The 118,115-nt window shown below is 39.1% G+C and overlaps 2 pseudogenes; one reads left to right on the forward strand and one right to left on the reverse strand.

Annotated features, from left to right (window-relative positions):
* The first annotated feature begins 37,038 nt into the window (after positions 1-37,038).
* LOC107978520 lies at positions 37,039-37,664 on the forward strand (annotated as a pseudogene).
* Positions 37,665-44,269: 6,605 nt separating this feature from the next.
* LOC100759068 lies at positions 44,270-117,352 on the reverse strand (annotated as a pseudogene).
* Positions 117,353-118,115: the final 763 nt, after the last annotated feature.

Consider the following 118,115-nt stretch of genomic DNA (forward strand, 5'->3'; position numbering starts at 1 on the left):
GGACAGTATATAAGGTAGATATCAATCTCTTATAGGGGAAGGTCATTTAAGATAGCCTCCCGTCTATTGCTTAGATTGTTAGTTGAGGTCAACCTTGTAGATCTCTGGACATTTCCCTAGAGTCAGATTTCTTTTTATACCTATAATAGCCAGAACCTGGGAACAACCTAAATGCACCTGAACCAAAGAATGAATAAACCAAGTGATACATTTACATAATGGAGTACTACTCACGCCTACTTAGGGGCTGGCTACAGGTGTGCCTGACCACGCTTGTGAGGGCGTGGTCAGGGTGATGTAGTGTGACTGCATTTGCTCTTTCGCTTTCACTTTGGTACTTGCTGTACAGACTGCTTTCACGCCAGCTGGCTAGGTAGCTCTGTAAGTAAGGCTTTTCCCAATTAAATACCCTTATATTTCTACCTGACTCCGTATTGGTAATTTCCTTCTATACTCAGGGTTAAAAAACAATGACATCGCCCTTTCCGTGGACTCATCGCAGACCAGGTGAGCCACCCCCTGCTTTTACCCAATTCTTGTCTTAAGCGCCATTCACCCAGATTCCTCCAGGCTCGTCCCTGCTTGAAACGGACACGCCCAGGCAGGGAGGATCTTCCTGAATCTGGCTTGGTTCAGGACACTCTTCCTTCCCTTTCCGTGGACTCATCGCAGACCAGGTGAGCCACCCCCTGCTTTTACCCAATTCATGTCCTAAGCGCCATTCACCCAGATCCCTCCAGGCTCGTCCCTGCTTGAAACAGACACCCCCAGGCAGGGAGGAGCTTCCTGAATCTGGCTTGGTTCAGGACACTCTTCCTTCCCTTTCCGTGGACTCATCGCAGACCAGGTGAGCCACCCCCTGCTTTTACCCAATTCTTGTCCTAAGCACCATTCACCCAGATCCCTCCAGGCTCGTCCCTGCTTGAAACAGACACGTCCAGGCAGGGAGGAGCTCCCCGAATCTGGGTACAGGCCACTCTTCATTCCATTCCCGGCGACCAATCCTCCAAGAGGCCTAACGCCATCAGAGTGAGGAGGCTACGAGGAGAGGCAAAACCATCCAGAGCTTCAACATTGAATTCCTGGCCCACACACACTACAGACTAACAAGAGGAGATAGAGAGATCCTACCTGCACTCACTGGAAAAAGATATGGGAATAAGACAGAATAAGAACCTGCTCAACAACAGAAAGACCAATATGACACCACCAGAATCTAGGGACTCCACTCCAGCAAGATCTGAAAAGCCCAACACAGTGCATGAAGAAGAGATGGACCTCAAAAATTATCTGAGCAAGATGATAGAGACCTTCAAAGAGGAAACAAGAAAATCCCTTAAAGAAATAGAAGAAAAAGTAAGCAAAAAATTACACGATATGGAGGAAAAGACAAACCAAAATATTCAAGAAATAAACAAATCTCTTAAAGAAGCTAAAGAAACCCAAGATAAAACAACCAAACAAGTGAAGGAAGCTCTTGAAACAGTTCAAAACATGAAAGCTGAATTAGACACATTAAAGAAAACACAGAATGAAGCAATGCTGGAAATGGAAAGGTTGGATAAACGATCAGGATCTAAAGATGTGAGTATAACTAATAGAATTCAAGAGACAGAAGAGAGAATCTCAGCTATTGAAGACTCGCTAGAGGATATACATTCATCAACCAAAGAAAACCTCAAGACCAACAAATCCCTAACACAAAATATACAGGAAATATGGGACACCGTGAAAAGACCAAACCTAAGAATAATAGGTGTAGAAGAAGGTGAAGAAACACTGCTCAAAGGTACAGAAAACATATTCAACAAAATCATAGAAGAAAACTTCCCCAACCTACAGAAAGATATGCCTATGAAAGTACAAGAAGCTTATAGGACACCAAACAGACTGGACCACAAAAAGAAGTCCCCCCGACACATAATAATCAAAACTCCAAATCTACAGAATAAAGAAAAAATATTAAGAGCTGCAAAGGAAAAAGGCCAAGTAACATATAAAGGCAAACCAATCAGAATCACACCCGACTTCTCAATGGAAACTATGAAAGCCAGAAGGTCTTGGATAGATACACTACAAGCACTAAGGGAGCATGGATGTCAACCCAGACTACTGTACCCAGCAAAACTTTCAATCACTATAGATGGAGAAAACAAGATATTCCATGACAAAAACAGATTTAAACAATACATATCCACAAATCCAGCACTACAGAAGGTTCTGGAAGGAAAACTCCAACCCAAGGAACATAACTACATGCACAAAAACACAGGCAATAGATAATCTAATATTGCCAAACACAAAAAGAAGCAGGAGGGCAAAATCCACACACAATGACACCACCAACAATAAATCCAAACCAAACAAGAACCAACGAACAATGGACATTAATATCCCTAAATGTCAATGGCCTTAACTTACCCGTAAAAAGATATAGGCTAACAGAATGGATACGAAGACAGAATCCATCTTTCTGCTGTTTACAAGAAACACACCTCAACTTCAAAGACAGGCGATACCTCAGAGTAAAAGGATGGGAAAAGATTTTCCAATCAAATGGCCTCAAGAAACAAGCAGGTGTAGCAATCCTAATATCTAACAAAATGGACTTTAAACTAAAATCAATCAAAAGAGATGAAGAAGGGCATTTCATACTCATCACAGGAAAAGTCCATCAAGATGAAATCTCAATCCTGAACATCTATGCTCCAAATACAAAGGCACCCACATTTGTGAAAGAAACATTACTAAAGCTCAAACCACACATAAAACCACACACACTTATAGTAGGAGACTTCAACACCCCCCTTACACCACTAGACAGGACCACCAGACAAAAACTTAACAAAGAAACAGAGGATCTGAAAGAAGTCATGGCCCAACTGGGGTTAACGGATATCTATAGAGCATTCCATCCAAACTCAAAAGAATATACCTTCTTCTCAGCACCACATGGCACCTTCTCCAAAATTGACCACATAGTAGGCAACAAAGCAAACCTCCACAATTACAAAAGAATTGAAATAACCCCCTGTATCTTATCAGACCACCATGCATTAAAGCTAGAATTCAGCAACAATACAAATGGCAGGAAACCTGCAAACTTTTGGAAATGAATAACACCCAATTGCACCATTCCTGGGTTGAGGAAGAAATAAAAAAAAAAACAAATTAAAGGCTTCCTAGATTCTAATGAAAATGCAGACACAACATACCCAAACTTATGGGACACTCTGAAAGCAGTCCTAAGAGGGAAGTTCATAGCACTAAGTGCTCACATGAAGAAACTAGAGAAAAGTCACATTAGAGAACTGACAGAACAACTGAAAACACTACAGCAAAAAGAAGAAAACTCACCAAGGAGGAGTAGACACCAGGAAATAATCAACCTGAGAGCTGAAATCAATAAAGTAGAAACTAGGAAAACATTACAAAGAATCAATGAAACAAAGAGTTGGTTCTTTGAGAAGATCAACAAGATAGACAAACCTCTAGCCAAACTACCCAAAAGGCAGAGAGAGAGAGCACACTAACAAAATCAGAAACGAAAAGGGGGATATAACAACGGACACTGGAAATCCAGAGAATCTTTAGGTCATACTTTGAAAATCTGTACTCCACAAAATTCGAAAATCTAATGGAAATGGACAGTTTCCTGGATAAATATCACTTACCAAAATTAAATCAAGATCAGATAAACAATTTAAATCGACCCATAACCCCTAATGAAATAGAAGCAGTCATCAAAAGCCTCCCAACCAAAAAAAGCCCAGGGCCAGATGGCTTCACTGCAGAATTCTACCAGAAATTCAAACAAGAGCTGATACCAATACTCCTCAAACTGTTCCGCACAATAGAAGCAGATGGGATATTGCCAAACTCTTTCTATGAGGCTACAATCACTTTGATACCCAAGCCACACAAAGATAAGACTAAGAAAGAGAACTACAGACCAATATCTCTCATGAACATTGATGCTAAAATACTCAATAAAATATTGGCTAATCGAATCCAAGAACATATCAGAAAAATCATCCACCACGATCAAGTGGGCTTCATCCCAGGGATGCAAGGATGGTTCAATATACAAAAAACCATCAATGTAATCCACCATATAAACAAACTGAAAAAGAAAAACCACATGATCATCTCACTAGATGCTGAAAAGGCCTTTGACAAAATCCAACATCCCTTCATGATAAAGATCTTGGAGAGAACAGGAATAACAGGAACATATCTAAACATGATAAACGTGATATACACCAAACCAATAGCCAACATCAAACTAAATGGAGAGAAACTCAAAGCATTTCCTCTAAAATCAGGAACAAGACAAGGATGTCCACTCTCTCCATACCTCTTCAATATTGTACTTGAAGTTCTAGCTAGAGCAATAAGACAAGATCAGGATATCAAAGGGATACAAATTGGAAAGGACGAAGTCAAACTTTCACTATTTGCAGATGACATGATAGTCTACATAAGTGACCCGAAAAACTCTACCAGGAAACTCCTACAGCTGATAAACACCTTCAGCAAGGTAGCAGGATACAAAATTAACTTAAATAAATCTGTAGCCCTACTGTATACAGATGATAAACTCAATGAGAAAGAAATCATGGAAACATCACCTTTCACAATATCCACAAGCAACATTAAATATCTGGGGGTAACACTAACCAAAAAAGTGAAAGACCTGTACAATAAGAACTTTGAGACTTTAAAGAAAGAAATTAAAGAAGATACCAGAAAGTGGAAAGATCTCCCGTGCTCTTGGATAGGCAGAATTAACATAGTAAAAATGGCAATTCTACCAAAAGCAATCTACAGATTTAATGCAATCCCCATCAAAATCCCAACACAGTTTTTCACAGACATTGAAAGAACAATACTCAACTTTATATGGAAAAATAAAAAACCTAGGATAGCCAAAACAACTCTTTACAATAAAAGATCCTCTGGAGGCATCACCATCCCTGACTTCAAGGTCTACTATAGAGCCATAGTTCTGAAAACAGCTTGGTATTGGCACAAGAATAGACAGATAGACCAATGGAATCGAATTGAAGACCCAGATATTAACCCACGCACCTACGAACACCTTATTTTTGACAAAGGTGCTAAATCCATACAATGGAAAAAAGATAGCATCTTCAACAAATGGTGCTGGCACAATTGGATTCGAACATGCAGAAAATTGCAGATAGATCCATACTTGTCACCATGCACGAAACTTAAGTGCAAATGGATCAAAGATCTCTCCATAAACCCAGCCACACTGAATCTTTTAGAAGAGAAAGTGGGAACAACCCTTGAACAAATTGGCACAGGAGAACGATTCCTGAACATCACGCCAGAAGCACAGACACTGAGGTCTGCAATTAATAAATGGGACCTCCTGAAACTGAGAAGCTTCTGTAAGGCAAAGGACACAGTCAGTAAGACAAAATGACCACCCACAGAATGGGAAAAAATCTTCACCATCCCCACATCTGACAGAGGACTGATTTCCAAAATATACAAGGAGCTCAAGAAGCTAGCCACCAAAACACCATACAATGAAATTAAAAAGTGGGGTGCAGAACTAAACAGAGATTTTTCAACAGAGGAATCTGAAATGGCTGAAAGACACTTAAGAAAGTGCTCAAAATCCTTGGCCATCAGAGAAATGCAACTCAAAACAACTCTGAGATACCACCTCACACCTGTCAGAATGGCTAAAATCAAAAATACCAATGACAACCTATGCTGGAGAGGTTGTGGAGAAGAAGGAACACTCCTCCATTGCTGGTGGGAGTGTGAACTTGTAAGACCACTTTGGAAATCAGTATGGCGGTTGCTCAGAAAAATGGGAATCAATCTACCTCAAGATCCAGCCATTCCTCTCTTGGGTATATACCCAAATACTGCTTGTCCATACAACAAGGACATATGTTCAACCATGTTCATAGCAGCATTGTTTGTAATAGCCAGAACCTGGAAACAACCTAGATGCCCCTCAACTGAAGAATGGAAAGAGAAAATGTGGTACATTTACACAATGGAGTACTACTCAGCAGAAAAAAGCAATGGAATCTTGAAATTCTCAGGCAAATGGATGGAACTAGAAGAAACCATCCTGAGTGAGGTAACCCAATCACAAAAAGACAAACATGGTATGTACTCACTCATATATGATTTTTAGACATAGAGCAAAGGTTTACCAGCCTATAATCCTCTACCCCAAGGAAACTAGAAATCATGAATGACTCTAAGGGATAAATGGACCCCAGGAATGGGAAGTGGCATGAACTCCCGAGCTAATTGAGAGCATGAGGGTAGGGGAGTGGGTGCTGCCACAATAAGAGCACAAGATGAAGAGTAGAGGAGAAGAAATGGAGGAGCAGAGATATTGAGTTGGGGGAAGAATAGAGGAGAGAGAGCAGGATGAGAGATATCATATCAGAGGGAGCCACTATAGGTCCGAGAAGAGATCTGGAACTAGGAAGATCTCCAGAGACCTATAAGGATGACACGATCTGACAGTCTGGGCAGTGGAGGAGAGGATGGCCTAGAAACCCTTCCCCTAGAATGAGATTGATGAATACTCTCTATGCTATCCTAGAGTCCTCATCCAGTGGCTGATGAGAGCAGAGACAGACATCCACAGAAATACACTGAGCTGAAATCTGGAACTCAGTTGAAGAGAGGGAGGAATGAAGAACGAAGGGGTCTGTACCTGGTTGGAGAAACCCACAGAAACAGTTGGCCTGAAAAAGGGAAAGCATATCGACCCCAGATGCTCTTTGGGAGGACAGTACAGGACTAATCCAGCCCCCTGATCATGGATGCCAATGGGGAGGCCCCTGCACTCCTGGGAGCCTCTGGAGGTGGACTGGCGTTTTGCCCTGGTGGGTGGGAGGGACTTCGAGAGCCCATCCCACTTGAAGGGATTCGCTCTGTCTCTGAACACATGGGGAGGGGCCTAGGCCCAGCACAGGAAGATTTGGTGGACTTGGTGGAGCCCTGGTTGGGGGCCCTACCCTGCCTGGGGAGTGGCGGGTGGATGGGGTGGGGGGTAGGTTGGAGGTGGGGGAGAAGGAATGGGGTGGGGGGAGGGAGAGGGAGAGGGAAAGTACATGTGAAAATATTAATAATTTAATAAAAAATGCAAAAAAAAAAAACCAATGACGTCTTCTAATTTTCAGGCAAAAGAATGGAAGTAGAAGAAACCATTCTGAGTGAGGTAACCCAGACATAGTAGTCAAACCTGGAATGTACTTACTCATAAGTGAATACTAGACATAGACTAAAGGATAACCAACTTACAGCCCACAAACCTAGAGAAGCTAGGAAACAAGGAGGACCCCAACAGAGACATACACAGACTCCCCAAGAATGGAAAATGACAAGAATTGCTGAGTAAATTGGCTGCATGGGGGAGAGGGAGGGAGGGAGGTAGAAGAAATAGGAGAGGAGAAGAGAAGGGGCAATGAGAACATGAGGAGTCAGGAAGGTCTTGTTGGGATAATACAGAGGAGAGCAAGGAGAGAGATACCTTAATAGAGGGTGACATTATGGGCTTAATGAGAAACATGCCACTAGAGAAATCTCCAGGTATCCATAAGGGTAACCCAACTAAGAATCTATGCAATAGTAGAGAGGTTACCTTAAATACCCTTCCCCTATAATGAGATTGATGACTACCTTAAATGACATCATAGACCTCCAGTAGCTGATGGAAGCAGAAGCAGAGATAAACAGCTATGAACTGAACTGATCTCCTGGAATCCAGTTGTAGAGGGAGGAGTGATGAGCTGGGGAAACCCACAGAAACAGTTTACCTGAACAAATGGGAGCTCAAGGACTTCAGACTGACAGCTAGGGAACCAGCATAAGACCAAAATAGAACACCTGAAAGTGCATGTCAATTGGAGTGCTTGGGCATTCTATGGGGATACTGCAGTGGTACCAGTATTTATCCCTAGTGCATGAATGGGTTTTGGGAGCCCATTCTCTATGTAGGGATACTCTCTCAGCTTAGATACATGGGGGAAGGGCCTACGTGCTACCCCAAATGATGTGACAGACTGTGATGATCCCCATGGGTTGCCTCATCCTCTCTGAGGAGTGATGGGGTGTGAGATGGGAAGATGGTGGCAGGAATGGGAGGACAGAAGAGAGAGGGAACTAAGATTGGTGTGTCAAATAAGATTTTTTAAAAGTTAAATAAAAACAAGTTGGAGAAGTCCCACAATATTGTGTTCACAGAACACCTGAAAGCACTAGAGAAAAATGAAATACACTCACCCAGGAGAAGTAGAGTCTAGAAAATAGTCAATTTGAGGGCTGAAATGAATAAAATACAAACAAGGAGAAGAATAGGTGGAATCAGTGATACAAAGAGTTGGTTCTTTAAGAAAATCAAGAACATATACAAACTTTTATCCAAATTAATAAAAAAGCAGGGAGTGAATATCCAAACTAACAAACTCAGAAATAAAAGGGTGGTGTAACCATAGACATGGAGGAAATCCAGAGACATCAGGTCACACTTCAAAGACCTGTACATCATAATATTGTAAAATTTAAAATAAATGGACAATTTTCTGCATAGGATTCACATACCAAAATTAAATCAAGAATAGATAAACAATTTAAATAGTCCCATAACTCCTAACGTAATAGAATAAGTCATTAAAAGTCTCCCAACAACAATGACAAAAGTCCAGGACCAGATGGCTTCAGCATGGAATTCTACCAGAATACTACCAAAAAAGGGCTAAATCTAATACTCTTCAAATTGTTACACATAATAGTAATATAAGGCATATTGTCAAACTCCTTTTATTAGATTACAGTTACCCTAATGGGCAAACAACACAAAGATCCATCAAAGACTGAAAACTACAGGCCAATCTCCTCCATGAACACTGATGCAAAAATACTCAATAAACTATTGACAAACCGAATCCAAGAGCACATCAAGAAAAAAAAAGCCATCCACCATGACCAAGTAGGTTTCATCCCAGAGATGTAGGGTTGATTCAACATATGGAAATCTATCAATGTAATCCACAATGAAAACAAACTGAAAGAAAAAAAAAAACACATGATGGTCTCATTAGATGCTGAATATCCTTTGACAAAATCCAGCACCCATTCATGATAAAGTTCTTGGAGAGAGCAGGGATACAAGGAACATATGTAAATACAATAAAAGCAATTTACAGCAAGCCAACAGCCAACATCAAATTAAATAGAGGAAAACACAAAATGATTCCACTAAAATCAGGAAGAAGACAAGGCTGTCCACTCTCTCCATATCTATTAAATATAGTATTTGAAGTTCTAGCTAGAGCAATGAGAAAACAAAAGGAGATCGAAGGGATATGAATTGGAAAGGAAGAAGTCAAACTATCACTATTTGCAAATGATATTATAGGATACATAAGTGACCACTAAACCTCTAGCTGGAAGATCCTACATCTTAGAAACTCCTTCAGCAATGTGGTGGGATACAAGATTAACTCAAAAAATCAGTAGACCCCCTATATACAAATGATAATTGGCCTGAGAAAGAAATCAGAGAAATATCATTCTTTATAATAGCCACAAATATAAAATGTCTAGCCAAACAAGTAGAAGACCTGTATGCAATAACTTTAAGTCCCTAAAGAAAGAAATTGAAGAAGTTATCAGAAAATGGAAAGATCTCCCTTACTCTTGGACAGGGAGGATCAACATTGAAAAAATGGCAATCCTGCCAAAAACAACCTACAGATTCAATGCACTCCCCACCAATATCTCAACACAATTCTTCACAAGCATTGAAAGGACATCAATCAACATCATATGAAAAAATAAAACCCAAATAGCTGAAACAATCCTATACAATAAAAGAATTTCTGGAGGTATCACCATGACTAACAAACTATGCTTTGTATTGACATAAAGACAGACAGGTGGATCAATGGAATCAAATCAAAGACTCCTACATTAATCCACACACATATGAACACCTAATTTTTGACGAAGAAGCCAAAATAGTACAGTGGAAAAAGGAAAGTATCTTTAACAAATGGTAGTGGCACAACTGGATGTCAACATGTAGAAGATTGCAAATAGATCCATATATATATGCACAAAATTCAAGTCAAAACAGATCATGGGCCTCAACATAAATCCAGCTATGAATGTGCATTCTTTGGGTATATGCCCAAGAGAGGAATTGCTGGAATTTGTGGTAGACTGATTCCCAATTTCCCGAGGTACCACCATACTGATTTCCAAAGTGGTTGTACAAGTTTGCACTCCCACCGGCAATGGAGGAGTGTTCCTCTTTCTTCACATCCTCTCTAGCATACACTGTTGTCCCGACCTGCAGGACATCAACCTGGAGCAAGAGAGTCAGGGATAGGGAATGGGGACAAGAGATGCAGAAAGAATGACCACAAGACAGGACTCTGATCAAGTGGCAAACTTTACTTTTTTCTCAGGCTAGCTTATATAGTCAGCAGAGTAGGATATGGGGAGGGGTAGAATAGGTTGTTTGTGAGCCAGGGGTTAGTGTAGGCAGGATATTAGGAAGCCACAAAGAGGATGTTTGGCAGGATAAAGAGTTTATGAGTAAGAGGTCCAGGAAGGGTTGCCTAGGTGATTAAGCCTGTGGGTGGAGGACTAGGTCTTTTTCTTGAGCTGAGGTTCTAAGGAGCTCCTATGCAAAGGTTAACTATGTGGCCTGCCAAGCATGGCCTAGGATCTCATACCCAGCCCTGAGATTTGGCTCCCAACACACTGATATTGGTGTTATTGATTTTAGCCATTCTTTTAGGAGTAAGATGGTATCTCAGAGTGGTTTTGAGTTGCATTTCCCTGATGGCTAAGGATGTTGAGGATTTTCTCAAGTAGGAGGATTGGAGGGCGAGGGATTGGGGGGGGATGGATGTGTAAATATAAGTAGTAATTAAAGAATTTAAATAAAAAAGGAAACTACAAAAAATAAATAAATTCAGCTACATTGAACCTGATAGAAGAGAAAGTGGGAAGTAGCCTGTAATGCACTGGTACTGGAGACAACCTCCTAAATATAACATTAATAGTACAGTTACTGAAAGAAACAGTCAATAAATTGGACATCCTGAAACTAAGAAGATTCTATAAGGCAAAAAACACTGTCAATAAGACAAAATGACAGCCTACAGAATGGGGAAAGATCTTAAGCAACCCCACATATGAGAGAGGGATGATCTCCAAAATTTATAGAACTCAAGAAAATAGACATCAAAATAGAGAATAAACTAGTTGAAAAATGGGGTACAGAGCTAACAGAGAATTCTCACCAGAAGAATCTCAAATGGCTAAAAGACATTTGAGGAAGTGTTCAACATCCGTAATCATCAGGGAAATGCAAATAAAAATGATTCAGGCATACCATCTTACACCTACACCTTAGTCAGTATGGCTAAGATCCAAAATACTGAGGACAGTTTATGTTAGAGAGAATATGGAGTCAGGGGAACACTTCCACTTCTGTTTGGAGTGCAAACTTGTATAGTGAATTTGGAATTCAGTATGGTGCTTTCTAAGAAAACAGGGAATCAATCTACCTCAAGTACCAGCGATGTCATTCCTGGGCATATACCCAAAGGATGCTGGATCATCCACAAGGACACTTTCTCAATAATGTTCTTAGTAGTATTATTCATAATAGTCAGACTTAGAAACAACCTAGATGCCCCTCAGCCTAAGAATAGGTAAGGAAAACATGCTACATTTACACAATAGATTAATACTCAGCTGTAAAATATCATGATCTCTGTAGGGAGCCGTCCCTGCAATCTCCATTACAATCCAGCAGGCACCGAATGTAAACAAGTTAGTGCGCAGGCGCTGGGTAACTTTCCATCCCTTGGTCTCTGCCTCTCCCATGGCGTCATATGGTCCGATGAGCTGCAGCGAGTCAGGGGGTAACACGTCCGAGGCGGCGGTTGCCAGCCTATATAAGGGATGGGTTCTTGGGAGTTCGGGGTCTCCGCTCTGTAAGCTTATGCTCTCTCTCAAGATGCATTAAAGCTTTACTGCAGAAGGATCCGAGTGTCCTGTGTCGTTCTTGCTGGCGAGACGATTGCGTGGGACAGATCTCATGAAATTTTTTGGCAAATGTATGGAACTAGAGAAAAACCATTCTGAGTGATGAAACCCAGACTAAGAAAGACAAACATGGTTTATATTCACTCATACTTGGATATTAGATGTAAAGCAAAGGATAACTCGATTACAATTGACATGTCTAGAGAAGCTAGGTAACAAGGAGGACCATAACAGGGGCACATGGATTGCCTGGGAAGGAAAATTAGATGAGAGGGAGAGGGGAAGGGACATAAGAACATTAGGGAACAGGATGCTCAAGGGGGGGAGAGGATTACAGTGGAAGAGCAATGAAAGAGATATCTTTTTTTTTTTTTTTTTGAAGTGTCAGCGGAACATTTATACTTTTTTACAACTTTTTAAAATTTGAATTAGAAACAGGATTGTTTTACATGACAATCCCAGTTCCCTTCTCCCACCCGTTCTCCCCACTCCCCCAACTAAAATCCTATCACATATCCTTTCTGCTCCCCCTGGATGTTGAGGCCTTCCATAGGGTGCTATCAGTCTATCGAATACTTTGAGATAGGGCCTAGGCCCACCCCCATGTGTCTTGGCTCAGAGAGTATTCCTCTATATGGAATGGGCTTCCAAAGTCCACACCTATGCTAGGGATAAGTACTGAACTTCTACAGGAGGTCCCGTAGAGTTCCAAGGTTTCCTCACAGAAACCCATGTTCCTGGGGTCTGGATCAGTCCCATGCTGATATCCCAGCTAACAGTCTGGGGAGCAAGAGTTCCCCGATGTTTAGGTCAGCTGTTTCTGTGGGTTTCACCAGCCTGGTCTGGACCCCTTTGCTTTTCACTTGTCCTTCTCTGTGACTGGATTCCAATTCAGTTCAGTGATAAGTTGTGGTTGTCTGCTTCAACTATCACCAGCAGCTGTTGGATGAAGGCTATAGGATGGCATATAAGACAATCATCAATCTCATAATCAGGGAAGGGCATTTAAGGTAGCACCTGTTCTGTTGATTAGATTGTTAGTTGGTGTCATCTTTGTAGATCTACAGACATTTCCCTGGAGCCTGATTTCCTTGTGAACCTAAAATGTCTCCTATTATGGCATCTCCTTTCTTGTTTTCTTCTATTCTTCCCCCGACTCAACCTTTCTGCTCCCTCATGTCCACTGCATACCTCCTCTTCTCCCCTTCTCATTCTCTTGCTCCCTCCCCTCTTCCAGTGCTCCCAATTTGCTCAGGCGATCTTGACCCTTTCCCCTTCTCCAGGGGACCATGGATGTCTCTCTTAGGGTCCTCCTTGTTTATTAGCTTCCCTGGCAGTGTGGATTGTAGGCTGGTAATCCTTTACTCTATATCTAAAATCTGTATATGAGTGAGTGCATACCATGTTTGTCTTTTTGTAGTTGGGTTACCGCGCTCAGAATTGTTTCTTCAAGTTACATCCATTTTCCTGCAAATTTCAAGCTTCCATTGTTTTTTTTTTCCGCTGAGTAGTATTCCATTGTGTAAATGTACCATATTTTCTCTATCCATTGTTCAGCTGAGGGGCATCTAGACTGCTTCCAGTCTCTGGCTATTACAAGTAGTGCTGCCATGAACATCGTCCTTGTTATATGAATGTGCTTCTTTTGGGTATATGCCTAAGAGTAGAATTGCTGGATCTTGTGGTAGACTGATTCCCATTTTCATGTGGAGTTGCCATACTGATTTCCAAAGTGGCTGTACAAGTTGGCACTTCCACCAGCAGTGGAGGAGTGTTCCCTGTTCTCCACAAACTCTCCAGCATAAACTCTCATTGGTGTTTTTGATTTTGGCCATTCTGACAGCAATAAGATGGTATCTCAGAGTTGTTTTGATTTGCATCTCCCTGATGGCTAAGGATGCTGAATATTTTCTTATGTGTCTTTCAGCTATTTTAGAAGCCTCTATTGAGAATTGTCTATTTAGTTCTGTATCCCACTTTTTAATTGGACTATTTGGTGTTTTGCAGACTAGCTTCTGGAGTTCTTCGTATATATTGGAAATCAGCCCTCTGTCAGATGTGGGGTTGGTGAATATCTTTTCCCAGTCTGTGGGATGCCGTTTTGTCTTGCTGACTGTCTTACAGAAGCTTCTCAGTTTCAGGAGGTCCCATTTATCAATTGTTGACCTCAGGTCTGTGCTCCTGATGTAATGTTCAGGAAGTTGTCTCCTGTACCAAATAATTTGAGGGTATTTCCCACTTTGTATTCTAATAGGTTCCGAGTAGCTGGATTTATGTTGAGATCTTTGATCCATTTTGACTTAAGTTTTGTGCAAAGCGATAGGTTTGGGTCTAACTGCAGTCTTCTAAATGTCTGCAACCAGTTATGCCAGCACCATTTGATGAAGATGTTCTCTTTGTTCCATTGTATAAATTTGGATTGTTTGTCAAAAATCAGGTGTTCATAGGTGTGTGGGGAAACATCAGGGTTTTCAATTCTATTCCATTGGTCTACCTGTCTATTTTTGTAGCAATACCAAGCTGTTTTCAGGACTGTAGCTCTGTAATAGAGCTTGAAGTCAGGGATGGTGATGCCTCCAAAAGTTCTTTTATTGTAAAGGGTTGTTTTGGCTATCCTGGATCTTTTATTTCTCGATATAAAGTTGAGAATTGTTCTTTCAAGGTCTGTGAAGAATTGTGTTGGGATTTTGATGGGGATTGCATTGAATCTGTAGATGGCTTTTGGCAAGATTGCCAATTTTACTATGTTGAATCTACCTATCCAAGAACATGTGAGATCTTTCCATTTTCTGGTACCTTCTTTATTTTTTTTCTGTAGAGACTCAAGCTTCTTATGGTACAGGTCTTTCACGTTTTTCATTAGTGTTACCCCAATGTAATTTTTTTTGTTGTTTTGGGCAATTGTAAAAAGTGATGTTTCTCTGATTTCTTTCTCCATTAATGTGTCATTGGTATATAGTAGGGCTATCAATATTTTTGAGTTAATCTTGTATCCTACCACTTTGCTGAAGTTGTTTCTCAGCTGTAGGGGTTCCCTGGTAGAATTTTTTTTGGAACATATTGTTTGCAAATAGTAAGAGTTTGATTTCTTCCTTTCCGACTTGTATTACTTTGATCTCCTTTTGTTTTCATACTGCTGTAGCTAGAATTTCAAGGACCATATTGAAGAGGTATGGAGAGAGTCTTATCTTGTCTTGTCACCAATTGTAGAGGAATTGGATTGAGTTTCTCTCCATTTAATTTGATGTTGGCTGTCGGCTTGCTGTATACTGCTTTTATCATGTTGAGGTATGTTCCTATTATCCTGGATTTCTTCAAAACCTTTATCATGAAGGGGTGTTGGGTTTTGTCAAAGGCTTTTTGTTGTATCTAGTGAGATAATCATGTGTTTCATCCTTTTACTCTGAGGTATCGCCTGTCTTTGAAATTGAGGTGTGTTTCTTGTAAACAGCAGAAGGATGGATTCTGTCTTCATATCCATTCTGTTAGCCTATATCTTTTTATGGGTAAGTTAAGACCATTGACATTTAGGGATATTAATGTCTGTTGTTCAATGGTTCTTCTTTGTTTTGGATTCATTGTTGGTGCTGTCATTGTGTGTGGATTTCTCCCTCCTGTTTCTTTTTGTGTTTGGTAAAATTAGATTTTCTATTGCCAGTGTTTTTGTGAGTGTAGTTATGTTCATTGGGTTGGAGTTTTCCTTCCAGAACCTTCTATAGTGCTGGATTTGTGGATATATATTGTTTAAATCTGTTTTTGTCATGGAATATCTTGTTTTCTCCATCTATAGTGATTGAAAGTTTTGCTGGGTACAGTAGTCCGGGTTGACATCCATGCTCCCTTAGTGCTTGTAGGGTATCTATCCAAGACCTTCTGGCTTTCAGTTTCCATTGAGAAGTCGGGTGTGATTCTGTTTGGTTTGCCTTTATATGTTACTTGGCCTTTTTCCTTTGCTGATCTTAATATTTTCTCTTTATTCTGTAGATTTGGTGTTTTGATTACTATGTGTTGGGAGGACTTCTTTTTGTGGTCAAGTCTGTTTGGTGTCCTGTAAGCTTCTTGTACTTTCATAGGCATATCCTTCCGTAGGTTGGGGAAGTTTTCTTCTATGATTTTGTTGAAAATGTTTTCTGTACCTTTGAGCAGTGTTTCTTCACTTTCTTCTACACCTATTATTCTTAGGTTTGGTCTTTTTACAGTGTCCCATATTTCCTGGATATTTTGTGTTAGGGATTTGTTGGACTTGAGGTTTTCTTTGGTTGATGAATGTATATCCTCTAGCGAGTCTTCAATAGCTGAGATTCTTTCTTCCATCTCTTGAATTCTATTAGTTATACTCACATCTTTAGTTCCTGATCATTTATCCAGCCTTTCCATTTCCAGCATCGCCTCATTCTGTGTTTTCTTTATTGTGTCTATTTCAGCTTTCATGCTTTGAACTGTTTCAAGAACTTGCTTCACTTGTTTGGATGTTTTTTCTTGGGGTTCTTTGGATTTTTTAAGAGATTTGTTTATTTCTTGAATTTTTTGGTTTGTCTTTTCCTCCATTTTGTGTAATTTTTTGTTTGCTTTTTCTTGTATTTCTTTAAGGGATTTTCTTGTTTCCTCTTTAAAGGTCTCTATTCTCTCGCTGAGATATTTTTTGAAGTCCATCTCATCTTCATGCTCTGTGTTGGGCTTTTCAGATCTTGCTGGAGTGGAGTCCCTAGATTCTGGTGGTGTCATATTGGTCTTTCTGTTGTTGAGTGAAATGTTATTCTGTCTTCTTCCCATATCTTCTTTTAGTGGGTGCAGGTGGGGTCTCTCTATCTCCTCTTGTGACCCAGTGGTGTGTGGGGGCCAGGAATTCAATGTCCACAACTCTGGATGTTCTTGCCTCTCCTGGTAGTTTCCTCACTCATTGTGGATTGGTTGGTGGAAAGAGATGGAAGAGTGGGGTGTTTCCACATTCAGGGAGCAGGGAGGTTCTCCCTGCCTGGGTGTGTCTTCCCCAAGAAGGCAGGCACAGGCAGGCAGAGGGGTGGTCAGGGTGAGTGATGGTTTGTGTGGGAGCTGGATAAGGGCAGAGGTTCACTCACCTCATTCCTGGGTTGGTCGGCAGAAAGGGATGGATGAGTGGGGTGCTACCAGATTCAGGGAGCAGGGAGCTCCTCCCTGTCTGGGTGTGTCTATTCCAAGCCTGCAGGCACAGGTGGGGGAGGTGTTGGGATGAGTGATGTTTTGGGCGGGAGTTGGGTAAGGGCAGAGACTCACTCATCTAGTTCCTGGGTCGGTCGGCAGAAAGGGCAGTTTGTGTTTTCTTTATTGTCTCTAATTCAGTTTTCATATCCTGAACTGTTTCCTTCAGCTGTATAATTGTCTTTCCTTGATTTCTTGCATCTTTTAGTTTGTCTTTTCTTCCATTTCTCTGAAGGATTCTCTGATTTCCTCTCTTAGGTTCTCTATCATCTCCATGGAATTGTTTTTAAGGTTGCTCTTTTCTGCTTCTTCTGTCTTGGGATGTTCATGTCTTGCTGGTGTAGAGTTCCTAGACTCTGGTGGTGTCATATTGGTTTTCCTGTTGTTGGATGTGTTCTTTTATTGTTGTCTTCCCATCTCTTCTCCCAGTGGGTACAGTTAGTGTTACTTCCTTTCCTGGTATGTACTGGACTGGGGTTCTTTTCAGGTGGGTGCAATTGTCTCTGATACTCTGATGGTTCTCAAGTTGGGTACAGGCAGGTCTGAGGCACTTGCTCTCCAAGTGGGTGATAGTAGGACTGGTGCAAAGATGTCAGCAGATTCTGGGCTGTTTCGTCCTCTGGGGTTGAGTCGTCCTGTCTGTAGACCCTTGGGCAGGAGTTCCCATAGTGGGCAGGCAGAAGTTGGGCCCAAGGCAGGGACCGAAGCAGCTCACCTCTGCACTCTCTGCACTCTATGGGGGCTGGAATAGCCCAGCGATCTCAGCAGAGTCTAGGAGATATCTTAATAGGGAGAGCCACTATGGGGTTAGGGAGAAACCCAGTGCTAGGGTAATTCACAAGAATCCACAAGATGACCCCTGCTAAAACTCCTAGCAATAGTGGAGAGGGTGGCCAAACTTGCTTACCCTGTAATCAGATTTGTGAGCAACCCCTAACTTTTATCATAGAGTCCTCATTCAAGAATTGATGGAACCACATGCAAAGATCCACAACCAAGAACTAGGCATAGGTCTGGGAATTGTAGGGAGGAAGGAATGTATGAGCAATTAGATCAAGATAATGATGGAGAAATCTAGAGACAGCTGAACCAAGCTCATGGAAACTCATGAACTCTAGACTAATTGCTGTAGCAGCTTGAGGAAACTGAAATATTACCTCTGTATGTTGGAGACAGCTCTGAAGTTTGGACCATCAGAGGGTTCCCCTGGCAGTAGGAAGATGATACAAATCTGGTACATGAATTGGCTTGTTGGAGACCATTCCCTATGGTGGATGCCATGTTCAGCCATAATGCATGGGAGAGGAGCTCAGGTGGGTAGTCTGGGGGTGGGGAGGATGTGAGGAAGAGTTAGAGGACATTTGGGGGGAGGAGAACTGAGGTTGGAATGTAAAAAGAAACTTAAAATTTAAATAAATTAAAAAAGAAACATGTTTTCAACAATATGGGGCTAGAATGGTATGTTGGCTGGTGGAGGAGATCTCTGTTTAAGAGGTGTGCAATGTGGTGCATCCTCTGTAGTTTGTGCTTTCATGCTGCAGGCAGCAGGGCAGGCATGCAGGGCATGTGGACAAACAAAAGTTTTTCCTCAAAAGCATTGTAGGGCAGGTGGCATCCAGATTCTTTAAAATATTCCATGGGAAGGGGAAGGGGAGGTTGCTGGCTTTAGAAAGAGATTCCAAAATGTGGGGGTGGGTGGTAATTGTGGAACCAGGGAGCGAGGCTTAGGCACCTTGTAGATGATACAGTTCATAATAATTTATATTTGAGAACATCTAAAGGCAAAGGCCTCTGAGTAGACTTTTCTCAGGAATCACTTTTGCAGCAGCTTTCTGGTTTTACATCTGCATTCATCATCACAGTTTTATAAGCCAAACCTGTGTTCATCTCTGAACTGTAATTTTTCTTATGTTTTGGGAGGTCTAGAGTTTATTCATATTAGCATTTCTTACCCACACTAGATGTCACTGTTGCTTGCCTTCTAATTTCATTTGTAAGCTTAGTCAGTGTGATTGTTCATTGTGGCAGTCATCACCCTGGGACCACCCTTTGCCTTACCCAAACAAAGACACACACATAAGGTTTAATGAGACTCTGGTGCTTATAAACCCACTGAAGTGTTAAATAGCTTAGGGTTAAACAGAGCTTCTTATGTATATATTCTACAAAGCTGATTATTTAGTTTTTTGCAGGGAATTAGAGTGCTGAGCATGAACTCAAACTGGAATTCTTTGCAGAGAACATGTACTTCCTCCTGTGAAAATATGGCATTGTACTACTAAATTCAAATTTGCTAAGGAGAGGTCTCTTTACCCTCTGTTCGGGAGGGTGGGAAGCCTGGTGTTAAATTACATTTAGTTGCCTCCATCACCTTGCTGTGTGGTAAGTGATTTTCCTGGTCTAAGTGTGAATGCAGTGTCTCTATGGTTCATTCTAGGGACACAAACTTTATGAAAACTTTCTTAGTTCAAAAGAAGACTCTGCCAGCAAAATGGAGTTCTAGCAGTTATTTGGGCAACTGGTAATGGGCAAATGTTGTAGTCCATTTTACTAGTAGAACCAGAAGTCACTGGTGGATCGGAAGCTACTTTTTCTTCCTTCCTGGCAAAAACCTACTCTGCCAAAAAGTGTTTTCAGAGAAAGGAAGTTGGGGGGATAAAGTAAAGATAATTTCCTTTAAATTTCAAAGGATCCATTCACTTAACTAATCATTTATATTCATTGCATAGCCACCATATCTCTGGTGCAGCTGAGGATACCATGATAAAAAAAAAGCAAACTAGTTCCCCTTAGGTAGTCTCTGTTGTGAGATAGAGACTGAAATAAATAAGACTAAAATTTAAGCTTTGTAGAGTCTAAAACAGAAGGAAAGGGTGGTGATTTCTTGAGTACTTCTAAACTTTCACTTGACTGGTAGGAGATAACAGAGTTGATGAGAGGACAAGGACCGTTTGTACAGAGACAAACTTGACCCACAGGTCCAACTTCATAGGACTTTTTCACAGATGGAGACAAAGACTGGACAGGTCAGCATACATTGGAGAGGACAGAAGGCTTGAAGTGAGGAGAGGTGAGGTTTTAATCTTACAAATGCAGTAACCTTATAGGTAACAAGTTCAGGACTTAGATTTTTCAGTTTTCAATGTGCAACATGTATGACTGGGAGGTTTTAAGTGATTTGATTTGTCTTTTAAACATATTGCTCATAATGTTCTCTTAAAACAAGCAGGGGCCAGAATAGAGAGCAAGGCCATCTGTTAGAAAGAAGTAGCAGTGAGTTGAGGGATGGTGGTGATGAATCAGACAAGGTTACTGTGGGAAAGGTCTGAGATGATTTCTTCAACAGTTTGATTTTTTTATCAGTCACTTATTATAGAGGGCAAGTGGGTAGTCAAATAGGAAAGATGGGAACCAGATCTTAAAAGGGTTGAAAAGAATATAAGAGCATTTCCCCATAGCTGCCTTCACTGTATACAGCATAAGGCATTTTTTACTGTGCAGCAAACTTACTGCTATTCTGAGAAAAATGGTGTGGAGCTGAAGGTTCCTTTCCTCTCATTTGACATGACAAAGGATAGAGACTAACAATGTCAATAGCACAACATATGGACTCCCCTGGGGGCTGAGGCAGAGGGACCTCATAGTTACCTTGAGAGAAATCCTCAATGGACCAGGAGAGAGAGAGAGAGAGAGAGAGAGAGAGAGAGAGAGAGAGAGAGAGAGAGAGAGAGAGAGAGATGGAGAGATGCTAACAGCTGTTCGGGCCTTCCCAATAAAAATCCCAATAAACCTTCATGTGAAAGTCTAAGAGGAAGAGGGCCAGGGAAGGCTCTGTGTGTGTGTGTGTGTGTGTGTGTGTGTGTGTGTGTGTGTGTGTGAGTGTGTGTGTGTGTGTGTGTGTGGTGTGTGTGTGTGTGTGTGTGAGTGTGTGTGTGTGTGTGAATGTGTGTGAATGTGTGTGAATTTGTGTGTGAATGTGTGCAAAGGCACAGCACACATCACTGTGTGAGGCTGAGTGGCAGATGGGCTGTCACTCATGCACTTTGCTCACACTATGCTTCCCTGACTTCAGCTCATTCTCACATTACCCCTGGGAAACACACTACACACACACACACACACACACACACACACACACACACACACACCATCAGGGCAAGGCAGGATGGTTAAAAATCTTGTGCTGCAGAGCAGACAATCTGAATTGGAACCCAGAGCCATGGACTCAGGGTTCCTCTCAAAGTATCTGAGTAGGCACATATTTTTCCCACTTATGTGGAGTTGGACATGTAGAACTTTTTATCTCAGTGCTTATAGTTTATAATGAAATATTGTCTTCAACAGTAAAAGTCTGTTTTATTACTTGTAATGGGTAATCTCTGTTTACAAAATCTTTGTTCTACATATTATATTATTCTGTCTGATCAGAATAAAAATCTTTAATGTTTTCTTCTATCTTGATCTGTCTCTAAAACCATATTTCCATCTGGTACTTAAAAATCTGTGAGGGTTTCTGCCATACAAATAAACTCATGAAAGAGTGAATATATTCCTGTCATGTATTATTTTAGGTCATAAGACAAGAGCATTGGGGGCAGTATTGGGAGCCCCCACAGTAAGGAAACCCTCCAGGCATCAGTCAGGGCTTTGTTGCAAGTGTCACAGGCTGATTCTCATTAACTTCTGCAAGGAGGGATCTGCTGGCAATGTATCAGAAAGCTCTCCAGTTTGTTGAGAGGCTGAGGCATACAAAGACTGACAGGAATGGAGGCAGTGAGGACCACAGTCAAGGTCACAACAAAGGAAAACCTGGTGAGGACCTGCTGCCACCATGCCACACCAGGACTGTGTATTTGGAATGCATTCCAAATTGCCCTTATTTCTTTCTGTCACTTGTGTACAATTCCAATTGCCTGACAGGATCATCAGATAGTCCAAGTGTTAGTCACCTGCCCGACCAGTATGTGACAGCTAGAGGTTACTCTAATCCCCTTAGATGTTCAGAGAAATAACCTTGCCTTTTACCAGGTAGGGAGTTTCAGACGTTGCACAGTGAAGATGCTGCAAACATGTGAACTGTGAGAGTAGAATATTTTAGATATAAAATATACCTATGAAAAATGTAAGGAAACATGATTATGGAAAGAAACTACTCAATGATCTCTGAATAGCTTGAGGGCAGGGAGGGGTCACTTTCTCTCTATTTGCATACAGATGATTTTGCCAGTCATTTGGCTTTGTGTCGAGAATTCCAGTATGACATTCTACAGTTATTGGAACAAAGACTGGTTAGCATCTTCCTTCCATTTATTTCATTTATTTCTGATAGGCTTTGTGGGAATAGTTGTAATCCAAGCCATCAGAAAGCCTTTTAGACATTCCTTCTGGCTATGTCTGAGTTTCACTGTGTTTGGAGTAATCAGCTTTTAAAAAAAATCTTTTTTTAATGGAGCTCATTCAAATCAGCTCCTCCCACCACCCAAAGGAATGTTGTGTTTTTGAATTTTATTGTTCTCCCCAGAGATTAAGCATTTGTGTCACCATATTCTGAAATGTACACTGTCCAAATATTATATCGTACTAAAGCTAATGTGACAAAGTTTTAATTCATGCAGTAATTATAGTGTCTACCCCCGAGCTTTCAAAGCAGATGTCAGAGGACATTTGAGGGACTGTTTGAAATTGTTAATGTAGCATGCTTACTTTTCTTATGCAGGAATTATGTTCCTATGATAGAAAGATAGCCAAATTAGACCTATTAGAAATGAAAATAAATTCATTATTGAAATTACAGCCAAAATACAATTAGCAGTGCTAAATGGAAATTGAAACTGTCAGAACAAAGCATCAACAAACTAGAGTAGAATATTATTTTTTTTTCAACTTAAAGTAACCAATCATTAATCCTGCCTTAGGTGGGACTACTCAGTGTCATCTTGCTACCATGAGACTTGACTCAAATTATATATGTCCCTCCCATTCACTTGCAAAATCTGTGAAAATTATAACTCCAGAAAATAAAGCATTCATGTTGTCCAAGGTCCCTTAACCTCCTTCCCTCAATACTCATGTGACAATTCCAGATTCATTTCCAGAGCAAATATGGTGCCAAAGAATCTGAAGAGCCAGCTTCAGGCAGATCTCTAAAAACAGCAAATATTGTAAAATTAGGAAAATATTAGGATTAGTATATAGAAAGAAGTAAGAAGAAAATTTAATAAAAGAAAATTCTTTGTTGTGTATGTTTTGGGGAAAATGTTCCCCATTGAAACATAGTATGTGTTGTGTATTTTATGTCCTTACCATGTTCTAGCTATTCGTTGTTTCTTGTAACACTAACTCTGTATTCTTACAGTCTCTCATCTGCAAATCAATCACTGTTTCTCCCCTGCTTCTCCTCGTGTGTGTGTGTGTGTGTGTGTGTGTGTGTGTGTGTGTGTGTGTGTAGTGCAGTTTGTAACATATGTGTGTTTGGCATATGAATGTGAATGTGCTGGCCCACACAACATTGAACATACACAAGTGGAGTCAAATTCAATTTCTCTGCCTTATTCTCCAGAGACAAGGTCTCTCATGGATCCAGAAACTCACTGTTTCTGCTAGGGTGGCTGGCCAATGACCTCTCAGAAACCTATTTCTGGTTCCCAGTGTTCAGTTATAGGTATATAGAAGCATGCCTGAGTGTTTTCATGGTTCTAGAATGTGAAATTCAGGTCCTTATGCTTGAACACTAAGAAGTGTAATGTAACAAGTCATCTCTCCAGCCCACCAAATGTTTTCCATACTTTATTCAGTTTCATCATTGAATAATACCACAAGGTAATTATTGCTGTGAGCTCCATTTCACAGTTAAAAAGCTGAGGAATAGAAGCAAGGAGACACTTGTACCTGACCTTGGTTCTGTGTCTACACTGAAGCCCTCACACAGACTACTTTCTTTAATATCCTTAGAGTAAAAGCACATTATTGCTTACCATGTGTTATTTGACAGCAGAGGTCATATTCTGACTTTGGATACATCATGCTTACCTCAGACCATGAGGGTCTTGGAAGACCATCAAAATGATAAAGTTCTGATTTCTCCAGCCTTACAATGAGCCCATCACAGACATCATTAGATTCCTTTTCTGGTGGCTTAGACTTCCGTGACAGTGACTTTGAAGTCACTCTATTCTATCTACCTGAGTATGGTGGAGATTGAGTTGGATTCTTATAATCATGACTAAAGACAAAGACTTGCTAGGGTCATATATCTAAGGACAAAGGACTGTTGAGGCCATACATAAGCAACCTCCTCTTTGGTAAGAGCTTTTCCATTAGGATTTGCAAAGCTTTTTTTATTTAGAGAATTCTTTATTAGTTTTTGTAATCAAACCCACATCGATAAGACCTTACATATTTAATACAGTGCGTTACCACTGTACAAATGGGAAAAAATTAAGTTCAACATTTCTAGACCAATATGGCTGTTAATTTCTGTACAATTCCAACTCAACATGGTAAACTGGAATACTTTTTTCCAAAGTTGACAGCACAGCTAAAGTTTCCAAAAATTCAAATTATATATGTATATACGCATATACATTTATATAAAAATACCAATAATAGCAGTATGTTATGCATCAACAGCAGCAACAGCTTTTCCAGGTTCTGCAGTCATTTGAACAAAATTGTAGAGACAAATCCCAGAAAACAGCACATTTCTGTTACTCTTGTGGTACCTGGCACCATTTTTTTTTAATTAGCTTCTCAATCATCATCTGGAAGGAAACCACTTTGAGCAACATCATTAAAAACAGCTCTGATAAAGCACAATCACTACTATAAAGCAGGTCCACATATGAGTGAGTACATATCATGTTTGTCTTTTTGTGATTGAGTTACCTCACTCAGAATGGTTTCTTCAAGTTACATCTATTTTCCTGCAAATTTCAAGATTCCATTGTTTTTTCTGCTGAGTAGTACTCCATTGTGTAAATGTACCACATTTTCTCTATCCATTCTTCAGTTGAGGGGCTGCTTCCAGTTTCTGGCTATTACAAATAATGCTGCTATGAACATGGTTGAACAGATGTCCTTGTTGTATGAAGGATTTACACAGTTTTTTAAAGTATTGAATAAGAATATTAGATTCTAACCGTGATCCACATCTGATCATATTCCTAGCACTGAAGACATGTTGGTAGGATTGAGCAGAAAAGGGATGTATAGTTGGTAGACATGATTTCTTTTCACTTCTGACCTGGAGTGTTTAGCTTTTCCCCTTGATTCTGGATCTGATTCCCTGCATCACCACAGGAATGAGTCACTTCATTATTTTAACTTAAATTCAATCTTCAATATTCAGATTTGATCAGGAAATATATGCCTTCACAACACAGCTCTCTTAATCTATTTGTTTAAGAAATAGGAAAATTCAGAAAGATATTAATATTCATTCCAAAATACTCTTAAGAAAAACTATAATTTTATAAACTTGTTAGATGTCTGAACTCACAAAATTTGAGAAACAAACATACAAGATAAATACATTTTTAAGTAAATTTTTTATTTAAAATAGAAATAAGCTTGTTTTACATGTTAATCCAAGTTCCCTCTCCCTCCCCTAAGTACAAAATATATGTACTTCAGAGTTAGGGAATCTAGGCTGAAATAGCTACAGGTACCCCTTTATTGTATCCTGTCCTCACATGCTACTTACAGTGTTTGAAGACATTGCATTACATCATATTACATGATTAAATTAAATGTTTGAAAATGTTCTGAGGAGATGAGATAATCTAGTCAAGAAAAGATGAGCACTTAGAGGGCATCTGTGTTCACAATTGAAGGCAAACAACAGAACCTACTTTTTGTCTTTTCAAATACTTCCTCTGGCATGAAGCATCTGCATTAGACTCCAGTGGCATCACTTGAAGTTTTATTTGGAATTGAGGTAAAGCCTGCCCAAGGGCAATTTTATAACTTCTATTAGTATTGTTGGATATGCTTCATTATTTTAACAATGGATTGAATATTGTTTCTTCTTGCATTGAGTAACTATTTGTATTGACATTTAGATGAAGGGATGCATAAATGCATGTGGCATCATGCAATTCTTTATAGGACCATTTTGTTGTCAACTGATATTCATGTAATTCGAGTATATATAATATTTTCTGAGACAGAGCCTCACTTTATAGCCCAGGTTGACCTGAAACATTTTGTAGTCCAATATTGCTTAGAATCCATGGCAATCCTCCTGCCTCAGCTTCTTAAGTACTCAACATTTACTGACAAAATGTTATATTCTTATGCATGGATGTAGTACCAAAACCAGAATTTTAATAACATTTAGGAAGTACACACAAAACAAAACCAACCTGAGACTTCTGTCCAACTTGATGATCTCAAACTTTTTTCCAGGACACCCAAACCAAGTCATGAAACATCCAAATGGAAGCTTCTTATCAGTGAAGAAGATTATTACATGTCCAGACTCCTTAATTAATCTCTTTTTGGTAAATTAGGAGTTGACATTTTATTTCATTTGCCATTTATTTTTAACAGTATCAGTGAACATATTACTTGGCCCAGTTGACTTATTTATTAACTGAGAGTAACTACTCATCATGTTCACTTTTCAGAACCACTCATACCTGTGTTAGAGAACAAAGCAATTGACAGGAGAGAATATTTTTCTAAATCTAAACTTGGAAATTTTTGTCGAAGTAGGGCAGAAAGATGGTTGATGATGGAAGGGCATTGGCTAAAATGTTTCTGTATTTCTGCCCATTATTACTCCTTCCTCAACCTCCAAGTTCACTGTAGGGTTTTCGGTACATTTCTCAACTTCTCAGATTCATCCTAATGCATTATTTCCTGTACTATTCTTATCTCATCTGAGAGAGTTTAAAGCCCTAAATATGTCTAAGTCTGAAAGTTGCTGAGGCTTGCTTGTTAAATGGCCCAATTCTAACAAGCAGAATGAACCCATACCTTTGTACATATTTCTCTCTTCTTAATCCAGTGTTCATATATAAGTAAAATCAACTATATAAGTAAAGTCAACAGCCAATGTATTTAAAATGCATCTCCTTCACAAACCTTTTAAAATATATATATTTTTTATTTTGCAAAAAGAAAAAAGCCCAGCAGGAAAATTGCTTATTGGCTGCCTTATTATTTTTTAAATTCCTTGCCCCCAGTGTATTTATTTATGTTTGTTTTTAGTCCATTGAGACTGTTCACCATCCCTCTCCCAACTCTTCCCAGAGCCACCTCATTTTCTTAATCTTTTCCCGTGAAGACACATTTGTGTCACCCAAAGATTCTCGGATGTGTGGTCTCTCACTGGGACATGGTCAAGTTGCCAGGCACTGTACATAGAAAAAATCTCCCAGGGTCTAAAAATTGCTAAGAGAATTGGACTGTAGTGGAATTTTTTCTCATACTCCCTTTCCACACTTGCATTTGTAAGACCCCCCGAAGAGGTACTTTCGTAGAGGGAGACCCACACCCAGGAATCAGCGAGGCCACGAACTTGGATGCAAAAACAAGAGGCTTTATTGGAGACGCGGGTACCCGGGGCGACTTAGCTTCTGTGTGGCTAAGCGCCCCGAGCCAAGGGAAAGGGGTCCTTATATAGGGAAAAAGGCACAAGCTAGGAGCAGGGATTCTATTGGATAATTCTAATGAGGCATTGTACAGAGCTATTCCCATTGGTCAATGTATATGAGGCGCTATACAGGGTTATTCAAATGAGGCAAAGTACAGAGTTATTCAAATGAGGTGAAACATAGAGTCTTTCAAATGAGGCGAAATACAGAATCATTTCCATTGGATGGTTCAAATGAGACACAGAGCCATTCCAGATCAGCATATTCTCAAGGTCTGGTGTCTGGTACAACAGACTCAATTCCCCCTCCCTCCGCGTCCAGATGGCTGACCTTGGGGGCGGAGACCTTGGGACGGAGTGTTTCTCATCGGGCGGGGCTCAGGGGCCGGGCTCCAGGCCGGCTCACTTGGTGTTCGTTCTCGTGCCGGCCCACCTGGTGCTCGTTGCTCGGCCCCAGTCCCGAGGCGAGGTGCCAGGCGGGGCGGGCCGGGGGCGCGAGCCCTGCCGGGGTGTAGGCTTGGGAGGCCCCGGCAGCTTCGGGGCAGGGGGCTCAGGGGCATTCCGAGCGGGTCTTTCACATTTTGTCTGGATTGGGCTTGCACAGTTGTTGTACATGCTATCACAACCACTGTGAGGTTATATATGTAGGTGTCCTGCTACCTGCTGTGTTCAGAAAACACCATTTTTCTTGTACTCATCCAATGTTTCTGGCTCTTACATTCCTTCAGACATGCTTTCAGGGTGACTCTTAAGTCTTGGGAGGAGGAGTTGTGGCACATGTGTTCCATTCGGGCTGAGCATTCTGCAGTCTCACATACTTTGTCTGTTGGCCAGTTTTTTCCACCAGTTCTGTTCTGAAAGCATTGAAAATCACTGTGTTGTGTGTATGTGTGGTTTGTGATATGTGGTAGGTGATATGTTTGTGTTTGGTGTATGTCTGTGTGGAAGTGTTCTAGGTATGGTGTAATATGTGGTGTGTGTATGTATGTCTGCAGGTAGTATGCAGTGTGAGTCTGTCTGGAGGTGTGGTATGTGTGGTGTGATATGTAGTATGTAGTGTGTGTAAGCGGCATGTGGATATATGTTGTGTGCTTGTCTGAGCCAGAACCTCAGACAATCTAAACACATACTACATCAGTGAGATACACACCTAGCTAACAAGTGCTTTAAAGTGTTGCAACCAATGGCAAACCTATATCATGGTTACACATTCATAAGGGCATTTACCTTCCCCAAGTCACAGCAGTTCTTTTCCTAGACATACTCTGAGGCAGTCCTTTCTCAAGAGATGGGTGTTTGAGTAAGATTTTTTCAATATCATTCATATCTTTCTAAATAAAATGTGGTCCTTTGGATATTATAGCTTTACAAGTGAAGATCTTTTTATATTGTAAAAGATAGGACACTCCAGGGGAACATTTCTTACACCTAATTTTACAATTATGAAACTAGAAGTCAGGATGGTTCAACATTTTGCTAAGTTGATTTTAAGGCTATTAGCAACATTGGAATTCATTAATTCTTACTTCTTTTCTTGCCAATTCATGGATTAATTTAAAGCTTTAAAAATTTTAAATATTTGATCTAATATCTTCTTCCTTTATTTTTTAGGTTATTTAGCTGACCAGATTGGTGGAAAGTGAGTTGGCAAAACAATGAATACTAAGAATCTTGACACAGGTTCTTCAGAACACTCAATCACATAGTAGTAGGAAATGGAAAGAGTGGAAACTGAGGCTGTGATGGAGATAACCAGGGTGCAGGACTACTAGATTATTTATAGATTATACCAGTCCCTTCCTTTCTCTTGTGTGCTTAGAGTCCTTATCACAACACTCCACTAAGATGGAAACCAAAATATTTAAATCCTGATTTTTAATGGAAACTCAAAGCCCATTTGACCTAAATTACTGTCCAAGGTTCATACATATGCAGTATTTTTTTTAATGATTTGTCACTTTCACTGATTACTTGGCTACTGCAATATTCTTCCTCCATTATACTTCTCTGTTATATTACAAATCTGATAATACTATATGTGCTCACTGTCAGTCTTGGGTCTCCTTGAGTTAAATTGGCTATTTCAAGCATTGTCCTTCCTTTAACAGGTGATGCCATTTCCAGGTATGTAGATTCAGCATAGCTGAATGGAATAGGCAGCCCAGCAGAAGCAGCAGCAAACTGTAAAATCCATGATTTCAAAGTGTCAGTTTCAGTATTTCATGGGTCCTCCTGTTAACTCTAGAATCAGACCAACTGGGAACATACATTTGAGCCAAATGTTGACAGGTGCAGCTACTGCCATAGTGCCACTGTTCTTTCTCTAATGTGGCCATCTGCTCCCAGGATCACTTTGTTTCTCTCTGAAATAGTCCCTCTTCTGCTTTCATTCATTGCCTCAAACACTCCACTTTGTCGCATAAGACAAAGTCCACATAGACAAGTCAATACAGGCAGGAACAGAGCTATTATATGCCATTAGAGTGCTGAAGGCAGCTACACTGAATAATCCCATCCTGCAAATTGGTTATTCTGTCTGTGGCGCTCTAATTACCCAATATTCTCAGCATGTATTAGGATGTTTTTCTGTCTGCACATAAGCAAATAAGAGAGGCAATTAAACTATTGGCAATGGATAAAAATGTTTGTGTGAAATTATTCATACACATGTTTTCATGAACAACTAAATACTAACATTATTTTTCTGTTGTGGTAGTTAATAAAATATATTTCCTACTCTCAAGAGGTTATAAAAGGTAATGTTTATTATTAAAATATTTACCATTGAAATTTAGTGTGAATTTTTAGGAAGAATCATAATAAAAAGAACACTCCTTTGCAGGTTATACCGTGAGTGTGATCTAGACCAGATAGAGCTTATGGGAAGCACAAAAGCAGGGGAAGAACCTGATATGGTCCAGTGACTGGGATTTGCTAACGCAGTCCTTAGGATAATGACACTAAGATCTATTTATTCTTGTCATTTCTCAGAAGGAATAGAATGGTAGAACATGAGTCAAAGCAGTAGAAATTTGAATTTTTACACAGCTGCTTATTTTACAAGTGTTTGTGTGGTTTCTCTTTTTTGTGCTGTATGTTTCTAAGAAGGACAGGCATTGGATGAGAAGTTGGGTAAAGCAAAGGTTTCCGAAATTGATGGCATCCACATTGCTGTGTTTATAGCAGTCCCATGCTTTCTGGAGTGAGGCACTCATATGATTCACATTTTCCTACCTCCCTGAGATCATGTTTGCTTAGTCTAATCCCACCCTAATTCATGAGAAGAACAACTGAAAGAGTAAAATGTGTTTCCTATCTCCTTATCCTTTTTAGTCATGTTTCATTCATTTTTTTGGTTTCTGAACCTTTTCCGTATATCCTGGGAAATCCACATTCAGGAAGAAATACAATATAATTATGATAAGCTGTTAATGATTGATGAGGCTAAGTTATCATTTCCAAGGCTTTGAATTCTGAGCACAAAGAATTATATAAAAGTATGTACTACTGTTTTTTAATTTAAAGTTTTTGAGTATTTCAGACATTAGTACTATATTTATATTGCTTCCATTCCTTGCCTTCCCAATTCCATCTCACCCCAGACCCCTAATCACTCCTCAAATTCATGACCTCTTCTTTATTGTTGTTTTGTATGTGTGTGTTTGTGTGTGTACATATAATCTGCTGAGTCTAACTCATGTGCATATGTGTTTAGAGTTGACCACTATAGTTTGTAATGAGAGCTCATAACTAGAGCAAATTGATTTCCCCCTCTCAGCAGCCACTGATTGCCTAAAGTTCATCATTAAGGGGTGGGACCTTACAGAATTTCCCCACTTAATGTTAGCATGGCAGCTGTCATCATCACTAATAAGTATGTATTGTTTAGGTGAGTAAAATATTGACATTTGATGTGTACAGCTTCCCTCTCATATATGGAAGGCACTGTCCTATACTGGCATCCTTGTCCTTTGGCTCTTATAATCTTTCCATCCCATCTATGACTGTTTCTCCTTTGCCTTAGGTATATGAATATATGATAGGGATGTCATCTGTATATGTTTGTTTTTTTGGTTGATGAATAAAGCACCTGTAGCCAGTAGGGAAGCAAGATAGTGGGACTAGGAGATGAGGAGGATTCTGGGAAATATAGGCAGAGTCAGTCACCATGTAGAATGAGAGAGGAGTAACAGGTCTGGACTCTTTCTCCAGCAAGAGAAGGCCATGTGGGAATACATGGATTTGTAGTTATGGGTCAACAATTAGGTCAGATCTATCTAATAAGAAATCCTAGTCACAGGTCAACAGCTTTATAATTAATATAAGTCTCTTGTGCTTCCTTGGGGAAAGGCAGCTGTGGAAACAGGCCAGAAAACCTCACATTACAAAATGGTACCCAGACTTGGGGCATGAACTTCCACTTAAAATTTGACAAAAGCTTAAAAAGGGATTTAAAAAAAAGAAGAAAGTCTAGCACAGCTTCTTGGTAGCAGAATTTTCTCAGGTGGTTTGATTTGCTAGAGACAAGCAGAAACTCTCTGTTCCTTTAAGGGAAGTTTCCTGATTCACCATAAGTGGCAAAAAAACCGCAGGACTCTTGTAAAATTTTTTTATTTAAACTAGAAACAAGCTTGTTTTACCTGCCAATCCCAGTTCCCTCTCCCTCCCCTCCTCCCCTGCCCCCTCTGACACCCTATCCATATTCTTTCTGCTCTGCAGGGAGGGTGAGCCCTTCCATGGGGGCTCTTCAATGTCTGTCCTATCATTTTGAACACACCTCCCTGGTGTGTCTAGGCTAAGAGAGCATCCCTCTCTGTGGAGTGGGCTCCCAAAGTCCATTAATGTACTAGGGATAAATACTGATCCACTACCAGAGGCCCCATAGATTAACCAGACCTCCAAACTGACAGAGACCCTGCTAACAACTGAATGGTGAAGTATGAGCAGCAGGCAGTGGCAATGACCACATCTCTAAGCCAGCTGCATGCAGCTTGAGGGCAGCATAGAGCAAGGTGGTGAGCACATCTCTCAGAGCAGGTGATAAACGTACCCCACCATCTTGGAAAGACAGCAGCTAAAATAGCTGTGGCTTTAATTTTAGCAATGCTGTTTAGCAGATAAAAGACTCATGGCCAGAAAATTTACAGATAAAGATTTACAGTAAAGACAGATTCAGACAAAGTAAAACCTCTAACAGGTTTATACTGTGTGTAAAAATATACGTAGGCTTGGAAAAAAAAAAAAAGACAGAGTAGCTGGGTGTCGTGGCACGTGCCTTTAATCCCAGCATTTCGGAGGCAGAGGCAAGCAGATTTCTGTGATTTCAAGGCCAGCCTCATATACAGAGTGAATTCCAGGACAGGAAAAAGTACCCAGAGAAACCATGTCTCATGAAAGGAAAATAGTAAAAATAAAAAAAATATAAAGTAATGAAAAAGCCATGTAAAGATAAAAAATACTCAGAGAGTCTGGATACTGTATGCTATTGTGTTGTCTTTGAGTTGTTCAATTGGTAAGAAAAGAACAACTGCGAAAATATACTTGATTAATCCAATTTATAGTTTTTAAAAATGCTTTGACTTCAGAATTCAAATATAAGGACATGTTACTTTGGAAAAGAGGCTCTATGTTTGTTTGCACAGAAAATGAAAAGCTGTGGATTCTTTCCATACTAATATGGTTTGATCAAGCAAGACCTCCCGAAGCAGTGGCCCAGGTGATCCAGCATCCAAAAACAACTGAGATGATGCAGTCACAGACCACTACAGCCAGGACTTCTGGGTCTTCTTAGGATCCCCAAGATATTAACAGTACCTCCAAACAACAAGAATTAGTTTGGAGAGAACGATGCCAAAAATACCAAATATTGTTTAAATATTTGTTTTCATTTATATGGGGTTGGTTATAAATGATTAATGATCACAACCAATCTTTTTCTATACCTTTCTAGAGGTATAGAAATGCATACTTTATATTGATATTTTGGCTTATTGATACAAATTTAATATCAATTTTGTGATATGTATATTTCTCCTCTTGTTTAGGTATTGTGATTACATAGCTCATTTAAAAATGTAATGTATAATTAAGTACACATTATAGATAGTTACCTATAATAGTCAAAACTTTTATTTAAGTTAGTTAGGTTGTCTAGATATATAGAGATATATTTCAAATGCATAGTCATTCTTTAAACATTTCAAAGATCTACAGAATATGGCATTTAAAATGGTTTAGGGTTTTTTTTTTTTATGACAATAAGGCACAACTGCTCCTTGCCACATCAATTACATCTGAGAGGAAGATGGGCATACAAGAAACTTGTTTTGGAGGTTGCTTTCAATGTGGCAAGACCAGCCATTTGAGCAAGAAACTGCTCTTGTGTGGACTATTGGTATGCTGTATGAACTAGACATGCAAGACCCACAGAAAAGTGACTACTGAATTTGTGAAACAAGACAGTCCTGAGGGGTTCCTGTTTCATGGAGGTGTCTGCCATACATTCTGCAGGACACAGAGAAAAATGACTGACAAACTGCTAATACAGGTGGACAGTTTCAAATTTCCTACTTTTGCTGTGGTGTCTGCCAGACACACTGTGGCCTATGGGCCAAAGATGGATGCATCAATTTACAGAAGAACTTTGGATTATTGTCAAGGCAGTGAGTTGTTTCTGTCAATTCTACAGTTTATATACTATCCTTCTGTGATCTTTGATGAAATTGAAGACAGATAGTTATGGTTATAGTTTCCCTTAGGATTAAAGATAAGTTACATATAAGACTTTAGATTCACAAAGATAGGATAGATGATGGAATATTTTCTTTAAATCTTGCTAAATGTTAATGGACTATAGTAACTATAGTTTTTACTTGATAACTGTTTGTTATATATAATTTGACTATGTTAAAGTTAAAACCTTCCTTTAATTAGAAAAGAGGAGATGATAGGGATGTCTTCTGTATGTTTGTCTTATGGGTTGATGAATAAAGCACTATTGGCCAATAGGGAAGCAAGATAGGTGGGACTAGGAGAAGAGGAGAATTCTGGGAAATGTAGGCAGAATCAGTCACCATGTAGGATGAGAGAGGAGTAATAGGTCTGGTTTCTTTCTCTGGTAAGAGAAGGCCACGTGGAAATATGTGAATTAGTACTTTGGGTTAATAATTAACTCAGAGCTAGCCAATAAGAAACCCTAGTCATCGGCCAACAGTTTCATAATTAATGTAACTCTTCTGTGTTTCTTTGAAGCAAGGCAGCTGTGGAAATGGGCCAGAAAACCTCACATTACAAATGTATCTTTAACTAGTCAAAATGCAAAGAATAAGTGAACATGGGGTACTCAGTCCCACATGGTACATCTGCAACATTCTGTATCTTGCCAGTGGTTCAGTCATTCATTATTAATATGGATATTAATATTGCCAAGATTCCCATAAACAGATCATTATATATATGAGCCTGGCCCCTTGGACCACTGGGGCCATGCAAAACATGTGTGTTTAAGTCCAAGGACTGTGCTGAACTGGTCCTGCTCTTCACTGACCTTGGAAGACCTGTCCCTGTCCCATCCTGGGTGGCATAGGCAAGGGAGAACTTGCCACACATTGGGGAGGGAGAGCTAGTCCACCTCTCACCATGGGCATGGGAATACTGGCACTGTTGACCTGGGTACAGGAGAGTTGGCTCTGCTTCTTACCTAAGAGGAGTTGTCTTGAAGAGTCTTGGACTGACCAACTCAGGTAACATCCAGCCAGGCCCACATCCAGGGTGTTGAGTTGGCCCACCCCAAGATCTACTCCACTTATGACCTGCTGGGGTATGTGAGGGGACTGGTCCCACACAGCCATAGCCACAGGATCTCCATGACTTCCAAGAGGAGTTTCAGTGAGAATCTAGTATTGATGGTGTACCATAAGCCAGATACTTTGAACCAGACCAACAACTCATTCTCATTGCAATGAACATTTGCAATAAAGCTATTTGGATAAAAGGGTATACTGTGTGACACACTGCAGCTCTCAATGCCATTAAAACAAATGAGTATGTAAAGGAGAGGTGGGAAAGGATGGAGGAGCAAAGTGTTTTCGTTTTTATTGGAGATACATACATACATATATATATATATATATATATATATATATGGCAAGGAGAGGCTATAAGGGTAAAGTGTAGATATGGAGGGGCTGTAAAATGAGTCTGATTGGGGTGTATGATGTGAAATTGCCAAAGAAGCAATAAAAAGGTTTTTTTGTTTGTTTGTTTTTTGTTTTTAAATGTAACCTGGCTAATGGTTAAAGTGTCACCAACATTCTGTAGTCTTTTAAAGTATAAAGGTTTGTCTAAATACCTGTGTACAAAACATTTAAGTGAACTATAGACTGAGTTTTATAATTTGACTTAGGTTTTATTATTTTTACAAATTTTATACCATGAAGCTAAGAATCCGTACTTTCTTTTTTAACAGACCATAGCAAATCCTTTATTACAAATAATTAAATCTCTCCATGCCTTAAACAGTATCAAACACCGTTTTTGTAATTCTAACAAATAACAGCGTAGTCATTCAATGCTGGAACTGTGCGAGGAAAGAGTTAGACTTCCAGCCTCTGACATTGTGTCCTTTCCCACACCACCCCACTGTGCTCACTAACGTCATCTCAGAACTCTTCTGTTTCTGATTTTAAGTGAAGGAAGTTGAGAGAGATAAAATCCATTGAAAGCACATCAACGTCAATTCAACTAACTTAAAAAAAAAAAGCAAATTTAAATTATTTGTTTTCAGGGGAAAGAAGGAAAGGAAAGCATGGGGTTGAGTCAGAACTATGGCAAGGGCTGTTTGCTGTACACGGTGTTTTGTACCTCTGGAAACTATCTGTCATACGATATTTTAAAGTAAAGTGGCTTTTGTCTCTTTTGGTATTGTAAACATGTGGTTTAATATTACCCAGATTTAATTTAAAGCATCTTTGCAAACCAAACAAACGTAAAATCTTAAAGACGTCAGCATGATCTTGAGTGCTTTCGTCCATTGCTCCTCAGAGTTAAACTGGGTTTTTATGGAATAGGAGCAGCCACTAGCCCACCAGGAAGTAGCTGAAGACCGGAGGATGGGAACTCTGGAGGTGTGGCTCTGGGGCGGAATCGAGGCCACCATGCAGCAGAGCGAGCCTGGGCAGCAGGCTCTGGGGTCCTGAGGCATGGAGGGGTCTAAGGCATCCAGCAGCACCATGCAGGTGAGCTTCCTGTGCCAGCGCTGCAGCCAGTCTCTGAAGCTGGACACGAGCTTCAAGATCATGGACCTGGTCACCATCCAGGAACTTACAGCTCCATTACTTACCACACCTCAGGGGAAACCAGGAGAGACCCAGGAGGAAGAGGCTAACTCGGGAGAGGATCTGTTTATTGAAACTCACCAGGATGGTGTCTCTCGAAGATTCATTCCCCCAGCCAGGATGATGTCTACAGAAAGTGCTAATAGCTTCACTCTGATGGGGGAGGCATCTGATGGTGGCACCATGGAGAATATCAGCCGAAGACTCAAGGTCACTGGAGACTTTTTTGACATCATGTCGGTCAGACAGATGTAGATCACCTACTGTGTGAGGAATGCACAGAGACTCTTTTAGACCAGCTGGACACTCAGCTCAATATCACTGAAAATGAATGTCAGAACTACAAGCACAGTGGACAATTTGGCACAATCAATATCTTCAGATTAGTTCGCTTGCCCAGTGTTCCTGTGGAATGGAACAAAATCAATGCTGCTTGGGGTCTGAAATTTCGCTGCTCTGACTGCTCCCCTCTTAACTCCTAACCTTCCATCACACACCTCTAGCTCCTCTGCCCAGGTGAGGGCCTATTCAGATGCTTAGGCACATACAGATGCAAATAAGAGGCATATTACCCTGAGGCTATGGTAAACAGTAGTAGCCTTACTGGCATTAACAATACAATAGTGGTCCGGATCTTTCTGGTGCTCCATGTTTAGTGAAACCAAAGGCCGGATCTCAAAATATTCCATAGTGGAAAGACTTTGGTCCCCCACAGTAAGACAATTGGGGATTCTTAAAGGAAGGAATTATTTAAAAGAGAGAGATTTAAATGAATTGTTAACTTGACTGGGATTAAAATACTGTTACTTATCATTTAGATAATCTTTCTTGTCAATTTGGTAATTCTTGGTTTATCTATATAAAAAGCCGTTTGATATAAGTACCTAGTTGCAGGCCTTCAAAAAAACAGACAAGGAATTTAAGGGAGAACTGAGTTCATCATTGCAGTATAAGGATAGAGAGGAACAGTCTAAGTTTTTCTTTTCTTTTATTCTTTTTGGTTTTTCAAGACAGGGTTTCTCTGAGTAGCTTTGGAGCCTTTCCTGGCACTCGCTCTGGAGACCAGGCTGGCCTCAAACTCAGAGAGATCCTCCTGCCTCTGCCTCCCGAGTGTTGGGATTAAATGTGTGTGCCACCAACACCCGGCTCAGCCTAGGATTTTAAGACAACCAACTTTAATATATCCAGTAACCTTACAGGAATTTCCAAATTATAAAGATTTTATAAGAGCTAATTGGATGTCTGTGCCAATGGTAGATTTGAAGAGCCTCTAGGAAGTGGTAGCCTCATATGGTATGCATTCATCATTTGTGAAGCGTATGTAGTGAAGGAACTGGCTTCCCTTTCGGCAGCCATAACTGCCGAACACGTGCTTGCCATAAACCTGCCTTGGTCACTTAGAGGTCAGATGCCTGTCGTGTGACAAGGAACCCATCAGAAGTTAGTCACTAGAAAGTCAGATGCCTGCCTCGTGACAAGGAACCAATCAGAAGTTAGCTGGTGGCGCTATGCTTTACGACCCTGGGTGTGCTTTACAGACAAGCACACAGCAATGACGTAGAGAGCATAGCAACCACCCTGGGAGGGCCTATGGGCCATAACAACCAGTTGACCAATCAACACAGGGCAAGCCCTTCAAGCCTGGAAGCACACCAATCGTGAGCCTGTGCGTAAGCCTGTGCATACCCCTAGACACTCCCCTTACGCTGCCCTATAAGATCTTTTGGGAGACCCAAGGAGCCGTCTTTTCTAGCCGTCCGCCATGGCGGGTGGGTGAAAGACCCGAGCTAACATGGGGTTAGCTCGTTAAATTACAATAAAGCCTCGTGCAGTTTGCAGCAAGCTCTCAAATCCGCCTGGTGATTGGGGTGACCACAAACCTGGCCTGAGACCCCGGATACTTGAGTTTTCGGGGGTCTAACAGAAGCACACCAATCGTGAGCCTGTGCGTACCCCTAGACACTCCCCTTACGCTGCCCTATAAGATCTGTGTGCAGCAGCTTCAAGCCGTCTTTTTCTAGCTGTCCGCCATGGCGGGTGGGTGAAAGACCCGAGCTAACATGGGGTTAGCTCGTTAAATTACAATAAAGCCTCGTGCAGTTTGCAGCAAGCTCTCGAATCCACCTGGTGATTGGGGTGACCGCAAATGTGGCCTGTGACCCCGGATACTTGAGTTTTCGGGGGTCTAACAGTAGAACTTGTGGTCAGTTTGTTGTAGAATTATTTATAAAAATTGAATACACTTGGTTAATGCTATCTTAGAGTCCAGTCCACAATTACAATGTGGTACCTTGTTCAGAGAAGAGGTTAAGACTATTGAATTATGATGTAAAGCTAGAGGATGGGCATCTCCCAACATCAACTTCTTGGAGAAGGGGATTATGCTACTATAGAAAGGCAATCTATATATGATGAACACCCTGGCTTTATGCCATACAGCAGCTTTGAATGCTTGGTTCAGAATTGGAGAAGCAGAAAAGAAAATTGACACATTTACTAAAGTTACACAGGGCCTAAAGGAAGCCTTCATGGATTTCTTACAAAGATTGGCATTGAAGCAACCAGCTTCCTTTTGGCAGCCATAACAGCCGAACACGTGCTTGCCATAAACCTGCCTTGGTCATGTAGAGGTCAGATGCCTGTCTCGTGACAAGGAACCTTAGTCACTTAGAGGTCAGATGCCTGTCTTGTGACAAGGAACCAATCAGAAGTTAGCTGGTGGCGCTATGCTTTACGACCCTGGGTGTGCTTTACAGACAAGCGCATGACAATGACGTAGAGAGCATAGCAACCACGCTGGGAGGGACTATGGGCCATAATAACCAGTTGACCAATCAACACAGGGCAAGCCCTCCAAGCCTGGAAGCACACCAATCGTGAGCCTGTGCGTAAGCCTGTGCATACCCCTAGACACTCCCCTTACGCTGCCCTATAAGATCTTTTGGGAGACCCAAGGAGCCATCTTTTCTAGCCGTCCGCCATGGCTGGTGGATGAAAGACCCAAGCTAACATGGGGTTAGCTCGTTAAATTACAATAAAGCCTTGTGCAGTTTGCAGCAAGCTCTCGAATCCGCCTGGTGATTGGGGTGACTGCGAACGTGGCCTGGGACCCCGAATACTTGAGTTTTTGGGGGTCTAACAGCATCAGCACTAAATAGAATGATACCAGATTGAGATTATTGAATCTCTGGCTTTTGAAAATGTAAATTCTCAATGAAAAAGGATAATTAGGCTTTTAAAGGCAAGGTCAGCACCTTTGGAGGAATGTATCTGAAATACAATTAATATTGAAGCTAATTACCATGATGATGCATGGATAGGAAGGGTGATTTCAAGAGGTTTGAAGAAAAATTGAAATGTCAACTGTTTTAATTGTGGCAGACAAGGTCACCTGAAAAGGGATCATAAACAAGGTGTTCTTTTTTTTCCATTCATTTATTTAGTTCATAAATAAAGTCATGCACAATTATGATACAGAATACAGTATGTTCACAATGGCATGGCTAAATTAAACCAATTAACATGTTATATCACACATTCATCATTTTTGTTTTGAGAACCCTTAAAGTATACTATCTCACAACTTTTAAAATATAGCATATTGTTATCAACCATATTTATCATGCTCTCAGTAGACCTCAAGACTTCACAGAGTCCATGCCTCTTGTCCAACTGCAGTTTTATATCCTTAAACCAATCGTTTCCCCATTGTTAAAAGACCCACATTGAAGCCTAATAGCCACAATTCTGCTCTCTGTTCCCATAAGTTCATCATTTCTAGGTTACACATTGAAATCCTGTGATATTTGTCTTCCAGTGTGTCGCTTATTTTTTTTTTTTTGGCAAGCATATAACTTTACTACTTACTAAAGATGAAAACAAATTTGCATGCACAGGTGAGCACTCACTGAAACACCTTGGATTCATCACATATTTGAGTTTCAATTTGCATATATATATATATATATATATATATATATATTATATATATATATATATATAGAGAGAGAGAGAGAGAGAGAGAGAGAGACAATAATGGCAATATGTTATGCATCAATAGCAACAACAGCTTTTCCAGGTTCTGTAGTCCTTTGAACAAAATTGTAGAGACATCCAGCACACTCCATTTAAAAAAACAAAAAACAAACAAAAACAAAAAACAAACAAACAAACAAACAACAACAACAACAAAAAACAGAATCCCAGAAAACAGCACAGGTCTGTTGATCTTGTGGTACTTGGCACCATTTTTTTTTTTAAATTAGTTTCTCAGTCATCATCTGGGAGGAAACCATTCTGAGCAACATCATTAAAAACAGCTCTGATAAAGCATGGTCACTACTGTGTATCATAAAGCAGGTCCACATATGAGTGAGTACATATCATGTTTGTCTTTTTTTGATTGGGTTACCTCACTCAGAATGGTTTCTTCGAGTTCCATCCATTTTCCTGCAAATTTCAAGATTCCATTGTTTTTTCAATTGTGTAAATGTACCACAATTTCTCTATCCATTCTTTGGTTGAGGGGCATCTGGGTTGCTTCCAGTTTCTGGCTATTACAAATAATGCTGCTATGAACATGGTTGAACAGATGTCCTTGTTATATGAATGTGCTTCTTTTGGGTTTATGCCTAGGAGTGGAATTGCTGGATCTTGTGGTAGACTCATTCCCATTTTCGTGAGGAGTCGCCATACTGATTTCCACAGTGGCTGTACAAGTTGGCACTCCCACCAACTTTGGAGGAGTGATCCTTTTTCTCCACTTCCTCTCCAGCATAAACTGTCATTGGTATTTTTGATTTTAGCCATTCTGACAGTAGTAAGATGGTATCTCAAAGTTGTTTTGATTTACATTTCCCTAATGACTAAGGATGTTGAACACTTTCTTATGTGTCTTTCATCCATTTTAGATTCCTCTATTGAGAATTGTCTATTCAGTTCTGTACCCCACTTTTTAATTGGATTATTTGTTGTTTTGGAGACTAGCTTCTTGAGTTCTTTGTATATTTTGGAGATCAGCCCTCTGTCAGATGTGGGGTTGGTGAATATCTTTTCCCAGTCTGTGGGCTGCCATTTTGTCTTGCTGACTGTGCCCTTAGCCTTACAGAAGCTTCTCAGTTTCAGGAGGTCCCATTTATCAATTGTTGACCTCAGTGTCTGTGCATGTTCAGGTGTAATGTTCAGGAAGCAGTCTCCTGTACCGATTAATTCAAGGGTATTTCCCACTTTGTCTTCTAATAGGTTCAGTGTAGCCGGATTTATGTTGAGATCTTTGATCCATTTTGACTTAAGGTTTGTGCAAGGCAATAGGCTTGGATCTAACTGCAGTTTTCTAAATGTTTGCAACCAGTTATGCCAGCACCATTTGTTGAAGATTTCTCTTTGTTCCATCCTATAAATTTGGATTGTTTGTCAAAAATAAGGTGTTCATAGGTGTGTGGGGAAATATCAGGGTTTTCAATTCTATTCCATTGGTCTACCAGTCTATTTTTGTGCCAATACCACACTGATTTCAGGACTATAGCTCTGCAATAGAGCTTGAAGTCAGGGATGGTGATGCCTCCAGAATTTCCTTTATTGTATAGGGATGATTTGGCTATCCTTTTTTTTCTCCATATAAAGTTGAGAATTGTTCTTTCAAGGTCTGTGAAGAATTGTGTTGGGATTTTGATGGGGATTGCATTGAATCTGTAGATGGCTTTTGGCAAGATTGCCATTTGTACCATGTTGATCCTAGCTATCCAAGAGCATGGGAGATCTTTCCATTTTCGGGTATCTTCTTTAATTTCTTTCTTTAGAGACTCAAAATTCTTATGGTACAGGTCTTTCACTTTTTTGGTTAGTGTTACTCCAAGGTATTTTATGTTGTTTGTGGCAATTGTAAAGGGTGAAGCTTCTCTGATTTCTTTCTCCACCATTGTGTCATCCATATATAGCAGGGCTACAGATTTTTTTGAGTTAATCTTGTATCCTGCCACTTTGCTGAAGGTGTTTATCAGCTGTAGGTGTTCCCTGGTTGAGTTTTTCAGGTCACTTATGTTGACTATCATATCAACTGCTGTGGGGACCCACAGCCCCAAGATGGCACCTTGTTTTCTTTGTCTATAATGATTGAAAGCTTTTCTGGGTATAGTAGTCTGGGCTGGCATCCATGGTCTCTTAGTGTAGGTAGAATATCGATCCAGGACCTTCTGGCTTTCAGAGTTTCCAAGGAAAAGTCAAGGGTGATTCTGATAGGTTTGCCTTTATAGGTTACTTGACCTTTTTCCTTTGCTGCTCTTAATATTTCCTCTTTGTTGTATATGCTTGGTGTTTTGATTACTATGTGGCGAGGTGACCTTTTTTGGGGGGTCTAGTCTATTTGATGTTCTGTAGGCTTCTTGTATTTTCATTGGCATGTCTTTCTTTAGGTTGGGAAAATTTTCTTCTATGATTTTGTTGAATATGTTTTCTGCACCTTTGAGTTGGATTTCTTTACCTTCTATACCTATTATTCTTAGGTTTAGTCTTTTCACAGTATCCCATATTTTCTGGATATTTTGTGTTAGGGATTTGTTGGACTTGAGATTTTCTTTGGTTGATGAATCTATTTCCACTAGTGTGTCTTCAACTCCTGAGATTCTCTCTTCCATCTCTTGTATTCTCTTGGTTATGCTTTTCTATTTCCAGCATTCCCTCAGATTGTGCTTTCTTTATTGTCTCTATTTCAGTTTTTAGGTCTTGAACTGTTTCTTGTATTTTTTAGTTTGTTTTGTCTTCAATTTCTTTAAGTGATTTTCTCATGTCCTCTTTGAGGTTCTCTATCATTTTCCTGAAGATGTTTTTAAGGTCATTCTCTTCTGGTTCATCTGCATCTTGATGTTGAGCTTTTCCTGGTATATGGTTCCTAGTCTCCGGTGGCGTCATATTGGGTTTTCTGTTGTTGGATGTGGTTTTACCTTGTCCTCTTCTCATCCTTACTTCTGGTGGGTATAGCAAGTGTTTCTTGTTCTTCTGGTGCATGTCGGACCACGGTTCCCTTCTGGTAGATGCAGACAGATCCAATACTCTGATGTCGGTTCTCTTCTCATGGATGGAGGTGTCACTGTTACCCGGGTGTCGGCAATGTCCGGGCGTGCCAGGTCGCACCTGGTGGGCAGTTGGAGGCAGAGCTGTTACCAGGCCTCGGGATGTCGGATCCTGCTGCTGAACTCCGTATGGTCACTTGTGTCAGATTACTCTGAGCAGCTATGAGGAACCGGAACTGGAAACAGTTCCTGGCCTACCTGGGCTGGCAGATGGATGCTGGGCTGCCTCTAGGGGCTGCTTGTGGATGATTGGTGTTCGGGACCCACTGTTGCCACAGATCTGGGTCTGGCAGGCAGGTCGCTTGCCTCAGATGACTCTACAAGGTGTTCTTAGAAACAATACTTTTTCTAAGCAAAATCCAGCCAGAACACCCCACCATTCTGGATTATTCAGTAGGTGTGGCAAAGAAGTCATTGAACTAATAAATGTAGATCAACAAAATACATTCAAGGAAACCTTTTGCTGTTGGGAACCTCCTTGAGGGGACTTCTCCCAGCTCCTCTGCTAAATTCGGTTCAGTTGTTTCCTGTCATCATAGAGGAAACCCCTTCCCAGAGCAATTGAAGGACACAATGCCAACTGTAAGAAAATATACCATTCTGGATAAAACAAGTTGCAGGAGAAACTATAAATCAAAATTGATAAAGATTAGATTAAAAACCTCCCCCAAATTAGGGGAGGGTAAAAGTTTTGATTTTGTCTTTCCAGGAAAATAAAACCAACCATCTTGAGAAATTTAAAGACCTTTTGGTAAATAAGCATCCAAATAAGCCTGGAGAACTACCCAGAACAATTTACCAAGAAAAGGAATAATTTTTCCTAATTCAATCTTTGAAGTCTTAAAAAAATGATGGGATCCCACAAAGGTAATTCCATCAGGACTATGATAACATCCCTAAGCTGAAAAACACCAACTGAAGATTGTTTTTGGAAGACAAACTGCTCAGAACAATCTTGAGGTGACTAGCTGAGATGGTCCAGCCTGACAGACTACTTTTGCCAGCACTTGAGATGAAACCTGAGTTTTTCCATTATGCAGAGACTTGACAGGAAATGATACAGCTACCTCTCCCAGTACTTGACAATTAACCCAAATTTTTTATTTTCATGATCCCTTGAAGATGCCCTTGCCCCCAGACAGCAGGAAGTAACTTTAAGATCTTGGTTTAATTCAGTTAGTGCTATGTTATGAATCCAATGTGTGTGCCACCACTTTATACAAAGAACTATAAGCAGAGAGTGGAGAGGCAGTCTTTTCCAGAGAAGCACATAACAATCTGTTGTCTAGTATCAAATGGGCAGCCTTAAAACTTGTTTGCCTGTTACATTGTATGGATTGAGCAAGGTTTATTTAGGAATATTTATGTATACACATGTACATATTCATGAAACGACAATTAATGTAAGGAAAAAGAGGCCATACATTTGAAGAACATGCTTTGTAGGTATATACGGGAGTTTTGAGACAGCAAAGTGAAAATAGATAAGTTGTAATTTGGAGGGAGCACAATTATTTTTCTCTCATGGATAGCACTAGGAGAACCATAGAGTTTGAACACGTTGTCTTTTCAAGTGAAAAGATATATAGCCACTCTTCTTCCAGAAGTTTCAGACATAAGTACCTAGTAGTGATTCTTGCTCTATCTCTCTAGCAAGACCATAGCATGTTACCACAAGTAGAATGGGATATAATAGTCTAGGTGACCTTTTCCCTTACTGTGTGGTCAGGGTCTCTCCCAAGCTCTCATAATCAGTACTGGTGGTTGATAATAGTCCAGATAATGCCTATGCTATCTGTATGATCAGTACTATACCAGATTCTTCCCTATACCATTCAGTAAGCACTTGTAGCTTATCTGTACAACCTATAATCACAGAAGCTGTGTGACATGTACTTTGGGAAGTTTTGTTGTACACAGGAGATTTTGTTCCACCATGAACTGATTTCCGTATTTTACTTACTTAAATAATTTTAAAACATGCCCCTTACTGTCATATTGCAATAGTTTGAATCACAAAAGTTACAGAGCTGTGTTAACTAGATTTCCTTCTTGCCTCATGTGGACTTTCCCTATGTCATCCCTAGTGTTAGCAGAGACCCCAATACTGATATTATGCTATGAAAGTAAAAAGTAAATATCACATTAAAGAAAAAACAAAAAGAAATTCTGGATATTTGAGATCTTTACAAGCTGCACACTTGTTCAAAAATGTCTACTGTATATATTATTAAATACTTGTAGAAGTCATGACTATATTTCACCATGTTCACCAACTCAAATATGAAAAATTTTGTTCTTCAGAGTTGAAAAGGTCATTTGGTCATTTCTCAGGTTGTGATTCTTTCTTCAACATTGTAATATGTGTTTTCAATAAGAAAAATAAAAGAACATGATGCTCACATTCCCAAGAGGTAGTTTTGCTCTATCACATTGCTATAAATATTTGTCATTGTTTAGGCGAATTGGTTGCAAGTTGTTATGTTTAATGTTCAGGAAGAAAGTTGAACAAGGGGATTAAATTCAGAGGTGTTATTTTGAAAAGGAAAAAAAAGTGAGATACAGATCTGCTAGGATAAAAGTGCAGATTATTGAATCTACTCTGAAAAGAAAGGAGAATATAGACATAATAAGATAAAAATGTAGGTTATTGGATGTACTTTAAAAAGCAACTAGTAGGTTTAAATATTTTACATTGGATTAGGTTTTTTATATTGTATCCAAATTTTGTATATTTATAAAAATTTCAGATTCAATTGGTTAAAACATACTGTGCATGTTTCTAATCTTGTTTAATGTACTGTACCTATACAGTTCATTGAACAATATAATGCAAAATTCTAGTCCTTAGAACTTATTATTACCAACTATGTAGGATAAGAAGAAAATGCAAGGTAGTAGTTAGTTATCTATTATAATTGAATCTGTAGTCACATTAGTTAATGTTATCAAGGTCAAAAAAAGATATGTTTTAGAAGACAGGTCATCTTAAAACATTTAAGAGATCTACAGAATATGGCATTTAAGATGTTTTCATAACATAGGTTCTTTTTATTTATGAAAATGCCTGGTATCAGTAAACTACTTCAGAGAAGATGATGGACATCAAAGAAATTTCACATAGAATTTACATTCTTTGTGGCAAAAGTAAACCATTTGCCTCAATTGCGGAAAATTTGCTGTTCACATAGGACAAGTAAGACACAAAAGAAAGTGAATGCAAAAACTTACCAAGACAAGGTGTGTCAGTCTTTCAAAAATCCTGCTTCATAGAAAAGTTTGTTGAATATTCTAGGCTTTTAGGCCTAAGATGAATGCCCCATTATTGCAAAGGAACCATGGGTGACTATCCAGGAAGCCAGCCATTTTTGTCATTTCTCACATTTTTTGGAAGTTGCTTGCTAATACTTCCTGCTTACTCAGTTAATATTTTTTCATTCTCAGATCTCTGAGGGAGTTGGAGACAAGATAGCTATAGTTACAGTTTTTCTTGTTTATCAGATGCAAAAGAGAAACTCACTAAAGAGTTATAAAGTATATAGGATAATTTGATAATGCAAATTAGAGTAGAAAGTAAATTAGTTACAAGACTTTGGACTCACTAAGATAGGATAGATAATGAAATATTTTATCTGTATTTGTCAAATGCAAATTGAGTAGATATTATTGATATACTTATTGCCTATATATTGTATATAGTTATTGTATTTATTGTACATGGTTTTTCTTATTGAATTATAGTCTTCTTTTTTGTATTAGACAAAAAGGATGAATTGTGGTGATATATTGTTTATGATATAATAAAGCTTGCTTGGAGATAAGAAGGAGAAGCTAGTCACAGACATAGAGGCCAGGCAGTGGTGGTACACAACTTTAATCCCAGGACTCAGGAGACAGAATCAGATGGATCTCTGTGACCTTAAGGCCACCCAGGGTACATGAGAGTGAATCAGTATAAAAGATAAACAAAGCTCCATGACTTTAATTCCAGCACTAGAGAGATATGTAAGAAAGGAGCTGGGTCTCAGACCTAGCATTTAGTCTCTACCCATGTTGAAGACAAGATTTCTCCAGCTTTGGTAGAGGTAAGATCTCTCTGGTGGCTTGGCTGCTTTGAGTTTCTAATCTTCAGCTTAAATGCCAATATCTGTCTCTGGGTTTCTATTATTCATGCTACACATAGTCTTTTCAGCAGCAATGACTGTATCTCCCAGTCTGCCTGCCATCATGGATAACAGGTATGATAAACAACTGATACTGAACACAGAAATTTGTTTCGTGTTTTATGCATTCCATCTTATTTCATAGTCTGCCCCACAATATTTTTAAGAACTACAATTATTTTCCTGATATGTGAGTTTGGGGTTACATTTCAAGTCTGCATCATAGTTCAGAAGAACACTACCCATGTTTACAGTGTTTAGGGATATTTTGGTAGAAGAACATTGGTATTAATGACCAACTCTCACACTTGCTATCTTGGGCAAATTCTAAACATGTCTTAATTTCTTTGTCAAAATTGTTGACAATAATAGTTTGGTGAATATTGCATATAGTATGAGTTAAGAAAGTCTTATTTTAGCAATGAACATGTTTTATTACACTCTGAAATATATCACCTACTGTTACTACTTAATATAAATGGAGAACTGATATCCCATATGCATTATTCCCACATTCTTTAATAGGGCATTATCAAACAACTCTTTTCTTTATAAATTTAATTAAGTTTTTATATGTAAAGATTACCATCATGAAAAAGAATAGCATTTTCCATCTCTAAATCCATTGGATGATTTGAACTGAATATATTCATTCTCTTCTGACATGAGTTTATGCTCCCTGAGAATCATAACAAAAAAGTGTAATTCTTTTTTGGAGGATGCATTCCCCTTTCTCTCTATCAAACCACTTAAAAGACCAATATGATAATGAAAATTTGGAGTTGGAGAGAGCTCTATGAATATGCCACTTCTGCCACAGCTAACTGATTCTGAATTTTAGTCTTTGTACTGTAAAATGTGGATAATAACACAAAAAAACAAGGGATGTTAGGATTTAATAATATGTTTATAATTTGCTTAGATGACAGCCAGACATAATAATTGACATCTCTTAAAATAAATTTAAGAATACATTTGTAGCATTATATGGATTCATTTTCTAATTCAAGTATAGAAAATAAACATTGTGACACATTGATGTGTCTGGCCAAGGCCATCCTAGGTTTCTGGGCTATTGCTAAAGCTATCCCAGTTCTCTGGGTCATCCAAACTCTGTGTTCTGGTGCTCCAGTTTGTTACTGTTGGGCTCCATCTTGCCACATGAGTCTCAGACTAGAATTGTCATTGGTTGGACATTCCCATAATTTCTGTACCATCCTTACTCTAAGTCTATCACTCTAAGTTTTATTCAAAGATTCAGATAGGTATTATTCATTTGCATTTCTGTTCCAGGAGTGCCTTAGGACATACTCAAGATGTACTGTACTGTCAGTTGGAAATGTGGAAACAGACCTTGGAACACTAGTGTATAGCTAGAGTACTCATGACTGTATCTGAGATAGTAAAAGTGGTTCCAGAATGCACAAAGTAGAGAAGAAAAGATGAGGGAATATTTACAGAAAATAATCCTAAGAAGGTAGATTAGCTTTAGAAACATGAATACTTTCAACCCAGTGGTCTTTCAAGTGAATAGATTAATATTTTTAGAAATTAAAGAAAAATACACAAAGCAAAGTAAACATTTAAACACAAATTGGACACAACTCCTTTTCTTTCCTTACTCTAAAATCATGGCCTGATTGTGTCTAGTTATTTGAAAATAACATTAACTCCTTTTAGTTTTCAGGTTGCTATTTAGTAAAAGATTTCCTCCCTCAGTTAATAGAAAAATATCTTAGTAGGCTAACTATATGATATTCTGGGAAACTTTGAGATTATAGAGGGTTAGTGTAGAGCAAGACTGCAAGATGCAATACTGAGCTCACCAGGTCTTTTAAAAAAAGATCAGCACCTTTTAGGTAAGAAAAATGAACAAGGCAGGCAGGTTCTGAAGAGAAATGAGGAAAAGCAGATAGCCAAAGGCTGGTGGGAGAGGCCAGATCTCCAGGGGAACAGATTGAACAGTGAACATACTAAGGACATTTTACATCACATATTGAAGACTCTGTTTATTTTAATAAATTCCAGACTTCTCTCCCTCCCTCCCTCTCTCTCTCTCTCTCTCTCTCTCTCTCTCTCTCTCTCTCTCCTCTCTCTCTCTCTCTCCCTCTCTCTCTCTCTCTCCCAAGCATACATTGGAATCCTGGGGCAACTTGTAGGAATTTGTTTTCTCCTTCTACCATTTGAGTTCCATGGACTGAACTCAGGTTTGGCAGCAGGTGCTATCACTAGCCTCCAGAACTGAGTTTAACAAAAGAAAGAAAGAAAGAAAGAAAGTTAAAACTAGTCATAATTCTGAGATTCAAGTGACTTTTTAGTGCTCAGATACAAAGGGGACACCTATATCACCCATTCTGATACTCTGATAAACATCATGGAAAAGATGATGTAAAGATTGTAAGAATTGGGGAAAAATAAGAGTCCTATAAAATGCTGTCTTCTGGATAAAACATCACTGATATACTTAAGAGCATGCAGAAGCTTTGGCTGCCTATATAAAATATCAGGGCATGAAATTAGGAAGAGAAATAATTCATAAGGAAAGAAGGGACTCTGGGAAAGGGGGGAGATAAGCGAGGGTAATGGAGTCAAAATACTTACATTACATTGCATACAACTATAAAATTGTCAAAACTATATATTTATCAAAACTATATCAAATTAAAATGAAACAAGAAAATGGCAAGAGAAGTTAAGAGTGCCAGGTGGGAATCAGAATTAAATATAAAGACCAGGATAGGCTTTATAGGAGAGGCAGAGGCTTGGAAATGTTTCAAAAAAGAACTGTGCAAATATCCAGAACACAGGGAACCAGACAGAGATAGCAGTGAATGCAAAAACCTTAAGAGATGGTGCACTCAGCAAGTTCAGATACTAAAAGGAAGAATAGACTGCCTTGTGTAGAGTGAATTGAATAAGTAAGAGGTAAGGGAAAGGGTAAGCAGGCTAACTGGGAGTTGTAGTATGCAGGGGTTTAGAAGATTTTAGAAAAGCTTTTATCCAATCTGAAACTGAGAGGGGTTGCAAGGTTTTGAAAAAAGTGACACTGCTTAACTAAGGTTTTTACAAGATCCATGGAGCTATTCTTGGCAATAACCTGTGGAAAGAGATATAAGGGGAAGAAGAGTGTCCTTCCATAAACTAGCTAGAAGGTTGTGCAGTAATACTGGCAAAAGATGCTGGTTACTCAGACCAAATCCCTAACAGTGACAGGATGTTGCTATTATCTGAGTTATTCTGTCATGAAAGTTTTGAATGTACATCCACTGGGATTTCCTAGGAGAAATCCAAAGATTTTTGTCATGTTACTCTCACTTTCATGTGGACTGTCTCTGAATCCAGCTTTTTTTTATAATCAGCTGAGCAAACAATTCTAGTTCTTTCCAAGAGCTCATGTCAGCACATGGGATCATTTAAGGATGCACTTTAACTTCCAAGCATACTGAAGGAGGCTGAGGGTGATGGGGCTAGAACATGGATATTCTCTTATAAGATGATTCACCAGGGAAGTAATGAATATAAGCAATGGAAGAAAACAACCTTACTTCAGAACGTGTCTTTGCCAGTTGACAGAGCTATGCATACAGGATGGGGTTGAGGATGGTGCCCTTTAAAGTGTTTTATTTACTTATTCCAGGGTCTAGTCTCTCTTTCTTTTTAACAATACTTAGGTAAAAGGAGTTGGTGAAACTATAAATGTCAATGGATGTATTTCAACAAAATTCTTGCCCAGACCCTTCACTTGGAATTTTGTCACATAATTACTAGTCTTAAGAGTTATATCAATCATTGTTCTCAGAGATAGCCTCTGAATATTTATCCCTTAAATAAACATTAAGGCATGAATGTGTGTCATTAACTTCAATGTTCCCGAAATGAGCACCACCCACAAGCCCTGACTCACTTGTGACACTAAGGCCTTGTATGCCTTACTTTCCACACTGCAGCACAATACTTCAGTTTCCATTTGTTGGGGTTTCAAGCATCAAGCATCAAGCAAGCATCAAGACTAAATCCAATTTATTATGAAAATAAATCCATTGGATGATAGGTTACAGAATCACTAGAACTCCCAAATAAGTCTAGAAATGAGAGTATGAGAGATCAGTCTCAGTAGGAAACAGACCACAGCACCTTTGAATATACTCTCTCCCGTTTGGCATCATCTTCCTGGGGCACTTGGCTTGGTTGCTTCTTTCCCATTCTTCAGGTTTCTGAAGCCTGTCCTAACACCCTGTCCATGATGGCTCACAAGAAGCCTGTTTTTACTTCCTTCTGAACATATTCCACTGACAGAAGGAGACGCTGGTTTTTTTGGTTGTCCGCACATGCACTATCTGCCTGCCTTTTGCATATGGGCTCTAGGCAGACTGTCTAGGTTCTAATCCTGTCTCTTCCACTTCTAAGCTGTGTGACCCCAGACAAGCTATTTGTCCCCTTGGTTCTCCAATTTGAATCCTATAAAATTAAGAACAGTAAAGGTGATGAATGTATACAGTTAGGTCTCCTGATGAGTTGGGGCTGAAGGCTCAGTGGTTAAGAACACTGGCTGCCCTTCCAGAAAACTCAAATTCGGTTCCCAACACAGAGCTTCACAACTGCCTGTAACTCCAGCTCCAAGGGATATGACATCCTTCTGGCCTCCATGGACAACAGCACACACACACACACACACACACACACACACACACACACACACACACAGGTCAATAGCCTGTTGGAATTCTGCTGGAGCCCTCTCAGTGCCCCTTAGAAGCCTGGAGCTGGCAGAACTCTGGTCTGAACCTCAGTCCCTAATAGGAATACTCAGCTGATTGATCTCCAATTGTGTGACTAGATTTGGCTCTCTGACTTCAAGGAAGAAGCTCCTGGAACCTCCAACTGTGGGATCAGAGTTGACAGACTCTGACAGACAAGCTATTGAGGTTAATCACATAGGATGATCCCAAATTGATTGGATTGTTAAGAAGATTCAGGGATTTGTTGCATGTGTAGCTGTGTCCATGACAGGGAATGGACAGTGTAAGAGACAAGTCAGTGTGTTTGTTATTATACTGTAGCTGTAAAAAGGCATAACAATCACTTGTCTTGCTGTTGTAGGGCCCTGGAATAGTTTTTAAGACACTAAGTTGCTGAAATCAGCATGATACATTCATCCATTGAAATGCTTAGGTCTTTATTTATTTATTTATTTATTATTTATTATTTAAATTGGAAATGAGATTGTTTTACATGTCAATCCCAGTTCCCTCTTCTTCCCCTCCTCCCCTGCCCCTCAACTAAAAATTTACCTATCCCACATCCTTTCTGCTCCCCAGGGAGGGTGATTCCTTCAATAGGGGGTCTTCAGAGTCTGTCATACCATTTGGGATAGGGCCTAGACCCTTCCCCATGTGTCTAGGCTCATTATCCCTCTATGTGGAATGGGATCCCAAAGTCCATTCCTATGCTATTTATAAGTACTAATCTACTACAAGAGGCCCCATAGATTTCCGAGGCCTCCTCCCTGACACCCATGTGCATGGGGTCTGGATCAGTTCCATGCTGTTTTCCAGCTATCAGTCTAGGGACCATGAGCTCCTTCTTTTTCAGGTCAGCTGTTTCTGTGGGTTTCTCCAGCTTGGTCCTGACTGCTTTGCTCATCACTCCTCCCTCTCAGCAACTGGATTCCAGGAGTTCTGTTCAGTGTTTAGCTGTGGTGTCTGCTTCTGCATCTATCAGCAACTAGATAAAGGCTCTAGGATGGCATACAAGGTAGTCATCAATCTCACTATTAGAGAAGGGTATTTAAGGTAACCTCTCCACTATTGCCTAGATTGTTAGTTGGTGTCATCTTTGTAGATCTCTGCACATTTTCCTAGTGCAAGATTTCTCTTATCATATAATGGCTCCCTCTATTATGGTTATCTCTTTTCTTGCTATCCTCTATTCTTACACTGACTCAATCTTCCTACTCTCACACGATCTTCACTCCCCTCCTCTAGAGAGATGGCTCAATAATTAAGAACACTGTTCTTGCAGAGAACCCAGGTTTGGTTTCTATCACTCACATGGCTGTTCACAAATGTCTATAACTCTAGTTCTTGGTGATCTGATGCCTTCTTCTGACCTCCTTGTGAATCAGAAAGCTTGCACATGGTACACATACATACATGTAGACAAAATACTAATAGATATAAAAATTATTAAATGAAAGTTTTATTATTTCATTGTATAAATTGTAACCAATGTTAACCCCATCATTTCTTCCTAATTGAGTATTTTAAATAGTCTGTGTTTCTCCCTACTTTCACATAGCGACATGCTTTCTTGGAAATTTTCACACATGTATTAAATATTATGAATTTTGTATTGAGGTCCTTATTTCTCGAGTAGATTTCTAGAATTAGCATTGTCATATTCCTAATATGTACATCATATTATATTTTGTTATAACAGAGGAGTAAAGAGCATGGGCCTTTAAGGCCCCATTTCTGGCTTGTGGCTATATTACAGAGCTGATTATAAAACTTCCAGATGAAGAAGGTTGTTTCATACTTTTCACAGGAAATAACCCATCAGGAAGAAATTTCAATTCTAAACATCTATGCCTGAAATACAAAGGCACCAATGTTCGTAAAAGAAACATTATTAAAACTCAAATCACAAATATGACCTCACATAATTATTGTGGAATACCTCAACACCCAACTCTCACCACTGGACAGGACAACCAAACAGAAACTTAACAAAGAGACAAAGGAACTAACAGAAGTTATGACTCAATTGGAATTAACAGACATCTATAGAACATTCCATCCAAACACAAAAGAATATACCTTCTTTTCAGCATCACATGGAACTTTCTCTAAAATCGACCATATACTCAGCAACGTAACAAACCACAACAGGTACAAAAAAATGGAATAGCCCCTTGTGTCTTATCAGACCACCATGTTTTGAAGTTAGAATTCAGAAATTTGCAGAAAACCTACCACCTCATGGAAATTGAACAACATGCACCACTCCTGGGTCAACCAAGAAATAAAGAAAGAAATTAAAGACTTACTAGAATTCAAAGAAAAAGAAGACACAACATACACAAAGTACACTTTGAAAGCAGTACTAAGAGGAATGTTCAGAGCTCTAAGTGCTCACATGAAGAAACTAGAGAACAGTCACACAAGAGAGTTGACATCACAGCTGAAAGCTCTAGAACAAATAGAAGCAAACTCACCCCGAGAAGTAGGCACCAGGAAATAATCAAACTGAGGGCAGAAATCAATAAAGTAGAAACAAAGAAAACAATTCAAAGAATCAATGTAACAAAGAGTTGGTTCTTTTAGAAAATCAACAAGATAGACAAACCTTTTTCCAAATTAACCAAAAGACAGAGAGAGAACACACAAATTAACAAAATCAGAAATGAGAAGGGGGACATAACAACTGACACTGAGAAAATCCAGAGAATCATCAGGTCATACTTTGAAAATCTGTACTCCACAAAATTGGAAAATTTAAAGGAAATGGACAATTTTCTGGGCAGATATCACTTACCAAAATTGAATCAAGAACAGATAAGCAACTTAAACAGACCTATGACCTCTAAGGAAATAGAAGCAGTCATCAAAATTCCCCCCCCCCCAAAAAAAAAGCCCATTGCCAGATGTCTTCAGTGTGGAATTCTAGCAGAAATTCAAACAAGAGCTAACACCAATACTCCTCAAATTTTTCCATATAATAGAAGAAGGTTCATTGCCAAACTCTTTTTACGAGGCTACAATTACCTTGGTACCCAAGCCACACACAGACACAACTAAGAAAGAGAACTACAGGCCAATAACCCTCATGAGCATTGATGGAAATATACTCAATAAAATACTGGCAAACTAGGCAAAGGAAACAGTAGGATAAAACGACCACCCACAGAATGGGAAAAGATCTTCACCGATCCCACATCTGACAGAGGACTGATTTCCAAAATATATAAGGAGCTCAAGAAGCTAGCCACCAAAACACCAAACAACGAAATTAAAAAGTGGGGTGCAGAACTAAATAGGGAATTCTCAACAGAGGAATCTGAAATGGCTGAAAGACACTTAAAAAAGTGCTCAAAATCATTGGCCATCAGAGAAATGCAACTCAAAACAACTCTGAGATACCATCTCACGCCTGTCAGAATGGCTAAAATAAAAAACACCAATGACAATCTATGCTGGAGAGGATGTGGAGAAAAAGGAACACTCCTCCATTGCTGGTGGGAGTGCGATCTTGTAAGACCACTCTGGAAATCAGTATGGCGGTTGCTCAGAAAAATGGGAATCAGTGTACCTCAAGATCCAGCCATTCCTCTCTTGGGTATATACCCAAATAGGGCATGTACTTACAACAAGGACATATGTTCAACCATGTTCATAGCAGCATTGTTTGTAATAGCCAGAACCTGGAAACAACCTAGATGCCCCTCTATTGAAGAATGGATTGAGAAAATGTGGTACATTTATACAATGGAGTACTACTCAGCAGAAAAAAGCAATGGAATCTTGAAATTCGCAGGCAAATGGATGGAACTAGAGGAAACCATCCTGAGTGAGGTAACCCAGTCACAAAAAGACAAGCAAGGTATGTACTCACTGATATATGAATTTTAGACATAGAACAAAAGACTACCAGTATATAATGCTCTTCACCAAAGAAACTAGGAAACATGAAGGACTCTAAGGGTTAAATGGTCCCCAGGAATGGAAGTGGCATGAACTCCCGAACTAATTGGGGGCATGAGGGTGGGGGGGGGAAGGAGCTGCTACAATAAGAGCAAGAGAAGAGGAGAAGAGGAGAGGAAATGGAGGGGCAGAAACATTGAGTTGGGGGAAGAATAGAGGAAAGAGAGCAAGATGAGAGAAACGATATCAGAGGGAGCCACTGTAGGCCCGAGAAGGGATCAGGAACCAGGGAGATCTCCAGAGACCTACAAGGATGACACGATCTGACAATCCAGGCAATGGTGGAGAGGATAACCTAAAAACCCTCCCCCTAAAATGAGATTGATGACTTCTCTTTATGCCATCCTAGAGCCCTCACCCAGTGGCTGATGGAAACAGAGACAGACATCCACAGATATACAATGAGCTGAAATCGGGAATTTAGTTGAAGAGAGGGAGGAATGAAGAACGAAGGGGTCTGTACTAGGATGGAGAAACCCACAGGAACTGTTGGCCTGAACAAGGGAGAGCACATCGACCCCAGATGCTGTCCAGGAGGCCTGTACAAGACTGATCCAGACCCCAGAACATAGATGTCAATAAGGAGGCCTCTGCACTCCAGGGAGCCTCTGGTAGTGGATTAGTATTTTTCCCTGGTGCAAGAAGGGACTTTGAGAGCCCATCCCATATGAAGGGTTACACTCTGGCCCTGGACACATGGGGAAGGGCCCAGGATCAGCATAGGAAGACTTGGTGGACTTTGCTGAGCTCCCGTTGAGGGCCCTACCCTGCCTGGGGAGTAGTGGGTGGATGGGGTTGGGGGGGTGGGCTGGGGGTGGGGGAGAAAGTTTGGGGGTGAGGGGAGGGAGAGGGAGAAGGGACTTGAAATAAGCTTGTTCCCTAACTAGAACTAATAAAATAAAATAAAATTAAAAAAAAATACTGGCAAACTGAATCCAAGAACATATCAGAGAAATTATTCACCATGCTCAAGTAGGCTTCATCCCCAGGATGTAGGGTTGGTTCAACGTTCAAAAATCAATCAATGTAATTCACCATATAAATCAAGTAAAGAAGAAAAACACCATGATCATCTTACTAGATGCCTAAAAAGCCTTTGAAAAAATCCAACACCCCTTCATGATAAAGGTCCTGGAGAGATCAGAGAAAACACGAACATACCTGAACATAATAAAAAGCAATATGCAGTAAACTAACAGCCAACATCAAACTAAATGAAGAGAAACTCAAAGCTATTCCTCTAAAATTAGTAACAAGACAAGGCCATCCACTCTCTCTCTCTCTCTTCAATATTGTCTGAAATTCTAGCTAGAGCAATAAGACAAGAAAACAAGATCAAGCGGATAACAATTGGAAAGGAAGAAGTCAAGCTTTCAACTATTTGCAGATGATGTGATAGTCTACATAAGTGACCCCCAAAAATCTACCAGGGAATTGCTACACCTGATAAACCCCTTCTGCAAAGTGGCAGGATACAAGATTAACTCAAAAAAAATCAGTAGCCCAACTATATATGGATGATAAATGTGCTGTGAAAAAAATCAGAGAAATATTACCCTTTACAATTGCCACAAACAACATAAAAAAAACTTGAAGTAAATGCTAAACAAAAAAGTGAAAGACCTGTATCATAAAATTTTGAGTCTTTAAAAAAGGAATTAAAGAAGATACCAGAAAATGGAAGGATCTCCCATTTTGTTGGATAGGTAGGACCAACATAGTAAAAATGGCAATCTTGCCACAAGCACTCTACATATTCAATGCAATCTCCACCAAAATTCCAGCACAATCCTTCACAGACCTTGAAAAAACAATTCTTAAATTTATATGGAAAAACAAAAGACACAGGATAGCCAAAACAACCGTTTACAATAAAGGAACTTCTGGAGGCATCACCATCCCTGATTTCAAGCTCTATTATAGAATTATAGTCCTTAAAACAGCTTAGTATTGGCACAAAAATAGTCAGGTAGACCAATGACATTGAGTTGAAAACCCTGATGTTAACCCAAATACCTGTTTTTTGACAAAGAAGCTAAAGCTATACAGTGGAATAAAGAAAGTATCTTCAACAAATGGTGCTGGCATAACTGGATACTGGCATGTAGAAGACTGCAGATAGATCAATGTCTATCACTATGCACAAAATCTAAGTTCAAATGGATCAAAGACCTCAACATAAATCCAGCCACACTGAACCTCTTAGAAGAGAAAGTGGGAAATACCCTTGAATTAATTGGTACAGGAGACAGCTTCCTGAACATTACACCTGTAGGAAAGACACTGAGATCAACAATAAATGGGAACTCCTGAAACTGAGAAGCTTCTGTAAGGCAAAGGACACAGTCAACAAGACAAAATGATAGCCGGTGGATTCGGAAAAGTTATTCACCAAACCCACATCTGACGGAGGGCTGATTTTCAAAATTTACATAGAACTCAAGAAGCTAGTCTCCAAAACACAATTAAAAAGTGGGGTACAGAACTAAATAGACAATTCTCAATAGAGGCTTCTAAAATGGCTGAAAGACACATAAGAACGTGTTCAACATCCTCAGCCATCAGGGAAATGCAAATCAAATCAACTCTGAGATACCATCTTACTCCTGTCAGAATGGCTAAAATCATGACACCAATGACAGTTTATGCTGGAGAAGATGTGGAGAAAGGGGAACGCTCCACTCCACTGCTGGTGGGAGTGCCAACTAGTACAGCCAGTTTGGAAATCAGTATGGCGATTTCTCAGGAAAATGACAATCTACCACAAGATCCAGCAATTCCACTCTCAGGCATATACCCAAAAGAAGCACCTTCATACAACAAGGACATCTATACAATGGTGTTCATAGCAGCATTATTTGTAATAGCCAGAACCTGGAAACAACCTAGATGCCCCTCAACTGAAGAATGGATAGACAAAATGTGGTATATTTACACATTGGAGTACTACTCAGCAGGAAAAAAAAAATAAAAACAACAATGGAATCTTGAAATTCGCTGGCAAATGGATGGAACTAGAAGAAACCATTCTGAGTGAGGTTACCCAGTCATAAAAAGTCAAACATGGTATGTACTCACTCATTTGTGGATATTAGACATAGAGTAAAGGATTACCAGCCTACAGTCAACACTGGCAGAGAAGCTAGTAAACAAGGAGGACCCTAAGAGAGACATACATGGTCCGAAAGAGAAGAGCAAAGGGAAAACATCTCCTGAGCAAATTTGCAGTATTGGGGGAGGGGAGAGGGACCTAGGAGAATGAGAAGGGGAAAAGACATGGGTGAGGAGGACATGATGGGGCAGGGAGTTTGAGTTGGGGGAAGAACAGAAGCAAGCAATATAGGAGATGGTACAATAGAGGGAGACATTATAGGCTTAAAGAGAAATCAGGCACTAGGGAAATGTCTGGAGAGCTACAAAGATGACACAAACCAACAATCTAAGCAACAAAGGAGAGGCTACCTTAAATGCCCTCTCCTGATAATGAGATTGATGAATAATTTATATGCCATCCTATAGCCTTCATCCAGCAGCTGGTGGAAGTAGAAGCAGACACCCACAGCTAAACCTTGAACTGAACTGAAATCCAGTTGCAGAGAAGGAGGAGTGATGAGCCCAGGGGCCCATACCAGGCTGGTGAAACCCACAGAAACAGCTGACCTGAACAAGGGAGAGCTCTTGGTCCCCAGACTGATAGCTGGGAAACCAGCATGGAAATGATTCCAGATCCCCTGAACTTGGACGCCAATGAGAAGACCTCAGAAATCTATCTAGCCCCTTGTAGTGGATTAGTACTCATCAATAGCCTAGGAATGAACATTGGGAGCCCATTCCATATGGGGGGATACTCTCTGAGCCTATACACAAGGTAGTGGGCCTAGGCCCTATTTCAAAGGATATGACAGACTCTGAAGACCCCCTATGTACGGCCTCACCCTCCTTGGGGAGTAGAATGGGTATGTGATAAGTAGGGTGTTAGTTGGGGGGCAGGGGAGGTGGGGAAGTAGAGGGACCTGAGATTGACATGTAATATAATCCTTTTCTAATTAAAATAAAAATTAAAAATAAAATTACAAAAATAAAAAAAATAAAACTGTTCCCTAGGTTCTTAGTTTTATATTTACACAAGAGTATTGTCTCAAATATCTTAGGAAATTTAAATGAGATGACCAGAGGTATGATAGACATTTGATAAATGCTATGTTTTCTCTTTTCTCTTAATATTATTTATTGTCACTCTGTTTTAAATATTTGTACTGTAGAAAAGTAGCCTTCCTTGAGTATTTTGCTTTTAAAATCCATAAAAGAAATTGATACACTATACTGAAATTCTTGTTTCAGAAACTAGACATGTGGTGACATTATGCATCAATTTTCAGATGCTCTTTGAGCTTTTAGTCTGTAATTTCAAGTTAATGGCCTTTACAATGTCCCATGGCTTTACACAAGTTACCTAAACTAGCTACCATTAAACTATAGCCTTAACCACAAATTATGACTTTTTTTTTGAGATAGTAGTGTTAAGCTCCCCTGCTTTATTTGTTCTGGCATGAATCTCATATGCTTTTGTTTCAATCTTAGACACATTGCTTTCTTTTTTAAAATTTGGGTACATTGATTTTTCTTGAAACCTTTCACGAAACATTTTGCCCTGCTCCCCCTCTCATTTCTCTGAGTGTAATCTGTTTTTCATACTGATCCCCGTTGCTCACTTTGCCTCATGTATTCATCTCAGCTATGTTTTTTGCTCTCATTCATAAAAATCTGCAATCAGACAGCACTGAAGTTATGTTTCATTCTGGCCCCTTTCCATTTTAAGAATACAAGTACCTTGTACATCAATCAAGAAACTCTCTGTGCACTTTAAAGTTTTTCTTGTTGGCTTTGTGACATGTGGTAGCATTCTGTTTCCCAGCTCCCCCATATTTCCAAGCTCTACAATTGGAAGATGTTCATTTCAGTGAGAGTGGCTTTCTTCTTTTAGTTTTTCATTTATTTTCTTTATGCACTCTTGTCCTTTCCTCATACAGCATTACCCATAATGAATCTACTTTGAATTCTATCTTTCTTGTATATGAAACAATTCATTGTTACATACTTGAATTCAAACAAGTGGTTAGAAGGCCATCATCATTATTGGGGATTTAGCTTTATTTAATGCTTAGATTCATTTGAACAGTTTGCTGTTTTCTGCATTCTAGTGTATACAAGTGTTTACATATCCATTTCTCTTTAAATGCTTCAAAAATATTCAAATCATAACTAGTGGTGGATCTTTGATTTCTAGTCATCAACAAATCATTAGTTAAAATTTCAAATATTTTATATCTTGAAATTATTAAAAATACCCTTGCATCCAAATAAATAAATAGGTTCCACATTTATGAAATGCCTAATCCCCAAATCCTAGAGCTTATAAAAATAAAAAGCCACCATGTCAGTCAAAGCCCTTTCATATTCATGCTAATTATTTTCCTGACTCTTCACTGTAGTCCCTAGCAGGGCTGAGGAGGCAAAGCTTTTATGGTTCCTGTGTGGAAATCCTGAAAGTGTGGGTCCTAGAAGCTTCTTGCTTTGACCTATGTTCACATGAAACTTTCAATTAATCCAACAAATGAGAAATGGAATGGGTAAATGCTTTTTCAAATCAGTGCCTTATAAAATAGTAGTATCTAGAATATAAAAAGAAGTATTGAAGTCAAAAGTAAAACCAACAAAACAATTTATTTTAAATATAATAATGTATATGAATACATATTTCACCCAGAGATACTAATGACAAATAAGATGAAATAATTAAAATTACTTATAAGTTATTATTAATGTAATACAAATGTATGATTAGATACCACTTTATGGTCACTAGAATGGTTGAAATGCAAACAAGAAATGTGGCAATACTAAATGCCCTCAAAAATAGTATGGTTGAGACTATTTTTTTTCCTGTTTGGGTGCTGTATATTGAACCAGGGCACAGAACATACCAGTGAGCTACATCTTTATTCCTGCAGCTTGAACTGCTGTACACTGCTGATCAGAGATTCAAAATGCCACAAGAGCTTTCAAAAACACTATAATATTGCTCATGTGGTACAATGTTTACTGTATTCCCAGCATTCCAACTTTTACACAATTCAAGAGAAAGCATCAAAAAAGCATATAGTAATAGATCTGGCAGCTTCGAAAGTCCAAAGTGGAGTAACTCAAATGTTCTTCAGCTGGAGGATAGATGTACAAACTGAGATATATCCATAAAATGGAATCCATATGGAAGATGGACTAGAGATGCGTGTAGTGAGGTGCAGAAATCTAAGAGAGTAATCATGCTGAGTGAAAGAAGCTAGTTTGAAATAGCCATGTATTGGATGATTGACTGACATGGCACTCTTAAAAAGCAACACACCAGTGCAGAATCAAATCACTCTTTTCAGGTAACAGGAGGAGAGGGAGGAATGTATCAGAGGCATGAGCAGATTTTCTGGTGATAGGGCATAGAGTGGTTTTGTTTGTTGTTTTTGATAAAGATGATACAATTGCACACACTTTGAGAATTGATAACACTGATAATAAAGTTGTACCTTTCAAATTTAAACTGTACTGTGTGTGTACAGTTTATATCAACAAATGAAACTGAAAAAAATCAAGAGTCTGTCATTTAAGAAACAGAAACCTCTGAGGGGGTGCGATTGGGAGAGGGGGTGGGAGAAGTTGAGGTATGAGAACCTGAAGTTGGTATGTAACATGAAAAAATTAAATTGAAAAAGAAATAAAACCACAGTCACAGCTAAACACTGAGCTAAACTCTGGAATCCAGTTGCAGAGTGGAAGGAGTGATGAGCAAAGGGGTCAAGACCAGGCTGGAGAAACCCACAGAAACAGCATACCTGAACAAGAAGGAGTTCATGGACCTCAGATAGCTGGGAAATCAGCATAGAACTGTTCCAGACCCCCTGAAGGAGGAAGTCAGTTTGGAGGCCTGGACAATCTACGGGGCCTCTGTAGTGGATCAGTATTTACCCCTAGTTCACAATGAACTTAGGGAGCCCTCTCCTCATAGAGGGATACTCCCACAGCCTAGACACACGGGGGCGGGGAGGGTCTAGGTTCTGCTCCAAATGTTATGATAGACTTCGAAGATCCCCCAGGGAAGGCCTCACCCTCCCTGGGGAGCAGAAAGGAGTTGGGATAGGGGGACTAGTGGGGAGGCAGGGGAGGAGGGGAGGGACAGGGAACTGAGATTGACATGTAAAAGAAGTTTGTTTCTAATTTAAATAAAATTTCTTTCAAAAAGAAATAAAACCACACAATAAAGAAATTCTATATAACTAGAAGTGTAATACACATTTCATTTCTTCCTGATCTTTGGGCTAAGATCAAGCACAGTGTCTATTCTTATATATTTAATATTGAATAACACATACTTCCTATCTTCTTCCATTCTTTTTTCTGTTTTTCTTTTTTTTTTGAAACAGGGTTTCTCAGTGTCTTATTGATTGTCCTGGAATTTCTTCTGTAGACCAGGCTGGCCTCAAACTCACAGATATCCTCCTGCCTCTGCCTCTGAATGCTGGGATTAGAGGTATGTACCATCACCGACTGGCTTCACTTTTTCACTTACTAAATATTACCTTGAGGAAAAAACATTTGGAACATGCATTTCATAAGATTTAGTTTTGTAAATGTCTATAATGCTAGTGTCATTAGTATTTAGTAAACAATATATATTAAGGGACTGTTAATATAGCAGCATTAAAATTCTTGTTTATTGAGATGTCTAGTCAATGTAGTGAGTATTCTTTGCTGTGCTATGCTCTATCTCACACTTATAATTACAGCCCCACAGGATTCTCAGGTTTAACCATGAAAGTTGACACATTGTATTCCAGGTCCTTATCTTCTGTGATAATACTATACCTTTTGCCATGGTAAAACTTAGTAGTTATATATTAAAGTAACTTTAATGTTTATTTTTACAAGAATTTGGAATACTTCAGGACTTTACAAAACTGTATCCCTTAGCATTATTCCAATGTAATTTGACCTTGAATGCTTTTGTCACTGAACAATTTGTCACCAGACAGGTTTTGATGTAAAGTAAGACTAATCATCCTCAGATGACTTTTTTGCTTCCCATGAGTGACATGGGAAGTATGCAAAGCTGTGAATCACCAATCCATCCTGCACACCCCATCCCATCCTGTTAGTTCCCCTAACTGCAAAATGATTGATGTAAATAACAGAAGTGTAATAATGAACTTCTGGAACCCTAAGTCCACAATAAGGTGTCAGTTGGTAGTGTTCCATGAAAGGTACTAGGGAATGATATGATCCAGGCTGTTTTCTTGGCCCCCAGGCTTTCAAGAAGAACTAGAACCTTTACCAGTATTCCTGGCATGAACATCAACATTGAAGTATACCTTTTTCAAGGATATTAGTCATGCTGGATTAAGGGCCTTTCCATCTCCAGTAAACTCTATATTAAATAGTTACATTTACATAGGCTCTATATCCAAATAAGGTCACACTTCAACTTCAAACAAGGTTTAGAGCCTAGACATATGAATTCTTTGGTACTGAATTCAATCAATAATTCATATGTTGTCACATATAGAATGATGTCTGACTACAGAGATAGAGCTCAGCAAAGCTAGAGGCCATGAGTGCAGACAACTCTGAAGTCAAAAACACCGACACCCCACCATCACTCTGACATTGTATTCAGTGGGGGGCTTACCATTTATTTTACAGTCATGGCTACTACAAATAAGACATTTCTGTTTCTGTCACCAATGACAGCAAACTACTATATTTCATTTCATTTTGAATTAAGCTGTTCTTTCAGGAATTACAGATAAGACCAGACATTCCTGGTGAAAGATCAATAGCCAATACTCAGGTTTCAGCATATTCTTTGTTTCAATAGAAACATGAAAATGATGGATTTATATCTTTGGAATTGAGTTCCATCCTGTAAGAATTTGCTATCTCCAAATGCTAGCTGTGTTGATTCACTTATTATCATTAGCTCTGGCCATTAACATTTTTCTCCTTTCTTGTTTTCACAGCATGTTGTAGAATTGGTCCTTTGAGAGAGTGCATGATGAAAATACACAGGAAAGTAGGTGTAGGGAAGCTAAAACACTAGATAGAAATGTCAGCCCAGTCCCTGCCTTTTTTCTCAGATGGCACATTCTCTGGTGTGTGCCAAATCATATCACTGATTTATTTTTTTCTGTAGTATTTATGCTTATTTATGGTTGATATTGTTTTTGCCTTTCCATTTACGCTCACACAGGGTATTTAGAAATTGCATTGTCTAGTTTTTCTCTTCTGATAATTAGTTTAAAAATAATCTCCCACTTCATGTCTTACATTTTTCTCTGCACAGATTTACTTTCTTTTTATTTCAGACATTTTGAACTCAGCAGGAGAGAGTGAATACTGCTTTAGTGTCATTGTACCGTCATAGACAGTGGGGATTACTCTCAAGGTTAGAGAAAAACTGAAGATTCCAATCAGCTATTCTGAGTAGCTGGTCACAAATAGAATCATATGCTGCTTTCGGTCTCACCTCAGGCAGCTAGGGTCACTGAAGGTCACTCAACTGAAGGAGAAGCCTCTCTAGATTCTCACTGTGCCTGGCATTCAATTAAGGTTTGCAGGGTGTGTGCCTTGCAGTGGCAAGCTTTGTATTCCTACTCTGTGAAGTAGAACATGAACTGAAAGCTGGTCCATGTTGAGAAATCTGATATTTCTAAAGAACACATTGGTCTTTCAGACCAAAGGATAAGATAACTGATTGGATTAGGCACTGAATTCATGGTGCTGTGAGCATTTGTGGGGAGGTGAGACAAAAAAGCTATTAACCATTTCTTGTTGAATTCAGATTGTTTTGGTCATCAGAATCTTCATTCAAAAATAGAAGTCCAATATTTTACCAGGCGTTGGTGGCACATGCCTTTAATCCCAGCACTCGGGAGGCAGAGGCAGGCAGATCTCTGTGAGTTCAAGGCCAGCCTAGTCTCCAGAGTGAGTTCCAGGATAGGCTCCAAAGCTACACAGAGAAACCCTGTCTCCAAAAACCAAAAAAAAAAAAAAAAAAAAGAAATCCAATATTTCTTTTATGTTTTCACTAGAGTTGATATATGAATATATATTGATATATTTTGCCAAGAATGTTTTGACAAAGATTTCCTCTAGTCACATACAGTAGCTTACACTTTCACTTTCAGTAAGACATGACTGAAGTGATCAAAAGAGACAAGTGGAATGCTGGATAGGGTTTCAGATCATGTTCTTGGGAAAACAATGGATCAGAGGTGACTTTTCAGGATGATAAAGAACAAGAAATTTTCTCACCTGAAAACTGAGATTTTTGGTTCCTCAGTCTAATATTTAGTGTCAAGTAGGTGCTTGTATACATTGCCTACTTGGTGGATAATTATTGGGTAGATTATTATAATTATTTGGTGGATTCAATTAAGATATGAGGACACCTCAATACACAAAGACAGCTGATACACAAAACATAAAAGCATATACATGTCCCACTATTTAACATAGATGTACCATAGTATATGTAGTATAATCAGGTTAACCAGCTTTAACACCAAAAACATCATTTCTTTCTGATGAAAATAGTCCTCTCTTCTGACTTTTTGAAATTACTATTATTAGTAATCACCCTACTGTGCTTCTTATTGACTATAAAATCTTTCCCATTGATAACCTTTTCCCATGCTAGCTTATTCTCCCTAGCCTTTGGTAGCTGTCATTCTATTCTCAATTTACTTGATATCAACCTTTTAGTGCTCACATATGAATGACATGACTTTGTATTTGGCCCTCCACATCTGTATAAGAAATGTTACAAAGTCTGATCATTTATTTGTTGTCATAAGGACTTATTTTTGACTGGATTCAGACTCAGAAGAAGCAGCTCTTAGCAGGGATGCCTGTATCTCCTTGGCATCTGCTCCTGGTGTTTTCTTTTGGTTTCCTTCATTCTATTGACCAAAATTTTAGCATATTCTACAGCCTCTTCCTTATTTTTCATAGTGTGTTCCCTTATTATTCAGAGCAATATGTCAGCACTTGTGTTGCAGGACATATGGAGTGACAAGATGTTGACTCCTTGGGTACTTTGGTCATGGGATTCTTACTTTTTTTATTTAATGGAGTTCTGACAACAGATTGATTGATGTTATCTTCTTTAGATAGATTGAAAAGTTTTCAGATTTTGTTATTTTTGGGGGATTCCAAGCACCAAGGCATGACATCAGTCCAGTAATACAACACTTCTGTCTCTGTCTCTGTCTCTGTCTCTGTCTCTGTCTCTGTCTGTGTCTCTCCCTCTCTGTTTCTCTCTCTCTTAATAACCAAGTTGAGAACAGTAAAATAAGCATCCAAAATGCAAGTGCTGCTTCCTCTTACCAGTTTCCCTTGGTGTAGAAAAAAAATGACTCTTATTAGGCTATAACGCTCTTATGACACAGGAATCACAACCTATTGAAGGTCATTAGAAAACCTTGCTTTTCTTCCTGTAACTGATTTGAGCGACATAGTGCTTCCTTCCATATTTCACCTAAGAACATCAGTAACTACTTCTGGGGCCACATACTTGTCATAGAAAATGGGAAGTTTGAATTTATCATTTACTTTAAATAATTTCTGACAGGTGGTAGGTGGAAACTAGACATCCAGCTTCGTTTTGATGTAGCTAACAGCCTAGGATAAAGTTTTATCTGGCTCTTCACTTAATACAACCTCCAATTCAATCTATATTGCCATAAATGGCATGACTTCAGACTTTTGGAAGGCTGAATGGTATTCCATTTCATCTCTGTACACATCCATTGTCAAACCTTCAAGTTATTTAAATTTCTTTCCTATTTCTATTAGTGTTGCAATGAGTATGAGAATACAGATGCCAATTTGGCATAGTGATTTCACTTTCCTTTGGAGGACCCTCTTGTCTGTTCCAGTAATGATTGTAGTAAGTTACATTCTCAAGAACAGTGTGCCAGAGTTAGTTCCCTTTTCCACAACCCTGCCAGCTCCTCTCTTTTGGTTACTAGCCTTTCTTGCTGAGGCAAGGTGATGGCTAACTGTGGTCTTGCTTTGTGTTTCCTGATGACTAGTGATGTCAAATATGTTTTCATACACCTGTTGGTCATTTGGTGTTTCATTTGGAAAAATGTTTTCTTATATTTTTGATCTATTTTCAGCCAGGTTTTATTGTTACAATGGATTGAGTATGAGGGTTTGTTATGTATTCTTTACCAGACAATGTTTAACATAATTACCAGAGTAGTTTACAAATATCTTCTCATTCTCTGTAAGCTGTTTCTTTGTTAGATAGGCCATTTACTTTGCTGAAGAGATGGCTTTTAGTTTGATTAATCTTCTTTGCTTATTTTCACTTGTCTTTTGGAGGTTTCTGGTTTCTCGTTAAAAACTTTTGTCTCAAAATCAGAGGGCCTTGCTGAGCCTGCCCTGCCCTTTGCTGGCCCTGGGAAAGCTAGCCTTGCCTCTTACTGGACACTATGATAAGAGAGCTGGCCCCTGCATGCTGGACAGATGTCTCAGGCCTCTCACCATAGGCCAGGGTGAGCTGACCATGAGGCCATGCATGTAGGGGAGCTGACTCCACCCACTTACCCTAGGCAGGTGGCCCCAGTGGCCCAGACTGGCCAGCTTGGCTACCGCCCAGGTTCACAGATGGGCCTTGGGTTGACCCAGGATCTACCTCACCTAGGAGCTGGTAAAGGGACTGGTCTTTTGGAATGATACATGGAAGATCTCCAAGACTCAAACAGATTATCCCAGAGGATAATTCCAGTGAGGATCCAGTGATGATGGTGTACCAGAAACTAGAGGCCTAAAACCAGAACAGTGACATATTGCAACTAACATTTGTGTGGAAAACTGATGGGACATAAAGGTATATTATGTAGCATACTGAAGCCTCCAATGTCACCAGGATGAATAAAGAGGTCTTGGAGAGGAGGAAAAGAAGCAAAGAGATGTTTCTGTTGTGGTGGTTTTTGTTTTGTTTTGTTTGGGGGGCTTTTTTGTTTTTACTTTTATTGGTTTTCTTGATTACTTTGGTTTGTTTTCTTTTGTAGGGGGTGCAGCAGAGATGAGGAGAGGATATGGAGGAACTGGGAAGTGAGCAGATTGAGGTGCATGATATGAAACTCCCAAAGAGTCAAGAAAGAAGTTAAGTACAAAACATAGATGGAACTAGTAGATCTTTCCTGACTTAATGAGTATGACTAAAACAATGCTAATAAAGTAAGGGGCTGAGCATATAGCTCAGCTCAGGAAAAAAAAAAAAAAAAAAAAAAAAAAGCTTTCGTCTCTTTTAGTGTCTTGATTAATTTTCTGTTGATTTGTTTTTTTTTTTTCCTCATGGTTTTAAGTATCCATAATATATTTTGAGCTATTTTTTTTTTGTAGCTGGTAAGAAACAGGAATCTGTTTTTGTTTTTTTTTTAACATTTTTTTTATTTGAATTACAAACAAGATTGAATTACATGAATATCCCAATTCCCTTCTCCCTCCCTTCCTTCCCTACCACCCGCCCCCCTGCCAAAAAATCCTACCAATCACATACATATCCTTTCTTCTAATCTACACATGACTCAACCTTTCTGCTCCCTCATGACCTCTGCATCCTTCCTTTCCTTCCTTTCTCATTCTCATAGCTCCCTTCCCCCTCTTCCCATGCTCTCAATTTGCTTAGGGGATGGTGACCCTTTGCCCTTCTCCAGGGGACAAAGTTTGTCTCGTTTAGGGTTCTTCTTGTTTACTAGTTTCTCTGGCAGTGTGGATTGTAGGCTGGTAATCCTTTACTCTATGTCTAAAATCCACATATGAGTGAGTACATATCATGTTTGTCTTTTTGTGATTGGGTTACCTCGCTCAGAATGGTTTCTTGAGTTCCATCTCTTTTCCTGCAAATTTCAGGATTCCATTTTTTTTTTCTGCTGAGTAGTATGCTATTGTGTAAATGTACCACATTTTCTCTATCCATTCTTCAGTTGAGGGCCATCTAGGATGCTTCCAGGTTCTAGCTATTACAAATAGTGCTGCTATGATCATCTTGAACAGATGTCCTTGTTGTATGAATGTGCTTCTTTTGGGTATATGCCTAAGAGTGGAATTGCTGGATCTTTGTGGTAGACTGATTCCCATTTTCCTGAGGAATCAGCATACTGTAATAAAGCTTCACATCAGGGATGGTGATGCCTCCAGAAGTTCCTTTATTGTAAAGGGTTGTTTTGGCTATGCTTGGTCTTTTGTTTTTCTATATAAAGTTAGGAATTATTATTTCAAAGTTTATGAAGAATTGTGATGAGATTTGGGTGGGGATTGCATTGAATCTGTAAAGTGCTTTTTGGCAAGATTGCCATTTTTACTATGTTGATCCTACCTATCCAAGAACATGGGAGATCCTTCCATTCTCTGGTATCTTCTTTAATTTCTTTCTTTAAAGACTCAAAATTCTTATGGTTCAGGTCTTTCCCTTTTTTTTGGTTAGCATTACCCCAAGCTATTTCATGTTGTTTGTGGCAATTGTAAATTATGATGTTCCTTTGATTTCTTTCTCCATGCATGTATCATCTGTATATAGTAGGGCTACTGAGTTGGGTTTTTTTTTTTTGAGTTAATTTTGTAACCTGCCACTTTGCTGAAGACATTCCCTGTCTTTATCAGCTGTAGGCATTCCCTGGTAGAGTTTTTTGGGTCACTCACATAAACGATCATATCATCTGCAAATAGTGAAAGCTTGACTTCTTCCTTTCCAATTTGTATCCCCTTGATCTCTGTTTCTTGTCTTGATGTAGCTAGAACTCAAGGACCATATTGAAGAGATATGCAGAGTGGACAGCCTTGTCCTTTTCCTGATTTTAGGTGAATCATGTTGAGTTTCTCTCCATTTATTTTGATGTTGCCTGTTGCATAGCATGCATATTTGCATCATGGCACAGCAGATGGATAGGAGGACAGGATTCAACTGTGGAAGGAAGGACTAGAATGAAGGAATTTTGGGGAAAGTGATCTGCATTGTGTAGCTGGAAGTAACCATATCCCAAAGTGTGTTTGAGAAGTAATGGAACATAAGTTTGGAATGATGTTGTGGTTATTGCAGAGTGGCTGAATATCACACCAAATGTCCACACTTCACTTTCTTGAAAATGAGGGATTCTGAGAAACTATAACTTTGGCATTATAGTTCAATAACTTGGATAAAGTCATATGATACCTGAGTGGGGAAGTTATAATAAGAAATTACTCCTGAACTGAAATACCCGGATTAGTGAGAAGAAATGAGATAGTAAGGCAATGAGAGGCATTATCAGGGTCAAGATAAACAAGGGGCATGTTTATTGGAAATTTAAGACTTTCATTAAGAACTATTTTCACAAGTGTGAACAGGATGTAAAACTACAGGGGAAAGTTATGTGGTCCCTTCAGATTAGTTGGAGAAGGGACAACTACCTACCCTATATCTAGTGGTTTGGATCCAGAAGTAGAGAATCAGGTAGAGAAGAAATTTAAAATAGCAGGATAGAGACATTATGATCACATAAACTCTCAAAAAGGAAAACATTTAATGGGATACATCTTGCAAGGCAGCACGAATTAGCCTGAGACATTGGGAAATGTCCTGAGCATATGTGAGGCAACAAAGTCTACCTACACAGTGCCCCACTTCCTCCAAAAAGGCCACACTGACATCAACAATGCTACATGTCTCATTAGTACCATTTCCTTTGGGAGTAATTTTCGTTCAAACCACTCCATTTCACTTTCTGCCCCAAAAGGATTGTAGCCAAATCATATTGCCAAAATGCATTCAGTCCAAATTTGAAAGTCTTTGTATTCTATTAACAGTATCAAACTTATTTAAAAGTCCAAAGTTCAAAATCTCTTCTGAGATTCATGCAATCTCAACTGTAATGCCCTGTAAAATCAAAATCAAAGACAGGTCACATACATTACCATGCCCAAACATAGGAAAAGGAGCATAATAAGGAAATACTGGATGAAATAAAAGCTAAAACAAGCTGGGCGAATGCAAAAGTCTGCATTTCGATGTCTGGTATCAAAGTGCTCCTCATATTTCCAACTCTTTTCAGGTTTGTTGACTGCAACACACTCCTTTCTCTTGTACTGGTTCCACTCTCTATTAACACCTTTCCTTCTCTGGTATTTCATGGCTTGGGCATATCCAACATTTTGAGGTCTTCAAGGCAATCCAGGCTTCAATGTTAGAGCCTCACACAATGGCATCTCTTGGCCTCCATTCACGGACACACATGATTCATGCCTGGCCTCAGTGGCTTTCCTTGGTCACAGAGAAAAATTCCATAACTCTTTTCTTGTATTCTTGACTCTAAATCTAGAACCACATGTGTGAATTTGCCAAGTTCTGTTGCTTGCAGGGGCTGGAACATCGCCCCATTTTAAAATTACATCTTAGCTAGATTTCTGTCTTCCTTGGTTTTCTTCACTGCGAATCTTGTTGCAGAACTTGCTCTGTAGACAAATCTGACCTCAAACTCAAAGATCTACCACCCTTTGCTTCTAAAGCACTGAGATTAAAAATATGGATAATCAAACCTGGCTCTAAGCTTTTCTTTTATTACTTTTCACAAGTTGGAAATTTAGCTGGGTGGGATCTTCCATTTCTTATTCTATTTATAACCTTGAACATAGGATTTATTTCTATTCTACTTCCTGGTGACCCAGAATCAACCCAGAACTCTTCACTTTAGCTTCAGGCAGACTTATCATATAAGGGCAAAAGGCAGCCACATTCTTCATCAAAATTTATTACAAGAATGATCTCAAGGCCACATATTAATATTCCTCTCCTGTGAAATATCTTGAGCCAGACCCCCATAGTTCATTTAAATACCTCTTAGCACCACTATGATATAGGATGTCCTTCTGCAATATGTCAATGTGTGTTGCTTTTATTGGTTGATGAATAAAGCTGTTTTGGCCAATGGCTTAGTGGAGTACAGCCAGGCAGGAAATCCAAACAAATATAGAGGGAGACAGTAGGTGAGCTCCTGGAGACTACATGTAGCTTCTGGGAAGGCATGATGCTAGGGAATCACTGGTAAGTTGAAGCCACTATTTACACAGGTAAATAGTAATGGATTAATTTATAAGAAAGAGAGCTAGCCAATAATAAGCCTAAGCCACTGGCCAAACAATTAAGAAAGCTAGCCAATAATAAGCCTAAGACATTGGCCAAACAATTATATATATATATATAGTCTCTGAGTGGTTATTTTATAAGGGGTTGGGGGGACCCTATGAGCAGAGAGAAACTGGTCAAGTGGGACCAGGATACATGGAGAAATGTTACATCTACATCTGGTGCCCAACATTGGGATTTCCACATAAGACCCACAAACCCTAAAAAAAAAAGAGTTGTGTGTGGGGGTTCTGTAATGCATAGATGAAGCTGAGGACAACCTCCTGGTTCTGACTCTCATGCCAGGTCCCAGGGCACAGATGGCACTGGATTCATGCTTGAGCACAACATACATATTCCCAGTGCAGTACACAGAGACATATCCAGGCCATGTAGCATGGCATGGCAGATTTAGCTTTCACTCAGATAAAAAAGTGTTTATGAGCAGCATGCTTCATGCTGCTCTCCAGAGTTGGGGGTCATAAGCACAGCTCCCACTCAGCAGTCCCAGAGCTGGTATTGGATATGCTTCTGCCATGTTGGAAGGCAGAATGGGACAGAGCCAAAATCCAGGAATGATGCAACCATGCTTCCCAACACTTTAAAAGTTCCTGGTCAGGAATGATTACTGATATGCAATAAAAATGAATTCAGGTAAAAAGGCCTGTAAACAGGCCACAATGTGTTTATTAACTGCACATGTACTTGAAAGAGAGGGAGGATAAGAGATAGACACAGACATAAGAAAGAAATTAAGGATAATAAACTAAGGTTCTTAAAAGAAAAATATAATAAAAATTATAATTAGCCAGGTAAATATAAAAAATACACAGAATCTGGGCTATGTATATTATTATGTTTTCTTTAATTTTTTGGCTGCTTATGAACTAACTACAGAAAGACATTTCATTGTGGGGGTTGCTAAGCTTAACCAACATAAGGATATCTTGACATCAAAATTTAAGTCTAAGGATTTGTTGCTTTGGAAAAGAGGTTCCACTTTTATTTTCACAGAGGATGGGAACTTCTGAATTCCTTCCAGAGTAATATGGTATGATCAAACAAGAACCTCTGAAGCAATGGCACAGGTGAACCAACATCTATAACAGCTGAGATGATGCAGCCTCACAGTCTATTACAACCAGGATTTTGCCATGGTTCTGGGCTTTCTCAGGATTTCCATGCGATTGAAAGCATCCCCTGTCAGCAAGAAGTAGTAGTCTAGAGAACTATGCCCAAATCCCCAAATATTGTTTATAAATGCTTTCATTTAAACAGGGTTGATTATAAATGATCAGTGATCACAATTAATATCTTTCCAAAGAAATAAAAGGGTATATGATAAATAACTACTTTTCATTGGTATGGATTTTTTAATACAAATTTAAGGTCATTTTTGTTATATGTACATTTCTATTCTTGTTTGAGGTATTGTTTTTATGCAGCTCATTTTAAAATTTTGTGTGTAGTTAAGAAATACAGATTAATAGATAGTCATCTATAATAGTCAAAGCTTATAATCATGCTAGATTTTCTAGATATAAAGAGATATATTTCAGATGGATAGAAAATATTCAATACTTCAAAGACCTATAGAATATGACATTTAAATGTTTCAATAACTTAGATTTCTGTTGACATGAGACACATCTGCCTCTGGCAGTACCAATGACGTCAGAGAGTATGGTGGACATTGAAGAAACTTGTTATGAAGTTTGCCTTCAATGTGATAAAACTAGCCATTTTGAGAAGAAACTGTTCTTGTCTGGACTGTTTGACTGTGTGCTGTATGAACTTGACATACAGGACCCACAGAAGAATGACTGATAAACTTACCAAGATAAGATTGGATGGTCCTTCAGGGTTCTTGCTTCACAGAAGAAACTGCCAGACATTCTACAGGACACATGAAAAAACAACTGGCAAACTTTGCCAGTACAAGACAGAACAGATCTTCAAATTTCCTGCTTCATTAGTCTACCAGATATTATGGGTTTATAGGTTTAAGATGGATGCCTAAATGTTACAAAAGAACTTTGGGTGATTGTCCAGGCAGTGAGATGTCTCTGTCACTTCTAGAATTTTGGAAGTTGCTTAAAATGCACTTCTTGTTTTCATAGGTAATATTTTATCCTTCTGGGGTCCTTGATGAAGGTGAAGATAGATAGATACAGTTTTCAGTAGTTAATAGGTATATTAGATATAAAACTTTAGACTCACAAGGATAGGAGAGATGATAGAATATTTTCTTTACATTTTCCAAATGTAAATGGATTAAATATTGCAACTATAATTCTTTTTTGATAACTGTTTTGTTACATGTAATATTACTATGTTAAAGTCACCTTCCTTTTTATTTGGACAGAAAAGGGGAGATGATGTGGGATGTTCTTCTGTAGGCTGCAGATGTGTTGCATTTACTGAATGAATAAAGCTGTTTTAGACAATGGCTTAGCAGAGTAAAGTCAGGCAGGAAATTTGAATATAGATAGATGGAGAGAGTAGGCAGGGTTGAGGAAACACAATGTAGATGCCAGGGAGGCATGAACCAGGGCATTAATGGTAAGCCACAGCCACATGGTGTTACACAGATTGATAGTAATGGATTAATTTATAAGAGAGAGCCAACCAATAATATGCCTAACCCACTGGCCACACAATTACAAATATATATTAAGTCTCTGAGTGGTTATAAGTGGCTGTGGGGACCCAGTGCATGGAGAGAAACCAGTCAAGTGAAACTGGGCTAGATTGAGAAAAGTTCCTTCTATACCACTGTTTTCCATGCATCTACTAGTATGACCCATTAAGAAGCACTTAAAACATTCCACTGCTTTCTTAATCTAAACTCTCCAAATCCATATTATTTCAAACAACATGGTTAGGACTATTGCAGAAATACCCCACTGCCTGATACCAACTTATGTCTTAGGGTTTCTACTGCTCGGAAGAAGCCTCATGACCATGCAACTCACATAAAGGAAACTAATGATGTTGATTCAGAGTTCGGATGTTTATTCCATAATCATCATGGTGGGAAGCAAAGCAGCATGCAGACATGGTGGTAGAAACAAATGAGAGTTTTTACATCTTAACTCACAGGCAGCAGGAAATGGTTTGTGTCACTGGGTACAACTTGAGTACAGGAGACCTCAAAGCCCAACCCCAGAAACAAACTTCCTTCAACAAGGCCACTCCTACTCAAACAAGGCCACACCTTCCATTAGTGCCACTCCCTTTGGAGACCATTTTTCTTCAAACCACCACAGGATCCCAGGAAAAATACCTGGGCCTTCTTTTCCTTCCTTTGGGTTTATTTCTAGGCCTCCCCTTTGCCTAAGATCAACAGTAAGCTTGAGAGTAAAAGGTCTGTCAATATCATTCACTTAGTCATCTCCTAGGGTACAGAGCAGGACAGGGAGTTGAACATTGTCTGGAGAGTGAATGAGAGCTTTTCTGTGTGTATAGAGTCAATGCAAAGATGGCAGATGGGAAATCAAGGAGAGACAGGAATGTCCACATTTGGAAAATGGGGAGATATTGGCATAAGACTAAGGATGTGAAAGCTGTTAACATCATCTCCCTTTTTCTGTCCAAATAAAAATGAAGGTTACTTTAAAGCTGAAGTAATGGAAAAAGATGTTTATCTTGAAAGAAGGAGTCAATTTCAGAAATGAATTTTGGGAACATGCTACATTTGGAAGCTACAAACACCAAGCCATAAACAAGGAAAACAAGACAGAAATTATGAATAGTGTCACAATTCAAGTGTTGAGGTCTGAGGAAATAGCTACTGTATAGAGAGTCTTTACAATAAATATCATAATTTAGTCATCTGGACTGATTTAGGTCCAAGAAAATGGATGACATCGTTCTAAGTGTTTTATGGTGTGTCACATTCATTGTTCAGTTTATAGTACATAAATCAAGATGCTGCCAATTACTCATAATGTTATCATAGTTAGTTGCTGTGGAATTAGTGATGTCAAGGAACTTTGGACAGATGATAAAACAGAGTACTGTGTGAACAGTGAATGATGGAGAACTGTAACCATTGCTCTGCTCAAACAGAACAAGAAAATTCTCACTCTTCTTTTCCATTGTAGGAGAATCTGGTTCATTCACTCTTTGGTGAGTGGTTTCATTAATTTAACACCCTCACCAACAGAAGTAACACCTAGCTTTATTCACAAACTTTTGCTTTACTGTTTTCTAACATCATCTGTCTAATATGTAATATTTAGTCATAGTTTTATACGATTTTAAACGTATTAGTGAGAATGCATATCTTGATCGTTTTTAAAAACTTACTATTGAACCAGCACACAGATCATCTAATTTTTCCATTTCCTGTTTTTATTTTTTTTTTAATTATTTATTCATTTTTATAAAGTTATTTCAGATTTTGGTGGTGTTGCATTTTGCTACTCATAGAATACTTGGAATATTTTGCACATAATTACTAGGAACTCAGGATTACAAGGTTAAAAAAGGTTATATGTCTCATGGCACAGTAAGAAAATGATACTCAGAAAGTCTAAGTGAATTGTTTATTGTGGAAATAAACATGAAGTTAACAGAGATATGGAGAGGATGCTATTGTTCTAAAATATGCTTATTAGTTAGAATGTTGTTAGCATACTATATTCTATCATTATAGAAAGAAATCTCGATGGTGCCCTGCTCAGTCTCCTGAGGCCTGGGGACTGCACATTGGGGAACCCATTCCTGTGGTTCAGCCCACCCAGAGACTGCCAAGGTCCCAGTACTAGTCCTGCCTCCACCAAAGTGAATTGGACAGCCATCAGAGTATTGGACCTGCTTGTACCCACCAGCAGAGGAAGAAACTCCTCCTGTACCTTCTGGAAGAAGGGATGAGAAGAAGACAATATAAAAACACATTCAATAACAGAAAAAATATGACACCAACAAAGTCTATCAACTCTATACTACCAAAACATGAATTCAGATGAAGCAGAAGAGAATGGCCTTGAAAACAACTTCATGAAAATGATAGAAGATCCGGAGTCTGTAAGGTTAAGATATCTTTATGTAGATAAACACCAGCCAAATGCAAGCCAGAGCATGTCAGGGGAAGCAAGGCAGGCAGGCCAGAGAGAAGGAGTTCCCATGTGCCTTGCAGCCCCTTAAAAACCTATCATGCATCATCATGACCTTACCTTGACCATGCCTATCAGGGCGTGTCAGGGACACCTGTAGCCAGCTTCTAGCAGGCATGGCTTACACTGTCCCCTATAATCTAAAAGAGGATTAAAGCTTAACAGTGTAAAGTATCCAAAATTAACAACCACAAAGGTGAAATACAAGAAGAAATAATCTGCTATGACATATCCTAATTATGTCTATGTCCGCTAAACTTAAGATCATCTGAAAAGAGGTGTCCAAGCCTGAACACCTCCTTTCAATCCAAACCATTAACAATAGTAAATTATTCCTGATTAGGCTTACATTACCCTAATAGACAATAATGGGGGAAGGGGGAGTAGCATCCTCCAAGTTATTTCCTACTGAAATGGACCAGTGGTAGCCTCGTGGGGTTCTGTGGGAAGAAAATGTTAGTGAAAGTCTCTAATGGATTATATCCAGTCCATGTTAGATGCGATTTGCTTGATTGAAGATGTAGGTTATAATCCTCAATTTGATTGAAGTCAGTATTCGAAACTCTCGTCGGAGTGTCAGTTGAAATGGAGTAAGTTGAATCCCTTGCAGTCTAGGTGGGATGGCACAATTTCCTTCCAGAGCATCCAGGGATTGCTGTCAGGTGGGTCTTTATTGGCTGTGTGGACTGAAACATAAGTGTTAGCAGAGAAATGTTTGCTTGTAAATGTATGTATGCTGGAAAAGGCAATTGTGGAAAAATAAAGATTATGAGATGATGTAAAACATGAAGGAAAGAGCCAAGAAAGACAAAGACAGTCCTCAAATTCTTTTTTTTTATTCTGTTTTACATCAATTGGTTTCTTGATATAGCAGAGGCCCCAGTGGGGCTTACATGAATGGGTTGTGGATTTCAGGGCGCCAGCTATTATGAGAAGATCTGTAGTCTGTAATGTTAAGATATTTTTATTTAGATAAACACCAGCCAAATGCAAGCAAGAGCATGCCAGGTGAGCTAGGCAGGCCAAAGAGAAGGGGTTCCCATTTGTCTTGCAACCCCTTTAAAACCTGCCACGTGTCAGCCTGACTTGTAGCCAGCTTCTAGCATGCATGACTTACACTGTCCCCTGCAGAGTCTCTCAAAGAGAATGATAAAATCCCTTAAAGAAATGGAAGAAAAATCACCCAAAAAACACAAGAAATCAACAAATCTCTCAAAGAAAGCCAAGAAAAGGCAATCAAACAAATGGAGGAAACAATTCAAACAGTTCAAGACCTGAAAAGTGAAATAGAGACAATAAAGAAAACACAAACTGAGGGAATGTTAGAAATACAAAAGCTGAGTAAACAATCAGTAAATACAGGTGCAAGCATAACTAACAAAATACAAGAGATGCAATCATAACTACCAGAATATAAGAGATGCAAGCTTAACTAACAGAATGCAAGAGATGTAAGAGAGAATCTTAGGGGTTGAAAATATACTAGGAGAAATAGATTCATCAACAAAAGAAAATCTTAAGCCCAACAATTCCCTAACACAAACTATCCAGGAAATATGGAACACTGTGAAAAGACCAAACCTAAGAATAATAGGCATAGAAGAAGGTGAGGAAACCCACCTCAAAGGTGCAGAAAAAAATATTCTTCAAAATCATAGAAGAAAACCTTCTTAACCTAAAGAAAGACATGCTAATGAAAGTACAAGAAGCTTACAGAACACCAAACAGAGTGGACCACAAAAAAGTCCCCTCACCACATAATAATCAAAACCCCAAACACACAGAATAAGGCAAGAATATTAAGAGCTGGAAAGGAAAAAGGTCAAGTAACATATAAAGGCAAACCTATCAAAATTATATGTGACTTCCCCATGGAAACTGAAAGCCAGAAGGTCCTGGATAGATATTCTATCAACACTAAGAGCCAATGGCTGCCAGCCCAGACTACTATACCCAGCAAAGCTTTCAATCACTATAGATGGAGAAAAAAAGATACTCCATAACAAAACCAGATTTAAACAATACATATCCACTAATCCAGCCCTACAGAAAGTTCTGGAAGGAAAACTGCAACCCAAGGAAGTTAACTGCAACCAGAAAACATAGGCAATAGATAATCCCACAAAATCAGAAATGAAAAGAGGGACATAAATAACAACAGACCCTGAGGAAATCCAGACAATCATCAGGTCATACTTTGAAAATCTGTACTCCTCAAAATTTGGAAATCTAAAGGAAATGGACAATTTTCTGGATAGATATTACTTGCAAAAATTAAATCAAGAACAGATAAGCAATTTAAATAGACCTATAACCCCTAATGAAATAGAAGCAGTCATCAAATTCTCCCAACCAAAAAAAGCACACAGCAAGATGGCTTCAGTGCAGAATTCTACCAGATATTCAAAAAAGAGCTAATACCAATTCTCCTCAAAGTGTTCCATGTAATAGAACTAGAAGGGTCATTGCTAAACTCTTTTGACTAGGCTTCAATAACCTTAATACCCAAGCTACACAAAGACACACCTAAGAAAGAGAACTGCAGACCAATATCCCTCATGAATATTCATGCAAAAATAGTAAAATACTGGCAAATTTGTCGGGGAGCCAAGAACTCATTCCATTAGGTAATTTTTCGAGGTCCATACCTCCAGTTCCAGTAACTGGGAGCTCGGGTCTGCAATTGTATTGCAGATGCCAGCTAATCTGCTATTGAATGGCATAGCCTCAGTGGAGAATGCCTCCTAGTTTGCATATCTATAGAACTAAGCTTTTGATTGGGCCACCAGGGTGGAGGGCTAAGTGTACATAGCAAGTGACGACAGATATTGGTTAGGAGGTATCTGGCCGAGGGATGGTTGAGAGAGATCTGCTGATAGGGTCTAGTAAGAAGAGAAGTGGTCTCAGGGTCAGGGAAGCACAGTTTGGAAATGTCCAGGAAGATGCTGAATAAAGAAGAGACTCAAGTATTGCAGCATGGAACTGACAGCTCTCTAAACATGACAAGATGCCTATGTCTGGTCTTTATTGCCATTGGGTTACTAGGAATTTCCAAGTCCATGCTCCCCCACTCAGGCCAAACCTCATGGTTTCCATGGTTTGGGGCTGAAACATCCCGGGCCATGACACAAATCAAATTCAAGAATACATCAGAAAAATCTTCCACCATGATCAACTAGGCCTCATCCAGGGATGCAGGGATGAAAAAAATCCATCAATGTAATCTAACCCCCCTAAAAAAAGCTGAGGAAGTAAAACATGATCATCTCACTAGATGCTGAAAAAACCTGTGACAAAATCCAATACACCTTCATGATAAAGATCTTGGAGAGATCAGGGATAACAGGAACATACCTAAACATTAAAAAAAAAAAATCAATATACAGCAAACCAAGAGCCAACATCAAACTAAATAGAGAGAAACACAATGTGATTCCTCTAAAATCAGGGACAAGACAAAGCTGTCCACTCTCTAACTACCAATTCAATATTGTACTTGAAGCTCCAGCTAGTACAATAAGACAACAGAATGTGACCAAGGGGATATAAATTGGAAAAGAAGAAGTCAAACTATCACTATTTGCAGATATGATAGTTTACTAAGTGACCTGAAAAACTCTATCAGGGAACTCCTACAGCTGATAAACACATTCAGCAAAGTGGCAAGATACATGATTAACTCTCCCCAAAAATTCAATAGCCCTACTATGTACAGAAGAAATTTGGCTGAGAAAGAAATCCCTGTATAATAGCCACCAACATCATAAAATACCTTGGGGGTAATGCTAACCAGTGAAAGACCTGTATAGGATGAACTTTGAGTCTTTAAAGAAAGAAATTAAAGAAGATACCAGAAAATGGAAAGATCTCCCATGCTCTTCAATAGGTAGTATAGTAAAAATTTCAATCTTGCCAATAGCATACAGATTCAATGCAATCCCCATCAAAATCCCAGCACATTCTTCACAGACATTGAAAACAATTCTCAACTTTATATGGAAAAACAAAAGACCAAGGATAGCGCCCCCCCCAAAAAAAAACCTGTACAATAAAGGAACATCCAGAGACATCACCATCTCTGACTTCAAGCTGTATTATAGAGCTATAGTCCTGGAAACAGCTTGGTATTGGCACAAAAATAGACAGGTAGACCAATGGAAGTGAATTGAAAATCCTGATATTAACCCACACACCTACAAACACCTGATTTTTGACAATGGAGCTAAAATTATATAATGGAAAAAAGAAAACATCTTCAACAAATGGTACTGGCATAACTGGACGCTGGTGTTTAGAAGACTTCAGATAGATCTATATCTATTGCCATGTATAAAATTTAAATCCAAATGGATCAAAGACCTCAACATAAATCCAGCCTCACTGATCCTCTTGAAAGAAAAATTGAGAAGTACCCTTGAACAAATGGATACAGGAGAACACTTCCTGAACATATCAGCAGTCACATAAACACTGAGATCAACAATTAATAAATGGGACCTCTTGAAACTGAGAAGCTTCTGTAAGGCAAAGGACACAGTCAACAAGACAAAATGGTAGCCCACAGAATGTGAAAAGATATTCACCAACCCCACATCTGACAGAGGGTTGGTTTCCAAAATATACAAAGAGCTTTAGGAGGTAATCACAAAAACACCAAATAATCCACTTTAAAAGTGGGATATGGAGCTAAATAGAGAATTCTCAATAGAGTAATCTAAAATGGCTGAAAGACACATAAGAAAGTGCTCAACATCCTTAGTCATCAGAATAATTCAAAACAAATCTGAGATACCATCTTGCTTCTATCAGAATGGCTAAAATAAAAAATACCAATGACATTTTATGCTGGAGAGGTTGTGGAGAAAGCACAACACTCCTCCACTGATAGTGGGACTGCAAACTCATACAGCCACTTTGGAAATCACTATGGCTGGTCTTCAGGAAAATTCGTATCTGTCTACCACAAGATCCAACAATTCCACTGTTAGGCATATATCCAACAGATGCACACTCATACAATAAGGACATCTGTTCATCCATATTCATAGCAGCATTATTTGTAATACCCAGAACCTGGAAGCAACCTAGATGCCCCTCAACTGAAGAATAGATGGAGAAAGTGTGCAACATTTGCACAGTGGAGTACTACTCAACAGAAAAAAAACCACAATGGAATCTTGAAATTCACAGGCAAATGGATGGAACTAGAAGAAACCATCCTGAGTGAGGTAACCCAGTCACAAAAAGATAAGCATGTTATGTACTCACTCATATATGGATTTTAGACATAGAGCAAAGGAGTACCAGACTACAATCCCTACCACCAGAGAAGCTATAAAAGAAGGAGGACCCTAAGAGAGACCTACATGATCCCCTGGATAAGGGGAAAGGGACAAGACCTCCTGAGCTAATTGGGAGCATGAGGGGAGGGGAGAGGAAGTCAGGTGAAAGAGAAGGGGAAAAGAGGAGGGGAGAGGACATCATGAGAGAATAGGAAGATTGAGTCAAAGGAAGAATAGAGGACAGCACGAAAAGAGATAGCATATATGAGGGAGCCATTACAGGTTTATAGAGAAATCTGACACTAGGGAAATATCCAGAGATCTACAAGGATGAGCCCAACTATCTAAGCAATAGTGGAGAGACTACCTTAAATTCCCTTCCCCTATAATGAGATTGATAACTACTTTATATGCCATCCTATAGCCTTCATCCAGCTGCTGATGGAAGCAGAAGCCGACACCTACAGCAAAACTCTGGAACTCTGGAATCCAGTTGCAGAGAGGGAGGAGTGATGAGCAAATGGGTAAAGACTAGGCTGTAGAAACCCTCATTAATAGCTGACCTGAACAAGGGGAGGTCATGGACCCCAGACTGACACCGGGGGAATCAGCATTGGACTGTTCCAGACCCCTTAACAAGGATGTCAGTTTGGAGGTTTGGTTAATCTATGGGGCTTCTGTTAGTGTATCAGTGTTTGTCCCTTGTACAGGAGTGGACTTTGCCAGCCGACTCCACAAAGAAGGATACTCTCTCAGCCTAGACACATGGGAAAAGTTATAGGCCCTTTTCCAAATGATATGACAGACTTTGAAGATCCCCAGCCTTATCCTCCCTGGGGATGGGATAGATGGGTGGGGGGCAGGGGAGGAGGGGAGGGAGAGGCAACTGGGATTGACATGGAAAACAAGCTTGTTTCTAATTTTTTAAAAAAGGAAATAAAAGAGAGAAATATCTATTCCCAATCTTTTTCATATCAATACCTGTGTTAACTCTGATGTAATTATGATATTCAAAAGCTCAAATTTTTTAAATTTATAAAGTTAAGATTTTAAGATTCTTTTTTTGAATACACATAAAGAATTTTGAAAATAATTGAGACAAGTCCTCCCTGCCCCATCTAGTCTGTAACTCCTGGGCCAACATATACTCTGACTCTGACTCCCAGAAGGCACTTGCACACTTAGATTAATGTTATGTTCGTGTTCATTTGCAAACACATCCATAAGTGGTTTTCCATTCCCTCCTGCTTTTCTATTGGATATCTTCCAATTTCTTGAAAGAATCTTCTCCAGTGGGAGAATGAAGTGATTTCTGCTGATTACTAAAAACTGGACATTATGTTTGAAATCTTTGACTATGATGTGGTTTGATAGAAACACCAGCAACTGAATGAAAGCAAAATTTTCAGGCTAGTAAGAGTGATATATGACTTAAAGATGAAACTTTATGTGAAGTGTATTGTTTTTCATAAAGTAGGTATTAAATTTTCATGAGAAAAAATATATTTCATAAAAATCAATGTTTTAGAATTGGTTAAATGATACTAATTTTATGATTTCATAAGTTATCCACATAGATGGTTTGTTATAATCAGCTAAATTTTTTATTTTCATCTGAATTTACTTACTTAGAATAATTCATTTTAGAAAGTTGGTGTTAGAATATTTTGTTTTTACAAACATGGCCAGTGGGAGGTTATTTGAAATCCAGACAAAAGGAAAATCTAATCATAAAACAAGTGTAAGTCAATCATGGATAAGTCAATATAATTTTATAAAAGTGTTCAGCTTATATTCACAAATGAATTGAGTTAAAATTGGATTAGTTAATTCATGGTAATAGCCATTTCCTGATTCTTTGAGCTGTTAGTTGATATATTTGGGGGTAGAGATTAAATGCTCAGTAATTAGAATTGATACTGGGAACCAATTCCTAGTGTTAACCACCATTCCCAGAATCTAGTAACCTTCATGGAAAAGAAGTAGTTTAGAAAAGCCTTTCAAAGAAATTTGAATTTAATTTTGAAAATGTTTATTCTGTTTTATTCAAGTTTTTACTATGTAGCCCAGGCTGGCCTCAAATTCAACATCTAACTGCTCTAACACCCTGCTATAACACCCCTTCCTGGTACTGGGATTACAGGTTGACCCTATTTGCACTTGATATGGACATTAGTTTGAGAGGAGAAAAACTCAGAAATGGGTTACTCATTAATTGTAGAATCCTATGTTATTTTTTGAGTCTGGGCTTCAATTTTACAGATGGCTGAAATAAGAGATTGAATTATATTTCTAAAATCCCATTTTATTGTATAATATTAAATTGGAATATAGTTTAATTTGGTGTTACTGATACTGCTTTATTTGGCATTGCAAAAGCAACATTGTCTCAGTCTTATTATGTCTCATAAACACAGCCTGAGATGTGTCCACTCAACTCATGAGACTCTCTTTCTAAACTCATAAAGAAAGTCAGCAAACAATGGTAGGTTGGGACTTTCAGCATCTAAGAATGTGAGTGTCTTTTGGAGAATGAAAAGTACATTACCAAGTCAGATTCTTGTGTGCATTCCAATTAAGAACTTAGATAAAGTAAAGATTTAACAGATAAAACCAATTTCTTCCTTCTTGTGGGTATTAAAACATGCCCTGGCAATATTTCCTGAATGTTTATTCCTTTATGAAATCAACTGGAAACCCAGCATCATGCACAACTTTGTGATCTTCTTGGTGAATATCTGCTGCCTGCCATATAATAGATGCTTAGTAGATAGCAACAGATGCCACAACATGTTGGGATATGGCATGAAGGGGTTGTAGAAAACACTACATTAATCTCGACCACAAACTGATGCCATTTTCTAAGTCAGTTTATGCTGGTAGTTTTGAAAATTTATTGAGAAAGGAGCATGAAGTTCAGCTTTGAAGCTGTTGCCTTTGGGAAAGAATTGGCAGAGTATTTTTTCCTCAACTAAAGAAATCAAGTATTTGGAAAGGAAAGGAGTAAGCACACTAATTCTATATGCAATGTGCAGTTAGAATGTTCTTTTGTAAGGTGGAAAATCTAAAATTCAGTTCCTGTGAAATACTTTTGGTATTGACTTTTCTGTCGCACTCATTTCAAACATCTCATTAAAAATTACACAATTTCAGTTTAGAATGGGCTTTTATATACGGTATTTCATCTGTTCTCATTTGATTCTCACAAATACTCAAGGACAGATTGTTAGATATTTTTATTTTAAATTTTAGCAAAAATGGTCTGTAATTCAGATATTCATTTTCCTCAGTATCCATTATTAGTTACTAGAAAGTGGAACCAAAAAAAGAAGAAGAAGAAAAAAGAAAGCAGAAATACAATACAGAATTTTTGACTTCTGTTGTGGTATTTTTTACAATAGATGTTGCCTGAGAAATAAAAATGAAGTTACTTCCTCCCTAACAATTCAAAATTGCAAAAAAAATGTCTGACATGCTTACGCACATTTTAATATATATGATTTGGAGAATTATATCCTATCTAACTAGCATTAATAGCATATTCAATTAAAATACTAAAAGTAAAAAACTAACTAAGGTATAATTATGAGGCCTCTGAATCCATTTCCTTAGAGTTCATCTCGAAGAATATTCAAGGAAAATCATGGCAGTGGTCCACCTTCCTCTGCTGATTGGTTAATTTCCTTCCCCTCCTCCTTTTTTTCATCATTTTTTTTGTTTGATTTAATTTTATATTCTAACCACAGTTCTCCTTCCCACCCCTCCTCCCACCCCCCTTGTCTCTTCCCATCTCTAGCACACCCTCAGCCCACTCCTCCTCAAGGGTAAGGGCTCCCATGAGAAGTCAGCAAAATATAGTATGATAGGTTGGGGCAGGGACAGGCCTCTCTCCCACAAATTAAGACTGAGCACGACATCTCATCATAGGGAATGGGCTCCAACAAGCTAGCTCATGTACCAGGTTTGTATCATGATCCTAGTGCCAGGGACTCTTTGGCTAGTTCAAGATTCACAACTGTCTTCCAAATACAGGAGGCCTAGTTCAGTCCCCTGGAGTCTCCACAGTTGTAGGTCTAGAGTCCATGAGTTTTCATGAACTTGGTTCAGCTGTCTCTGTAGATATCTCCACCATGATTTTGACCTCCTTTATTCATATATTCCCTTTTCCCTCTCTTCTACTGGATTCCAGGATCTCCACCTGGTTTGTGGCTTCCTATGTTCCATTAACTACTGGATAAGTATTCTATGGTGATAGTTGTAATATTCATTACAGGGGTAGGCCAGTTCAGGCTTCTTCTCTTAGCTGAGGTCCTTCTTATGGATTCTTGGGAGTTACCCTAGTCCCAGGCTTCTCCCTAAACCCATAGTAGCTCTCTCAAGATATCTCTTTCATTGACCTTCCACTCTAAATTTCCTAGGCTATTTTGTTCCCTCCTGTTATCATACCCCCTTTGTTGTTTTTTTTTTTTTTTTTTTTAGGTTTTAAAATTAGAAAGGCATGAGATGTGATGCAAACATGAGAGATATACATTAACCATTTTATTACAGGGTGGGAGAGGGAGAGCAAAAGAGGGAAAGAAAGAGAAAGGGTAAGAGAGAGAGAGTGAGAGAGAGAGAGAGAGAGAGGTGATGAGAGTGAGAGAGAGGAAGGGGAGAGAGCAAAGAGGAACATGATGGTAAGATGAGTGTGAGAGTACATAAGTGGGCAGGGGTCTGTCTTTTAAAGGGGTCCTTTACACCTGCATACAACTAGTACCCATGGAACTCTGAGCTGACCAGAGTACTGCATGAATTCATTCTGCCAGGTCACTGGGGCAGGCAGGCATAATGCCTGAATCTTTCACCTTTCCCTCTCCTTTACCAACCCCATTGCCCCTAGTTTGCCCCTAGATATCTAATTTCTCTTCCCAGGGTAATCCATGCATCCTTCTTAGTATCCTCCTTATTACCTAGCTTCTTGAGAGCTGTGGAGTTTAGTCTGGCTATCATTTGTTTTACGTATAATATCCACTCATGACTGAATACACACCACATTTGTCTTTCTGAGTCTTGTTTACCTCACTCAGGATGTTTTTTCTAGTTCCATCCATTTGCCAGAAAACTTCATGAGGTCATCATGTTTTTCCACTGAGTAGTACTCCATTGTGTAAATGTACTATATTTTCCTTATCCATTCTTTGATTGAGGGGCATCTGAGTTGTTTCCAGGTTCTGGCTATTCTGACTAATGCTCCTATGAACATTGTTGAGCAAATGTCCTTGTGATATGATTGAGAATACTATGGGTAAATGCCCAAGAGTGGTATCACTGGGTCTTGAGGTATACTGACTCCGAATTTTCTTAGAAACCACTATACTGATTTCCAAAGTGGCTGTACAAGTTTGCACTCCCACCAGCAATGGAGTAGTGTTACCCTGACTCTACATCCTCTCCAACATAAACTGTCCTCAGTATTTTTGATCTTAGGCATTCAGACAAGTGTAAGATGGTGTCTCAGAGTTGTTTTGATTTGCATTTCCCTGATGATTAAGGATGTTGAGCCCTTCCTCAAGTGTCCTTTGGCCATTTGGGATTCTTCTGGTGAAAATTCTCTGGTTAGTGTCTTACTCCATTTTTCAATTGGGTTATTCTCTATTTTGATGTCTATTTTCTTAAGTTCCTTATAAATTTTGGAGATCATCCCTTTGTCAGGTGCGGGGTTGCTTACCATCTTTCCCCATTCTGAAGGCGGTCATTTTGTCTTATTGACAGTGTTTTTTCCTTACAAGAGCATCTCAGTTTCAGGCAGTCCCATTTATTGTTCCTTTCAGTGTCTGTGCTACCTGTGTTATATTTAGGAGGTGGTGTCCTGTGCCAATGGATTCAGGCTACTTTCCACTTTCTCTTCTATCAGCTTCACTAAGTTGGATTTATTTTGATGTCCTTGATTCACTTGGATTTGAATTTTGTGCATGGTGATGAATATGGATCCATTTGCAATCTTGTGCATGTTAACATCTAGTTATGCCAGCACAATTTGTTAAAGAGGTTTTTCTTTCCCATTTCTTTGTCAAAAATCATGTGTTTATAGGTGTGTGGATTGATATCAGGATGTTTGATTTGATTCAGTTTATCCACCTGTCTATTTTCATGCCAATATCAATGAGTTTGAAGTCAGTCATAGTGGTGCCTCCAGAATTTAACTATTCTGTTTTTTTTTTTTTCATATGAATTTGCGTATTGCCCTTTCAAAGTCATTTTGAAGAATTGTGTAGTCATTTTGATGGGGATTGCATTGAATCTTTACATTGCTTTGGGGAGTATTGACATTTTTATTATGTTGATCCTGCCTATCCAAGAACATGGGAGAGCTTTCCATTTTCTAATATCCACTTCAATTTCTTTCTTTATGGACTTAAAGTACTTGTCATACAGATCTTTCACTTCTTTGGTTAGTGTTACCCCAAGGTATTTTATATTTGTGGGTATTTTAAAAGGTGATGCTTCTCAACCACTGCTCCCTCAATGTTCACGAGGGAGATTGGTCTGTAGCTCTCATTCTTTGCCGCATCTTTGTATGGTCTGGGTAACACTGTTAGTGTAGTATCATAAAAGGAGTTTGGCAGTGTTCCTTCTGTTTCTATTGTGTGGAACAGTTTGAGGAATACAGGTATTAAGGTATTAGCTCTTCTTTGAAGTTCTGGTAGAATCCTTTGCTGAAACCCTCCTGGGCTTTTTCTTTTTTCTTTTCTTTTCTTTTTTCTTTTGGTTGGGAGACTTTTAATGACTTCTTCTATTTACTTAAGGGTTATAAGTCTATTTAATTCATTTATCTGGCCTTGATTTAATTTTGATATGAGGTACCTATTCAGAAAATTGTTCATTTACTCGAGATTTCCCAATCTTGTGGAGTACAGGTTTGATTTTCTGGATTCTCCCAGTATCTGTGGTTATGCCCCACTTTTCATTTCTGATTTTGTTAATTTGGTTATTCTCACTCTGCCTTCTGGTTAATTTGGATAAGGGTTTGTCCATCTTGTTGATTTTCTCAAAGAATCAATTCTTTGTTTTATTTACTTTTTCTGTTGTTGTCTCTGATACCATTTCATTGATTTCAGCCCTCAATTTGATTATTCTGTCATCTATTCCTCTTGGGTGTGCTTCCTTCTTTTTGTTCCAGAGTTTTCAGGTGTTTTGTTAATTTGCTAATGTGGGATTGATTTGTCTAACTTTTTTATGCAGATGTTTAATGCTGTGAACTTTCCCCTTATTACTGCTTTCATAGTGTCCCACAAGTTTGGGTATGTTGTACATTCATTTTCATTGAATTCTAGGAAATCTTTAATTTCTTTCTTTATTTCTTCTTTGACTCAGGGATGATTCAGTTAGGCATTATTGAGTTTCCATGAATTTGTAGACTTTCTAGAATTGTGTTGTTGAATTCTAGCTTTAAGGCATGGAGATCTGATAATTTACATGGGATTATTTCATTTTTTCTGTATCTGTTGAGATTTGCTTTATAAACAAGAATGTGAACAATTTTAGAGAAAGTTCTATGGTGTGCTGAGAAGAAGGTATATTCTTTTGTGTTTGGGTGAATTGTTCTGCAGATGTCTGTTAAACCCATTTGAGTAATAACGTATGTTAGATCCCTTACTTCTCTAATAATTTTTGTCTGGCAGATCTGTGGACTGGTGTGAGTGGGGTGTTAAAGTCTCCCACTACTAGTGTGTGGGACTTGATATACAATTTAAGCATTAGTAATTTTTCTTTCATGAATGTGGGTGCTCTTGTATTTGGAGCATATATTTTAAGGATGGGTTCTTCTTGCTGGACTTTTCCTGTGATGAATATGAAATGTCCTTCTTTATTTATTTGATTTCCTTTAGTTTGAAATCTATTTTCTTAGACATTAGAATAGCTGCACCAGTTTGCTTTTCAGGTAAATTAGAAGGTCTTTTCCCAACCCTTTACTCTGATGAAATGTCTATCTTTGAAGTTGATGTGGGTTTCTTATGTGCAGCAGATGGATGAATCCTGTTTTCGTGTCTATTCTGTTATCCTGTGTCATTTTATAAGTGAGTTGAGTTCATTGATATTAAGGGATATCAATGATCAGTGACTACTGATTCCTTGTAATTTTTGGTGGTGGTGTGGTGTGTGGTGTGTGTGTGTGTGTGTGTGTGTGTGTGTGTGTGTGTGTGTGTGTCTGTCTGTCTGTCTGTCTGTCTGTCTGTGTGTCTTTGAGTGTGTTTCCTTTCTTTGGGAATTAGTGGTGTGGGATTATTTATTGCCTATGCTTTCATCTCACTTCCTTGGTTTGGAGTTTTCATTCTAGTGCTTTCTTTACAGATGAACTTGTGGGTAAGTATTGTTTAAATCCTTGGTTTGGAGTTTTCCTTCTAGTTCTTTCTTTAAGGATAGATTTTTGGGTAAGTATTACATAAATCTGTTTTTTTTTTTTTGAACATGGAATATCTTGTTTTCTCCATCTGTGGTAATTGAAAGTTTTGCTGGAAATAGTATTCTTGGTTGGTATCCATGGTCTCTTAGAGTCTACATAAAGTCTGTTTGGGACCTTCTGGCTTTAAGAGTCTCCAATGAGAAGTCTGGTATTATTCTAATGGGTCTGCCTTTATATCTTATTTTTCCTTTTCCTTTGAAGCTCTTAATATTCTTTCTATATTCTGTTTATTTTGTGTTTTGTTCATTATGTGTCAAGAGTACTTTTATATTTTGGTTAAGTCTAATTAGTGTTCTGTAAATTTCTTGTATCTTCATAGGCATTTCCTACTTTAGGTTGAGAAAGTTTTCTTCTAGGATTTTTTCAATATATTTCCTGTGCTTTTGAGCTGGAATTCTCCTTTTATTTTTTTATTTTTAAATTTAACTTAGAAACAAGCTTGTTTTACGTGTCAATCCCAGTTCCCTGTCCCTCCCCACGTCTGCTTACCCCACACCCCACACTGACTCCATATCCCATCTTCTTTCTGCTCCCAAGGGAGAGTGAGGCCTTCCATGGAGGATCTTTAAAGTCTGTCATGTCACTTGGAACAGGGCCTAGACCCACCCCCATGTGTCTAGACTGATATCACTCTATTTGGAGTGGGCTCTCAAAGTCCACTTGAGTACTAGGGATAAATACTGATCCACTAACAGAGGCCCCATAGATTAACCAGACCTCAAAACTGATATTCACTTTCAGGGGGTCTCAAACAGTTCTATGCTGGTTTCCCAGCTCTCAGTCTGTGGTATCTGAGCTCCTCGTTATTCAGGTCAGCTGTTTCTGTGGATCTCTCCAGCCTGGTCTTGACCCTTTTGTTCATCACTCCTCCCTTTCTGCAACTGGATTCCAGGAATTCAGCTCAGTGTTCACCTGTGGGTGTCTGTTTCTGCTTCCATCAAGCTACAGGTTGAAGGCTTTAGGATGGCATATAAGGTAGTCATCAATCTCATTATTGGAGAAAGACAATTAAGGTAGCCTCGCCACTATTGCTTAGATTGTTAGGTGGGCTCATCCTTGTAGATCTCTGGATATTTCACTAGCACCAGATTTCTCTTTAAACCTATAATGGCTCCCTCTATTATGGTATCCCTTTTCTTGCTGTTCTCTATTCTTTCCTTGACTCAATCATCCTGATTCCTCATTTCTTCCTCTCCCCTCCTCTTCTTTCCTTATCTTTCTCCTAACTCCCTCTCCCTGCCCCCATGCTCACAATTGGCTCAGGAGATCTTGTCCCTTTCCCCTTCTTGGGGGCACCATGTATATCTCTCTTATGGTCCACAATCTCCTTCTTGTAAGCCTATTATTCTGGTTTGGTCTTTTGATGGTGTCCATGATTTTGTGAATATTTGTGATATGCCTTTGTTGACTTTAATGTTTTCTTTGACTGATGAATCTACTTTGTCTATAATGTGTCTAACATCTGAGATTCTCTCTCTCATTGCATTCTGGTTATGTTTGCATCTATGAAGTTCCTGTTCATTAACTCAGATTTTCCATTTCCCAAATTCCCTCCTTTTGTGATTTTTTATTGCCTATATTTCCATTTTTAAGTCTTGGACTTTTTTCTTGTTTATCTTGACTCTCTTTATGTATTTGTTGGTTTCTTCCAATTTTTTGTTTGCCTTTCCCTCCATTTCTTTAAGGGAATTCTTAATCTCTTTTTTAAGGGCCTCCATCATCTTATGTAGCTCTTTTAAGGACATTTTCTTCTGCTTCTTCTACATTTGGATGTTCAGGTCTTCCTGATGTATTACCACTGGATTCTGGTGTCACTGTATTGTTGAATTTATTCTTGTGTTGATATCTACCCATCTTTCCTTCCCTTTGGTGCAGGCAGTGTCTGATCCTTGATCCAACCCTAGTCCTTTTTCTCAGTCCTCTCTGTGCAGTAGATGTCTATGTCTGAGGAAGCCACTGAGGTTGCTAGAGATCTCCTTCCTCCTTTTCCTCCTCCTCTTCTTCATCTTCTTCATCATCATCATCCTTTACATTTGTCAAGAAGAATCATTCTCTCTCACTACTTTGTCTCCTCACCTCAAAATTGGAGGCAGAAGATGACAGATCTCTGAGTTCCAGGACAGCCAGAACCACATAGTGAGAAGTGTCTCTAATGCAAACAGACAAAAAAGAAGAGGCAGCAGTCTGTATAGAGAAGTGGCTTGGTTGTACAATGTGAGCTGTCTAAGCTCCAAGCCAGCTTCAATTAGTCACTCAGGCAAACAAACAAACAAAAAAAAAAAGAAAAGAAAAAAGAAAAAACTGATAATTCCTATTGCCATCATGAATGCCCAAATGGAATTAACAAGTATCAGATAAAACACTATAGGCTATAATTATATATTCTGTTGAAAAGATCTGTAACAACAGAATTTTCCTGAAATTACCCCCACAGAAGAAAGAAATGGCTAAAAGCATAATTTTTTCTTGTATTATTTTTGGCATTGTAATAATTAGAAGAACTTAAGTGAGTGCACAAAGAAAAGTACCTTCTGGGTCTCTGAAAACCATCTATCCTCAAAGGAGAAGTGATGTAAATGTATTTTTCGCTATTTCTAATTATTAAATAATCCTCCTGAGCATCTTACTTAGCTTTTTCACATAAGTATAACAGTCAGTGGATATTTATGAAGTCCTTCCAGTGTGTGTGTTGCAATGGGATGCTCCAGTCTTGTCTTTAGAGGGATTTTAGGGTAGTGGAGCATATATACAATAAGCTTCTATTATGAGCTATAGGAAATGATAATCTTTATTGAGGAAGAGCAAGCAAGTATGGATGGCAGATCAGAGTAACAGGAGAGGTTATTTCTATTTGGAGTGAAACAAAGAGGAATAGGAAATAGCCTTTGGTTAGGCTTGAAACATCATGTGGATTTCAATATGTGGCAATGTACCATACATGTTCTGTATGGTCAAAGAAAAGAGAGTAAGAAAGAAAGATTGGAAAGGTTAGCTAGAGGCAAAGAGGGATTTGGATTTATTGTGTGGACAATAGGAAAACATGGTTCTTGAACCATGAATGAAATGAAGCTGTCCTAATGTTAGAAGACAATGGGGATAGAGTTATAGTTACCTGGATATTGAAGCAGTCTAGAAAAGTCAGTTCATGACTAAGTTAAAAGAGGTGGTGTGAATGGAAATAAATGATGATTGAAACACACTGATTATCTACTCAGTATGTACTGGAGACCATTACACTGTGAGGCTTCAGATTAATATTGGTAAGAAAAATCCAACTGGCCTCTTGCCTTCTAAGTATTTGTAATATATGGGTGGAGTTATTAGAACACTCTTATACTTACTAAATTATAAACACAGAATGAACTAGATGGGTGAGTATGACATGGAAGATCAGATCCAGTTTTATGTGAGTGGGAAAACAAAATTTGGTATGAAATCAGTTTATGAAAGATTTATATATAAAACATAAGGCTGATGAACAGCAATCTAGTCAGAGAGATGATCTGGGAGGAATTGGAAAAAGAAAATAATATGATCAAAAGATATTGTATGTTTTCCCCAGGGAGGAGCACACCAACTGTCTATTACCAAATAGTCTTAAAACATACAAGTTATATACAGACTAAGCAGGGTGTATTTATGTATTTATCAATATATATGTAAATGCAGATATGCATGTAAAACAATTACTGAAAAAGGGGCACACATTTAAAGAGAGAAAATAAAAGAATGTATATGTGTGTGCATGTGTGTGTGCATGTGTGTGTGCATGTGTGTGTGCGTGTGTGTGTGTGTGTGTGTGTGTGTGTGTGTGTGTGTGTGTGTGTAGCAGCAGGAGCTTGCTGTGTCTGTTTACATCATGTCAGCAGTAAGAGAAGTCTGGGGATCAGCTTTCTTCTCCCTTTTATTTATTCTAGGACCCCAGCCATTATCTATCTATCTATCTATCTATCTATCTATCTATCTATCTATCTTCTATCATCTATCTATCCATCTATAACTTAGGTTTCAATATGTGGAAATGTACCATACATGTTCAGTGCAATCAAAGGACAGTTATTGAGAAACAAAGATTGGCAATGTCAACTGGAGTCCAAGAGGTGATTAAGCACTGAGCATATACCCAAGATATGCACAGGGTGCACTCATCCAGGTTAGCTTTTTGGTGACACTGGTGGTTTCAGTATGAAGCATGATTAGACCCCAGTAGAACAAAAAGTTCAAGGAAAAGCTTGAAGAGACAGGAATGAAAGTAGTGAGCCAAGAAAACCCTTAGGAGAGGTTGGATACAAAGGAGATGAAATGAGGCGGTAGCTAGAAAAAGAAATGGAATTGAGATTTTTAAAAATAGAATAACCTCCTTCAGAAAATCATTTGTCACTTTGTGACAAATGTTAAATGTACTATAATGTCTAAACAGAAATGGAAAAGTGCAACCATGTGGGAGCTGAGCAGGCAAACACTGTTTATCAGAGGGGAATTGGTGACTGAATATGAAATTTTACTTAAGATGGCCTGAAAACTATTAAGAAAACATTGTTGGTCATATAAGCTTCATATCAATAATAACAATTCATATTAATTCAAGAATTCTGAGATGCATTCAGTAGTTCATTCAATTCTTATTTTAGCACATGGGGTAATTATTTCTATAAATTTTATTTCCCATAGAGAGCAAGCAGTCCAGATTATGAAGGTAGTAAATGGCAAAGGAATGTATGATGTATGTGCTTTGACTTGGAGCCCACACTCATTCAACCCTGACTCTGCTGTACAGCCAGATGGGTACTGTGCTTCAGTGAAGTCAGAGTTCTTTTTGACATGAACCTCTGAAAGGTCATAAGGGATCTTGCACATGTCCGTGGGCTTTTAGTGGACACCTTAGCCAGCTAATACATCCTGACAAATCAAGGACAGCTGGTTTACCTGCTCTTTGTCATGTTCAGAGAGTTTGCACAGGTTCTGATTTCACCATCAACTTTAAAGCCTTTGTAAATATTTTTGCCATGCATTCATGTTTTAAATTTTTCATTTTCTAACAACCAAAATTTAATTCTTTTTTAATATTAAAATTTTTATTGAATTAGAAACAAGATTGTTTCACATGTCAATCCCAGTTCCCACTCCTCCCCCCCCCACCGCATACCACCTCCTCCCGAACTAATACCCTACCTATCACATAACCTTTCTGCTCCCCAGGGAGGGTGAAACCTTCCATAGCGGGGTCATCAGAGTCTATCATATCCTTTGGGATAGAGGCTAGGCCCAACCCCATGCATCTTGGCTCAGGGAGTATGCCTCTATGTGGATTGGGCTCCGGAAGTCCACACCTATGCTAGTGTTAAGTACTGAACAATTAATTACAGGAGGTCCCGTAGATTTCTGAGGTCTCCTCACTGAAACCCATGTTCCTGGGGTCTGGATCAGTCCCATTCTGGTATCCCAGCTATCAGTCTGGGGACCAAGAGCGCCCTGTTGTTCAGGTCAGCTGTTTCTGTGGGTTTCACCAGCGTGGTCTGGACCCCTTTGCCCATCATTTGTTCTTCTCCTTAACTGGATTCCAGTTGAGTTCAGTGATTAGTTGTGGATGTCTGCTTCTACTTCCACCAGCTGCTGGATGAAGGCTATAGGATGGCATATAAGACAGTCATCAATCTCATTATCAGGGGAGTGCATTTAAGGTAGCCTCTCATCTATTGCTTAGATTGTTAGTTGGTGCCATCTTTACAGATCTCCAGACCTTTTCCTAGTGCTTGAATTTCTTTATAAACCTAAAATGTCTCCCTCTATTATGGTATCTCCTTTCTTGTTTTCTTCTATTCTTCCCCCGACAACCTTTCTGCTCCCTCATGTACTCCTCACCCCTCCTCTTCTCCCCTTCTCATTCTCCAAGCTCCCTCCCCCTACCTCCCTTGCTCCCAATTGGCTCAGGAGAACTTGTCCCTTTGCCCTTCTCCAGGGGACCATGTATGTTTCCCTAAGGGTCCTTCTTGTTTACTAGCTTCTCTGGCAGTGTAGATTGTAGGCTGGTAATCCTTTACTCTAAGTCTAAAATCCACATATGAGTGAGTGCATACCATATTTTTGTTTTGTTTTTGTTTTTGTTTTGATTGGGTTACCTTGTTTAGAATGTTTTCTTCTAGTTCCATCAATTTTCCTGCAAATTTCAAGATTCCATTATTATTTTCTGCTGAGTAGTACTCCATTGTGCAAATGTAGCACATTTTCTCTATCCATTCTTCATTTGAGAGGCATCTAGGTTGCTTCCAATAGACAATTCTCAATAGAGGAATCTAAAATGGCTGAAAGACACATAGGAAAGTGTTTAAAATCTGTAGCCATCAGGGAAATCAAAACAACTCTGAGATACCATCTTACTCCTGTTAGAATAGCTAAAATTAAAAAGACCAAAGATAATTTATGCTGGAGAGGATGTGGAGAAAGGGGAACACTTCTCCCCTGCTGGTGGGAGTGCCAACTTGTACAGCCACTTTGGAAATCAGTATGGCGACTCCTCAGGAAAATGGGAATCAATCTACCACAAGATCCACCAATTCCACTCTTAGGCATATACCCAAAAGATACACATTCATACAACAAGAGCATCTGTTCCACAATGTTCATAGCAGACTATTTGTTATAGACAGAACCTGAAAGCCTTTGTAAATTTTTAATCTGGGTCTCTATAAATGTCTCTTTTTATTAAGGTTCTTAGAGTGTTTTACCAATTGACATGGTCAGTATGTTTCTCCCTCTGTCTCTTCCCCCTCCCTCCCTCCAACCATCCCTCTTTCTTTTCTTTTTCTCTCTCCCTTCAACCCCTTTTCTCTTCCCCTCCCTTCATGCTGTCCTCTTTCTCCTCCTTTTGATCCCTTTATATCCCTCTATCTTCCTTATATTAATAAATAGGTACATAATCACATCAGACTGGAAGAAAGGGTAAGAGATAAAATAATTAAAATATGAAGATACTTAGAAACACTCCTCTTTTAAAAATGTTTTTATTGTTATTATTTTATATCCTGACACAATTTCCACTCCTTCCTCTCTTCTCTGTCTTCTCTATCCCTCTGTCCTCTATCCATTCCTTTTCCCTTTCTGTTCTGTTCACAAAAGGGCAGGCCTCCTATGCATACTGATCAAAGGCATATCAAATTACAGTAAGACTAGGCATCTCCTCCATATTAAGGCTGGACAAGGCAAAACAGTAGGAAGAAAGGGTCCCAAAATCTGGCAAAAGAGTCAGAGACAGCCCTGGCTCCCATTTTTAGGATCACCAAGCTACACAACTATAACATATATGCAGAATTCCTAGGCATGTCCTAGGCAGGCAACCCAGTTGTCAGTTCAGTGGGTTTTCTTGTGAAGTCCTTGACCACACTGACTCCTACAATCCTTCTTCTCCCTACTCTGCAAGATTCCCAAAGCTCTGACTAATGTTTGGCTGTGGGACTCTGCATATTTCCATAAGTTGCTAGATAGAGCCTCTCTGAGGACAGTTGACCTAGGCACCAATCTAGTATAGCAGAATATCATTAGGATCATTACATGACTTTTTTCCTATTCCTGATTGGGTCTATCCTAGGTCTCTGGGCCATCCAGCCTCTGGGTCATAGGACTCCAGGCAGTGTCAGGGGTGGCATGGGTCTCAGGCTGGATCAGTCATTGACTAGCTACTCCCACAATTCAGGCTTTCATCTTGTTTGACAGGGATGGATGATGTTGCTACAAAAAAACATGATTTTATGTGCATATGGAGGATTTTTCTTCCCTGAAGAAATTTTAAGAGGTTAAATAACTGTGTAAAGAACAGCATTTTGTTTACTTAGAATTAATATAAACAACAGCAATATTCTGACTTAGAAAAACTAGCTTGTCTAGAAGTTACTGTTTGTAGATTAAATATGACTATCTGTAAAAAATGGTATATTATTTTCACTTACTAGTTGCTCAATAAATGACAATATTCATCATTCCATATTTATAAAACTGTGATTGATCAAGTAGCTGAGTTATAGGGGATATTAATTTTGCATGTGAATGATTTTCTATAAAGCAATCATTTTATTACCCTATTTCTTTACAGAATCTGTTTCTTTCTCGTCTTCCCATTTGAAATCATAATGAGAAATATTTCTGTAGCTTTCAAGTTGGCAATCACCGAACTAAGAAATCTTTTTGTGTGCAGATGTCATTAGTCTTCACACACATGCACATTGATATTATACTCACTTTACAGATGAAAAACTGTCTAAAAGTTGTTGCATGAGACATCCAAGCTTGAACGGATTGCATGAGGCTGGGCCTGGGCTTCAAGTAGCCCTCACAAGATCAGTAGTTGCTCCGGAGAGAAGAAAAATGAACTGAATACAAAATAACAGTCCATTTTTGTTAACTAAAACACCATTTAAAAAATCTATCCTCGTGTTATTCCATTACTTCTTTCATAATCTATTGTTATTAATCTCACAAAGCATTCATTTAAGGCTCCATCACTTGTGGCTATATTTTAATATTCATGTAAGCCTATTTATGTCATGTTAGACATTAATGAACTGAAAAGAGGCAGAGAGGGGTGATCATTTTCAAAAGAACTCTAGGTGAGCATCCAACACAATACCTACTCAGAGAGCCAGCTTATAGCCAACCACCTGCCTTTCTTTTCTTCTCTTCACCTTTTCTCTCATTTACTCTTTTCTTTGCTGACGTCTCTTTTATAACTTATTTTAAATGAAAACACAATTGTAACAGTCCTTCCCCTCCTCTGTCTGCCCTTCCCATGTTCCCCTTCCTCTCAAAATTATTATTGTTACATATGCATGGGACGTATATAATATCTAAACAAATAATATATAATGCAATCTTCTGAATCCAGTTAATGTTGCTTGTATGTACATGTTTTTAGCATTGGCTACATTGTATTGGATAGCTAATTAGGAGCCTCATACCTGGGCAAGACTGATAGTCTCTCTCAAGTGTTTGTCAATGACTAGTTTTTTTTTTTTTCTTTTCTTTGTCTCTTTTTTTCTTTTTTCTTTAGCATCCTGGTCCCAGAGGACAGGGATGGCAGAGATATGGGCTTGCTAGTCATCCCACCTGTACCACAACCTGTCCCTGCTGCTTTCCTAGGAGGGTAAACAGAAATCCAAGAGTAGGCTGAGCAGGGGGAGGGACATAATTCAGGGCTGCACTCAACCCCCTGGTTCCAGAATATTTGAGCTTCTTCAGGATACTTGTGGGCTCAGTTCTGGGTTGTCCTCCCTCACCCACTTTGTTTTAATTTTATTTTACTTAGAGATAGGATCTAGTACTGTAGCTCTATAGCCTAGGCTGAGCTAGAACTCACTAAGTAGTTCAGGCTGGTTTTGATCACTTCTGAGTCCTCTGGCTCTGTCTTCTGGGCTGGCCTTTTGTGCTTCATATTCTTTTGCCTTCAGTATTGTCACACAAAGCATCTTACTGTTCTTTTATATACCAGGAAACTGAAGGCAGAGAATTAGGTAACTTATCCTTAGGTCACAGAATTGAGTGAGATTGTGGCTTCATCTGGGATATTTTAAATCTTGCTTTTATCCCATTGACTCTGAGGCCAGTTTGATGAAAGGATCTAATCTCAGCACTTGGGTTGTGGTGTATGAGATAGAGGATTGCCACAAGGCCCACCTGTGCTACATAGAAATATCTGTCTCAACCAAACAAATCAACAAAATCCAGAAAGTTTTCAAGTATAGACCCAATACATATAACCTAGCATGTCTGAGTCTTCTGTAAAGTACCTATAAAGCTATAGAGTGGGCTGGAGAGATGGCTCAGATGGCTCAGATGGTTAAGGGCACTAGCTGCGCTTCCAGAGGACCTGGGGTCAATTCCCAGCATCCACATGGCGGCTCACAACTGTCTATAACTCCTGTTTCATGGGGATCTGATGCCCTCATACATGCATACATGCAGGCAGAACACCAATGCATATGGAATAAAAATAAATAAATCATTAAAACAGTTTTAAAAAACAAAAGTGACAAAACTGTTGAGTATTGTATATACATCCAAGCTCACACACTATTTTAATAAGAAAAGCCTGCATTTCCATGACATTTATTTGCTCCTTGCAAATCCCCTCATAGCTAGAGGTCAAATGGGTTCCATTGTAAGGAGAATCTGAGGAATGGGTGAAGGGGAGCCTTATCTTTTTTTTTTTTTTTTCCTTGCCAGTCCACTGTGAACTGCATAGGGTGCTAGCTGAAGTCACAAAACTGATTGGCTCTTCATCAAGTACTGCAAGTACTTTGGTATGCTACCTAGTGTTGTTATTATTCAGGTCTTTTTTAGGCAGCCAGACTCTTAAAGTTTCATGAGTATAGTTTCCCTTATGTCTTATTTAGAATTTCTGTTGCTGCAGTGAAACATGACCAAAAAGCAAGTTGTGGGGGTAAGGATTTATTCATCTTACACTTCCACATTGCTGTTTGTCACTGAAGAAAGTCAGGACAGGGACTGAAGCAGGGCAGGAACCTGGATACAACAGCTGATGAAGAGGTCACAGAGGAGTGCTGGTTTTTTTTTTTTTTTTTTTTTTTTTCTTGCTTTCACTGGCTTGCTCAGCCTGCTTTTTTATAGAACCTAGGATCACCAGCCTTGGGATGGCACCATTGACGATGGGCTGGGCCTTTTCCCATTCATCACTAATTAAAAAAAAATGCCTTACAGCTGAATCTCATGGAGACATTTCTTCAACCGAGGCTTCTTCCTCTCTGTTAACTCTAGCTTGTGTCAAGTTGACACAAAATCAGCCAATATAACAAGCGTCTTTCATCCTTTCCTGAGTTGCTTCTAGAAAACAATTTCTAGAAAATATCAATAAGAAAATAATAAAAGTAAATCAATCATTGCTCTTGGAAAAATACAAAGTGATTTTTGTATTCATTGTTTTGTTCTCCTTCAAGATGTTAGCATTCTGTGTCTTCAATCCCCAGGAAGAGATTGTCCTTGCTGGTTCCAATAAGGGGTTATCATAGCAATGACAAAAATTATGTGGAAAATAATAAAGCAGCTGCATGTGTTCATAACTTTTTACCTTGCCTATGATCCTGCATAAGTAGACTATCCTCAGTGGAAGATGGCCTTTAACTACAGGAACATATTTAAGAAAATGAAGGATACGCAATTTTTTTTTCCCCAATGGTAAAACCGATGTTAAAGCTTTTGTCACAGTTGTCACTTTGGAAGAAAAATATGTAGAAGTGACAATTGTTCAAGAATATCATTGTCTTTACTTTTCTCCTTTTCTAAGTGGGTGGAGGAAATTTTTGTGGGCTTTAACGATGTGCAAATAAGTATTTTAATATTAACTGAATTTATGTACTATAGCCCTTGGGATGTCAGGATATATGAAATCATCCAAAGCCACTTTGAACATCTTGCATATTCCTCTGCCTGACCATCTGAGGAATCCAAGCAGAGGGATCATGTGTAAGGATATTATTTAAAAGTTAACAGCAAAATCCAGTTAAAAACTGGTGGGCAACTCATCAGTTTACTCTGAAACCTTTTGTTAGTCCTTTCCTTAATGCAACTGTTACTGTTTGGAACCCTCAGTAAGGATTGTTTTTCCTCTGCTAGCTTTGAAGGATCTAACCATCTGGCTCCAGTACATAACTTTTCAGTGAGAAGAGGTCGTGATTGTGGAAAAAATACAAGTTAAGTTTTAGTTTCTGTTGTTTAGATGGTGCCATTTTCTACCCAGCGTGGGCTCTTATGCATTAGCTTGTGAGGCAGGATTCAATGGATTCTTGGGGGAGAGAAATGTGATTCTTTATATTATAACAGGTGGACCACAGGATGGAGAACTCTGAATTTCAACTTTAGAATATTAATTCTATCATTGTCAACAGTTGATTCACTTCTGAGCTCATAAGAGAGAGATATCTCTGAAATGGTGAAGCTTACCCTTTTTTCTTTAATCTTTTCCATACAATATTTTGATCATATTTTACTTTGCCCCAACTTCTCCCAGATCTTCCCCGCCTCTTTTCCCAACAAATTTTAATGTTCTTTGTCTTTCAAAAAACAAAATAAAATCCCCATACAAATCAAACATAAAATATAGCCCACAAAATCATACAAGGGAAAGTCAAAACAAACAAAACATCAAATAAGACAAAAATACTCAAACAAAAAAATGAAACAAAGAAACATGGAGTTTGTTTTGTGTTGGCTTTTTATTCCTGGGTTTGAGTCTGGTTTATATATAAGAATCAATTGAAGCAAATTGATCTTCCCTTTGCTAGTGGGTAGCAATTGCAAATAGCTTCTTGGTGAGGGGTGGGACCTCATGTCTACTTCCCTCTCTCAGTGCTTTAATCATGTCTGGCTTGAACCTGTGTGGGTGCCAGTCCCTGTGAGTTCGTGTGTGTATCAGTCCTGTTGTGTCTGGAGACAACTCATCCATCACCTCTGCCTTTTCTTCTGTACAGACTATCCCTGAGACCTGACAGTTGCTGTCAGCTTGCATATCTCCTCCACATCTTCTCATCCCCAAACTTAGTTATTCTTGTCAGAAGGAAGCCCTTCATTCTTAATCACATTATCAAAGTGGCACTGGGATTTATGATCAAGTGACATGAAAAAGGTGTGGGAGGACCTGGTTGGGTGGGTGGGTCTTAGCAAATTGTGAGGGATTCTGAAATTTGAAATAAATAAATAAACAAAGCATTTGTAAACAAACAGAAGTAAACAAAAAGAAACCATACAATAGTATAAAAGTGTAGATATCCTAAATTCAGTTGGGCTCTGTGGACTTTCTCTGATGCCCACACAGAGCCTGGCCTCTTGGATGTGTCCCAGACTGGACATGTGGAAATATGTTTGTAAATTCTTGCCAAGCAATGGCAGGAGAAGGGAGCCATCTGGTATGGGAGGTACATGCTGGTTAACTCTATCAGGAAGCAGGTGGCTGGGCATTATGGGGGTTCCAGGCTGAGAACTAAAGAAAAAGTGCACACTGCACTGGAGTGATAGACACTCGGCATCAGCACAAGAGACAGAAGTGTAATAAGTGGGTGGAAGAATTTCATGAGGAGAAACTGCCCATTTTGCTCTGTGTTCTCTTTAGGTAGTCCTTAATTTACAATGTATTGGAAACTGTGGTTTTGGGGGAACAGAATGAATTTTTCTGCAAGTAAAGAAAGAGTAATTCTTTAGAGAGGAAATGATTCTATTTGGTTCAAGGACTCATAACTGCCCAAGAGTAAGTTCATGACTCAAAGTTCACTAAAATCAAGGTTTGCTTCTTGAAAGGAGAGTGCTCACTGTATTTACAATATACATGTCCTCTCATTGGCAGCTTACTTGTCTTGTTGAAATCACAAGTCAGAGAAAACACGAAATCTTATGAATTTTTAAAAAACTTTGATGCGGTTATTTCTCTACTAAAAGACTATTAAAGTGAAAAAACTACAATGTTTTGCCCAAGATCACATGATTCATTAAAATTAAACTTTGGAAGTGTCAGTTTACATGTCTTTTAATCTGGAGGATCAGCATAGTGTACATAATTTCTTGGACATGGGAAATAAAGCACACTTCACTGAACATGTGATACCCTTCCTTGGTATACCATCTGAGAAACTCAGTAAAACTTAGCAAAGTCCTCTCTGATCTGCAGTGTTATACTCTGCAACACACAGTCCTTCTAATGAATCCATCATTTAAAAAATGTGTGGCCTTTAGTCAATAGTCGTCTAATGATGTTTGGTGGTTATTTTGTTTTCGTTTGTTTCACATTCTGCTAAAATTAAATTTTGATAATTTTCTAAATTAGCTGTCTAACCAAGCTTTCTGAAAGTACTTTGGCTGACTGGAACATTAAGTTTATTTCATGCTTAAGTGAGAAAGCCCTGTGATAGTTTAACTTCACACAATATTCTCCGCAGAGTTGCACTATGTCTGAGCTCAGGTCATTGGCTTCCTCGACTGCTCCACATGATAAACACATGGTATCACTCTAAAGCAATGCTTTATCAGGCCTCAGAAAAGGCCAGAATATTCCTAGTGATATCTCTAATAACTTTGTTCAGATCTAAATTCCTCTAATGTAATACACTTGAAAAAATATTTTTTTATAATTTATATGTGGTGAATTGGGGAAGATTAAATCAGAAGGAGGTTTTTTGTAGATGAAAGACAGAATGTTAATACTGGTTTAAGGGTATCTATAAGATGTTATATGTTTTAGTAAAGTTTCTTTTACAAATGTGGATGCCTTTGTATTTGGGGCATAAATGTTCAGAACTGAGACTTCATCCTGATGGATTTCTCCTGTGATGAGCAGGAAATGACCTTCTTCATCTCTTTTGACTGATTTTAGCTGGGGAAGGGCCTAGGCTTGGCCCAGGATGATGTGGTAGACTTTGGAGAACCCCTTTTGAGGGCCTTATCCTGCCTGGGGAGTAGAGGGGGAATGGCTAGGGGCAGGTGGGAGGTTGGGGGGGAGGGGAAGAAGAGGGAGAAGGGATTGACATCTGAAGCAAGCTTGTTCCTAATTTGAACTAATAAAATAAAATAAAAAATGCTATATGTTTCCTTTTCCCCTGCCCCCCTCCATTCCTCCCTTCCCTCCCTCTCCCCTCCCTACTCTCTCTCTCTTTCCTTCTTTCTTTCTTTTTCTCTTTTCTGTTTAGACAGTGTCCCAAGGTGTAGTGAGGAGAGCTTTGAACTTGCTGTGACCTGATCTTTCAGACTCCCAAGATATATATATATATATATATATATATATATATATATATATATTCTTTTGTCAGAAAAAAATGGACAGAAAAGCTAAGAACTTAATTAATTACAACTTATAAGAAATATATGCTTGCTCTGTATTTTATTTATAATCAAATCTTACAAAGACATATTAGAAGAAATGATCCATTCTGGCAACACATCGGATAACTCAGTGAGTTGACACCATCTCCTTGGCTATAAATACTAAGGCCCAGGTGAAAGCTGTTGCTTGCAATCTGCTCCCCAACACTTGGTGCTCTTTCTACATGAAATAACTTTACTTTAGGTCTACTGACCAGTGTTTAGAATTCTATAGTGATAGATAATTTCATGAGGGCTGAAATTTTACATATAATTTTTGAAAGTTTCTTATGCTTCTCAACTGACTGAGGCTTCTGAAAGTTGGCACTGTGTTGAGTTCTGATGTAGGGTCACAATCTTCACAACAACTGGAAAGGCAGTTACTTGTAACTCTTATTTCCATTTTCCAGATGAGAAACATGGTGCTCATAGAGATGAAGTTAATTACTAACTTCATCATTACTAAACTTCATCATTACTAAAGCCATTCTGCCAGTAAGTGGGAAGACTGAATTTCAAATCCAGTTCATCAGGCTATGTTCCCATGGCTGTGCACTGATACTATAACACAGATTTGGATTGTTTGTGTCACTAACTTAGCTGGTAAGTTTGTAGCAAACAGGCTTCTTTCTGATTGGTACCATTGTCAGTGGGCTACCATTTTTTTTTTTAAAAGATGCTAGTTGAGGGTAGGAAAGTAAAATTCCAGTCATTAGAAAGAGAATTGTTATCATCAAGTAAATTTCTGTTCTATGCTAGACCTTTAATAAGATTCTAATAATGGTTTACATGTATGTAGACCAAAGAGCTTCTCGTCTCCAACAGCACATCAGGATTAAGAAGAGCTTGAAATGTTCATCATTTTTCCACAAGAGAAATGTAGTGTGGTTTAGTTTCTTTCCTGTTGATCTTTTGATAAATTTGATACTATAAAATTGCATTTGAAACCTAAGTATTTGATACTTAAAAAGAGCTGTAAGCTACATTCCTGTGCCCAACAATGAGGTGATATGTGAGGAAAGTAAAGTTCAGTTAATGACTAGTCCAATGTAGACTGCTGGCAGATTCTAAACTGGTTTGAATAAAAGTGGCTCTCATAGGCCCATAGGGAGTGACTCTGTTAGGAGGTGTGGCCTTGTTGGAGGAAGTATGTCACTGGGGGGTGGGAATTGAGGTCTCAGATGTTCAAACCCTGCTCAGTGTCCATTTTCTTCCTTCTGCCTGGTGATCTAGATCTCAGCTACTTCTCCTGCACCATGGCTGCCTGCATGTTGCCATGCTTCCTACCAGGAAGATAATGAACTGAACCTATGAAATGTAGGCGAGCCCCAATTAAATGCTTTCCTTTTTATGAGTTGTCGGTGGTCATGGCGTCTCTTTACAGCCATAAAAACACTAAAACAGAAGTTGTTATAGGGGACTGAGGTACTGCAGCAATAGGTTGGTTCATGTTTATGTTTGGAGGAGTATGGAACACTTTGGGACTTTGTGCTAGAAAAGCAACTGGACACTTTAATTGGGCCTTTACTAGTAGGAGCATGGAAAGCAATGGTGGTGAGGGTGATTTGAACTGTGGGGGTCCATCTCAATAGGTTTCAGATTATTAATATGTGTCCTAGAGATCATTCTTATGATATTTTCATGAAGAATATCGCTACTTTCTGCCCTTATCTAAAAAATCTGCTGAGGCTAAATTGAAGAGTTTTAGATTAACAACTTTAGCAGAAGAGATTTCTAAACAACTTAGAATTGACTGTGTTGTGTGGCTAATAGTGGAAAGACTTACTCAGATCTACAATGAGAAGAAACAATCTTAGCAAGGAAAAACAGAAAATATATAGTTGGAGGAAAAGAGGAAGTATAAAACAGATTTTTAAAAAGCCTGAGGCCAAGTGGAATAAAGGGAATGTGATCTGAGAGAAATCCTCCATCCTTCTGAGCTTCCAATTTGTGAAAAGGAATTCAAGAAAATCTTATGTCCAGGCAAAGGGGTGCATGCCTTTAGTCTCAGAACTGAGAAAGCAGAGGTTGGAAGATCTCTGAGTTCAAGTCCAGCCTGGTCTACACATCATTTCAAGACAGCCAAAGAGGTGATGAAGGAAAATATTGAAAACAGAACGCTGGTAAAACTATATTTGAACCAGGAGTACATAGTCTAGCTCTAGCAAGCAGCAGAACTTGGCAGCTTTGGCAATACGGTTCTGTCTTTAGAGTCAAGGATACGAGCAAGTGTTACGCAATCTGTTTCTGTGGCACAGTGTCTGCCTGCATGCTGCCATGCTTCCTTCCATGACAATAATGGACTAAACCTCTGAACTATAGCAAGCCCCAGTTAAGTGTTTTCCTTTATAAGAGTTGCCAGTGCTTATGGAGATTCTTCACAGCAACAGAAACTCTAACTATGGAATGTATATGTTGCACAGAGATGGCAGAATTTTCTTAGAAAGAAGAAACCAAGGTTTTATCTAAACCTTGGATATATCTGAAACCAGCTTGCTGATCCAATTTGGTTCTGACTTAGTTTCCATGGTGATAAACACAAGCGTGAATACATTAGTTGCCCTGACAACCAATTGACAGAAGCTCCTGTAGCCAGGAAGGATTTCTTTTTGCTCTTACTGCTAGAGGGCTCAGCCCATATGGTAAGGATTGAATGATAGTTGAAGTGGATTGACATTGGTGGTGTAGCTTATGGAGAGCTTCTCATGTTTTGACATATGAGGAAACAGAGTTCAAGGTCTGTCCCCAGTGAACTAGTTAGGCAAGATAGAAACACACCAAAAGCATTTACAAACTCACCCCAAACACAGCCAACAGCCGGGAACAATTGTCCAAACATGGGATTCTTTGGAGGACGTTTTATATTAAAAAAGCAGTGGAGATAATCTTTGCTTTCATCTAACTTTTATATTCAAAGATATAAGTATTGTCACCAAGTTAATAATATGGCTTGCTTTTAATACATGGTAAAAAGTAATTTGCAAGTTATACCATAGTAAAAATAAGTGAGGTATAACAGAAAAATTTAAATGAAAATAAAAAAGTTCTCTTCTCCCCTGTTCTCTGCTATGGCTCTGGCCTCATAAGCAAGCATGGATGAATCCTGGTTGTTACTTCTGTTAGGGATTTTCATTAAGCAATATAGTATGTGTTGCATTTATGCTACAAAAAAGCTACTTCATTTTTGAAGTCATGTCTTTTGCAGGGAAGGATCTAGTATGACTACAAATTATAGACTATTTGTTTCTTTATCCATTTAAAATATTTCTTTTAACACTATCATATCTCCTGATATTTCCAATGATGTAACAACTTCTGGTAACTCTATAGTTTGATTCTAAAATTAGAAAGCTAATAAATAGGCTTTATGGAATCAGGAGTATATAAATATTTTATGGAGATTGACTTTAGAAGGCTCCCTTGTTGATGCCCTTACTCTGAGTGTAGGTAGATCATTTGATTTGGCTTTTATGAATAGAATATGACAAATGAGACAGAATGTTGTCCATTATATTCCAATTTTCTATGTGTCTCTCTGATAACTATCAGGGAAATAGGGACTTCAGATTCATGCCAATGGTAGATTGTGTGCTTCCTATGCATTAAAATCTGGCTTTACCCCATAGTCTCTAAAATGAAATAGAATCTTCAGTCTTAAAACCACAAAAGATTAATTCTGTCAAAAACAATGAGAATGAGCCAAGAAGTGAATTCTCCTTCAGTCCTGGCTCCAGATGAGAATGTAGTCATATTGAAAACTAGGCTCTAACAGTGTCTGACCCTGAGCAAAAGACAGACTAAGCTCTACTCATTCAGCTGACCATCAGATATCACAAAATATATATATATATATATATATATATATATATATATATATATATATTCTTTCAAGATCCTACTTGCCACATCTTGTCTTATGAGTTGGAAAACTAATATAACATAGATCCAAGAAGAATTATGTTATCCATGGAGAAAAGACAATTTTATGTCATGAGATCTATGTCAATCAAAACTAGAACTTCCACATATTAAGCTCAGATTCCCTCTTAATCACAAACTTTTAGTAGGACTCAGATGCAGTGGGCTGAGACAATTGGGCTGCTCATTTTTCATCTGATTACCATCTTGTGTTTTTATATAATCTTCTGTTCTATCTCTCTCTGTCTCTGTTCTGTCTCCTTTCTACTTTCTTATCCTGCTTATCATTTTCACTCTGCCTGTACTTTAGACAAATATCATAGTGTTCAATGTGTACCCACTTATTTGTACATGTTCAATATATATTCACCAAAATAGGGATTGCCTCATAAAACACCAATTCATAGATCTCCTTCTTTCTTACATTTTATACCAGGACTGTGTATTTAGACCTACCATATTGCACATATAGCAGATACTTGTTTCAAAAGGCTACAGCATAGCTAGAAGTGGCGATTTGCACCTGTAACCCCAGTACCTCAAGGTGTTGAAGTGAGTCCAATAACAACATAGATAAACAGTCCTACTCAGAATGAATGGTTGAAGATTACCCCATGGCAAGTATTTATTCTGATTTCACTGAGTTGCCTACAAAGAATTTTCACCTTCTTTAAATTTCTGGTACCACAAATAATGTCATTCATTCAATTTTATTCTCTCACAAAAATTAATTCTATAATTATTGATTAAATTGAAATTGAAGTAGAATTTTGAATGGATCAGAAAGGCATATTGACTAGTCAGAGATAGCGACTAGCCATTTACAATTAATGTGCACCTTTTATAAACAGAAGGACCATTGTTTTATATCATTTACCAGATTTCTCAGTATTACTTTGCTTATTCATGAATTGTTTTATGTGGAATTAATGCCCAGATTGTGCCTTTCTTTCCCCATTTCCTTCCTTCTCATCCTTTATTTTTTCCTCTTCATTCTTTTATTGTCTTTCCTTACTCTCGTGTAACAATATAATTTGCAAAGAAAAATCTTTATTCTTTTCCTTCAAATAATGTCTCTTGCTCCTTTTTATACAATTTATAAATTTAAATTAGAAACAATCTTGTTTTATATGTTTATCCCATTCCATATCTTCTCCCCTCCTCCCCTGCCACCCAACAATCCCCTATCCCAACCAGTTTCTGCCCCTAACGGAGGATGATGCCTTCCATGGAGGAATCTTCAAAGTCTGTCACATCATTTCGAGCATGGCCTAGGCCCTCCTCTGTGTGTCTAGACTGAGAAGTATCCTTCTATATGGAGTGGGCTCTCAAAGTCCACTCGAGTAGTAGGGATAAATACTGACCCACTAACGGAGGCCCCATAGATTGCCCAGTCCTCCTAATTGACATCCATGTTCAGGGGATCTGGAATAGTCCTATACTGTTTTCCCAGCTGTAAGTCTGGGGTCCATGAGCTCCCCCTTGTTCAGGTAAGCTGTTTTTCTGGGTTTCTTGAGCCTGGTCTTGATCCATTTGCTCTTCACTCCTCCATCTCTGCAATTGTATGCCAGGATATTGGCTCAGGGTTTAGTTGTGGGTGTCTGCTTCTACTTCCATCAGCTACTGGATGAAGGCTCTAGGATGGCATATAAGGTAGTCATCAATCTCAATATAGGGAAAGGACATTTAAGGTAGCCTCTCCCATATTGCTTAGATTCTTAGTTAAGGGTCATCCTTGTTGATGTCTGGAAATTTCCCTAGTGTCAGATTTTTCTTTAGACTTATAATGGCCCCTTCTATTATGGTATCTCTTTTCTTGCTCTCCTCTATTTTTCCTGGACTCATTCTTCTTGTCCCTTCATATCCTCCTCTCCCCTCCACTTTTCCCCTTTTCTTTCTCCTAACTCCCTCTCCCCTGTCCCCATGCCCCAATTTGCTCAGGAGATATTCTCCCTTAATGCTTTTCTGGGGGACCATGTATGTTTGTCTTAGGGTCCTCCTTGCTTCCTAGCTTCTCTTGTGGTGTGGATTGTAGGCTGGTAATCCTTTGCTCCTTGTGTAATGTCCATATATGAGTGAGTACATACCATGTTTGTCTTTTTGTGACTGGGTTACCTCACTCCGAATGGCTTCTTCTAGTGCCATCCATTTACCTGTGAATTTCAAGATGCCATTTTTTTCTGCTGAGTTGTATTCCATTGTGTAATTGTACCACATTTTCTCTATCCATTCTTCAGTTGAGGGGCATCTAGGCTGCTTCCAGGTTCTGGTTACTACAAAAAATGCTGCTATAAACATAGCTGAACAGATGTCCTTGTTGAATGAATGTGCATCTTTTAAGTATATGCCTAAGTGTGGAATTGCTGGATCATGTGGTAGAATGATTTCTATTTTCCTGACGAATCATCATACTGATTTCCAAAGTGGCTGTACAAGTTGGCAGTCCCACCAGCAATGGAGGAATCTTCCCCTTTCTCCACATCCTCTACAGAATAAATTGTCTTTGGTGTATATTGGGAAATTACCAATACGGAGTCAGGTAGAAATATAAGGGTATTTAATGGGGAAAAGCCTTACTTACAGAGCAACCTAGCCAGAGCAACCTAGCCAGCCCGTGTGGCAGCAGTCTGTACAGCAAGAAGCAAAGTGAAACCAAAAGCGCAAACGCAGTCACACTATGTCACTCTGACCATACCCTCACAAGTGTGGTCAGGCATACCTGTAGCCAGCCCCTAAATAGGCGTGGCTACAGCTTCCTGTACATTGGTGTTTTTGATTTTAGCCATTCTGACTGGAGTAAGATGGTATCTCAGAGTTGTTTTGATTCGCATTTCCCTGATGGCTAAGGATGTTGAACACTTTCTTATTATTCTTTCAGCCATTTTAGACTCCTCTGTTGAGAATTTTCTACGTAGTTCTGCACGCCACTTTTTAATTGGATTATTTGGTGCTTTGGTGACTAGCTTCTTGAATTCTTTGTATATTTTAGAAATCAGCCCTTTGTCAGATATGGGCTTGGTTAATATATTTTCCCATTCTGTGGCCTGCCAATTTTTCTAGTTGACTGTGTCCTTTGCCTTACAGGAGCTTTTCAGTTTCAGGAGGTCCCATGTATTAATTGTGCATCTCAGTGTCTGTACTACTGCCTTATGTTCAGGAAGCAGTCTCCCGTACAAATTCATTCAAGGGTACCTCATACTTTCTCTTCTAAGAGGGTCAGTGTGGCTGTATTTATGTTGAGGTCTTAGATCCATTTAACATAAGTTTGGTGCATGGCAATAGATATTGTTAGACTTTTGTTACAGCTATCAGTGGAGAGAAAGGAAGCTGTGAATGAACAACCCATGTGGAGTTTATTAACAAGAGAAGGGGGGAGGATGTGGCTGGATTGTCAGTCAACTTAAGAAGGGCTGGTGAGGGAAAGGGGGGAGGCTGGACCTTTTAAAAGGAAGGCCATAATGCATGGTGGGTGATGTGGTGATGAGGTAGCATATTTTACTGTGTGTGCCCTGCCCGTTGTTAGGGAGCAGGGTCAGCCAGGTGTATATCCTAACAACCCTGGCTCTTGTTTATTGTAAAAGGTGGGGAATTGGGCATGACAGGTTAGAGAAGGAGGGACAGAGAATTCTCAAGGCTGCTTCCTACTGTCCAGGGGGGTGTTGACCATCTTTTGGGGGTGGGCTGAGAAGTTGGGGTGCTGCCATGTCCTGGAGTAGCTGCTTGTTTCATTGAAGGCTAGGCTGTATGGAACGTTCACATCTCTTTCGACCTGGCAAGATGTTGGCAGAGTAGAGAATGAGGGTAAATTTAGAAAAAAAATTTTTTTCTTAGGTCCTGGTACTTGAGAGGAAGATTGTAAGATGACGGAGGGGTTCCCGAGGTGTCCCAAGATGAGGGAAGGCAATCTGGGACCAGGGAAAAGTTGATTATTACCTGTAGTGAATCTGACCTGTTTGGATCTGATTTGGTTCTCTGGAACTTACAAGAATCCTTAAAGTTTGTGAAAACATAAACATTAGACACATTAGATCATATCTAGGTGGTTTGGAATCTTTCTGGTTACCTTTACCCAGAAGGCACAAATATTTGTTGGTTCTTGCATCTTTATATCCATTGCTTTTAGGCTGGCATTCTTGTAACAACAGCTAATCATTTGGATTAAGAGTTTTCAGTGAGCTATTGTGGGATACCTAGAAAATTGATGAGCAGGGTGTAATTAGAAGCAGGAGAATTTAAATAACCCTTGTAGAAGTGGAGCCTTATTCTTCTGAAATGGGAGGCAAAGTAGATGATTTCAGTGTCCTCTGAAGCTTAAGGAAACATGGTCCTGTTGTAGAAACTGTGTATGAGGGGTGAGTCTCAGGTGGAGAAGTAGGGCTTGAGAGAAGTGAATCCAGTGGGAAAGGCCCTCAAGCTTATCTGCTTTTGGAGTAACAAGAATCACCTTGAAGGGGCCTACCATTTAGGAGACGGGGGGGGGGGGGGGCAGAGGTGCTGGTCTGGAGAAGAAAGAAGAACTTGATCTCTGATATTAATTGGGGAGGTACATGGGGTGGCACATGGTCGAGGTAGAGAGTGGTCAGCAAATTCCCATAGTAGGGAATGGGGATGATGAAGTAAAGGTGTAACCAGGTGGTCAGGGAGAGGTGAGAGTTTAGGTGAGAGGCCCAGTGTCAGAGCCGGCCACCTATACATGAGTTCAAAGTTCAAAGGGTAAAATGGAAAGCAATTGTTTAGGGAGAGCCCTAAGCCTGAATAGGGCCAGAGGCAAAAGCTTCACCCAGTCAAGGTGAAGTTCCTGTGCGACATTTTAACAAGAGCATTCTTTTTTTTTTTTTTTTTTTTTTTTTTTTTTTTTTTTTTTTTTTTTTGAGGAAGGACTCTGAGTTTTATTCAGTGGGTCTCTGGGGTTAGGAGAAGGTGTGTTAGGCCTCTTGATTGTGAAGTGTGGCTTGTGCTGGTGCCGCAACACACAGTGAGGCAGCGGGAACTTTGTCTTGGAGTCATGGAATTGCTTGACAGCCAGCTGTCGGCACTTGCCCTCTGCAGTCTTCATGATGTGGATGGAGTGAGCATGGGCATGGTGCCAGGCACCCATGTCTCAGGAGCACTGGGTGATGGTGCCAGCAGTGGTCAGGTCCTGGTACTCTTGGCACATGTTGTGTGCGCCATTTTGGGAATCATGGTGCAGCCAGATGGCAAAGTTCTTCACCCACAATGGGAACTCAGGTCACACTTCTCCAGCAGATGACTTCATCTTCTTCAGCTGGGACCAAAATCGGGACTTGTCTACCACATGGTTCGGCACAAAGATTTGCATAAGTTATAGGGGTGGTGTGTGGCGCTTCGGAGTGGGCAAGCAGTGCCCCACCACCTTGTTCTCCCAAAGCGTTCCTGAGGCCTTCATGGGGGTCTCTCCTCCTTCACTGTCAGTCACAAAAGGAAGAAAACAAGATCATTCTTTAAAGAATGGTTAGTTTGCTCTACCTTCCCCGAGGGGGTGATATGGAATATGGAAATGCCTAGGGATATTGAGAGCTTTAGACAGGGTTTGAGAGATCTGAGAGGTAAACTTAGGACCATTGCCTGATTGAAGAGAGGCTGGAATCCCAAACTGGGGAATAATTTCCCTGAGAAGGATGTCAGAGACTGTCTGAGCTATCTTGTTAGTAGTAGGAAATGCCACTCCCCACCCTGAAAAGTATTGACAAGTACCAGGTGGTATTTAACTCACCTGACTGTGGGCATGTGGGTAAAGTCAAGTTGCCAGTCAGTCCCTGGGAAAGAGCCCCTAGCCTGGTGGGTGGGAAAAGGGGAGTTATGATACCTGGAGTTAGGGTCTGACATCTGACAGGTTTCACAAGAGGCAGTGATAGTTTTTAAGAAATTTAAGTCCTCAGAAGTAGGTTTGAGGTGAGCCTTAACAAACAGAAAAAGAGCCTTATTGTTAGGGTGGAAGAGCTGGTGTAAGTAGGACAGAATTTGTTGAATGTCAGGATGTGGGTTGTAGTGTATGAACTCCCTGTGGTGGGTGAGGTAGATCTGGGCCTTGGAGGGCTGCAGCCCTAGCTGCCTCATCAGCCCCATTGTTGCCCCTAGAGATAATGGAGCTGTCAGTCTGATGAGACCTGCAGTGAATAATTCCTATAGCTTTGGGGAGGTGGGAAGCC

This window comes from Cricetulus griseus, chromosome 2, assembly GCF_003668045.3.
Source record: "Cricetulus griseus strain 17A/GY chromosome 2, alternate assembly CriGri-PICRH-1.0, whole genome shotgun sequence".
Lineage (NCBI taxonomy): Eukaryota > Metazoa > Chordata > Mammalia > Rodentia > Cricetidae > Cricetulus > Cricetulus griseus.